At 38.6% G+C, this 144,179-nt stretch overlaps 1 protein-coding gene across 1 annotated transcript; it reads left to right on the forward strand.

Moving 5' to 3' along the window:
* The first annotated feature begins 8,080 nt into the window (after positions 1-8,080).
* Positions 8,081-109,094, forward strand: LOC118770202 (thyrotropin-releasing hormone-degrading ectoenzyme-like). The gene is made up of 19 exons (XM_036517733.1): positions 8,081-9,657; positions 15,246-15,519; positions 18,009-18,135; positions 51,192-51,346; positions 58,909-59,022; positions 67,175-67,312; positions 68,998-69,063; positions 76,422-76,487; positions 83,385-83,572; positions 89,732-89,820; positions 91,783-91,916; positions 92,241-92,296; positions 94,745-94,892; positions 96,042-96,139; positions 96,735-96,842; positions 100,027-100,194; positions 104,762-104,902; positions 105,292-105,373; positions 107,175-109,094. The coding sequence occupies exons 1-19, from the start codon at positions 8,936-8,938 to the stop codon at positions 107,316-107,318; spliced, it is 3,018 nt and encodes a 1,005-aa protein (XP_036373626.1). The 5' UTR covers positions 8,081-8,935; the 3' UTR covers positions 107,319-109,094.
* The last annotated feature ends 35,085 nt before the right edge of the window (positions 109,095-144,179 follow it).

The following is a 144,179-nucleotide window of genomic DNA, read 5'->3' on the forward strand; positions in this document are numbered from 1 at the left end:
GCCAGCACGGAATAAGAGTGGAATTCAAATTGAATTTGCTGCTGTATGGTAGCATACATGCAGATTATGGCAGGTGCTGTCCATGGTGCTGAAGTCAGGCATGTGGTATGCCTACTAATGTTGTTTAAACACTAAATGTGCATAAGGTCCCACAAATGTGCCTGCATTCAGAATTCTGACTTTCTGACTTGTTTTAGTGAGAAGAATTTAGTCAACGCTGTCAGTGTTAAACGCAAGCTACATGTGTTTACACTAAGCTTAGCACAGTGTTTTTCCACACTGAATCTTAAGAGTTGACTTTAGCACCTTTAATGAAACATAGCCAATTGAAACAATGTAAAGACCATGGTCAGCTTCTCTGAGGAACTACAGTTAAGTGCAACAACTGTATGGTACTCTGTGTAAAGTAAAATCAATCCGAATGAATGTCTTCTATACGGAAACAACAAAAATGGAGCTTTTTGCTGGTCAGCTGTATTCAGCAGTAATAACTGTTGACAGGCCCAGAAATGGAGTGCAGCAGAGCCCAAAGATTTGCCAGGTGTGTGGGAGGAGAGCTATGTGGATAAGATGTCACTTCATCCGCAAACAATGAACTGCAGACACGTATGTGTAGCTCCTGCGGGTTCTGCATGTCAGTACTAGGGGTGTGTTAGCACAGTAAATTTGGGTTACCTTGTGCTGAAAATAGGGTGACTCTAAAAAGGTCTAAAAGCTCTTCTCTGCATCACAGAGAACAGGAATTGCCATGAATATTTAAAACATTTTCAAACTACCTAAAACATTATTCATGCTGCTGGACTAGAGAAACATCAATCCTACCACATTCTAAAGATGAAATATAAATGTGAAATAATTATGAATTAGTGGATGCTTTTAAAATACACAGAAAACTAATTTGTTTTGATGCAATTAATGCACTTAAGCATTCATTTGACTGAGGAATAGCTTTTGGATTAGGTAGACGTGTATTGTAAATAATTAGTGGCAAATGAAGCAGAATTCCCTCGCAGCTGTTTAAACTGGAATAGCGCAGGTGACAGATGACCGATGTAAAGTATATCACAGTGCTGTACAATTCCAAACTAGCACCAGTTGTAAAGTCACATGATAATGAAACATGTCTCAATGCACCAGAAAATTCAATACCTCTCATTAATTCAGGTCAAGTAATCTATCGAGTGAACCAGAAAGACTAGGTCGATGGTGCTTCAAAGTGACTTGAAGTGACATGTCAATACAGGGCCGGGCAAGAAGAGTAATGGGGAAATAATGGGATAATGATCACAAGATGATGATGTGGCTTTTAACTCTGATTTCCAGATGGTTACTTGTCCTGTGGCCACCAACAGATGGCTCATTTTTACAACAACGGTCACAGTGAATGCAGAAGGGACAAGTCACTATTCATGCTATAGAATAGGCTGCTGAATTCAAGTAGCTTGTACATCAGAAGAGCGTCCAGCTGGTATTGTCATTTACCTCTCTTTGTTTTCTTTCTTTCTGCTGTATCGTTTTCAGAATTTCATGTTCTCTCTCCCTTTTTCTTTCTTTTTATATCTTCCTAGATCTCCTTCTCTGACAGTATTCTCCACTTTCTCCTTGATACTTGAACTCAACCTTTCCCTGGTTTTAACCCTTATCCTTTTTCTTCCTTCTTTCTTTCCTTTCTTATTCTCCTGCTTTTTCATTTTTCATCATCCTCTCTCTCTCTCTCTCTCTCTCTCTCTCTCTCTCTCTTTCTCTCTCTGTCTCTCTCTCTCTCTCTCTCTCAGTAAAAGCAGTGTGTACCTTGCTGAGATGACCCCACTCCCACTCATGTCATTTGCCTCTCCGAGCTTGCCTTGTGTTCAGGAAGAGGTCAGCAGGAATGGAGCTCCCAGGGGCCAGGCAGCACAGGGCAGTGCTGATTACTGGAGACCGGGGAGAGCCCCTTCTCACCTCACCTCCGAGGCTCTCCACGCTACAAGTCAATGATGGAATGCCGCTGTCAATTTACACTCACAAATTCTGCTGTAGACATCTTTTCCGGGAGGCCCTTTCTCCTTTTGCGCTGGATGGATGTTCCTGTCATTTCCAGCATCAATCTGACAGATCCAGGCTTCAGGTGTAATGCTACAACCAGGCGGAAGCTGCCGTCAATCCAAACAATGTCCGGTTCCATCCCCTTTTAGCCAATTGAAAATCATCGCTATAAATTTGCATCATCACCACAACACTGGCTCATAGGCATGCTCCTGAATAATCACTATTATAATCACTCTTGATTGTCCGGGATCAGCCCAGTGTTTGCATAGGTTATAAATTACTTGTGGGGCTGCCCTTGCCACATCAGAGCTGTTTTGTTTGCTTTACAGTAGTAATGGACATTGTAATTCAGACTTTTATTTTAGAAAGTTTTCTTCTTTATTAGTAATACTGGAAGCTCCTGCCTGGGAGGTGTCATTGACTGGTTGGTTGGCATGTGAAGGGCAAAGCTTTATTTGCATGAGTGTGAGTAGCCACCTAGCCAGTTATTAATGTGATACCACTGGGAATTTCCATTTTGAGAGAGCGAATGTATTCTCGTAAGTCATGACTCATGAATGTGTGAGTCATTGATAAATATATATATGTCTGTTCAAGGCTGGTCAAAGCCAGTCATTTAGGGACAGGTGTCTGTATAATTTCCTCTTAAAGGGTGCCTACATTTGTTCCTCCAGTAAAACCTGATGGGAAAAGTGATTGGTTGGACATGCATAACTAGTGAGGGCAATCTACCACACATGTACCTTATAAGTAGAACTTATGCTAGCGTATAAATTCAGGGGACCTGCAACCAAGCACATTCTCTGGGTTTTTTTTTTTTACAGAACAGTTCTAGAAGCAGAAAGAACGTTCACACTTGTTGATCTCCTTGCATTGCAGTAATTTTGAAAAATTATTTTATGTGACTATTCCCTTTCCTCTGTGCTATTCCTGATAACTGCTTTCTGAAGCTCCCAAAACAATGATTAAAAAGCCCAGGTACAGCCGTACATATTACATATTTCATTTTCAGAATCAGAATTACGAAAAAAACCCCTACAAATAGGAGAGCTCTGAAAAATGAAATCTGCTGCAGTCTATTATAAATGGCTGCCTCTCCAGACACCAGATTGGGTTCTATTTATCAAACAAATCGGGATGTAGAATGTCAAAAAGCTCCATCTGAAGTGGAGAGAAGTTTAGCAGAACTGCACACGGGCCTGAAAGAAGTGATAATATAATTGATCAGAGGTTTTGGTGTGTAGAGTTGAAGCTATCGCTACGTCGTCAAGTATAACGAAGCCAATTGATCAAGCGGACATTAATCAATCCCACACCTACCTGCGGGGTGTTGTGGCTTTGACTCTGTTGATTCATCTGAGAAACTACTGCTTGTAAATCACTCTCATTTTCTCATCTAGACAGGCTCCATGCTGGTTTTGATTATCAATATAAAATCCTTCACCAGGCCGAATGAGGGATTACAGTCTAACAAACCTTGGAAATATCAGTCAGTGAGGGTGACATGCCCCTACAAATAGCCCCCCTGCTGGAGATTGCATGTTTCATGAATCTGACTTATCCATCACATTTTCATGCTTTTTAAATGACAAATGCCCTCTGGAGTGGTCACTTCAGTCTAATTGAGGCAGCAGTGTCATTTGAGAATAAAACGCTTGAGTGTGTGGGTGGAACAAAAACAGACTGCAGCTATAATAACTTTTTTGCAACATACATTGCAATATTTATTGCTTCACTAGTATAAATGGATAATATGTCAGCATTTTAGAAAGTGCAAAGCAATTCGATACTGAAGTTCCAAAGGAAGGTTTGGAAGAAAAATTTTCAGACAGGTTCTATGCAATTAAATCAAACCTAGACGAAACCTGTCAAGTGCATGACCATGAAAGAATTCCACTCACCACCTTCTCTCCGTGTTATCTGTTCACGGCATTCCTCCTCCACCCTATCTCCCCCCTTTTATTTCCCTGATGATGCTGTCCATGGGGGGGGGTCAACAACCTCGGCCCATGGCCAGGTGTGATCCCTTTGTCAGACTCCAAGCCAAATAAAAGTACCACTATAATCACATCACACACAGCTTTCATGTTTTCATTGTATGAAAATTTATATCTACTGTATGAGAGGGATTTAAAAGCATGTTTCTTGAAAGCATAGCAACCAGCTTGTGCTTGCTTGAGATTATTGTGACATTGAACAAAATCAACAACATGATAATGACATTCTGCAGAACATACTGCCAATGTAATTGTTGTGTTTCTCTTCTGAGAAACTGACTGATATTTACACTTCTTCCTGCCAAGCATTGCTTAAGGCAATAAATATCAAAAGACTCATTATGGCTGTCCATATGTTGAACGTTATTTTTGCTGTATTCACAGTAATGTAATTGCAGATTACTCTTGTGAATGTTGGTATTCTTTACAATGATGAAACAGATGTTTGGAGGTACTTACCAGATGTGAACAGCTCTGAGTGAACAGTCAACTTTTAAAAATAAAAAGTATAACAAGGGAGTTTAGTGACAGTCAGTGATGATACACAATTGTAGTCAATACAGTGATGATACACAATTGTAGTCAATATAACCATTTTAGACAGAATATGTTCATTCCTATTCAGCCTTGTAATTAGATATTTATAAAGCATTGTGATATGTGCTGACGGAGAAGATTAAGCACTTAACTAACTTTACTTTGTTTGGGAAATTGAATCCTGAGAAACCTGCCCTACTAACCTGCAGCATTGCACCCACATCTTTTTCAATTGTAGCCGCAAACAGTGCAGTACCATTTCAAGAAGCACTTTGAGTGTTGGAAAGCACTGTCACAGCACAGGGCAAGCAAGAGTGCTGTGGTACTCTTGGATTTCCATATTTTTGCATATTTCCATATTTTTTGCAGCCTTGTCAGCTCTTTTGATCACTAAAATGTAGTTTTTGTGTGTGCAAAAAAACATTAATAACATCCATTTGATCCTGTAATTATTAAAATATTTTTACTCATCACCATATTGTCTGGGTAGTTTTTAAGTTTATCATCCTTCTCAAAGCAGTGTTGACATAATTGGTGCAGCTAAATTAGATCTGTCAAAATAATTGCTGCTTGTGTTTTTAAGCCAGGCTATATTAAATCTTGACAAAAAAACTTACTTTCCAAGTAATTTGATGGGAAATATGTATAGGCTGACTTAAAAAGGAATGCTTGAGCTTTGAGTTCAGTTAACTGTAACTAAAAAACAAAAAAAAATGTATTGACATTTATTTATACATTTTGAAAGCAAATTAAAAAAGCCTTCTGGAATGTTTATGTATGTGTTGATCAGATTCCACTCCTTCCTCAAAGGTTGTTGGAAGTTTCAACATGAACCGTTCTGTTTCCTGAATGGCTGTCAGGCCAGCCAGTCCTCATTAAAGATAATTACTCTGACATTAAGATAGGACGATGGGCTGTTCGCTCCTGCGGCATTCTTGATGATATGTCACTTGTCCTCCGCAGTGGCTCAACCAATCAGAAAGAGAAACTAATCTCGCTAAGGCTCCAGATGAGTTGACATGCGCTTCACTATCCCAGCAGGTGCTGACAGGTTTCGGAAAAGGATGCCTCACCAGCAACCACAGTGAAGATCACTAATTAAACAGTCTTTCATTGACTATGACTCCTTCCTTTTGGTCCACACCGGATGAGCTTGAAGCTAGCAGAAAATCACTGTTTTCTACCCCAGGTAATATGTCCATGATGCTAATGAATTGCAATGTATGGAGGTTAAATGGGACAAGACAACCCACTTAACATGGTTTGAAATGAAATGGCACTGTTGTAGCCATCTGCACCAAGTAACTGAAATCAATATTTATTGGAGGTTTATCATATCAGTGAGAGGTCACTGGTGAATGGCTGATTGTGTCCACCTTGCAGCTGAAGTATGTGGTATCTGTATTGATCAAAAGTGCAGAAGAATCACTATGTTTCTCCTCATTATGAACATTACTGAACTTTATATTTTATTATGTGTTTGCATAGACAACATAGATGATAATATTTTTTCATTATCCCTTGGCACAGCTGAAGATCCACTGAAACCACGTTTGCGAAATTCCTCACCCGGAACTGCAAGAGCTGGGCCATACCCGTGAATTGAATCTCCGGTCTTTGCGTTACATGTTCAGCTCCTTAACCATGGCACATCACTGCCACAAAACATCTACTCCTCTTTGGTCTGTCATCTCTGGTTGCTAAATCCATTTTAAATTTCAAAACAATCGACTTTTCAGATGCTCGATACATTTTTGGAGGCACATATTTACCATACCACTTTTGAATAACACCACTTATACATACCTCGAATCTTATTTTGCAGAATTTGTGTTTATGTGATTGCACCCATCACCCAAAAATATGTAACAGCATTTAACTTAGAACTTCAGATTAGAAGTAAAAACTGAAGGGTGCAGAGGCAACTCCACAGCAGTCTCTCTCTTACAATTGTACTAATTAACTGGCTGGTCTGGCCTCTCCGTAGTAGCATTTGCTTTAATTAATTAGCTGCTACACTTTGCCTTATTGCAGATAGTAACTGACACAACAATGATCAAGGTTACTATTGTCAAGGGATGTTTCACATCCTTCAAGTAGGTTAAAAAAGACTGTCTTTGGAATGTCATTATACTGGTGCTTTTACACCAGGAAATTATTTTGTGTTATTCTCATACGATGGCTTTGAAATCAACACTATTCAACAAACACAAAAAGTCTTGAACACCTGTGTTCTACATTTACACAATTATGAGCAGAGGTTGACCTAACAACTGTCATCACATCTTGGAAAAAATAACCTGTGGTTAGAAAACAGTTAACAAGAACTTAATTGCTTATTCGTCAGATGGTGAAGGTAATGTACATGGTTGCACTTTTCTGGAACAAAAAGGCACAGTGTGACATTTCAGGGGTCAATAAATTGAAATGAGGGTGAAATTAATAAAAAATAAAGCTGTTGAACTGACATGTCAGAGGTTAGTGGACAGGGTTGCTGTTGAGGTATTAGCTTAATTTAGATGTAAAGAGGGCTTGAACATGCTTTCAGTATTAACCCAGTGGAGCCCCTTGCTTTTAATTCTGATGATGACTTTTGTCATACTGTATATATGTACCGATCTGTGATGACAGGTATTTCATACTACATAGACGTGTGATTCTCTGACCCATGGATCGCTATGCTGTGTCTGTTTTTATGTCATTTGATTGCCACTCGCTTGCGTTCTGAAATATGGAGTGCTCATAATGTCAGACATACATTGTTTTTGTTTTGTTTTGTTTTTTTTTTTTTTGTTTTTTTCCCTATGGGCTTGTAACAGTTTTAGAATAGGGCGCAAACCGATTATCTACCAATACAACTTGCTTTTAGGTTGTGAAGGCACGGCGTTGCTTTTTTATATGGTCTTCGGCGTCCATTGGTCCGTAACGCATACGTGTAATTGTTTGTTCGAGAGCTGTCAATTTCTCATTTACGAGCGAAGACCAGTCCAAGCCTCGTAGAATGTCCACAGGGTGGCGTACTTCAGGTTAACGCCAGAAAACGGAGAATTGGCCTGTGGCGGTTGTCACCTCTCAAGTCCATTTAATATATAAAAGTATAAATAAAGTAGATGCCAAACAAGTGTAAATAAATACGTTACATCAAATAAGATAAGCTACATTGTATCGTGTGAAGGTAGAACTTCGTACCACTCTCTTAGATGCACTGTGTAAAGCTCTGGATAAGACCGTCTGATAAATTATGTAATTGTAAATATATAGTGTAATGCTATGTAATGTCATAAATAAATGGTTTAATGGACATGAAAAATATGTTTGGGTCCATAAAATGATACAGATTCTAATAAAAATATATGCACACCTATTACAAAGACAAATCGTACGTGAATGTTCGATGTGTGCATGTGTGTGTGTGTGTGTGTGTGTGTTTGCGTGTGTGTGTGCGCGTGTGTTTGTGTGTGTGTGTGTGAGAGAGAGAGAGAGAGAGACAGACAGACAGACAGAGAGAGAGAGAGAGAGTCAACACCATATCAGTCGAAGAGATCACGTATTGTAAACTATCAGATATTATATCTAAACTGCTCTTGGAATGGCAAATCCCACAGCCTCATCCCGTCTGCTTTTAACCGTCACGCTCTCCACACACACTCCACTCCGTCACGCTCTCCACACAGCGGCATAGACGTCTCAGCAGTGCGAAACCCTCCACACAAAACTATTGCAAATGTCCATCGCTTTACCTCGCATCAGAGGAAAAACGCAGTTTTGATCGCGAAGGGGTCGTTGGTATTTCCAGATATATAAAATCCGTTTTTGAAGTTGTTTCTAATGCAACTCACCGGGATACGTAAAGCAGGTACAGACCAATGAATTTGCTCTGTTTATTCATACTTTGCTTTTGTTGTGACTGAAACACGTCGCGAGATTTTGTAGAACGCTTGGATTTACTGACATACCGCGGTCTGGCTGCGCAGCTCTGGCAGTCGGTCAGTGCGAGGCGTCTCTCAATATGCAAGCAGCGCTCAGAGAGGATAGACCGTCAACCGCAGCAACATCAGTCCCGGCAACGGACTGCAGCATGTGCGGCATCTTTTCTGTTCGGAGACCGTAGAACATAAAGAAAAAGCCAATATGGTACCGAATAAACCCAACAGCATAAACTCGGGTTGAACGTGAGGAACGGACATTCTCCTGAGGAAGTTGGCTTAATACTTTTGCATAAAATTATTTTGAATCATCATTGCAGTTTCTCCTTAAATGTATGCACTATAGAAACAAATATGACTGCTATCATTCACTGTTACCGGAGCTAAGACTCCGGAAAACAGTTTACTTTTCCCTGTTGCCCAGCGAAGCGTCATATTGAACGGAGTATGGCTCTGGAGGACAAGCGTGGAAAAGGCTTATCTTTCACACCGATGGGAATAGAGGAGAACTCGATGAGAAACGGGAGAGGCCTCTCAGATCAATGGGCCGACAGCGTAGTGGTCCGTCCCAGGACGACCGAGCGGCACATCACCGTGCACAAAAGACTCGTCCTGGGGTTCGCTGTCTCCATCCTCACGCTTATCATCGTGACCGCGATCGCGGTGCTGCTCGGCGTCAGGTTCGAGGAGTGCGCGGGGGAGAGCGGCTCCCGCGCCGCCAACGGGTCCGCCACCAAGTTCAACCAGTCCCGGGATGCAAATTTCAATCACAGGGACGAGGACGTCCAGCCGTGGCGACAGCTGAGGTTACCGGCGTCTTTGCGGCCGCGACACTACGACTTAAAGCTTTCAGTTTACATGGACAACTTCACTTTCTCCGGAGAGGTGAACATCGAGTTCGAGTGCGTGAAGCCCACCAAGTTCATCGTACTGCACGCCGACAGGCTGGAGGTAGACAAGGCGGTGGTATATTCGGAGAACAAAAAACCGGGTGTCATACGGATTCACCGTCAATTCCACTATCCATCGAACCAAGTCTATGTCATCGCTTTGCACAGGGAATTAAAGCCGCTGAGAATTTACAAAGTTAACATCACGTTCGAAGCCCAAATAGAAAATGAACTTTTGGGATTTTTTCGCAGCTCTTATGTATTGCACGGAGAAAGAAGGTAAACTGCTCAGTTGTGTGCTAAGTGTTTATAAGTATTTTTTTTTTGAAGCATTATTTTGTTGTGATAGTTTTAGTTTCCAGGTAAGTGGAAGTAATCATCCCTTTAAAACAGCATAGCCTAAATGTAGTTTTGTAGCTAGACTGTAACCGCTGTTAGGAGAGTGTTCGCTAATTACGTACGGTTACAGTCTGAAGTTGAACTAAAATCACAACTGTAGCCATGTGGTATTGACGGGCAGAGAGAGACATTGACAGCTGTGATCCAGCTTTGTCTATGAATTCAACAGCCAGACCAATGTATGTACAAGCGCGCCTAGAGATGAAAAGTGCAGACTAATAATCTGACTAATCGGCTGGCATGAGTGACACATAAAAATTGTATCGCAGTTTCTTCCGAGTAAATATTATTTGCTGAATGGGGGAGATGAACTGTCAGTAACACTTTGCGCATGAAGTGTTGATAGGAGATTGGAGATGTCTGGAGATTTTATTGAAAAGAGACTGTTTGACATTTACACTGATTAAAGATTTCTTTAAATCAGGTGTGAGTAGTTTGAGGAGTAATGTTGCAGCTGGTTAGAATAGTGATTTTAGAAATTTCACACATTTTACGTAGAAATAAGACATTAAACATCGCCAAACAATTAAATGAAGTATGTGTATCCATCCAGTTTAGCTGTAAGAATTTATCTGATATGAAACTGGAGGAGTTGATAGTCTGTTCAAGACTGCTGTGATCTGAAAGTCAAATTGGGTAAGAAATACGCCGAAATTTAAAGCCAAATACATAGCCTACAATATAACCGTAAAATATTCAAGGATTTGTACGGCTTTCCTCTCTTTTTCCAGTCCAGTAATAAGATTAGCTCGTAATACTCTTAGCCGCGTCAAAGTTTCTGCAAATTTAATTTGTATTTGTTCAAGGGTGGAAAGCGTGCCTGGGCTAAGATGACTTTAAATGAAATGACTTTGTTCTCACTGAAATACCTTCAACTGAGAGACAACATCTGGAAAATACACTAGTGAAATTTACTGTAATGATTGCAAAAATGATTTCACTTGACTAGTTGTCTATAAATAAACGAACAAATTATAGCACTTTTGGCCATGTTTAGTCCATTTTGCATCCGTCTTTGATATAATGATAACTTAGTGACAGTCGGATCTGTGCTTGCAAGACAAGAGTAAAGTATTATTATATTTACTGAGGTGGTAAGGATTTTGTGCAGAATGAACTGGATGGATACTTACTAACGATTTAGAGAGACGTTTAGAAGGAAACTCAGGGAATGAATGAATGAATAAATAAATAAATGGATAGATGGATGGAAGGAAAGTATTCGGTTGGACATGCCGGGAATTATAAATCACCTTTTTAAAAACCAGCTCCAGGCAAGAGCTGCCACAAGTGCTGATGCAGGACCAGTGTTGTCATTTAGCTTGTAATTGGTAATGTTAGAATTGTGGTTGTGAAATCAGGTACCAGATCAGCACTTAGATGCAACTTCTGTCTTGAGCTTGGGACCATTGACTTAGACTCAAATTCACTCTAAAAGCAACATGCTCTTTGTTAACTGTAATGAATCTATGCATGCTGTTTTTTTCTGACACCTACACAGCATTATGATCTCTCCTGTCTCTGTCATTAACGGAAATTTTTGAGTAAGAATAAAATAAAATCAGAACTTTCTTATGTTTGTCACTTAAAGTTGAGGACACAGCTCCTTGCAATTAGATTGAATTTGGGCTTTGGTGTGCACTTTTTACATCCAAATAAAAGCACTCAGTGGAATTTGTTTTCACATACTTCCTTACTTGTGGCAGGACACTTAAGTCAGATAAATGTGTTAAATGAAAACGGTGAGGTCAACTACTTATAGTTGCACCAAGAACAACCTAGGTGTCCTTCAGACAGGAAAACAGGAAAAAAGGAACAACAAAACAGGAAATAAGTGTGATGACAATGATAATGTTGTAACAAGTTATGATTAGTGGTAGGAGAGTCAAACACGAAGGTCATTCAAACTCTTAACTGGATTTAAATCAGTCAGTTAACCAATGGCGTAGACAATTCCACCAGCTGCTTTGTAATAGTTCTGCACCCAGTGAAGTGTCTCAAGCCCATCTGTTGTAAATTTGTTCTGGGTAAACCAAAAAGTGATCTACGTTGAGCCTACCCAGCTAAATCATAACCCTGGCATTCTTTGAAAAAACTGATCAAAAATCAGCCTTTATGGTCAGATTCAGTATTCACCCCTGTGGACAGCTGGAGGGGCTCATCCTAGCCTCACAAGCTGATAGTATATCCCTGATGTTGATTTCTATGAGTCTGGCAATGGAAATACTCTAGGTACTGGGGTTGGAAATGAGGTTCCAAATGCACAGTGACTTGCACAAGATAACAGCTGCTGGATTATGGGTACTTGCGATAGCCACATGATGGTGAATCAATGCTATTATTATGTGATTTTGCCAGCAATGACATCCTGTACATTTCTATTTCTTTTGTGCGACTGTAGAAGTGAGTAATGATTGTGTTCACAAAAAACTGAAATGGATCATACTGCCTGACATTAATATCATGGTGCTATTAAACATTGCAATGCAATACTCCTCATCTGAGCCAACAGATGGATTGCTGAGCATTATTAGAGGAGACGTTGGATTTGGAAATGGTACAGCCGTGGTAATGACATTGATTTTTTTTTTCTTAACCACAGCAGTGAAGTATATGGAATGTACATGTATTTAAGACTCAATTAATTAGCCACTTGTGGTCCCTATTCTGTTCCTCTCCTCGTTGAGTTTTGTTAGCCAGTCTTTGTTTTCCAGAATAATGTTGGCTTGGCGCCATGCCAGTGTTTCTCAGACAATTTGAAGCTGGAGCTCTTCCAAGGCGTCTCTGTGCTAGCGGTTCTGCCTTAAGCAGATCACACTGTGGTGGTTCATCCCATGAGATCAGTTTTGGGTCCAAGGTTTTTCTGTTTTTTTTTTTTTTTTGTAACACTGCTGTCGATCTATTCTAATCTTCCACAAAGGAGACCTCTGGTCAAAAATTAGAATGCGACACATCATATGAAATGTATCAAGTAGTGGCATGCACTGAGCGTTCAGACTCTTGTGTTGTAAACCTAGAACCTTCCATTCCTCCACCAAGAGGGAACAAGCTGGCCTTATTACAAACTAAGGCTGAAATACACAATGCCAAATGTGTATGTCAAAAGCGTTTTTTTTTTCTGTTAATAGCCAAGACACCAAACATCACATAGAAAAATGTTTGATGCAATCAGTGCGCTGCAGATACATGGTGATGTCTTCTGTTTAGAAATTGGATGAAAGGTATGAAGGCTGAATCTTTCAGAGGGTCCTCCTCTGAAGTAAAATATATGGGACCTGTTTTGTTGTGGCCAAGATGTGTGAGATGCATTGCCCTAGGTCACATCCATTATGGGTGTTAACTGAGCAGTCATTTATCTTTGGCAAACTTTTGTGCCATGGTCTCTGCATCTGCACACACTTGTTGCCATAGCTTTTTGTGAATTCCAGCTATACCAGTTATGCTAAGTGCTAAGTGCTGAAAGCCAAATTAACTTTGCACTCTCATTATGGCTGCTTAACCCATTTTTCACACATGTAAGCACACTTTTCATAGTGTTCGCTCGTTTATCTGATATTTAGCAGGTACATTGTGCATAGACTGTATGTTTGAAGACTGCTCATCATGGTTTTAGGTCTCTGGCAATCTCTAGCTACACCCAGTATGGTAAAAACTACTTCTGTATCTATGTATCTGCACAACATTCATACATACTGTCATTTGCCATAATGCTGAAACGTTTGTCCCTAGGTATAGACTTACTGGATATTATTTTAAAACAATATCCAAGTGACTTTGTGAGCAGAGACAGTTTGTAAAATGCCAAGAGTACATAATTTGCCAAGGCTCAGCAGTTGTTGAACAGCCAGAAACATCCAGGCCCAGTGTTTCCCCAGCAGTGTATGTGGTGTTGTTCATACACGCAGTCAGAAACACTTGCTCAAAACAAGTAACATTTTCAGAGGCCCCAGGACCTGCTGACTGCTGTGAGATTGTTTTCACAGCCTTCCACAATTGTCTTCAGGGTTCATCGTCTTTCTTTTTTACTTCCACGCTATCACTCTGCCATGTGTTTCCAACGAGGAGGCACTTAAGTTGACACATATATTGGCAAACCCATCAGAGCGCCCGGGCCGCTGCAAACAAATGGCTTACCCAAGGACCCCCCAGGTTATTCCAAATGAGCTTGGAACAAAACACAGCTGAAGCATTGCACAAGCAGACCATTAAAACAACTGCTTTAATTATAAAGAACAAATTACCACCACATTCATAAAGAGACATGAGGGGAGCTAGATTGTGCAGACAGGAAAGCGTTGGGCCTGAAAGGTAATTCAGGTCCCATCGAGTAGCTGGAGTCAGTCCCCCCTCCCACATCTGAAGTTGCCTTGATACTTGCTGTTTGAAGTTGGTGGAAAGAAGGTAAACCCACACTAATATATTGTACCTGTGATTGTCTTAAGGACTGCCACAGACGATATTGTAGTTGCAACCTTAGCTTTCAGAAGTCATTTCCTCCTCCCAACAACTCAGAGCAAATCCCAGGTCTGTTGTATTTCAAGCTCATGATACCGTAATAAGAAGCGTAGCTGGTGAATCTGGAGCTTTGGAGAATGATAATTAGATGAGGGGAAAGTGCTTTGCAAAACTTGCAAACTTCAAAAACTGCGGACGCAGAGAGCTGATTTCTTGAATTATCTTCATTTTCTTACTGATGGTGTTTTTACTGTTATTATTGCTCTCTGAGAACTTTTTGGCATGGCCTCAAACCACAACATCTGAGTAGATATAAACTGGCTCACACGTTGATGTTAGTGAGATTCACTGTTTCACTGGCAAAGAGCAAAATTTATGATGAACTTAAAAGTCAATTTGTGATATTTCATGGCGTCTACTGGAAAACAGTTTAGAAATTCGATAAGGGCCATTGACATTTAGTTGTGCCTGTGTTATTGGAACTTAGCATGTGTCAGATAAATATTTTCCATCATCTGTGCACAGCTAAAACATAATTCTGGCCTGAAGTGAATATGGCTTTCTTTGACAAATATCAGAGTATGTCGTAAAAGAGGCTTGTTCTTGAATCACAATGACATTGGCTTGTCACATGACATTCACTGACCAGCGATATGATGTACAGCAAGAATGGCTAATTCTTTAGTGGGATTACCATGCTGTAGGTTTTCATTGTCTTTTTTACCGAATTGATTGTATTATATCATTACTGTTTGGATACAGCATTCCTGACCAACCAGTGTGCATGTGTGAAGTCAGACTTGCCGGTCTGCACCATTGTGGTTATCCAAGACAAAAACTACTGATGCTTTTGAAGACATATTCACATTGAAGAAATACAGTAGCTTGTGACATTGTTCTTAAAGATCATATAAAGGTGAAGAATCCCTCTGGCTTTGCTCTGCAGTTGCATCTTTGCTTTATCTCCTTGTTAATCTAATCAAATCTCTTGCTTTTTTTCTCTGTACTTGCAGGTACCTGGCCGTAACTCAGTTTTCTCCAACCCACGCACGAAAAGCTTTTCCGTGTTTCGATGAACCCATCTACAAAGCGATTTTTAAAGTCAGCCTGAAGCACGAAAGCTCGTATTTGTCTCTCTCCAACATGCCGGTGGAATTGACCGTCCCGGACGAAGACGGATGGGTGACCGATCATTTTTTTCGGACTCCCCGCATGTCCACCTATTACCTGGCATGGGCTGTTTGCAATTTCACCTACAAGGAAACCTTCACCGATAGTGGTGTGGCGGTAAGCAGATTCATTGTTTCTTCCAGTAATGTATTGATCGGGCCTCACATGGCTGCTTATGGACTGGGAGAGAAAAATAGATAAAAAGCAATTATCTGAGATTTTTTTTTCACTCTTCAAAGAGTATTTCAGTTGAATGTTTTGCATCCTCTGAGAGTTCTGTACTCATTGTCATTGTTTATTTCAGCCTTATTAAATGTTTCAGTTAAACTCATGTCAACCATGGGGCAAGAAGGATTTTAGAACGTTCTCAGAGTTGACCATGCACTGATGGTGATCACAGCTTAAACATTTGTGGTCATGTTGTAAAGCAACAGATCCCATCTGTATCACTGATCAGATCACAGCATGATAATAGCCCCTCTAGCTGCCCTTTGATCATGAGATAACTCTGTGCCCTTATTTCCATACCTACCTCAGTATCTAATTCCCCCTCAAGTTTAACAAACTCTTTGCATAACACTAGCAAGATATCTCAGTAAAAAGCACCAGTTACCTTAATATTGCATGGGAAAGACTTAAAGACTTCCTTTATGGGGAAATCTGTTCCACTGGGCTGTATTTATCGAATCTTTAGATTATAAAAACTTTGGTTTTAGTTTTGTACCATATTTGTTTGTCTATTTCACCTGAGAATAAATTTAATCCACTCTAATATGTGTCATGAAAGAAGTTAAATTTAATGACAAGCTGAAGCAGAGGTGTTACTTTTCTGTACTGCTCATACAGTATGTCTCTATTATTTCAAACTGAAATAGCCACAGAAATGACTGCAACTGTCAAAAATAATTCACACATTTATATTTTTTTTTTCCATGTTAAATCCAAACCATGTAATTGAAGAATTTTTATCCTAAGTACAAACTATCAGCATACGTTTTTATGTCCTTATTCTCTCTCTCTCTCTCTCTCTCTCTCTCACACACACACACACACACACACACACAGACACACTCACACACACAGACACACTTCTATTGTTACATAGCAAGCCCTTTACCCTACCCTTACCATCTTTACCCTTATGAGCTGAGCATGATTACACCAAGCATTCTTATTCCCTCGTTACTCTAAGCAGGAGATGTTTTGTCCTTAACTTTGAGCTGTGATTTTTTTTTTCAGTTACTACCTGTTTTTTTTTTTTTTTTTGCTTACCCAACAGCATTAGTTCTGTGGTCACCAGAAGGAAGCTAAAAAAAAACTCAAATTTATTCCTCAAAGTTGAGGATGAAACATATTGTGATTACTTTAAATTGAATCTGGACTTATCTTGTGCCAGTGATCTGTGGAATGCCTAGAGAGGAATCTCAGTATTGGCAAGCCCCAAATTCAGCCTGATGGGGCTTGATGTCTCTGTATCGATTCGTTTCCGCCTCCCCGGTCTGACCCATGCGATGTCACGCTGCGGTCACCAGTCTGCGCCTCGGGCCATTAGCCGTTATCTTGCTATCGCGCAGACACTTTGTCATCGCGGCTTTGCTCACGTTGCCCAGTGGCCTGTCACAAACGGTACGGATCACAGAGCGGGCGCTGTGCAGCCCCCCATGGCTGAGTCCAGCTGTCTACCTCACCCAGAGGCTCTTGCCTAACACTTACATTCAATCCAAGCGCAATGCACTTCATTGCTAACTTTGAGCAGTGGATTTCAGCAAATGGAGCTTTGTTTCATTGCTTGAACAACATTATGGATTCATCTGACGCTGCTGCAGGAAATGTTGTGTGGGTAATGAAATAGTGTCACACTTAATTGCTTTTATAAAACTGAAGGAAGTGAGGAAACTCTGGGAACTTAAAATAGACCCTGTCAAAAGGAGCAAAGTCATGTGTCTGTAGCTCAGTGTTATGAATGAACAATTGGCAAAAACAGCAAATGAAACACTTTACAATAACACTTTACCATTGTCACAGTAACCCTGAACATTCAGTTTGAAACTTTGCCACCACAATATGGCTTTTCTCACCCCAGGCAAGAAAAGCTGCTTTTGGGGGATTTGAATGGGTGTCTGTGCTGAAATGCCATTATTCAGCCTTTCCCTCCAAAGTAAAATGGACATATTTTATGTGGAAGTAAACATTTCAACTAGCTGACACATCATTTATTTTCACTCAGGAAACCCCTACAGTGCATTGCGGAAATGCAAGTTGCAGTATGATGCAAATGTTATGATCCTTTAGTGAGCCAACTGAGGCCTCTACTCAGTCTAACCAAAGGGCACTTGGTCCAGAACATTGAGTTATGGATTCCAGCAAGTAGTTTTTCGTTTATTACAGAATATCAGCTGTCGAGTTGGTTACCAATAATGTTGCATGAATTTGGAAAAAATGCAGTAATACTTGTTTAAATAGGTTATTCACGGTCATGGAAAAAGTACATTGAGGTCAGAATCAAAAGAGAATGAATTTCTTTTTAAAAAATAAAAAGCTCTCCTGATAATGAAAACAAACAGACAACAATGAATTCTTAATGCTGCTTTCCCCCCTTTTTAAAGATCCGGCTGTACGCCAGGCCCAATGCCATCGAAAGAGGGTCAGGGGACTATGCGTTGAACATCACAAAGAAACTCCTCCAGTTTTACGAAGAATATTTCAAGGTGAAGTACTCCCTGCCAAAATTAGGTAAGGACATGTGCCATTTGGGCATTTATTGAGGAAGTAATGAAACATTCACGGGGAATTGCTTCTTGATTCTTGAAATAGGGGATTTTATGTACTGTGCAAGGTGCTATACTGTACAAGGCTGCATCAGTTCATTCGGCAGAAAGCCGAATGTATCACGCATGTTAGACACAGATAGTTTGTGTTGGAAATACACAGCAATCTCACATGCAGGAAATCATGTGTGTACTCTAAAGTTACGAGTTAATACTGTCAGTACTGTCGTCTCTCTTATATGGTTTACCAGGTTTAAATTATTTACCTTTCATGCTGTGGCTAGTTAATCATTTCAAGAGAATTCCAGCATCCACTACTTCCTGCAAGTATTTGCTGGGCTGGAAAGTGAACATTCATGGCCTGCTCCTGCCTGTGCCCTGGTTAGGTGACTTCCTGTCAGTTCCATGTAGCTGTTTGAATATTTCATGAAATTCCTGTGCCTCATTCCTTACTTATGCGTCTCACACACACATTGACACAGTGGTCCATTGACGCTTTTGGCTCCGTCGGCTGCAGAGAGCACTGCTCAGAAATGCTGTGCACCCTGAAACTTTTGCAGTTGAATGGAAATAGCCTGCTCCAAAGGACTGGAGCATTTGTCTCATCCATTCTCGCACATCTCCTGGGATGCAGGTTCCACCTGCCTGCCTTTTTATGCTCCAGGAGATTACAATTTATCTTAGTTTTTTTGAGGTCTGGAGGGGAGGCATCCAAGAGTTCACATTGTTCACAGCTCCAAGTGCCACAGTGCCATGTCTGTCTTACTGCTCTTTTTAGTTGATCCAGGATCCACCTTAACTGATCCTAACAGCGACTTCAGTCACTGTGTGAAAGGCTGAAACTGATCCTGGGTCAGGTCTAGGTGACAGAATGTAAGTATCCTGCTTTCTGGCTGTAATGACTGCTCCAAGATCAGACAAACCAACTGCCATCCTAAGTCCAAACATTCTATGAAAAAGGCAGAACTGATCCAGGGTCAGTGCCCGGGCACACAGTGAATAAACAATGTGAGGCTAACTCCAGCAGTTGGGGATTTGCTTTGGCTGGCCTAGCACTATAGATAATCCTTTATGGTGTTTTTATTTGTTGAAATTTATCTTCCAGCTGCAGAGTTATTGCTTGTGTTCTTTTTTCCTCCTCTAATTTGTCTTGTTGCCCCATGTAACATTTTTGGCCAGTCATGGCAATTTGAGTATTATGTGCAAAAAGAGAAAAGACACACCCCTCCAGTAAGTGTCATAAATTCCTTTGTTGTTACTGGATATATTTTAGTCCTAATAAGAAAGTATAATATTGGATCACTGTGCACAAGGCTTGGTGGGTTATTGCTTTATAGGAGTTACAAGAGTCATGTCCAGCTTCGTTAGAGTAAAAGATCAGCTCATTGCATAATGAAATGAATCTGTCTTCTCAGTCAAGGATTTCATTCAGTGACATGACGGAAAAAAGCCACCCATTATTCGGAGCCATATTATGTTCCCCTGATGCAGTACATCAGGAAATGGGAGCATAAGATGTGAATGGGAAGCACACTATAATTCTGGATGTTTGGGCTTGGTCATTTTTTACCACTTTAAATTTCATCAGTGACATTGTTTAGACACTAGGGAGCGCTGTGCAGAGTTTGGGGTGAATTCAGGCAAGTGACGGAGGCTGTGAGAGGCTGTGTTGAAGAAATGGTGTGAACATAATTTTGCTCTGGTTATATAAAGGCACCATATGGGCATGGCGAAGAGGGAGCAGTTGCATGCCCTGAAGACCATTAAGAGATGCCCCTATGCCCAAATACCGTCTAACGATGCTCTACCATAGCATGCAACAAGCATATGACACATTAGCTGAGTCCTTAAAACCTGCAAGGTTAACTCCAGCATCCTTACACTTCTACCTTAAAATGCCAGTACATATTCAATTTGTTCCACTTTCACATTTGCAATTTGTGGAGTACCAAAATAAATACCACAATTGACTTTGCTGTTAAACACAAATGTTTAGTGTTGCTCTTTATGACCTGAAACAGTCTGAAAAGAATGTTACATTCTGGAACACATTTTAATATCCAGCCAGCCAATTTTTAAGTTGATATTAATTTCGTTTCTTTTTTTTATTTTACTTGTCTAACCCATAGTGCTTTGTGTTTTTTTTCTTCTTGCATTATTAGTAGCTGTTGAGGTGTATAGACTCTATTCTGGTTATTTTACTTAAGAGAGTAAGCAATTTCAGTATTCCAAAATACAAGCAGATGCGATCCGTTGACTGTTTCATCTGCCAAGGACAATGAGAGTCCTCTTCGCCTGGTTTAAAAAAAAACGACAAAACATGCAGCGTTCATCAAAGCACTTTTTCGTTTTGCTCACTGAATTTTTAGCAGCCTCCAATTAGAGGTACTTAATCACCGCTTCCATCTTCTCTAAGTTACACAAGCATGCAGTTAAAAGGGGCGTCTCAGCAATGTAAATGCACTTTTCAAGACCTTCTAATCATGGTCCGTACATTAGCACCGTCTCGCCGTTACAATCTTAGACAGTAGGAAAAAAAAAAACAACAACAACAAAACGAAGAAATACATACATTATTTTGCCTCCTTCAGAAGTGTTTCTCCTTTTCATCTTCCTGAGTTTTCTGTTTCAGGGAGCACAGACCCCCAACATCTGTCATCATCATCACCAACATCAACTCAGAGACTGTATTTGTCACTTCTGAGGTGATGGCTTGGAGAGATGGAAGAGCAGTGCAGTGTGCAGCAGACTTGGGTTTCTCAGGGTCGGGTTCCATTCTTTCGACTAGTGCATTTCAGTGGTCACCTGCGATGCACACTCTTTGATGTGTGAAAGACATGTGCTGAAAGTCCAGTGCTGAAAGTCCAACTAGGGTATTTTATGGAAAAAAAGAAAATTAGTTTACTTTCCCTTTTTATGATACGTGAATGTATTAATAGGAGCATTAAATCCTCCTTAATCACACCCCATTGCTATTGAATGCTATTGAAAGTTAGAATAAAACCCAAGGAAAATGTAGGCTAGAGCTGTAGATGTAGAAAGTAGCCTTTACAAGGCTGATGCCAAATACAATATATCAAAACAACCATCATTTCAATTTGGACATATTTTATGTGGAAGTAAACATTTAAGGGACTGTGTCAAAATTATGTGCAGTACTTGCAAAAATATATATACAGTATATGGAAAACACTGAAAATATGATGTGCAGTCAGAGCTGTTTGTTGTAGTTGCTGTTGGAAAAAAAATCCCTCTTTACATGAGCTTTAGGATTAGCCCCTGTTTCTGTGTCACAATTGGGCATCATTTTAATAGATCAGTTATGTTTAATGTATCATTTTCATATCTTTGCTTCTCCGTGGTGCCTGCCACCTGTTGAGACCAGCCAGGTAAACACAGAGAGTTCCCTGGTCCGTCTAATAGAAAGTATTGCTTGATTTTTGCTTCAAATCTGCAGGTGGATGAAAATGCCCATGCTGACATGGCAATGCCCTCCACCAGCTGAAGACCCTTCGTGTTTTTTGCATTTTAGCAGGCCAGTATGTGTATGTAGCCAACTGCAAAACAGAAAATTGAGACCCATAGTTCCTATTAGTCAATTTGCATTTCAACAGTGACAGTCTTCATTATAAATTATTCATCAGGCTTGGTGATCTGCCAGTTATTTGTGTAGCCCTTCACATTGTTGCAACTCAGGGAGGTGTTCAAAAGGTAGCATCTGTGGCCGGCCATAATGGTCACGATTACGTCATTAGTTTTTGGTGACAGTTACAGTAGAACAGACCACAAATAGTGCAAATCAGCCCTTAGCCAGCAATGACTCGTGAAGCAGACCATGCAAAATTTAACCACACGCCAGTATTAAATTAAAAAAAAAGTTTTTTTTGCAGTTTCTGTGAGGTACTCTTCCTTATTTTTGTGGTGTGAGAGATGCCTTCTCTAGTGTGTAGAGCTTGCTTCAGTACTTATGCATCTGCAGCTAATTTAGTGATTACAGACACAGTCGAGGCACAACAAAGGTCTCTTCAAATGAATTGACATCCATAGTCTGGATGTCAGAGCTGTGTGTTGTAGCATGTCTTTATCACAGATTATCAGCCAACCAATCACATCGACCAATCATCTAGTGTGCGTGTACATTTCAAGGCTGTCTTGAGCCATCTTTTGAGTGAGCCAGCTTGCTAAGATATTTAGCCATGCGAGTTCATTCATGTGTTGAGGGTCTGATGGGGCTGGGCTGCCACGAGTATTGTCAGCCAATCAGACATTAGGTAATAAATGTGAATGACCAAATGTGCTACTCCCATTGAAAACAGCCAGTCCATTTCTAGGACCGAGAGAAGTACTTTGAGAAAAATAAATAAATAAATAAATAAATACAAATAACAAATGATTATTTTCTTTTTAAAAATTACCTTAATTGATGGGCTTCTTAGATACCAGGGAATGTTTTAAAATTGCAAGAAAACCCCCTTTAAAAGAAAAAGCTGACTTTAACAGCACCAAAACAGCCAGGTCTAAATGCTGCAAGTTTTCTTTTGTATCTGGGCATGTCATGATGTCTTGTGGCTTTGCATGCCATAACTGAGAGCATGAGGCAATGAACTCTGTGTTTAATTCATCCTCTGCACTGATTAATTTTTAACAGTCATGTTCAAAAGTTAATATTCAAACTGCCTGACTGAAACCTGTCAATTGTGGATATTGAACTCAAGTGTGAGAACATACCTGTCCAGCAGCTAAAATGTAAAAGCAGCTAAAAAAAAGTCATGCAGGGTTGAATGATGTCTGAATTTCATGTTAATGCTATTGGCATTACATTAATTAAATGCCCACTGCAGAATAAAGGATTTCAGTCATCCCTGAGATAAAGATGCTGACAATTTTCTGTGTCACATCCCCTCCAAGAAACCCTGTCTGTTTGCACCATTATGCTCAGATGTTTTACTGAACTTAAACTTTGATCCACAAACTGAACCAGAACATTGGAATGCACATGGCATTATTTGCTCCGCAGGGGCCCTAACCCTGAGCACTCTAAAGGTCTGAAGCTATCTTAAGCGCCATGCTCAAGTGTACTGCTGCAGCTTCCTGCTGGGGGAATAAATCATTTTCTGGTCGTTAGCCCGGTCCTCTAATCACCTCTCCTCTCACCGCTTACACACTTGCCCTTTGGCTTAGCATGAACAGGTGTGATTACTAATAAAAAACAAATAAACGTTAGCAGTCATTTTTGCTCCAGCAGCAACATGATGGTGATCATGCTTTGCTTATGGTCTTATTTATAGTCATACACCCATAGAACACAACATATTGAAAGTATCTGACCGAGAGGACTGAGTAGCCAAAATGTATGCAACTGCAGAGGACAAGATAAGGGCAGTCTGACCCTTGACATTAGTAGGAGAGCATCTCTATCTGTGAACAGGGGGACAGGGGTGTGAAATATCAGTGCAGTATTAATACAACATGGCACACAGGTTAATGCAGTCTCAGTTGCCTATTGATTGGTTCAGCGAAGCCTCTAGACACAGAGAATAGAGAATGAAGAACACTCTGAGGGTGGTGGGGGACGGGACGGGACGTAGGGTTGCAGCTCTCAAGATTAAATTCCGTTCCTCATGTTGCTAAAATCAGGCTCAGTCAGAAGGAAATGAAGGGCATCTAGGGCTAGTCTTTCAACACCTACCTTACATGACATTAAAATGATCATTGGATGTTCCATCTACTAATACCTTACAACATTCAAGTTGTTTGGAAGAGTCAGTATGTGTTTTAAAAGGAACCCCTAGGAAAGTGTGCAGCTGGTCTTATTTCTGTCTGCTTTTTATGTCCAATCAAACCCTTTCCCTGGGTTTTATGATCTATTTAAAGATCTCAAAGTTACAGTGTCAGCCACGGCCTTTTACAGTCTTTAGTTTTCAAGCTTTCTGGTCATGATTTTGCAAATAAAACAAACAAACAAACATGGGGCACAGGCACATAAGACAATTTCTAAAACTGGCAGAAATCCTTGAAGGAGATATCATTCAGTGCCATTATCCCATTCCTTGGCTGCTCTGATTGTACTCTACAACAGTAGACTAAAAATAGGTTGCAAGCAGAGGACAGCTTGTCTGTACCTATCCTGTCAATCTCCACAGCCAAGCTAAGGCCTTAGCAAAGCATCTTGTAAATCTGGCAGGTGTCACCTCAGGGTGACCTCAGGGTGACATCTTTGATTGCCAGTCTCAGAACTCAGTTGCTCAGAACTTCGAGTAATTGATCACAAAACACAATGTTTTACGCATCATCTGAATTTCCCATATTGGGATGTGAAAGCTGTGGAGACTTGAGAGTCATGACATCACCTAGGCTGTAAATGAGTTTGTCATTCACTCTAATGTTCAGTGTCCTACCATCTCTGCTAACCCCCCCGGTTCCAGTGGTTGGCTGTGATGGTCATTAATAATCCTTAATTAAATTTACTTCACCCTCTGAGCCCTCTGTTTGGCTACCAAGTCTGAACGTGACACTGGCGCAGGGTCAACACACAATGACAAAAGAGTTGCTTGATGAAGTTCACTTGCTCCCGCCCAAAGCCAACAGCCTGTATACAAATATCCTGTGATTTCGTAAAACAAACAAATGGGGCAATGTTGTTATTAGATTCATACATTTCATCTGACTGCAGTTCCTTAACCTCTTCTAATTTAATGTCAGTATTAAAACCTACCTAATATTTAAGAGATACTCCAGCATTAGAGTTGCACTCAAATCAAAGTTATTACAGAGGCCATTAACCCTTGGATTATCAATGTCTTACTTAAGTATAATGTAATGATAAAGAAAGTATAGCTATGTATGAGTGATGAAAGCGCTTCTGCTTAAAAAAAAAACACAAGACTCTCTCTACATGTATATGTAGGTCATTCTACTGACTTTGGTAGACACTGTTTTAATTGCTCTCTGCAGTTTTTGTACAAAGACTCTATGCAACACTAATGCATCATCACTTGCAGCTGAAAAAGGCAGGGTTTATCTCTGATAATTGACATTCTGTTACCAGTGTCCATTGCATACTGGACATCCAATCTGAGAGTAGAATTTTGTTTCGAACAAATTAATCTTATCTGTGATTCCTCCAAGATATAGTCTTGCTCGTGCTATAGTGATCAGTCTGTGGAAAATGCCAAGCGCAGGACAAGGTTTAACAGATGGCTTTTATTAAGGAAAAAAGAAAGAGAGATATCACCTGGGGAGTACCTCCCCACAGAAGGTTTGGTGCAGAGGGAGGAGATGATCAACAGAGAGATTACTGTAGGAAAGCCTTTGGTGAAGCACAGCCTTTACGTCTTCAGAATGTTATCATGACCTGCAGGGAAAAAGCCATTCTGTTGGATCCGTGCACTTTTGCTTCACCATGCCTACACAATACGTCATATTGCCCTCAGGGCAGTCCATTTGACCTTATTCCCTGATCCACTGGTAATATGGGTAGGGTGTGGAACCTTATTCCTCAAGAGCTGTAGCTAGACCTGTTACATCTCCAGCTTCTGAAAAGTAAGAGGATAAAGGTTAAATCTTAAATATTCTCACCAACCAGTGACCAGGTTTGTTTAAGTGTGAAGGTGGGAGGATTAAGTGGAAACACCAGACCTCCCAAGTGTCCCAACACGAGAACAGGTCGGATTTTTACTGAAGTTCTTACAAGGAAACCAGGATGGTACTGAGAAAGAAAACCCAGGAGAGGTGATTGAGTAACCATATACTAGGTATGACCAACTTTCCCGGGGGCTCATTTATTCATTTCATAATATTACATTTATTTCAAGCTCTGATTAGATATACATTTTACAGCGCAAATGTAAGAAACTACTGATTTTTCCTGCTCGGCAAAACAGCTGTAAGTGCCTATCAAGCTCCCTGCGGAAACTAAATAAGAGCACCCTGGATTCCCTGAGATATTACTGTACATGAATTGAGTACATGAATGAAGTTCTCCATTCCAGGGAGTCTGAAGGAATCTGATTCTTTCTATTACCATCCCCTCATGTTGCGAGTCTCATTTTATGTCCTAATAAGACCGGAACGTGTGCAAGAGCCTGGGACTTCTGGCATTGTGTCATTGCTCATCAGGCTTCTTATTAAGAAAAGGGTGAAAAAATGGACATTGTCTGACTTGCTGCCATTCAGTTGCTTCTCTGAAATTAGAGCTGACTTTATTAATATCCTACTCTCCTTGAGACAGTCAGGCCTGTGAAAGTATCATTACAAAGGCTCTTCTCAGATATAATGTAACTTTCTATGCATAGAAAATCACTCTTATTGTCAGTCGTGAAATGTATCTTTTTCATTTTATGCCATTTTACAGGGAATTTTCCTGAGCTATTATCAGGTACAGTACCAGTCAAAAGTTTGGACACACCAGATTAAGATGACAGGAAACTTGCATTCAAAGACATTTTAATCTACAGACATATGCTTAAATGCTTGAAATTTGTTTCTTAGACAAATATAAATACAGACGTTTATGCCTATGTATGAATTTCTTTCAAAAAAAATGTAATTGCAAAACTATTTTTGGCTACTTTGTAGAATTTACAACAGAAGATAGTTTCGATTTGTTTCACACCTTTTTGGTCACTGCATAATTCCATCTCTGTTATTTCATAGTTTTGATGTCTTTACTATTATTCTAAATGTGGGAAAAGTAGAAATAAAGAAAAACACTTCTATGAGTGGGTTGTGTCCAAACTTTTGACTGGTACTGTATTTTTTACCTGCTTCACAACATGGCATTGCAGCAGTATAGCATAGCAGCAAGAAACAGGACTCAACCAAAAGGGTGCTGGTTTGATTCCTTGCTGTTGTACCCGTGGACAAGATATTTAACCCAGAAATACCTCAATAAATATCCAGCTGTATGAATGGGTAACATGTAAAAACTGGTAACCTATGTAAGTTATTCTGGATAAGAGCGTCTGTTAAATGCCGATAATGCAATGTAATGTATGACATATATTTATGAAGCAGTAATGATTGCTAATTCTTGTTTTGGATTAAACACAGAATAGGCAGATGATGTGGCTGATTAAATGTGACTATGCAACATCGAATACCATTCAGTAAGACACTGACAGTGGAAAAATGTGCTACGTACTGTGACAATAACAACGAAAATGTGGTTTTGAATCATTATATGAAACTAAGGGCCGATCATATGATTGTTGGCCACCATCAGCCGTGTCTGCTGCCATCACCCGTCATTAATGCTGCTGATTTTCTGTGCATGGGGATAGTACCGTGTTTACCGTCTTGGGGGCTTTTTATTTCTGGCTTATGGAAATGTGACATGCACATTGCTGAAGTCCAGACACGTCCTCTGAAAATGCCTCTCATGACAGTAAGTATTAACATTGAGCACATACTTACTCTCATTTCAGATATTGCAGGATTCCTGGAATTTACCCTGCCTTTTTGTGCTCAGTAATTCACCTCCTGCTTGTGGCTTAAATCAGTCCCATTTGTCTTCGGGCCTAATGCTGTCGGCTGGCTTTGTCACACCTCTGGCGGGACCCCATACATCACCCGGGGGATGCCAGAGGATATGGCAAATTGCTCGTTGAGTTACGAGCGAGGGGGGCTTGGGGGACTAATAGAAAGGGAATTGTTTTTTAAACCTGCCCTGTTCATTAACAGCTTTCATCCCCTGTTCTCCATCAGACAAAGCCAATTCATCCACCTGCGTGAGGGCCTTTTCTTTTTGCCTGATTTTCTGCGGCTGAGCGCTCTATCAGAGAGCACACTGTCTGCCAATGTGAAGCTGGCATGGCTTTGCAGTGTCACTGCTGGTCCTGTATCCATTTGTTTTGGATGTCGCACCCAAAAGGTGGGAATCAGTGTTCAGTGATTTAGACAGGGCTCTTGTGCAAACTGTGAAGCCAGCTCTCTGTAAATTGCAATTATGGGGAGTTCGTAAAATGAATTAAACAAGACTGTGGTCAATACCGGTCAATAATCCATGATGTAATCCTACAACTGCACTGAAAATGACATAGAAGGCAGCTGGTGCTGAGTGGGAGAGCAAAGGCAGACTGGTGCAAATTGCACAGCAAGCGTAACTCACCGTTCACCGGAGGGATGAATGACACAGCCGTGTGCTGCTGCAGGTCGTGCTTACAGGCCTCTGGGAAATACTCACTTATGTCATTCCTCACTGATGACACCAAGACCCGCGGTCCCCTCTCACCCTGTCACTGACATCATGACAGATTCCGTACACAGAGTTTTGGCCTGCTGTCTCTCCTATGGGATGTGCACAATGGGGTGGAGGAACCATTGTTTATGCTGTGAAAATAAATCATATCACTCTCTCTGTCAATGATATTTGGGACCAGACCCTTCTCAGAAGGAGCACTCAGTCAAAACCCACTAGCGCTCCCCTGCCACCGCAGTGAAACTACATTTTTACATTTCTCTTCTTTCTGAAATCTCTGCTTCTTTTTCCCCTTTGTCAGTTTGAGGATGAGCTGTGTGTTTGATTCACCAGGTTCAATGATTGATAAGCTCAGTAACACCGATTTGCTCAGGGACTACAGTTCCCAGCAGCCCTTTCAACTGTGGACAGCCTTGTAGATAACTGTCATCGTCACTGAATTTGTGTTGACAAGCAAGAGTGTTTCCAAATTCTTTCTGCTGTCTCAAACTCACAGGTGAACAGCATGACCAGGAAATGTATCATTCAAATGTACATACTGCAACTGTTTTGAGCAACCCAAGGGCATCTGTATTGTGATGTTTAAGCCCAGAAAACCAAAAATATCCATCCCTCTGTTTATTCTGGGTCATACTGACAGTGATGCGTGTGAGTCTAAATTGTAATTAACATCTTATGGCAAAGAGCCGTGGAATTGCAGTGAAATAGGCCAACACTGAAAGGAAATGCTAGACAGAGTGACTGCTTGCATTTTTCCACGGGTTGTTATAGTGAACATTACCTACTCAAAACATCACAGCATTGCGGCGCTGTGACCTGCTTTTGTGGGTGTGCCATTTCAATTTAGAGAGAAAATGGAAAGAGACTAGCTAGAAGGCATTTTACATGTGGGGAAAAAAAGAAGTAATTTTGAATAGACAGACATGAAAAGAAAAGAAAACAAGGCCCTGTTCTTTTCCTTCCAGAAGAGATAAACAAAAAAATGTTTCGTTCCTCGTGATTTGTGACAGTCTTCCCATCTCCTGTGTTCTGAGAGATGGGAATACCTACTCAGCTCTGGTCCTGGAGGGCCACAGTCCAGCAGGACCTGCGGCTCTCTTGAAAGCAACGATGGTCAAGTGAGGCTCAATGAACCCTGTAATGGGAAGAACTACCATCTCCTCTCAATCACTGACTTACTTCATCTCCACGCAGAATGCTATGGTTGGTTCAGATTAGTGCACCACTCATGACTATTGTAATAGCTCCCACCATTTGTAATGTACTGTGGCACTACATGAACAGGGTAGAGTTTCTCTGTTACAGAAAACACAATAGTATAGACTCTTGCCAGAGTTCAGAGACCTGCCATTACATTTTTTTAGCAGCTATTTAATGAGTCACATGTTTGCAAAGTAATATTTCTGCTTGAAGTGACTTAAATATACCTGATATTAAATTTAAATTTTTTCTACCAGGGCATGTTGTTCATTTTCGGTTATAGGGTATTTGTAGAGTTGGTTAGCGTTTATATCGCAGTTCTCTGAAACCTAGACAAATACCCGTCTTACAAACACAAAGCACGGTTCAATTATGTGACACACATCACTATTTTGAGTAAATATGTTAATGCTAGTGAGTGACTATTCTTTTGATGCAACAGTTTCCCTCTGTAAGATGTTTGGGCTTCTGTAATATGTCTTTTTATTCAACAGTGTCAATTTAGTGAACATTTTCATAAAGAAAAAAGAAAGGTTGGTCAGATCTGTCTTTCTTTGCATGTTTCTTCAAAGGTGTCAAATATAGAACATGGCAGGCCATGAACAAAGTGACTGCTTTAGAATGTGAGTAATATTTTCAATATGTATCACTCAGAATATGCACATAAAAAGCCAAGACTGAGAGCAAACCAAGAAAAGGAGCTCACATTAATTATGAGTGTTCAGTATAGCCCTGCAATGCTTAATGATCCGGTGGTTGAAAAAGCACAGCAGTTTGCTTTTTCATATCCATGGAAATAATGCCGACATTTCAGACAGTTACAAATTATAACTTTATGAAGCTTTTAATACCTAAAAGTAATCCCCCACAATATACATATAACCTGCACATGATGTACTCTTTGGAACAATAGGAAAAAGAAAAAAAAATCTGTATATATAGACGATCTGTCCTGTCTTCTTACCACATACTGAATGCACAGTATGTAGTCAGTAGGGAACACAGAGTGGATGCAATGCATTCATGCTGCCCCTAAGCACTGACCCTGGATACATTTCAGCTTTTTTTAACACAGCGGTCATGGTTAGGATAAGGGGCACTCAAGATGATCCTGGATCAGCTGTTAGGGGAGCAGAATCAATCAGGTAATCCCCACGTGGGGCTGGACCTCATCTGTTGCTCTGCCCAGTGAGGTGATGTAATCATACTCAGGGAGCTGTCGACAGCCTGAGGTGGAGATGATGGTCCCAAACCATGTGTTGATACAGTTGATAAAGTTGGGACTTGGGGGGGATGTTTATGAGAGGTGAAAATCTCAAAAATAAATATCAGGGTCGACAGAAAGTAACCAGAACAGGATCATAGGGGCAGCTTTGTGTTATTAATTGCAAAGAGCTTAAGGTAGGAGGGTGCTGAATAGCCGCTGACCCTGAGGATGATGCTGTCTGCAATGATAGAAAATCTATAACATGCTGCTAAAAAAAGCCCACAGTGTGGTGCTCATGTGTTTGGCCCCTCAGCAGTACCCAGCTGGAAAGGAATAGAACATGCACACGGTGTGCTTTTCCAACAAACTAACACTGGGGAGTTGCTCTAGCTGTCTCTCTTTCTCTCTATGTCCGTTGCTTTTTCTTCCATTCATTCCATATCTGCATAAGGCTGTATTATCAGCTCCCTTTAACACTAGATGTTGATACCCAGCTATGTAAATTTCAGGTAGGGCGGAAAAGTGTACTTGCTATGTTGGGCTGATAGTGTTTTACATTACTTTAAATATTATAAATATTCATATTCAGTGGCCTGTTTGCAGAGTTGGATTGCATTGGAGTAATTGAAGTGAAATATCTGGCTCACACAAATACAAGTTATTTTTTACTGCAGAGAAGAAAAACTTAAACATCATTATAATTTTCTACTTGAAATTCTATTTGTCTTTCATCGGATACTTTGAGTGAAGGTCACCAGAAAGCACATAGTTAATGTTCTATGCACACTTAATCATACAATGAAACAGCGAGTACTCTTGCACAACACAGTACTTCTGTGTGAACACTTTCCTATGGATCATTGGCACCTACTCCAGTTCTCAACACAGATTTAACAGCTAATGATCCATTTCAGATGCATACAATTGCTTTAGTAGCCCATGCTCAAGATCAGAAACATTATGACACAATGTCAACATAAGGGTAAAAACTACTAAGAGTTTTTTTTACTAAAAGAATGACTGCCAACCTTGCTGGTTGTGCATAACTCTTATTCAGATTTCCTCTACTCATCAATAATTATTAATCAATAATTATTTAATGGCAAATGAGCTGTATTTCCTGGTTTAACATCTTTGTTACTCTATTTTCATAAAATGACAATGTGATATAGAGCTTCTGAAAAAAAAGGTTCACGTTATCTATTGCTCCATTTCTTTACTGTTAATAAACTAAAACCAGCTAGCTGGACAGAAGTCTGAATTTCATCTTGGTTTATGGTGATATGCAGTTTTTGTGAAAAAGCTGGCACCACATGAAGCCAACCTGACATCATCCTAACATCAACCTGACAGCAAAACATCTAACTGGAGATATATGTTCAACATCAGTGTTGATGTCAGCTGTTTCAAACATAAATGGATTGATTTTCTGAAGGGAAAAAAAAAAAAAATGTGCACACCTTTGGAGATTTGAGGCATCAGCACTACCCATTGTTCCACCACGAGGCAACAAATAAAATTTCATGTTATTATATTAAGAGCAACATAACATTATGGAATTATATAGTACTCTGTATGAACAGAATGTCAACATCTGACACAATATAGAGAGTTGCACAGTCGTGTCAGAGATTGTGCAACTGCCTCTAAGCTCCTAGGAGTCTTATTTTTTAATAATGTCAACTGGTTGACATTTTACGTGATTGGAAAAATATTGGCATTTTACAGATATCACCCTTGGCATTATAGCGGCATATCTCTGCTAAGCAGTTTAGTTTGGCATTTTTAACATGGAGCTGCCAATGAATTGTATCATAGCAGTAGGGGGGAGAAGTTGCCAGGAGACAAAGGTTGAAAATTAAGTGAGTACTCTCCAATAACCTCTCAGAACAATGCAGCTTTATATCACTCACCTTGTCAGAACACCAGGCTGGAGACTACACAGCATTTTTAAGGCAGTGGTGTCATGCTGAAATCAAATGCAGTGCCAGGTGCAATTCCCCTTTTTCCTGTATCGGCCTCATTGGAACAGGTTCCTTTTATAAACAGGAGCCATCTTCTTCCATACGTGTTGTTTTGTTTCCTCTCTGGAGTTTAGAGCATCACGTATGGGATTCAAAGCACGTTTTCATCCGTCATATATCACAAGCTGTACTTTGATTTCTTTTTAAACCTTGTGCTTATAGAATAACATGAGGAATAGCATGTGAAGATTATTTCTTACAGATGTTAACGCTTCTTGTGTTATTCAGGATTTTTGGCTCATGGTTGCAACTCTATTAGAAAATAAACCGGAATTTACACATTTTGCATTTAAAGATTTGCCATGGACATGGTGTGTTCTTGGTATGTCTAACTAAACATTTTCCCTAGGTGCATTTTCAAATGGGTCTCATAGCCATATTGGATAAACAGTAGACTGAACATGATAATTATCCAGCAAATGACAAACATTTTCAGCGAGTAGCTGTGGGTGCGCTTTAGTAAGCCTCTCTGCATGTTTTTGCTACTGAAAAGTACCTACAAATTTAACTTAACAAACAGTAATACTGTTCACATCATTCCTTCTCTCCTCCTTTCCACTCTCTGTTCCTAGAGCCCAGTCCTTTCCTTACCAGATGGCCAGGGCCATGTACATTTTGAGGATGCCAAGAGTAAGCATTGTAATGAACGTGGTTTTGGTTGCAGATATGTGGCCATATCCACTACAATTTCATGTTTCTGTTGTGAGGACAACAGTGAGAACAGGAAGTAAATGGGGAGCTTGTGCATGGTGAGGTTTTAGTTTTTTGTTTTTCTGCACTAGTGTAAATGGGGCAAAAAATATCCCACTGTCAGGAAGAGGGATCCTGGAGATCCTGGGGATCAGGGAAAGGTTGTGACCTTAATGAAGTCTGATTCATAAAAATTGTTCATTCTACATTGTGAAAGTTGTGAGAGTGAAATATTGTTTTGAAAGGTCTAAAGACGAAAGGTAGAGCACTTTTGAATGTGTTTTATTTACTACTGTCTACCAGCAGACCTACATATCATCCTACATATCAGCAAGAGGGTTCTGAACAGGGATTAAATATGGCATTGTGTGAAAATTTACAGTAAACTGTGATATATTTATTAATCTTAAACTTTTTGGATGTGTGTATCTCATGTGTCTCCCTGTCTGTCAGCTTGTTGTTCTGTGTATTGCATTTCCACAGTTCTGCTGCTTTTCTTGCTCACTCTCGCCCCCTCTGTTGGCACATGGCCATAGCAGCATAGACCCCCCAGCTCCCCAGGGCCTGTGTAACAGCATTTGTACGGTCGAGTTCTCTGCACTGCTGCTCTGAAAACACTCTGCCCAGGTGGCAGTTACGCAACGCTCCAGTTGTCTTTCTTTACGCAACTACTGTTCCATAAACTCAGACGCAACCGAACGCTGTCGAGCGGAAGCTGACAACTGTGAAATTCATGTGAATATAGGCGTGTTACTGTGCACTTTGTGAGCTTTGATTCTCTGTTTTTCTAACATGGTGGAGATGCAAACCCTTGTAGTGCGTAGTGCTTGTAGTGTGCACCGACAGTTTTAATAGGTCCCATTTTACAGCATGGCTGTCATCACTCCATCTCCTGTTTGTGTCGGCTTATAAGGTGACTCATTGTTAGGAATACTGTGGAGACTGAAGGAATATAACTCACAGAGACTTAATACTGATGCCATGAGTGTCAACAGTAGAAACACCTAGACATATTAATGTTAATCAAAATATTTTGTAAGCAATTATCCAGCTGTCCTCTATTGTAATTATATTATATTATATATTAATTATCTTCAACAGCCTACCTACATACAGAATGACTTGAAATGCATATCTACTATAAAGTACAATTTATTTTGTTGACAGGAAAATATATTGCAACTTTTCTCTTTTGCATTCATTGAAACAACTGAGTATGAGCTCACATTTCCAATTCAGAAATGAATCTCAGCATTCATCCATGGTTCATTTGACTACTGCCATTTATTCTGTAGGCCATTTTCAAAAGTATGTTAAACTGTTCACATTTTCTCATGGTATGTACTCAAAAAGGTCTTATTGTTTCTTCAAAATTTGCAGTTTGTATCTGTATTTAGAACACAGTTCATGTGTCAAGGTGTCTACCCAAGTGGATATCTGAGATGGGTATATGTATTAACTTTCGGGTGAAATATATTCCAATAACATGTTGTCTTGTGTTGGCAAAAAAGTTTTCAATAAAAAGATGGTCAAATGCAAAGTAAGTTTATTTGTCACTCTAGCTCCTTGTGACAAAAAAGCATTAAGACATCGCTCTTTGGTTGCCTCAGCCAAGGTACCCCTCAGGGATGATGAGGTTTGTGCACTCATCTAAACACTTTCTTTTTGCCGTTTTGGAACAAGAAAGGCTGTCTCCCAGCCTTGTTGTGCATAGCTCATTCTCCTTCGCCTGTAGAACCCGACAGGTAACTGTCAACTTTAGCAACCATCCTGAACAAATGCTTCAAATCTCATTTGTGTCTCACTGTGGAAATCCTGGAAAATCAATAATGACAGAAATATTGAAAGATTTAGTATTTAATCCATATAAGACCTGATTGGCCTCTAACAGACAGCATGGAAGTCATCTACAGTAACAAGAATTTGAACTTAACCACATTAACTCAAGATTAAGTGTAATGCCATTGACACCCTGCCTCTGACAATCCTACATAATTATATCACATTAGTTATGCTCTGAGAGGGAGTCGTGTTCATGTCCCTTCCACATTCTGTAAGAAAATAGCAAATCTTAAGCTTGTCAAATACTGCAGAAGGCCAGCCTTTTTATCTGAAGTCTAAAGTCCGGTGCTTGAACCCTCACTGTCTGTGTGGCTGTTGCTGATTTTCTGGAAAGGACGTTCTGTTCTCTCAGTAGCGTGGAAAGAACAGAAGCTGTTCCTCAGATCCTCGTGCAGTTCTGAAAAATCCTACCACCATAATGCAATGCAGTCATTAAAATAAGCAGGACGACCGTGTTTGGTCTGACGCAATGGACTTTCTGTTGGACAATAGAAGGCTCAGGTTTTTCAGAGAGAGAACAAAATGACTGCATTCCCAGCTCTGCGGGAAAACCTGAAGCCAGAAGGGCTTACATTTCAGGGTCTCTGCTTTACATTTCAGTTTCACTGAGTCTCTCTGCTAATAAGCAGATATTCGCCGTGGAAAGGAAGAGAAAGCTCCTTGATCGAGGGTAACCTGAACAGTAAACAAGTATGCTGTCACACAGGAGAGTGGAACTTAATGCACTGGACACAATAGTGTCTACTGCATCAAGTGTCTACATCCTGTCTGAGCTCAGGAAGAAGAAAAAAAAAACACAAGCTTCTTTGTCAGAGAATAAGGATCTCCATTATTCCACTTGTCCATTAAGTTCCTTTATTTGACTGTCCATTGGTCTTTGAGCATTCAGTGCATCAATGTCCACAATGGTAATGTTATCTACAGTATTCTCCAGTGATAGAACTTGAGTAGCTTGGCAGAAAATCTATATCATGTACCGTGTCTAAATAATTAAGAGTTAAGACTGAAAATAAAACTTTCATCTTTTTTTGTCTTTCAAACTACAAAAAAGTCAAATTAAACTGTACAGTATATGGTACATTTGAAGAGTTGTGTCTTAAAATGGAAATAGTCATACCTGAGAAAGCCCTGTCCCATCCAGCATATTCAAAAGTAACCACACTGCCAAACAGCTGATCTCGCTGAGAATCTGTTGATTCAGGCTTGTCTGAAACCGAAGAGAGGACAATGGAACTGGCCAGCTCAGAGCTTGCCCACTAAAGGCACGACTCAAACCTCCATAAGGAACTGCAATATCTGTGACAGAACAAACTCCCACCTCCTATGAATAAACTGACATGTGGAGCTCTCATTAGAAATATTTAATCATAATGACTAATTAGGGTGTTGTTGCTGTGTGTTTGAGAGCTCACATAGTAGATGTAGTAGCATTTCATGCATACCATCAAATCTTGCTTCTTAGCTAGGAAGGTTACAGTAGACAGGGTATGATGTGCTATTCAAAAGTCAAAGATATATACACACACACACACACACACACAAACAGTGAGCCTTTTTTTAAGTCTGATGAGTCAAAATTTGACAGTTTAAGCTCAGAACAAATGATCGTAGGAGAGAGGAAAGGTATGCCTCCTGGGTCTGCAGTGACAATTGAAGCACAGTGTATATGGGATTGGGAAGATGGGACTGATTTCCTGAGAGACGCGCAAAGCTCAATTAGGTGTCACTCTGAACACTGCTGTTTATGAGTGCATCGAAACCTGTCACACTGAGCAAGAATGGAAACCCTCAAGTATTTTTGATTTGCTTTGTTGAAAGAGGAGAAAACCAGGAAAAACCTGACTATAAATGGAAAATTCCAACAAATGTGTTAAAAATAGACATGTGACATAATGTATAGTCAGACGTTTGTCACTGCCTGACTGATGCTGACACAATAATTACAGTAGGTATTATTTTTTCAGCTTTGTTTAAAGTCTATTTTCAAAGCTTTTTCTATCCTACCTGGATTTCACAGTTTTTTCCATGATTTTTGTGACAATAAATGTTTTTTGGAGTGCTTTATCAATCTTCTCAAGCCAGGTCAGTAGCTAGCTAGGTAATGCAGCATGTAGCGGTGAGCAAGAAACAGCACCATGCTAACAGAATCTGCTCTTCCACACAACCTTTATGAAAATTTCATTGGCAGCACTCCACCATTATTTTTGGGACAAAGAACAGTAGTATAAGCAACATATATGAGTATTATCTGAGACAAAAATCGTACCTTACCATTGCTCTTTCTGCACTTGCAATTGCCCTAGAGCTCATAACATTACTCATGGATGTCTGCGTTGGCCGATTAGGCACAGTACTTTGCCTCAGGTACTGTGGCGATGTGAAACTGGAATCAATGGAGGACTCTTGTGTTCCTGCACAGTATTGCATGGTGTACAAAACACTTTTCTCCAGTTCTGTGTAAAACATTAGGGTATGGTTCGGCATGGCCATTTCTTGTGATTTTTGAGAGATGAGGTGTGTTCATGATCATAGGACTCTAGTTTCATTACAAGAACCATGGGGGGAAGTGACACAAATTTTTCTGGGTAGTTCACTTTTCGTTAGGCTGAGAATTTTACTGATAGAGCCATTATTATGCTACCTATACCCACAATTTAATACAAGTAACAGAGATGACTTGTATTTAATAACAAATGTAATTAAAATTAAAAACAAACATTCATATCCAACAATGACTAATAAATGAGGATTACTTTGTACTATTTTACATTGCTTGCATAATATACTGTATCAATTTAGGTGTTGGTACCAGGTCCCCAGCTTTTTGACACAATTACTGTCAATGTGACTAAGAGTGGCATCATGTCTTTGCACATCTCTCAGAAAAAGCTTTGTAAACTATTTCTTAAACTAAAAGATTTCTGTTCTGTGACTGGTAGACATTTTCAAATGAAAAGTTAATTGGTTTGCCTTTCAGCCTATTAAGAGACAGCGCTGATCGATTTTAACTACTCAGGTTATTTGCTTTAAAGGGAATGATATTGACTTACCAGTTATTTGATCCTTAAGGAGGCTTAATAGCTATCTGCCTGCTGGCTGTAACCATGCTAATTGGTAAGTTTTTATAAAGAATGCAACCCCACAGTCTCCTTACCCTGTTATTAATGGTGTGAAATCATTACTCTTGCTCATTACTTATTTAATAGCATTGTCTGTCTGCTATATATATATATATATATATATATATATATATATATATAATACACACACACACACACACATATTACACATATATAGTAGACTGTATATTTGGTTCTTATAAGATAGATTGTTATTGACAGTTATTATAATACAGTTTTGCAACCTTTTTTGCAAAACCTTGTGCAGGTAAAGACATTCCTGCGAATTCCTAGACTGTACATATTGTGGTCTATTTAAGCTGTACACTTATTTAGCCTTTGTGCTGTCTTACAGTGTGTCAGTAAGTCTCCGGGCATAATGTTTGTCAGAAACATCTATTTTGTACCATTTTATCATTCGTATCAGATATACAAACATGCTCCTGTGTAAATATGTCATTGTGATCGACAGGGCGGGATAGAAAAGCCCACCATGAGCTGCTGATATGAGACTGCTGTCAGCACACACTGCAATTCATCTGCCTTCTCAGTCACTGACGGGAGGGGGGGGCGGTGGGGGGGGACACCGGAGAGGTGACACACTTGCCAAACAAGACCATCTGCGGCACTCAGAAGAGGGAATTTGTGTGCTGAAGAAATCCCCTCTATGGACCCTGTTCGCACACCCATGTCCTTGATGTCGCTACCGCCTTCAATCATTGTGGCCGCGCGAGTAGAGCACCAGATTATTGAGAGTGGCGTACGCCAAATAAAAATAACCTGACCTTTAAAAAGTTACTTTACAGTTTTGGGCTGTGTACTCTGAGGTCCTCACTCTCTGCACAGATCCGTCTTCTCAGGGAAAATTTCCCTGTCACAGAGGTTGAGTCAGCCATGTGCTTGAAGAAACGGAAGAAAGAAGACATGTTTAGGTACTGAAATGTATAACTGAGCGCCTGTAATAATTATTTTATTGTTCTAACAAAACTGGGATGTATTGTGGTTAGTGGTAGAAACAGGCTTCATTTAACATGAAAAATAAAGCGGCTTTCTTATGTCATGTAAATGAATTTTGAATGTTAAGCAGGGAGATACAAAACATCTGCATCATTATGAGGACCCTGACCTGCGTTGGCTGGCACACTTGGTTTGTTGAACAAAACAGTTACATTGCTTTGTTGTCTAGAATCCCTTCAGATAAAGCAGGGTTGATCAAAAAGGGATAAATGAGCATTAGATCTAATCACCAACTACAATCCTCCAGTGTAGTTTGTAAATCCAGTTTGTAAAGTGACGCACTTCAAGGACAAAGTTGAGAAGTTTAGTGATTGGATAGATCTGGATCAATTTCTGCAGGTGTAATCTATCTATTTATCTATGTATTATCTATATATATAGTAGCCTAGAATATTCATTTAATATGTGCAAATCAGCTTAAAATCAATTAAAAAAATATATGAAAGTGAAATCCATGGAGAGTATTTGGTTGGACAAACCAAGCACATACTTTTACTTTAAAGACCTGGCCTTAAGGCAGGTTTATAAATGCTTAGTATGTCCAATCAAGCACTTTCTGTAAGTTTTACTTCCTCCTGGAAACCCTCAGTAGCCTCTTGAGGAAAGGTTTCTTGTGTAAGATGGTTCCTAGGCTGCATTTTAGAAGTTAGCAGAACATTGATCCTTGGGTGACCCAATACCCTAGATAACACAGACAAGAACTGACCTCAGGCTTTGAATGACACTGCAGGAGGTACTTGTGAAGGTGCTTGTATGCTTCATTTTGTTGAACGTGATCTGTGTAGGTCGAGAGAGTTCTAGACACGACACTGAGAGAACACACAGTGTAGCACTCATGATACTGTAACATTGCTATGGAAAAAAAAATGATATCTCTCTTTTTAAAAATAATTAGTACTACTAGCCCTTTGACAGATGGCTCCTCCAGAAAACCAAAATGGTCTTAGCACCCAGCAAAGAGTTTTTACATTCCATGTAGCAGAGTGCCTGCATTACTATTAAGTCTACTATTTGGCATGTTAAAGTAAAAAGTAATTACCTTGACTGAAAGCAATGTGTGGCAGTTTTGAGTAAGCGACAAAATATTGAATTTCATGAAATCAGAAAATGATCATGTGTTTTTTGGCCCTGAGAACATGCCACAAAATCAAATTACATTGTAACTTACATTAAAACTAGATGGAATGAAATATACAGTATCTATGCACAACATAATATATGTAATGAATGTAATATTTTTTCCAAAAAAATTATGTCAATGCAATTTTTCTTTCTTCACTTGTTCTATTCATGATTCCTCAGCAGTGCTAGGTCAAAAAGTATGTTATAAAACAGTTCTGATCCATTGTTCCTATTGGTCAGTTTGCCTTTTGGCACTGGTAGTATTTGCTGAAATACCACAGCGAAGTGGAATTTTCATACATCATTTAAATATGATTGTGAGCCGACAAACATAAATATTGCAACTGATCCATTCCACATCACTAAGAGCTAAGTTACCAAAGATGGAAATGTTCACCATCTCTTTAGAGGAGTAAGCAGTTCTTGTAGTAAGCCAGTAATTGAACTCTATTGCATAGTGTTAATACCAAATAAACAGCAAATCCAGCAGCACCATTTACATAATGTTAGGAACATTATTATAGCATGAGTATCATAGCAAAGTAGGAGCTACTTTCATTTGTGCTGTCATACAATTAAAACAATATGTTACATTTTGTGTCTTTTCTCATGTTTTATAGCTGAGTAGCTAACCTTGTGTAATATGGTCAGGTGAATTACACCTAGGCTAGTTTTGAATCATCAAAGCGATGTTTCATACAAAGCATGTTGAATGAATTTATAATGTTTAATTTGATTTTAATAAGTGCCTCTTTCACACGAACACAGGACTCTGATAAAGTGTTTTGTCTTTTTCTTGGCATAATGTATTGATTTGCCATAATGGTTAAGGAACTGAGCATGTAACCAGAGACACATGATCCTTGAATCCTGAGTACTGTGCTATTTTACTCCATAGCATGTATAATTGATACTTAAGTAAAGTTCGAGTTATGGTTGTCTGCTAACCAGATAAATAATCTTGTGTGGTCTGGCATGCAGCCACACTAAACATTGTAATGTCAGAGTGTATAAGTCTGTTGCTAAGCCCTCATCACCTGCAGCCCAGATGGGAAGAGACAAATTGGCACAGTTTTTCCTTGTTCTTCTACGTCCTCCCAGTGCCAGCAAAGACAAATGGCTGGCAAAAATACAAAATATATAGTGATGCAATGGAGTCAAGGAGGTCAACTTCGATCTTATCTCAGTGAATCATGCAGTAACAACAGAAGCTGCATTTTAATATTTAGACTAAATGATACCTCCCAGCAATGTTCAATAGCCCTGTGACTAAAATAGCTGGGCTTATTGTGTACAGGTGCCATTGGGTGGTTTTGTCACCGTCCTGGTTCAACTTTCACTGTAAGTGGTCTTTCCTACGTACTTTTTGTGCTTACCTGGATAGGTCCTCTGGCAAATTACCAAAAGTTGTCAGTTGCTCCTAAATTTAGCCAGATTAAGGGGGAGCAGGGTGCATCAAGTTTATATTTAGCTTGCTATAATGACAAGAGGAGACTTTCTCCTCTCTCCATGCCACAAGGGCTGTTTTAATGACACAGCTTTGTTGGACTTGGACATTACACTGTTATATTAGAACTGGCAGAAGTGGAAGTTGTGGTTTACACTGTGGTTGAAAAATGCATGTGCATTAATACTTTTTTTAACTGCTGACCCATGGAACACTAAGAAAGTTTAAGAATGCAGTGGATGTTATATAATATTTTTCTAATACAACTGGGTTTTTCTGATACATTTTTGTTTTGCTTTATGCAATAACTATGCATGTTGTATTAAATATTTTCCAAACATTTCTCAAATATTACACCAATTCCATGTTATGCATGTCATTATATGCTTATGATGCACGTTTTAGAGATATTACAGGTAGAAAGGTTATTTATTGTTTCCATCTAGAGACACCCAGGGTTGAAACCTAGCCAAAGTGTTTGGTTAGATGTACCAAGCATTTTAAAGTTACATTGTCCAGTGTGTCAAAGGTAATCTCAGTTGACCGTTGCTTTGAGACTGTGTTTGTATTAGGCGTACTGTGTGTCCCTGCTGAATAGAAATAGAACAGACAAACAGTCACACGCTAGCAAACACAATCTCATCCGTATTTACAATGCCGTATTTACCCTGGAAAGTTGGGATAGAGATAACCAGGCAGGGATCACATGAGTGTGTATTCTCTGTCACATAGAGATGGTTCAAAATAAGGGTTGGCAATATTGCAAATAAGGCCTCTCCTTGATTGGTCAGATATGCTAAGACATTATAATGGTTAATGACGTTTATGAAGAGTGCATAGCTCAAACAATGAGACCTGAACCACTGATAATGGTGTTTGCTAAAAATGCTAAATGAATTGCAGAAACTGGTCAAATAAGTCTCCAAGTTAGAGCATGATAACTTGTATTGATATCTTACATGACAAGGGTGTTTTAACATGCATACTGTATATAGTGTCTAATGATGACGTAACATTATCTTATATCATATTGTACCCAGCAGTGATCCATCAGAGCAACATCAACCAACATCATACAGCCATACTTATAGTGAGAACAGTGATCTGAATAGGTTACATTACACTACATCATATTTCACTTATGGGTTTGAGTGATCAGTGATCAGATTCTGGGTGTTAGGCTAATGCCATGTCCTGTATATTCTGAATCAGCAGGGTGGTTTGTCGTTTGCTTTATAAGTATTACAGTACTATTGTAAGAGATGTACCTTAAGATCTTGCTACAGATTATCTCATTCTGTAATTTATGAACAGCCCCTTAATTTGTCTGCCTGGAATGTTCTCATCAAAGACATGCTATATAATTATTAATCTTGCAAAAACAATCTTTGTCTCAGCTTCATGTCCTCTATTGTCACAGCTTGAAGACTCAGTTGAAATTATATGGCTGCTTGAAGGAAGTTTGCAAGCTGAAAAAGTGGGTGGTATGACCGTAATGTTTGTCCGCAAGAGCAAAATCAAGCCATTAATTTGCATCACAACCCACCCTCATTTAAATCATACGCCTACAAATCATTTGGAACATTTTTGAGAGAGCTGGCAGGAATTATGTTTTTTTCAGGGGCTTATGCATATTCAGATTACATGTGCAATGCCATAACAATGGTACCACCGGGACAAAGGCAAATAACACTGGAGTATGCATATACTGCAAGAAAAGCTTCTCCTTTTCCATCTGCAGTTGTTGATAAAGGAGCACTAAAACTGAAATTGAAAACTATTGTAGTGAGTCGTAACATTGTGTCCAGGCCCACAAAGTGCTTGGTAATGCCATTCTACATGTGAACATTTCAGGAAATGTGGCATTTGGCAGTTATCCATGCCCTGAAGTCCAACATTGTACTAATCCATTGCAATGGCAATTAATAATATTTTTATATTCTAATGCCACCCACAAAATGTGTTTCATAAAGGCCTTTTTTAGCAAGCAAAGTCAATGTGATATTCGTGTTGCCACCTTGGCTGTGTAAATACATTGCTACTGGTCACATATACAAGACAAGCTCTAGTGTGAAGTAAAGAACTGGTATGTGGTGAATATGCTTACTAGACATGCATTACAATTGACACGCTGTCTGCAATACACAATTATTTTTTTGAATATACGGGCTGACATTCAGAAAGCTTGCTGTTTATTTCCAATTTTTGAGGAGCCTGATCTAATCATTCCACCAGCCCTGTGAGAAGCACCGCATCCACCGCGCCGTCACAGCTGATAAAAGCCGTGCGTTGTTGGAGCACGTGAAGTAATAGAAAGGAACAGTTGCGCAGATGTGCGGCGTATGCTTGGCCTCTCTCGCCACGGGTCCTTCAAGCGTGGCATCGCGGGAGACGAGCGGACCGTCAGCGAGGCACTGACCGTGTTCCCGTCCGCTCTGCCGAGCGTGGTTAAGCGGTCCCCGTCGAAAGGCGCTCAGATGCGCGCACCGCCCGGGGGCGGTCCAGTGGTCCGGAGGAGATCAAAAATAAACCTCGGATGGGGAGTCGCAGGTTCTGCTCGGAGAGGTGCTCCCCTCTAGAGATCTCTGGAAAAGTGTACATAACACATATGGGCTCCTGAGAGCAGGGTTCTGCCTGATGGAAGCTTCTTTTCCCGTCATTCTCCTTGTCATAGGAATGAGACACTTCAAGCACTTAATCCCTAGAAACATTAGAGGTTTTCTGTTTTTTTTTCCACCCTCATAACATCTAGGTTTTTACAGATAGCTCAGGGCAATCTAACACAAAGCCCCAAACATTATGCCTCATTTGAATCAGAAGACCCTTGGTTAACTGGAGGTAAGTCATTGGTATTCTACTCCGAGATTGTACTTACAATCAGCTACATCTGTTCTATTCCAAAAAATCATGAAAAAATGTAAGAAACTTCCCAAAATAGAGGACTCTGCTCAAAAAAGACATAATTCAGCGAAATCCCAGAGTGTGTAGAGTATTCTGTCAAATTTCATTTCAGTGTGAGTTACTGTTGCTTTGTATTGTGAACTTATGCATGAGAACTGCCAGGTCCAATTATAAATAGGTGGGCATTTTACCAGATGACTTTCAAAGTTCAGTCTGACATAAAAGCATGTTTAGTTATGTGAGGAGTACGCTACAATACATTACAATACCCATAGCTGTATGTATATTTTGATATCCATTGTTGGAGCTGAATACAAATGTCTTATCATCATAGCAACGGTGTGGAAGGAATGTGAAAGGAATGGTTTATTCCTTTCTTCTTGTTGAAATATAGTGCAGATAGCAATTATGTAAAAACTACATAAGCCAGGAATAAAACACATAACTTATTCTGTGTCCATATTTGTGCAGATCTTTTCTTTGGTTCTTCAAAAAATCCCATCGATATCAAATACACCCTTGCTTTCTATTAGCTCTTCATCTCACCAGCTCTCCACTCTAACCATAAATAATGTGTATGTTTGGCACTAGGAGAAAAATTAATTTTATTCTGGAGAGTTTGTTGGTCAAGTTTAAATACTCCCAGATTCATGTCACACAAAGCTGTCCCTCTCCACTTCACAAGAGGGAAAGAGTAGTCTTTCTAGATCTTGAAAGTATTGACTAAATTCACAAGCCTTGCATTATGTTTGATAGGACAGAATCCATCATTTTCTGTGGGATTTGAGGTTGGAGTAAAGAAATTCAGTCAGGTAGGCTCTCCCTCAAGCAGTTCATATTGTTATAGGGTAAAGTTATTTTAGTTAAGGGGATTCTGGTGGTATAGGTTATATAGAAATACAACCAAAATTGTGACAAAAATTAATTTTCTTTGTATATCCATTTTATGACTCAGTACAGGTATAGGCAGTAGTCTATGCATGTGTTTATGAAAATACATGTTTTTGTTGATGTACTTTGTACATGTAGTCTAAATCCATGATAATTTTCATTACATTGAAATTCCAAATCCAAAATGTTGTCCCTCTATGACTGTTTGATCTAGCAGGTATAACAACAATTAATAGGTGATGCCATTCAAAATTCAAATTCATGATGGCTGGTCTACTACTAGGACCTTTTTAATGGGCTGCAAAAGTCCAAGACACAGATTCAGTCTAAGCACAAAGCCGTTTGTCTATCAAACTTAATTATTTAAGCATTTGTTTCTTACATAATATTTAAATTGAAATATCTATCGACCCACCAAGTTGTGTAAGTATTGAAAAAACTGCTTAAAGATTTGATTGAAGTTAAAGAATTATAGATGAGGTCTTTCTGTCTCATGGAAGTAGCAACATCCCTGAACTCACAAGTAACAACCTAAATGTGATTATACTTGCATGTATTCACAAGTAGCCTTCAGATGAGCTACATGTGTCATGTTTTAGCTAAGGGGGTCTACACAGGGAAAGCACTGTACATCAACGAGCTAACTAACAGATATAAATAAAAGTTAAATGGGAAATAGCAGAAGCAGACTATCTGTAGCATGGGGAGGGCTGCAGATAGCCATTCTTATAGGATTGCTGCTTCAACTTAATGAATAAAACACAGTCATTGAAGGCCAGAGACACAGCATGTCAGCAGTCCTGCTGAGATAGAAGGGTAATGTAATCGTCGACTCTCTATAACAGCATCGGACATGTAATGTGATCATCCTATCGAGCTGTTATTAATGGGTATGAAATTTCCCCAGGAGGCACTGTGTAGTTTTAATTCAACAGAGACTGGAACAGAGCAAGCATCCTTTATGCCTCATGAAGGGGACACTGCAGCATTCATGCTAGCAGCCTGCTTGGTAGCCCGCTTCAGTCGGTCAGGAAGGGTCGGTCCCACACAATAACCCACGATTCAATCCAAGTGATGGAATCTGTATTTGGACAGCTAAAATTAAAGGATTGAAATGACCATCTCCAGGAGGTCTGCTCAACACCTGCTGTTTGAAGGCAGACACTAATTGAATTTATTTCATGTTTATGTATCATGGTCATTTAATTTAGAATTTTCAGCTTTTCTAAGCGTCATTTTCATAAACAGTATCACATACAATGTTGTGGCCAATGTATCCAAGTGCTTACTGTCTTATTGTATACACAGATTATATACAGATTTCGTAAAACCTCAACTGTGATGCACTGTTTGTTTTCTGCTGTTAACTATAGGCTTATATTAAATGATATTACTTTTCATTTGTTGTCTGTTGTGTCATACTCTCACTATTACATGGACACAACTTAATTTCTAGTCTAAAATAATATTTGTGGTTGTGGTCTGCACCACGTGTAAGAGTGTAATCTGATATCTGATTGTTCTGGAGTTAATCCCAAAATTTGACTGGGGAGTATAATTGCAGAGAATGACAGATAAATCCAAGCTTAGGTATCCCTGGCACTCTGGGTTGGAAATGCATATTGTTATTGAGGAGAGAGTAAGCATTTATACCACAGAGACTGTGATATTGAATGCTCAGATTTTCTTCAGTTAAACAATTGCAGACTTGCTAATAACATACACCATATATTGATTTGACTATAACGCAGTTAATAGATTTCACACAAATCATTTTGCCTCACACATTAACAGCTTTTTGACTGAAATTTGACTGAAAAACGTACCAGCAATGTCATATTAATAGTTGTTGTCATCATAACAGAGGGGCTAATTTAGGAAACCTGTGTTGTAAGATTCACATCTGTCTGATGTGATTTGATTTTCCTAAGTGGGTTCCACCTGGCTTCATACTAATTTGGATCAGTGTGAGGAGTGAGCCATACATTTGGAATGCTAAGATTGCTTTGTAGCATCTGCAAGTATAGGCTTTAAAAATCAGAAACTCATTTAGACTCTTGACATTTCTAACAGAGAAACGCAGGTGAGATTTGTTGAACGGAAACGTTGAAACTTTGGATAACTTCACTGTGGTGCTCTCTTGAGGAACAGCACTGAACTTCTCCCCAAACCATTATTGTCTAGTAGCGCTCAGACCATACCTTCCACCACTCCCCTTCCCATAGCCAGACAGAGATAGAGCTGTGCCTCAAACAAGCTTTCAGCCCAATGGCCTGCCACCCCCCCCCACCCCTTTTACAAACCACCTGGTTGTCTGCCAAGAGAGCACCGAGGAAGGGAGGCATTATTAATGCTGCTCGGATCCACACTCCAAGAATAGACCCCAGGCTTGGGGGTGGCACTTTCAATAAATAATGGGGTGTAACCACACTTTTGCGTCCAAGCAACGCAGGCTGCTTGTTTGTTATTTTTTGACTTCTGTGGCCTTTATCTCTCTCAAGGCTGTTTCCTCAGTTTAAGGACTTTTCCTTTGGAAACTGTACTGATCCAGCTGATTAGCATTAAGCTCCTTCGCTTCACGCAAGGTCTCACCTTGAGAAGTGAGATCACAGGTTTCACGACCCAGTTCAGGAAGGCCTGTCTGAAGGGTGTGTGTGTGTGGTGGGGGCAGGGGGATGTGATAGGGAGAGTCAGAATGAGAATATACAGAGACAGAGAACAATTGAAAGAAACACAAGAAGGAGGGAAAAAGATATAGAAAAAAGGAGGAAGAGTGGACTGAGCCACGGAAAGAAAAAGACTGAATGAAACAGCAAGCGTCAGTGAGAGAGAGGCCGAGATTAAGACAGAAACAGGCAGAAAGGAGACATAGGCAAAGAATGTTAACAACGTCCTTTAAACTTTCAGTAGGGAAACCCTCATACAGCGTACCCACCTCACCCCCTGTACCGACAACAACTTGATAAAAAAGGACAGCGGCCCAAGAAAGATCCATTACCCAAGCTGTCAAATACCTCACACACAAATCACAATTACTGTGGTCTGTTAAAATCTGACTGCTTAATATCCTGAGTGAATATAATTTCAAATGGATAATTTAATAATAGCACTGGTTAGTTTCCCATTATTGCAACTTTATGTTTTTTTTTCACACTTTTACTGAAATTACTGGCATTTTTCCAGAGCCTGGAGCTTCTCCATTTGTGGCATCTCTGGAATTTGAATCCGTGGTGGTGCATAAATATGTTTAACCATGAAAACTTCTATTCATATGGCAAGAATGATATGGCAGGCTCCTATTTAATGTTGGACAAAGGTTTGGCTAGTGTCAAACAGAGCATTGGATGCCAGAAGATTGGTCTGTGAATGGGGTGTCACATTTACATGTTACACAGGTTATGTTGCTCCTGCTTGGTACAGTAAGTGGTCACAGTAGAAACCAGTTCAGATGCTGAACCAGAGAAGTCTGCTCAGATCAGAGCAATGGTGGCCTAGCAGAGGGGAGTGTAACAAACACTTTAGCTCGAGATCACTCTTCCAAGTATAGTTCTCTGGGGAGGAGCATTGCGTGTGTAGCTGAGGAGGTTTAAATAAATACAGAGAGTTTCTGGGGTAAAAGGTGGTGCTTGCTCGGGTCTGAGCGGTTGTAGTGATGTAAGCAGTGGGCACGTTATTTTGGGGCATGATGGAGGAGTTGCAGGTGTGGCAGATGTCGATGAGAACAAAGCGACTGAAAAGAAGGACATGTGTGTGGGTGCGGAGCTGATCCAGCCGGGTGCCCTACTGATTGCATGCTGTTGGAAGTTACTGTCACCTTTTCCAGTATGTGTGCTTTTGTACTGCATTGATGAAAGTTACAAGGAAGAAGCCAAATTATGACGGTATATTTATATCAGTAGCATTTGCTCACACTCACTGGTCTGGTAGTGCTGTGAGCCTGGTCTGCTTGTTTAAACTGAATGCATACACTTCTGTTCTATTGTGATGGAAGTTGCACTGGATAAGAGCATCTGCTAAATGCTTGTTATGTAATGTAATATTTAGTGCCAAAAATGTGAAGCGTGTGCTGAGAAGAGCATTGTCCCCTCAGTGGAATATGGAGGCGGATCTGTTTTGCTTTGCTTTACATTTTCTGGTGCTAGTACCCTTGTATTAGGGAAGAAGGGTACTAGCACCAGGGCACACGTAGGGCCTAAAATGGATTTAAATGTGAGCGCACTATGATAGTTTGGTCAAAAACATGGTTTATCCTCTGAGAAGATCAGGAATGGTTTAAAACAGACTGAATGGTAATGGTAATGATCCAAGGCTTACACTACAAAGACACATTTATTTGTACACAAAAAAAAAGTTTTTGACTGTTCAGCAGTTTCAAGGTCTCAATGTCATCGAAATTTTGTGGCTCAAACTCAAGACCGCAGTTCACAAGTGAAAACTAGTGAACTAGAAAATTCTACTAGGAGAATGAACCTCATAGAAAAGTACATGAAGAACCTCTGCAACACCGTGAAAGTCAAAGGAAGACAAAATAATCACTGGAATGTAAAAAATTCATTCATTATTTCTTTTTTAATATACAGTTGTTTTTATATCCTGGTATTCTCTACAATATTGGTGGTTTTAAAATTGCAGATATTTTCATTCATTTGTGTGACAATACTGAGGTCTGAACTCATGTATTCAGTGGAATAGGTTTCTATTGTGGGTGCTCAAATTCTGTTTTTGTCCATTCTTTCTCAGCTCTGTATTATTCATGAAGACGAAGTTAAAATGTTTTGTGCTCCTTGCTTTAAGATGAATATAGTGCTAAGTTGGTTTGTGTGACTTTCTGTGCATCACTCAGGGAGGGCTTCTGACTGAGACCTTCCAGAGGGAACATTGGTTTGCTTTATTAGTAGAAGGGAGCTGTGGAGGTTTTTCACGTGAAAATGAAAACTATCTTATCATACAGTGCAGTACTGTGAGATACAAAAATGATGACAATTTTAGTGACTCATTTTTTATTATCCTTATGATAATTACAATAATCATTTGGAATGTTTTGGTGATAGTGTTATCTGATGATAGGGTAACTGATAACTCACTTTACAAAACCAAAAATTACATGCAATAACAGATCTAACAGCCTGTAACTGATAGCTGATATACAATCCCAGCCAATAAGTGATCTATCACAACCAGCCATTTTTGAACCATTATAGCCTTCTGTGTTGCTCGACACATTATAAGCAAAACATAATACGAATTATTTTATAATTATTTGATTAATTTATTCACATTTGAATCGCCATGAGAGAGCAGCCTCTCCGTTAATGTGGTGTGTTGGATCAATGCCTCTTTATTGCTCCTCTCCATCTCTGCAGATCTGCTGGCTGTACCAAAGCATCCATACGCTGCCATGGAGAACTGGGGCCTCAGTGTGTTTGTGGAGCAGAAGATCCTGCTGGACCCAGAGGTCTCCTCCATCTCCTACCTGATGGAGCTCACTATGGTCGTGGTTCATGAGATCTGCCACCAGGTAGGGGGGGGTCCCACAATTCCATTTACAGAGCTTTTGCTTTTCACTCTAACCATCTCTGGAAAGGAATACCATCCCCAGTACTGAAAAGACACAGAAAGTGGTTTGATGAAACCTGGATAAAGTGGTTTGATTGTGTGCACCAAGCATCTTTAAATCAGCCTAGTAAGGGCCATGGGCTTGGATTGTGCTTGATGCGTCCAGCGAAACAGTTTTCTTGGTCTACCACTTAAAATGTACAGGGTTCCCAAGTGGCACAGTATCTTCAGTGAAGGCTGAGGCCCTGTGGCCCAACTTTAATCCCAGCTGTGTCAGCAGCTGACAATGACCCAAAGCACACAGTGGTGGAACAAATTGGCTTCATTGTGCCAGGGGTAGGGGTGGGTAATTCATCCAGGGTTTCATTGTCTGCTGTTTGTCAGTTGCCTGTGAGTTGCTCAAATGACATCAGTTCAGTGCTGCTTATCCCTCAATTGTTGCCCACTTTAAAGTAGGGCACTGTGGGACCTGTGGTGCAAAAAGTAGTCATTGCCTACATGTGAGCAAATAAGATGATTGCATTTGTCTCACTTCAGCACTCCCGCATTCACTCCTGGTTCAGATGTTGTCACCATGAGATGAAACTTAAGTGTTATCAACATTTTCAAACAGGGTTGCATAAAGAAGAAAGTGCAATAAAGGAGAGCCTGTAATATTAATGCTCAAGTTGCATATTACATGCTAGAAGTTAAATTACAATTGTGCGATAAACTACTGATAATTTTTCAGTGAATGACATAAGGTGTTCCATTTGGGAAAGCAATGCTTTCATAATATATATTTTTTTTCTGCAAAACCAGCATTATCTCCAGTACTTTTGTGGTGGTCTTTGTTAAAGTTACTCATCCGGTGTCGTCCGGTACTCCGGTACTCCGCAACTCCAGTATGCTTTACTGAAGCTTTAAGAGGCGTCACATCTTACACTGGGCCAATTATGCAACTGCTATCTTCCTTTGATGATTTATGGAAGTCCCTCCTTCTGTTTCTCCAAGTTAATGAAGGGATAATGAAGCCAAAAGAAGCTTTCATCCAGAGGTGTAAACGATGACATACAGTACTGCTTATGCACAAAGCAGTAATCCACTCAGCACTCCTCTCTCCTCTTAATGGCTTCATGTGACCTTCTAGAATAAACCGGCGAACCATGTCTTCATCCAAACGGGGAATTACAGACATTTTGAGTAAAGAAACTTTTGTAAGGAGGTAAAGTGCATGTTGGAACACTGTGATTTGTGCAAAGATGATGCAAGGATTCATTCAGAAAACGTCTAGTTTTACAGATAATGCTCTTACCTGATTAGATTGATCCTAAGACTGATATGCTTAAGTATTGTAAAAGTTTTGAAAGAGAACATCATTTAATTTCTCAAAATATAAGTGAGAGATCCACTTATTAGTTTCCAGTTTACAAGTGAAAAATTACCTCTTCATAGGAAGTACTTGAAGCTTTGTTGCCCAGCCTCTCCGTTATCAATGACACAGAACTCAGAATGAGATTATTTGTGCTGTAAAACCCAGTTTATCCTTTTGAAATTTCATCCTGCTCTCTTTTCCCATATTTAGTGGAGACACTTAACCTAGTGTCTGAAGATACACAGTATGGGTGTGAAAGAACAATGAGAATGAATCCGTGCAAAATGGGTATAGCCAGAATGTTTTACATTACAGGTGCCTGGCAATCCAGGGAGACATCAAATTTATATTCCACACATAATTTATGCAGAGTAATATTTTTTAAAAGTATTTAAGTCAGTACATTGCACAGCGGTATATTCACATCAAAATGGTTAATTTGGTTTTATTTTTATCCCCAAATGATCTGTGGTGATCTGACAGTGTATGACATATGTTGTAAACATCCTAGGCCCTTGATAGCTTCTGTAGATTGGGCCTAGTTAATCTAAGTCTTGGATACACTTGACCACCTGATTAAACAAATCACTGCATTGATTTCAATCAATACCAATCAAGCTTCCATTCCAAGTTCTGAGATGGTAAAAGTTATAAGAAGCTGGACAACCTACTGGATTGCAGCCCTACAGCAGTCAGCTATTGAATTGAAGCCACACAATAATCAGATTCGTACAGGATTTTAGGAGGAAAATCCTAACGGGTGTGAAGATAGAGGGACTGAAAAATCTGGCAAGTTTGTGTGGAAAAGTGCAAAAGTGCTTATTCAGGGACATTCAATCCCCCCAAGTTTCAGCACCACAGACAGGGTCAAGCAGCTTTAAAGATCCCAGCTGTCAGTCCGTTGTCAGCACTATTACAAAACAAACAGATCGCACAGAGAAAGTCCGGAAGCATTGTGACGAAAAGGCAAATAAATAGTTGTTGCCTGTCAATCAGTACCTGTATTTTACATTCAAACTCTGGCTGGCATCGCATTGGATCATTTTAGCAGTGAAGAGAAAAAAAATCAAACATTCTTTTTCAGTGCTGTGGATTTTCCTCTTTGTTGTATGGACTGAGATTCTTCATAGAATTGAAGTAAAACTCAAAACGTGTGTTACACTCTAAACAAGAGAATTTTGTATCTGTGCAATATCAGTTTTAATTTCAGAAGACATTGTTTCATTAATTAGCTAGTCAAGAGAAGTTTACCCGCGGAATGCTTCATCTTTGAGCAACAAATAAAATGTTATTTTTTATTATACACATTATACACATTTTTGGTTAATTTCAGTGGCTAACATTTAACATTTTAAGCAATCTAACATTTTAGTTAGATTAAATATAGAAGCCTTTGTTTCTTGTACTGCTGACACATGTTGGCATAAGGTTTCTAGCACAGTGCTATTACAATCCGTGGAAGAGAACCCATGACCCTGCTGCTAGCATGTTGAATCTAATCATTCTGATTGATTCAGAGTTGTTTACATTTACATTTACATTTTACATTTGTTGTTCCGCCAGCTCATTACCTAACAAGAGCAATTACCTGTGGAGTGTACACGTTCATGCTCTTGTTGTCCTTAACCACTTGTGAAGTCATGTAAAAACAATTGGTATGTAGGTACCATATGGGTTTTTATTGAATTGTAATACCGTTCATCATGTTTTCATGGTGAATGTTTAATCAGTTAAATGACAATGTGTAGAGAGGTCTGTCTGAAAGTGTCAAATTCAATATTGCGCTCTTTGCCAGAGCAAATGTTAAAAGGCACTTTTTTCAGTCAGTACAAATGTCACTTAATCACATTGGATTTGGATGGAGCTACAAAACAGGATTTTAATTGGATTTTCCTCATGCTTCTCTTCTCAGATCTATCTGTATTAAGATTCAGTTAAAGGTGAACAATGGCAGCCTCTTCGGCAGGGATTAGCGCAATGAATCATTGTATTTGCTGGAAAACCACTTGGAAGCATGAATACTTCCATTAATTTAACCCCACAGAGTCAGAATGAACTTGCACTGTATGTGAAATTACTCTTTATGTGGTCATCTCAGAGCATATAGGAAATGGCCTCTAATGACTAAATTAACCCTAAGGATCTTTAAGAAAACAAGGGGGTGATACCCAATTCAACATTGCTGCATTTCAGCAGATGAGCAAGACAAAGCCAACATTGGACAGAAGATAAGGCAGTAAATAGATCTATTCATAAAATAAGAAATGAGATTATTTACCCACTGGCATCTGTGGAAAGAGTACTGTTTAAAGGTCACTTGGTATTGCACTGTATTGAAAATGGTAAACACTATATGTTGTCGTTATTATTGTTATTTCATGAATGGTGTACATATTATCCAACATTTTAAATAAGGTTAAATTCTCTAGAAAGAAACAATGAAAATAGTGGAGGTCTCTTTTGTTTTAAATAATGAGACCCAGGGACGATATTCAGTTGGCCAGGTTAACCATTCCCTGTGGAAATGGCTCTTACTTTGCAGTTTGACAAATGCTTGTTTCTTCCATCCAGATGCTTTCCCTGGGCTTTCAGAGAATCACCCTAAGTGGTCTTCAAGTCTTCTTCTCAGTAGCAGAAGTTTCTGCGATTCCCACTAAGCCCTGGCACCCCCGCCTCGCACTGCGGTTATCCTCTCAGGCAGGGCGCCCGTGTGGGTGGATGTCGGAGTTTAGCTGCAGACAAGACCCTTATGTCAAGATCGCGGACTTCAAAGCGTGCTCTTACTGTAAAGTCGCCTGTAACGCTAGGCAGTGGTACAGTAATTAAGCCCTGCATATGCAAGGAAGCAGATGGCATGTTTCTGACAAAGGCTTGCTCTCCCTTTTAAGAAGTGTGTTGGTATTTAATTTGCCTGTCTACAGGAATCTTAAACAAGCTCCTCTATGTAATTCCAAGATACCAAGCAAGGTCTGAATTACTTCTGGGTCAATCCATGTCAAAAAACTTGGACCCGATACCCAATTTGTCAGAACTTGCTGCCACTGTGTTAGAGGGTGCAAACTGATTGTACTAATGGTTATGTGTAACTGTCAAGATGTTTTGTAGTTTCATGTGTTGATTGAAACAAGCAATTTTTATTGTAACCAGGTTTGTCCAGTAGATGGTGCTGCCCAGAGTTGGTCATTCAAAAGACAATAAATATAAGTAATGCAATTCTCTTGAAAGGAAAGAAGACCATTTTAGACCCCTACACAATCTGCCATGTCTTTAGAATTTAATTTGAGGAGTACAGCTCCATACTTCTAGTCAGACTTAGACATATAATGTTTCATGTTGTTCAAATGAATGTTAAAATTACGGGGTTTAGAGGCTTAAAAATTGGTTGTTGATTACTTGGGCCCTTAAAAATTGGTCGTTGATTACTTGGGCCCTTAAATATTAATAGAACCAAGGCCAAATCTGGTTTTGAAATGATTTTTACAGGAAATATCAGAAACAAAGATGGCCAACCCTATCAAAATTCATTTTCTTTAATTTACCATCTATGTAACACTAAACATTTTCACAAAAAAATGGTTGGAACGCCTCTCTCATCACCTTATGTCATCTGATACAATAGCAGTCCTGAGACAGTTGGTGTCAAAATATCTTATGCTTAGATCATTTAACATGAGTCTTATTAGTCACTGGGTCATACAGGCTTGGAAATGCTCAGTATGATTTTTGCCTTTGTTGGTGAATTTTCATGTCATTGGTTGTGGCCGTAAGTTAGCAGTCCATTTTCAGCTACCTTACACAACCACAACACAGGGACGTTCGCTTTAGATGCAATGCTATTTTGATATGTAGTCCACAGGCTTTGACATTAACATTAAAAAACACACAAAACAAACACAAAATCAAAACAGTCTAATCAGTGCTTTTTTAAGATCATTTCATTATGTACTGGTGCCAGTCTGTGCTGAAAATATGAGTTTTATAATGGAATATCCTACCACGCTATAGATACGGCCATAAAAGAAATAGCACACCTTGATGCTTCCATAATTCCACCTACACTCTGCTAGCGATATGCAACCTTTTGTTGTAGAAGAAGCCTTTGGAAGAAAATCCATAATTGGTTCATATCTACACTTTCTCATTGTTCACTGAAACTCTTGCCATGTTGAGCAAATACTCAGCAGAGCTTTGCAAAAAATAAGGGATCAGAAACTGACAGATGCCATATAGTTCAATTACATGAAGCTGTAACAAAGCTACCTGGCTCAGAGTGTTCCATTGTGAGGATATAATTGGAAAGCAAATGACCTGGATTTCACACCCACGGCTTGATCACCAGTTACTTAGATGGAAATTCAAATCTAATCTGCGAATACATTAAATATATTTCCCCATCCAAACCCACCTCGTCCAAATCCCTGGCTGCACTTAAGTTTTGTCATGCTCAGATAGAAATGAAGTTATTATTCACATCCCAGTGATGACACATCTGACATCAGCATCAGGGAATAAGACATGAGCTCGAGCCACTCGTGGAACATCTGGTGTCTTGCAGAAAAGGCCCCCGTTTGAGAATCTGACGGATATTAAGATCCCCATTTGCCAGAGAAGACACATGGGGCTACCTGCCATTGCTTCCTTTGTTATAAATATTAAATGAAGCTTTTGAAAGCAATGACTCTCTAGGTAACTGTGGCATGTTTCTGATGGATGAAAGTGAATCATCCTTCACAAATGCTTCTGGCAAATCTTTGCAGACTGTGGCAAAGAATTCAGCCATTAAGAGGAACTAATCATCTCTATATTTAACAGGATGAAAAGTCATGTCTTGTACAAATCTAAATAAGTATAGGCAGGGTATCCTGATAAGAGCATGCTGTGCATATTTTTGCTTTTCTTTTGTGGTGATTGGCTTGGCATAAATGATATTGCTACCTCTAACTGGCATGACTAATAAAATATGAAATATTAAATAAATGCTACAAAATGTTTCTGAATAAGTATGTGATTTATATTGGTCTAGCTTGACAATTGTGGTCTTTGAATGCATAACACAAGCAAAGTACATGTACACCCCACACCACTACTTGTAATATGTGATATAATATATTTACACACATACACACACAAAGACATATATACAGTTGCCATTTAGCAAAAAATGATAATCTTGACAACCAAAAGTGTGACAGAGAAGTTTATTTGTACATTTGAATGATTGATAGGTTCAGGCGGATTAATATAATTGGGGTTCTACTTGACAGTAAACTCTATAAATGTATTTCTTGTTCAGGCCACTGGCTCATGTTTTTTGCATCTAAGTACTCAACTTTGCCTTCAGTGAGGTGTGCAATGGAGCTATCCACGCATCTAATCCTTATGCTATTATGAGGTATTACTGTAAGCTGGGAGTCCTTTCCATGACATAAAAAATGGTATGATTGTGTTGTGTTTGCCATATCAGTTGAAGCATCTCTCTTACTTCCCTTCCATGTGTGCTGAGTGATAAATAGTCCCTTTCTACCAAGAGGCCAAGAAGTGGAAGGTTAGAGGTTTGTCCTTGCCAGGTAAATCTACAGCCCTGGGATTGTAGCCATTGCCAGTGTCCTTCCTTTTTTCAGTTTGAAAAACTGCCTTGCCAAGACCGAAACACCTGCCATCAGCCATTAATGGAAAGTCAGATTGCTTTGAAGTGAGTGGAGCTAAGCAGGTGAAGCAGGAAAAACCTGCAGGTCTTGACTCAAAGGGAGTTTTTCTTCATAGAGTAAAGTCAATGTAGAAACAATGGTAGTGACAGCTCTTTTAATTGGGGTTACATTGTGTCAGCTTTGTGCTAATATCTTGAGGCTCCCACTGGTGTCAAACAGATTAGCTGTGAGTATTTAACTGGTGTTAGCCACTGAAGGCATAGCTGTCTGGTTCAATATGGTCCATAAAGCATGGTGTGGCAGTTAGGAATCTTGGACTCGGCCAGAAGATTACAGGTATGAGTCGTAGGTATGCCTTACCCATGGGGCACTGGTGTTGCACCCATGGGTAAGGCATTGAACCAGCATTGCTGAATAAATGCTGAATAAATCGGTAATGTGTAGCCCATGAGCTATGTAAGTTACTGTAGATGAGTCATTTGGTCCAGGTAATTTTGACATCTCATTATTTCTCTCCCACAGTGGTTTGGGGACCTTGTGACCCCAGTCTGGTGGGAAGATGTCTGGCTGAAGGAAGGCTTTGCCCATTTCTTTGAGTATGTGGGGACTGATTTCCTCTTTCCAAAGTGGAACATGGTAAGTGTTCTTATTGTTATTCAGTTTATGAGGAGCATGATCTTTAATATGCACTGTATATATATATATATATATATATATATATATATATATATATATATATATATATATATATACATATATATATACACACACACATATATATGACTGTTATCGCTCACTAGTGAACATTAGTAAATTATAGGATGAAGTTCATCAAACACAAAGCTTCATATCAAGAACAGACTTGAAGCCTGCATCACTGAGACCCATAATGGGTGGAGCTGTGAAGTTTTTTCAGCGATTCAGTGTTTTAAATGAATAAGTGTTTTACTGTGGAAGTGAAAAGGTTTTAGTTGGTTCAAGTCAGTCAATGAATAATGGTACGTGTTAGCGCCATACTTTGACTGTAATTACCAATGGAAGAGCAAGGCTTAGCGGACTTCAATAATGGGCATTCATAAAATACATTGAAATTTAGCTTAAACTTTTATTGTGCATTATCATATACCTAAAGCATACACTTTCTGTGTTCAACACACCTAATCAATATTTACAATTCAAAATAGTCCTTATAAGGTAAATCTAAGTGAGTACTAGTTATCTTCAACCACAAAAATAATAAATAAATAAATAACATTATAAGTAACTCATTAACTCTGTTATACCTCATCATAAGGTTTATCTGTTTGCTCAGTGAGAGTTGCCAAGGCTGAGCTCTGTATTGAAATTCTGTTCATCTCCTGTCAGTATGAAGATATGCAGGCATTTTGGGTTTCCAGTTGTAGTGTTTTTCTTTTTTGATACAAAGTGAATTTTTAATATTAGCTCTTCAAGGACTCAGAACAGAGGACAATGGCTCGACCTGGACTCGGGTGCATGCAAAACCTTTCAGCAGTTTCTCTGGTAGTTATTGCTGCCTAGGGAAGGCTAGGACCTGCTAACAGCTGTGAATGAAAATGATAACTGTAAGAATAAGAACTATAAATCATTTCATTATAGGCAAACCAAAGAACATTTTGTCATTCCTTTTTTTCACTCACACCTATCAATCAGCTCTCTAGCTATGCTCTCTGGCTTGAGAGAAGAAATGAGTAGACCACCACATGTTACAAAGCAGCCAGACACTGCTCATTTCTTGGGAAATTCCTATTTCTGTGTGCACAGCCCTGTTTTTTCAAGGCATCCCTGAGAAGTGGGCTGGTTTTATCTTTCAGCATGATGCTTTTAACACCTTGAGCCTCAGTGATTAATCACAACATTGGGCTCGTAATTTCTTTTACCCAGCTGATTGGCTGGTAATGTTTTTTCATTGAACCGTCATCTAGAAAATCGTTGCAAAAGCTATCCATTATCATTCATCATCATTATGAAGATCATTTTTATAGTCATCGTTGTGGTGTGACCACCTTCATTCATTTGAACTCAAGCGATTTAAATCTCCTTACCAGTATAGTTACAGTTATCGTTATCATTCCAGGTGTGACCGGGCCTTAAGTGTCGAAACCCAATGCGAGCACCTGAGTGCAGGTAGAGTCATTTTACTGGGTTCTCTTTTGAGTCCTTCGCGATTTAAGCTCTGTTAGCTCCCTGGTGTTTGCTGTTTTTGCCCAATAAAAAAGTTTCCTTTTTAAAGTTTGTTTTACTTCCTGTTGTTATATTTCCTTTATATATTCCCTTAATATTTCCTTTTCCAGGAGAGTCGGTCTCCTGTGCTTGCCTATAATTATGTAACTTGAGCTGTTCTGATCTCTGAACACACTTTCCAAACTATTAACTGATCTGTCAACAAGTGTTTGGTGCACAGCATAAACAAAGCACTCCTTACTACTTACCACTAAGTGAATCTGGGCCACGTCCATGCGTGTGACTGATTTATTCAAGCTGATATGGGAATACAACTGAATACAGATTCATTTTCCACAATGTTTTGCAGGATAATGCATGCAAATAGAAAGAAAAACAGTATTCAATCTTATGGAGCCAGTATTTTGCGCCAGACAATGTTCTGGCTCGTAACAACTGAGACAAAATATGGTGCACAGTATTTGCAATTAAATAAAAAAAAAGTAAAATTAAATTGTGGTGAGATAATATTTATTGACCTTCTTGGAAGCTGTTATAGAATCATTTTAGACACATATGGACAGTTACCACCCATTGCAGCCAGGGCTGCCAATTCAATTCTCACAGATTTATAGTGATGCTCACATACGACACTTCAACAAAATTGTTGAGTTTTTACAGGGAATGAGTGCGATGTGGCAACCCTATTATAACAAAGACTACAACCCCTTATTGTGTTAAACTAGGATTATTCATAGATGGGAGAAGGTGATTCATGGCTCTGAGTTAAATCCCTTTCAAGAGCATATAATTGTTGATCCTAAACATTTTCTACCTTTTAGATAAATCTTATTACTTTTTCTGCTTACTGACTGAGGGAGGTCACATCTTAAGATCAGCTTCTGTCTACATAGAAATATGGGCTTTAGCTAATTAATTTTGAAAGCAATATCAATCTGAATAATAATTTATCTTGGTGTCAGTCAGGCAGTGATGGAAATAGACATGCTGATTAAAATCCTTCCAAGTGGCTGATGGGGAGATTTAAAGGCAAACTGCTCAGCATATTGCTTTTATATTCATTGTCATAATGAGAATCAGTTAAAACTTTGTTACTTGAGGTAATATTTTAATGATATGGAATTAAAATCTTGAAGCATTGCTACAGATGCCACAAAATGGTGCTAGATGCTAGTAGTGTTTTTCAGTCTCCTCTTTTCTAGATCTCTATGAGTACTCAGTACCATGTACCTTGAGGGCAAGGTTATCTCTAATGCTAGCCTTATGATTGATCCAAGTTAGATGAATGAAAGCAGGAATGATTGAGGGGTTGAATGGAGGAAAAGTGACAACAATGGAATGCCTCCTTACCTCTGTATGAGACAAATGGCAAAAAACACTGTACAAAATGGCGGCGGGAGGCTTGGTCATTGTAAATTGATTGTATTTGACACTGCCATAACTTAACCTCACTTAGACAGCTATATAAAATGCTAATTTACATTTCTCACACTATTGAGAGGTACTCAGGTGATACCCTCCCATTATTAGGCCACTCTGACAAATGTGACTGCTGTTGTGGCCCAAGGGAGCAGTAGGCAACATGAGTGCACTGCCGGGACAGTCCCAGACCGCTCATTCAGGCTCATTTCACCCCAGAACATAACATTACAGCTTTTCACAAGGAGGATTCCCTCCCCACACTGCCTTAATAGTCATATATATCAGCTGTGTCCCTGTCCTGCCTTTTCTTATCACGCCTGATAAAGAGCTAATAGAGGGCTCGGGGAACGCGATGAGCTGAAATGGATCGGTCGATCTCCAGCAGCCTACCTCACGACCCATACGTCCATTGATGAGACAGGGCTTCCCCATCGAGGGACGAAATTGGCCATACCGGGGACGAATGGCAGCCTGGGGTGTCGTGATGGAGAGTCGTGTCCCACAACCTCACAGAGCTGAAGAGTCTCTGTCTGCCCAGACTCAGTAAATGATGCCGTCGATAAAAAAGGGGGCTTGAATCAATAGATAAATAGCCCATCCAACAATAATGGAGGGCAAAACATCTCTATTAAACTGCACAGAATCATTAATCGAGGTTACAGTGGGCCCAGTGATAGAGACTTCACTCATGCTGCCTATTAGATGGGGGAAGCAGTTCGGACGCAACACTGCGCACGACATTCTTGAGCTGTTTTGTGAAAGAATGGAACTGTTTAGAATTGTCCTAGCACCATCACTTAATTGTTTTTTTTTTTTGCAACTGAAGCTTGAAACAATCTTCTAGAACTGAAATAAAAGCTGGACACACTGTGCCAAGCATTTATAAATCTGGTTTATACGATCATTGGTGTGTATGTGGTATACCTGAAACTGTGCCTTGAAACTACAGCAGGGTTCAGTTTCAATTCCAGTAAACTTCACTTCAGGCTCAAATCAGATAAGCAAGCAAATGATAATTGTAAGGTAGAGTACTCATGATTTTAGAGCACATGTAATTTGCACTCATCATAAAATCCATGAAGTTATCAGGTAGACCCCTAGAAACTAGCTGGTGTTACAGTGTGAATGTTTGTTGTTGTCATCGTTTGTTATTATTATTCCTAAGTAAAAGTAGAAAAGCAACAATGATTAGCATACAGCTCTTCCTAGACGGACAAACAACTATCTGGATAAGAGCTTTTGAGAGCAGCAATATCCGTAATGACTCTTATCTTAGCCCACAAAAATAATTAATCCACCGCATCATTAGCATAACAAAACGAAACGCTGTTTCCAATGTTCTGAGTTGCCGGATGCATCATGTAATTGCCTTGTCGTGATGCAGGTGAATTAGCTGCTTGGCTATTGCATGTGGCGTTTTCAGCCCACATTAAAAGAGGCACGACTCAGGCCTTGCAAGCTCTTAAGGAGCAGAGGACATGGCTCAAACAATATTTCAGTCTATTGATAGAAGATGTACAATGGTTCCTGCCAAGGATGACCCGTTGTGTTCCATTCTACAGGATGTGAGAAAAGGTCAGAAAGAGGTCTGTCATCTCTTTGTCATACCCTTTCTTTCTCTTTGATTGTGATGACATAAGGTTCTAAATTTGTTATGTCTTGTAGTTAGAGAACTCGTGGTATATTTGAAAGGTTTCCGGTATAAATCACAACTGGAGCAGCTGAATTGACTCAGTCAATGTCTTGTGTAATCAGTAAAATGTAAGACAAAGAGGTCACCCAAGACAACGACATCTGTGTTGCAAATAGGTAATAACGAATTCTAATTATTTCTGTTGATGTCAAATCGAAGGTCCTTATGTGTTTGGGTACATATGACAGGAGACTCAAATGAAGTATCATCAGGAATTAATACCCTGCTGTGAACAAATATGGTCCAGATGGAGGCACTATGAACCGAACTCATTTTATATGGAGATTACGTGCATTGTGTGACTTTAACACTGTTGCTGGTGCATAGGTCTGCTTATGCCCTGATTCCTTGTCTAATGTCTCATGCAATGTAACTTATGACTTAATACACTCAAAGTCATATCTTTCCAAGAAGAGAGGTTAACAATCTAGTCTGAAGAGAGCAGGTCTATCACCTAAAAGTGACTGTAAATTGTCATGTTTTGTCTGAAAATCAGTAGCAACGCGTTGGTTATTGTATTGCCCATATACCTGTACACATATGATTTCAGAGGCTTTTGTATAATTTATCACTATGTCAAAGGTGCTATCCGATTTTTATTCCACTAACGGGAGAGCTGATATTTTATGAATCCCTTAATGGCTGGAGCTGCTGTGTGCTGTCATTCATTGCTGGTAATCAGTGAAGTGACTAACTGAACCGAATCAATTGAAAACTTCACTCTCAGCAGCTATATATATATATACATAATAATATCTCATGGGACATGCATAGTGGCTGTTCTCCTCAATTCAGTAATCCATTATTTCTTATTAATGAATGCAATACAGTATTGAAATTGATACCAAACATGTTTATTGTCAACAGGGTGCCACTGATTCAGAGCATCTCTTTTTAATATTTAATATGGAGTTGGAGCTTTTAGAATGGACCACAGTTACCGTATGATTTAATAATCACTTCAGAGCCCAGTGGGTGAATACATACACTGAAATAGGTTGTAGATTTTTTTTTTATTAAAAATAAAGAAGGCTTGCAGAGCAACAAACGGCAGACTGATATTGCGATTGGGTCTTTGGCTACCCATTGTTTTCTCTTGGTCAGGATTACTCAGAGCAATATTATTTCAAGGTAATTATGTCTAGCAAAGATATTTTCATTAAGTAATTTCTCCTTGCTCTGACTGGCTGTTTGTTTTGCATAATGGAAGGGAAGTGATTAAGAATGAATTACTCATTTATTTTGAAATCACCTTAGGTTTTTTTTTTATTTTTTCATTTATGTATCACCGCAGGGAAACCGAGAATAACCATCTGCCAATGTTGCTGGGAAATAATTGCATGTCAATTTGGGAGTATTTGATTTGCTGTCATCTACAAGCATTTACAGGGAAATGAAGCAGGGTTTCATAGTCTGTAACATTAACAAATGACAGATGATAGTAGTAAAGATGTTAATGTTATAGATTCATTGTTTTGCTTCTTCCTTATATACTGAATCAAATTATTGTATGGAAATAAAATGTCCCATATCTGAAAACATTGCAAAGAAACCCTTAGTGATTTTCTTATGAGTAAAGATCTGATCTGTAAGGGAACATGCATCTGAATTATAATATAGTATAATACCACTGTTCGTATTAACATATCAATTTTAAATTTACATGCATTGCATAATGCCAGTGCATTCTGTTACTGCAAGACAGTTACTACTCCACAGTGCCACCTTGATAGTTTTGAGTTTGGATTAGTGATAGTTCACTAGTAATTAATATACACAGAATATTTGTTTCACATTAGTAATAACAAGTAATAATGTTGTCATTATCGTACTAATTATAAATAGATATCATAATGTTATGTAGCAGTTACACAACTTGTGTGACTTAAGTCTTACCATCATAATTGCCAATATTAGGCTATAATACAATTCCTTGCATTATTTCTTTGGCCTCCTACTTTTTGTTGCATATTGATATCAGGTCACTGATAAATGGCTTGTAAAGGTTAACTGAGAGCCAGTGATATTAAAAGGAATGTCATTGAGTACAAACTGATTTGCCGTTGCTAGTAAATAGTAATGAATGCTGTGATGTAGTCTTATGTAATACTCATTACAGGATTTTTTTTTATCTGCAAATATTTCTCCATACTAAAGTGGAACCAAGAGTTTCAGTAAGACTATTATTTTATTACTTTAATTATTTTAATTATTGTGTAGTACTTTGTGATTCTAATTCTGATTAAGAGTTATTGATATTTTTACTGTATTCTATAAAATAGCCTATTTGAATACTGGTGACTGGTGCTTTGATGGGCAGTTGCATTGCATTCTCTGTACCCTCTAAAGTAAGTATAATAAGTATTTAGTTTTACATATGATTAAAAACAAATAAAAATTACAAATTTTCTTTATTCTGACTCAAAATTATCAGTAGTGCAAATGGTGTTGAAAATGAAAAGAGGTTTATGAAAAGTCACCAGGCAAAAACAACTGATTTTCTTTGGCTTAGTCTTCAGTCATAATCACCCTGCCTTAACTGTGCACTCAGTACCTGATGAGTCTCTTTAGAAAGAGGTTCCAGAGCTCTCCAAAACAGAAGGAGCTGAAAAATCAAACAGAATTATACATACATCATACTTGTATGAACTTCCCTAATTTCCTCCAGATGCTAAAAGCCAGATGCTTTTTCCCCTCTGACAAGATAGAGCAATCAATTTTCATTACAAATGAGCTCTTAACCATGCTAAAGGCAGCCTTCTCTGACTTACTCAGTCAGATTGCCTGTGGATTTGGAGGAGAGATGAGCCAAAGCCTCAGAGGCATGTGGGAGATTCAGTGGAACAGGCAAGCATTTTACAAAAGCATACTGTGATTAGGGAACCTTGACAGCCAAGCCTTGTGAAATAGTATATATTGTACATATAGCATATATAGTATACTATGCACAACTTTAATGATGTGTAAGCCCATACGGGAATGCTTTACTTGACATAAGACACCTATGTGCCAATGAATCAGTCATCCATTGATTGTATTTACAGTTGTCACTAGTTACTTGAACTGGACTTGTAACAAGTAGTTACACCCTTGAACAAAATTCTTCATATAGTAAAATATCCTACTAGAAGTAATAGCAATATGTGGCAACATTGTGAAATTATTTCCTGCTAGAGGTAATTGCATAATACTGGTTACATGGATAAAATGCAAGATACGCTAAATGCACTACATTAGGCCAGCTGCTTAGTAACTAAGTACTTCTAGTACTACTAAGGATGCTATCACTGATACCCCTACTAATAATGATAGTTATAATATGTCACAGTCCCTTATGCCTTATTGCTTTACTGTACTGACAGATGGTGGTTTACACAAAGTGGTTGACTTTATCTTGTTCCCACATGGTCTGCCAGTCTGGCACTTCCTGAAGCCTGACCCATTGTCCCCTCATGCTGTCCCCATGTCCAGGAGAAGCAGCGCTTTCTGACAGACGTTCTGCATGAGGTAATGCTGCTGGATGGGCTGGCCAGTTCTCACCCAATCTCCCAGGAGGTGTACCAGGCCACCGACATCGACAGGGTTTTCGACTGGATCGCATATAAAAAGGTGAGGTCTGCGCCTCTCTGAGCCGGCCCTACAGCAGTCTGGCCCATGTGAATAGGCTGTTAAAAGTCCCCTAGGGCTGTTCTTTGAAACAGTTATCATATATAATTATCTGTCTTACCATTTAATAAGTATGTCTAACAGGATCTAGTAATTAATTTGAAGTTTTCTGGGAAATGGTAATAAAAGTTTGAAAGTGAACTTCAGGGAAGCTGTAAAGTTGGACATTCTGATGAGACACTAGGTCTGTGGTTTTTACAAGGTGGCTTTTGAAATGCTTTGAACATCCAGCCAATATGCCCTGGGTTTCATTTGCATTTTTGCATAAAAATGCACAGATTGCATTAAGTGAATACGTTCTATAAGATACTGTGTCTGTATTCTGTGCATGGACCAGATGTCCTATTTCAAATGAGCGATCATTTGAATATTTCTAATTTGAATAATTTTTTGAGTTTTTAAAGCATGGTAGTGCTCTATGTTCCTAGTAAACTATGTTTCTTTCACTTAAACCTTTTTAATGTCTAAATCACAAAATCTGCATGAATCTCCATAAAGCTGAAAGTGCAGTTTTACACAAATTCATTTTAATAAAAAAGGTTTTGGGAGGAAAAAAGCTTATTAATAACTGTGCTCAAGGGGATGGATTACACAATAAATAGCATATCTTGGGAAGTGCTAAATTACTGTAATCACTATTGCCACAGGATTGATTGTTGTGCACAACCTCATGAGAGACATTCATAATGCAATCCAAAATGCATAGAAAAAGAGTTAAACAGAAAAGCATCAGGACTTTCATAGCTAACCAACACAACTGTGATATTGCATAATGTGTTATTATGTAGAATAACATGAGCAAATATATAGTTAAAGAATAAGTTATAAAATCTAAATTATAAATAAGTATAAGTAAAATATGTAGTTATTGCTGTGGTTATATTGCCAAAAGACAAGCTGTGCTGTATATTGCCTTGTGTAACCAGCAATGTGATGCTGAGTGGGGGAGAGCTGCATCGGCTTGTGAAAAGTTATCCCAGCCCCAGGGGTTTTGTGAGTGAAATGGTGTTCACTGAGATCTATCCCATGGCTTATCTCTTTTTGTAATACCCATCTTAAACCCATGCAAATTTCTTCCGCTGTGGATTTTTTTGACGAAAATCATACAAATGATTATATAAGAATATTCAGATATTATTCTGTTCATATTTGCCTTCTGCCAAGCACTTTTACATTTCCACTGAAGAAGCCTCATATTGTACCTTGATAAATGTATTATTATTATTATTATTATTATTATTATTATTCTGAACCCATGTTAGTTTAGTCTGTGTAGGTATACAGGAGGCTGACACAAGTGGAGACACACAAGCAGGTGACTGCAATTAAAACTGCACCTCCACTTACAATACATGGAAAAATTACTTCAGAGTCTCACACAATATCATTATAGCTCGGCTTCAGTTCAACTGTTTGGATGAGTCTTTTCAGGCAGTAAATGTGGTATTAAGTTGATTAGCAAACTGGACACACAGCCATATTTGTACATAATTTGAGAATATCTCATTCAAATTTTGTTGATACTTATATATTATTGATGCCTTCCTCACTTTCCTCTTCCCCTCTCTCCCTCTTTTTGTCTCCCTCCCTGCTCTCACGTACTCACTCTTTCTTTCCCTCTCTCTCAGGGAGCCTCACTGATCCGGATGCTGGCTAGTGTCATGGGCCAGTCAGTGTTCCAGAGAGGCTTAAATGTAGGTAAAGGGCCTCTGTGTTTCCCATAATGCCCCACTCCTCCTCCCTCAGCTTGCACAATGCTCATATGCCCCCCCCCCCCCCCCCCCATCCCCCCAGGTGTCTTACTTTTGTGTGGTGGCACATTGTGCTCAGCTCTTTGCAGGGAAGAGCGAAACATTTCTTTTGGCTCCACACAGATGCTACAGGTCTCGGTGGGGTTTTCACCCCCGTAGGGGAAAGAGACATGCAAACAGAGTCCAACTCCTTTTCCTCCTAATGTTTTCCTTTGCCTACACCTCTCAGAAAAATGTCCCAGAATGCAACAGTGTTGGAGGGTGCCCTTGGGTAGAGAATAATGCAGACAGGAGGGTATAAATCTTTCATTTACAGCAGTACATGCAGAAGACTGGCTCTGTGTGGCTGCTGCCTATGGGGTAAGGGTTCTGTTTCCCAGGTAGATACACACACACGAAGACACACACACATACATGTACACATACACATACACACACAGACACATACTTATGGGCACACACAAACACAGGTGTACACACACATGCACACAAACAACACATATATACATTCAGGCTGATCCTTGCTGCATTATTCCCTAAGAATGGAACTGAACTTATTATGTGTAGCATTTAGGCCAGGCAGTTTCAATATTGCCACCAACCCCTCTTTCTCATCTGTTCCCTTACCACCACCCTCCATCTCCATTTCTCACACACACACACACACACACACACACACACACACACACACACACACACACACACACACACACACACACACACACACACACACACACACATGCCATCATTGTGTATAACTCTAAGCTCCTGTTGAGAACCAGCTGGAGCTTCCCATTTTGCTCATGCTTGGCTTCCATGGTTGCCAGTAATTTAGTATTCACTTGGGGGGAAGTGTGGAATTGGACTCCATACAGTACCAGCAGTGCAGAATCTTTTTTTTTTTAATTATGCTATTCTATGTGTTTTTAAATCAGCTCTCTGTTTGAATGTTTCCTACAGTAACACCCGACTGTGGGCTGTGAATGGCTACTTACTGTGCTAACGCAGAGGGAGAACTCAGCTGAATTCTTAGGAGAGACCACCCCAGTCAAGTCTGATTAATTCATTCAAAAAACATAATTTTCAAAAAACTGAACTAGGTTCTATCAGGCTTGCCATTGATTGCATGTTAATCATTTCATCATCCAAGACAAGTAGTTGTGTAGTATAAATATAATAATTATAAATGTCAAACTTACTGTATGTTCTCTATTGGTTCTCTATTGATTTAAAATAGAATATCGTGGCTTCATATTTTATGAAGATAGATCTCCACTGGAAAATGAAATATGTAAAATTAATTAGAACTTTTTCCAGGGAAATTTTTACAGCTTCTCAGCTGAATTGGTGAGTATGCCTGTTAGCAAAGGGTAGTTTTAAATAGTGCTTTAATTTAACCTGTTTCCAGGAAATGGCTTCCTCTTAAACGTGATACAAATTGTTGCTCTTTTCATTCTATCAGGGACGATTTCTCAAAAGCCTAATGCTGCAAGTTAAATTGCCTGTATTTTCTTTTTCACATCAGGTCTTCCTCAAACTGATTATTCTTAGATTGGTTCATCTTGAAATGACATATCTTCAGGATATTTTGGCTGGTGTGGGCGGATTATTGTCATCTTGACAGTTTTGTCAGTTTATGTAAACGTGTGAGCTGTTTTTTTTTTCAGAGCCCAGAAAATCCGAATCTGCTGAAATTCTGCATGATGAAATATTGCAATGCGCAGCAGTTGCATTGAATTCAGAAGTAAACCTTAAGTAAATAAATATGAATGTCTACCTATTCTGTTTTATACCATAGATGGCATTTTGGTTTTATTTTAACAGAGCTGTCTTAAATGAAAATTTAGTCACTGCATCATTTAGTGAAGAAGAAACAGGAGTGTAACACATGGACATGCTTGAAATTGACAAGCCTTTATTTAATTGAACTGTAACACACTTTTTCCTTAACTTTGAGTAAAATGTTTAAGCATGACATACAAAATGTCCCTTACACAAAATCTGTATTTAACTTCGAGCTCATTATATTGTGGAGGAAATGGATAAAAAAAAAAGATTCATTACATTTTTCTCAGTTTGATGGAATTAAATTGGGATGATGAACCAGTGTGTGGTCAACCAGTTATAAATTTAGAGACTGTAGTAAATTTTTGAATAGACTAAAACAGTCAGTTTTATATATTCATGCTCTGGGGTTGTAGGAATTAAATTCATGGTTCAGTTTCTTTCTCTCTGGCACTGAGCCGCCTCAAAGGACTTTTGTGGCAGTTTCTGTCTCATAAGTCTTTGCGTATTTAAAGCCGACAGGTATATCTGTGCAGGAGGAGCTGAAATGATATCTACTGGAGCAGATCTTGGCCACACTGTAGTTAACACCATGACCTCAATTATCTTACTCCAGTAGTGAGTAGTTTTTGAGGTAGTCCTACCTTCAGGGAGTTATAAAGAAAAACAGTTTAGATGTAAGCAGAGGAGTAATATTTGCCATACAGTGTGCAGTGTTAGTATAAGTCAAATCTAAATATCTTGAAAAGTGGTCTAAATTGTGTGTGTATGAAACTTACCTGTTGACACCGCTATTATTGTATGATAATGACATCGAAAATTGAAATACATCAAGAATGAACTGAAGTACATGTTTATTATTGTTTTTTTAATCGATTTGCTGTGTACACATGTTAAAAGCAATGTCTAACGCTCAACAGTGAACGCATACAGGCACTATTTAAAATGGCTTCACTGAACTTCTTCCCCCTTCAGGTATGGAAACTGTCACTTTTTCCCCCCACACTATGCTTTCCAATTTAATATTATCGCTGGAGTCCAGTAAAACTAACTTTCCTGTGCTCTCAACCCCTTTGAATAAACTGTTCAGTTTTTCTCTGCCATTGTGGCAATAGAATGCATTTCTTAGTCAGATCAATTTGACAGATACTCCTTAAATCCCATTTCATTATGTTATGTGCTGTTATATCAGTAGGAAACAGCAGAGGACAGGACAAAATCTCTCTCTCCTCTCCTGTAACATATGGCAGAGGTAAATATTACTCTTCTCTGAACAAACTATCTCAACAGTCCCTACATGTTTTGTCATAAACAGTGTTGTTTATTGTGTATTATCCAGTTTGTATCACTTTTGAAGATACTGTTACTGTTACTTTTGCAAATCATGGATCACTTGTACATTTTTTGGCTTTTTTTTTTCGGAGAACTAACTTGAGATATAGGAACTTTTATCTGCTAAACAATCAAGCAAAGGGACAAAGGCAATAAATGTTATCATTAAACTTGGTTGGAAAAACATAAATGAACGCAGTCTAATCCTGAAGCCTCAAATGGGGTACACTAACGAACAAACCAAAACTGTTGATACAACATTTTGGAAAATGACTGAATGTAATTTAAATTGCGCACAGTTTTATACCTACTTACGTGACTGAAATTGATGATGGGTGAGTGGGGCTTCGTTTAACCCAACATACATTGAGACATCATGTGTTTTTAATGACTCCGTTTTGAACCAGTCATAGCACACAAGTATGATCGGCAGCACACGGCGAGCCCACCTACTGTGGGGTTTGTTAAGCCTCACCGTCTCATCGCTAATGCAAAATCAAATGTCGCCCCTTGCCTTTATTGTAAGGCTAGCGTCAGGTTTGAGTTTGTCTTCTTAAAGGGTGACCAGAGTTGTTCTGTGAGGCAATAATAGGGAGGAAGAGCTTTGTGTTAGATCTACCAGTCATTTATTACTGGTTAATTAAGAACTGTTCACTAAATGCGTTCAAGCTCTAATTAGATATATGTGTTAAATTGTAACTGTAAGGTATTTATTCTGTTCTTCATGTCTTCAAACATTACAGTTCCTTACAGTGCAGCAGTTTTAATGCACTGAGTCAATCTTAAACAGCCTTTTCACTTTGCATAAACTATATTATTAATTTGAGATTGAAGAGAATTGCAGACAGAGTAGAATCTGAGAAATTGCAATGTACTTGGTTTAAGGGATCTATGTACCAATGTAATGTTGTAAGGGATCAATGTCATTTATTGTGTGCATCCTTTTGTGCTGTGGTAAGCCATCCAAACTGATATTTTCTTGCTGCTAAAAATGGTGACCTAAGTTCATCATGTGTTTCAGCTATGTGAACTAATACTGGACTTTATCTCTTTTATAATGAATATAACTATTAGATATACTGAGTTTACTGACTTTCTGTAAAGGACACTGTCTACAGCAGGGTTCCTGAATCTTAACCGTGTAGGGCTACAAGTTTGGGTTGCTCACCCCAGCAAAATAGTTTACTATTCGCTGAAACAGGTGGTTATCTTGAGTGAGCCAATTTAGCTACAGTCTACAATTCCAAAAGTTGGAGAACCTCCTGAATTGCAGCTTTCCTTGACCAGAGTTGGGCAAACCTGGTATATAGGAAGGATTGCCTCACATGATAAGGAGATTGAAGTCGAAGATTTCTTTTATCAGTTGCATCTCCACTCACCACTGCATTCTACAATACCAGACCACTTGACATCAGAATTACAGATTTGTTACCCAGGTTTATTTCACACCTTTGAATCAGGGCCAACAGTCTCTTATCAGGCCGCGCATTCGCAAACACCAAAATCATGATGCAGAAGCAAGCCAGAGGCAAGTACCCATGAAATCAGATTACTGTTTTCAGGTGCACCTGTCACTGCATTACTCTCACATGCATTCCTATTTTCTTGTCACATGTGTGATGCAGTTACACAGCATAGTGTTCAGTTTTCCCCTTGTTATACATAGAAACCAAATGACAAAAGTTCCATGCCATCTTAAGAAAACCACTACATGCTTTTGTACAACTGTGCATATGATATCAGTATGACAGTAGTGTGGTGTAGTGATAAGAAGCAGGGCCCATAGCCAAAAGGTTGCTGGATTGATTCCAAGCTATGGCGCTGCTGTTGTACCCTTGGCAAGGAATTTAACCCACAATTGCCCCAGTAAATATCCAGCTGTAAAAGTGTATAAAATTGTAACCTACTGTATGCAAGTTTCTCTGGATAATGACAATAATAATGGCAATAATGTAATGTAATGATGGTAATTCCATGTACACTTCAGAATTTTAATTGCTTTTACTCAGAGTCTGAGTGAATTAATTTGTACCAAGCTGAAACCAGTTTATGTATGCAGATTTGAAAAAGAATGATAGGAGCTTTCTGTTTTCTTTTTTATTGTGATGAAAAAGTGAAGAATCTTTTATGTCAAAATAGCAATAACATGCTCTGGCAGTAAGACCTTGAGGAAGAGCTAGTACCTCCTTGCGAGGCAAGTCAGAGAGCAACTGTCAGCCGGTGGGGGAAGAGGACATGATTCGAAAGAGACAGAAAGACAGCAGCACAGGGAGAGAGGCTTGGGGTGGGGACTTTAGCTCCTGAATTATATTTGCTTTGTGCACTTTCTACATTCTTTCCAAATAAGCTCTGTGATTACACGATACACATTGAAAACAATCAGTATAGCCGGAATCTCCAGGCTATAAGTAGTAAGTAAGTGTATTCAGACATACTTCCAAAGGAGAACATCACTAATCAGGCTGAAGCTCGCCAACAGTTTCAGCATAAAACACCAAAAGGCATGAGCATAAATTATGATAACCCCCAATGGCTGTGTGAAACCCTCCTCTTGATTTTTAACACTGCACAATAGGGGAGGAAATTCCTTCCTTGGATCACTTAGTTAGACTTTATTATTTTGATGTGAGTTGCACCCCTACTGTGAGGTGATATGATTTGGACATCTGGGGAACACAAAGCTGTTAGTTGTGTGTGGATTGAGATTCAGATTAATTATACACCCTGTCTTTGAACGTTATCTTGGATTGTGAGTCCTTGTGATGAAGACCCCACGGTGACACTTTTAGAGTTGAGCTGATGGTATGCACCCGCGTCTTACAATTTTATGTTTCATCTCCTCCTAGCTAAATGATTCTGTCTGAAAGAATTTAAAGGTGACTGTAAAAAGGGAGACTTGGCCTGTCATGTGCATTGAGCTCTGCTTCCATTAAAGAGATTTCTCTTCTTATCAGTCACCTAAAAGCCCCACCCGTATCTGTGCCACTGCTTAAAGCAAAAAGACATGAAAAGATTATGAGTCTACGTTCAAGAATTTATCTCTGAATTTGGAGAGTTCAGAGCTCAGATTGTAGATGATGGGAACTCATCAAACCCAATGAGGCCTCCTCTTTCTTAACCTGTGGAGTCTGAATAGGGGTAATTTCAGCTACATGACTTCATTGCAGATTGGATCTCAGCTTCCAATGAGATGAGGACTTTTTTTTCAGGATCACTTGCCATTTTTCACAAGGTATCGAAAGATATTTTTTTTTCCCTTTGTGGTTAAATGGCGGAGTTAGAGAATAGCTATACTGAAGAAAGGGAATGCATTCCACAGTCACCTCAAAGGTGCTATTCCATCTTAAAGGGAAATTGATTTTACACTGCATGAATTGAACCATAGAGGATTACTAATTAGTGTTTTACTGGGGAAATAATGTGAAATTTATTTTAAAAATTCTGAGAGTGGAATAAAAAGAAGAGGTATGAGTAATAAAAAAGGTGCAATCTTAAGTTTTTATATGCTAATCGTATAAACCTCAGTTCTGTTTTTTGTGTTATTTAATATTATTACTATATTCTTTTTGTAATCATCAATTTGCTAATGTCATGGAAAGACAGGAGAAACATTTTTGTTTGCATTAAAAAGAATTGCAAATCTCCAAAAAACATTTTTGCAACAGTATGCATGGAGGTCTAAAGTTCTCTCAAGTGGAATTGCTTGCAATTTGTTTACTTTTTTGTTCCAGATTGCAGGGCTGACACATGATGGACACTGTAGTTACCGCAGTGCCAGGAGAGGATTAAGAATTGAGGACCTCAGGTCACACGTAGCTGAAAGGAACATTACAACTGCACAATGACATCACAGAGCCCACCATTCCATTCCACAAAAGCAGTACCCCTTATACATCCTGCACTGCTCTGTTAAAAACAGAGTCTTCTCATGCCAGTTACATACATAAATGCAAGCTTCTAAACACTTGAATTCTTATTCTCATAATTTCTGTAAATCTCACACTGCAACAGTAATAATTAAAAGAATAGGTGTATATCACAGAGATATCACCTTGAAGAGTGAACAATGTTTTGAGCGACTGTCTTCAGATGATGTCAGTCCCTCCTCTGCTATTCTCTTCTACTGGATCAACTATAACAGTCCAAGAAAACATATGTGAAATACAAGCCTGCTCTTCTTACAGGATTACCTGCTGACGCACATGTATGGCAATGCAGCACGAGATGACCTGTGGAACAAGTTCTCTGAGGTAACAAGTTACTTCAAATTTTTACAATTCGTAGAGTGTGAAAAATGGCCTAATGCAAACATAACCATGTCTAATATGCTGGAAAAAAATGTGAGGGAGGTGTGTGTAAGCGCATTTCTGACATTACATCAGCCCTTTGCAGACACGATACTGGAGAATTAATCTTAAATCTAACAGAAAATATGTCAGGAGCCACTATGCAACTGTTCTGTCAGGGGGCAGCTTTGTACAGTTTACCAGGTGTGGTACTGTATCCGGGCCTTTTACATCCATATATATAACATTTTTGAAATTCACTAGTAACAAAAGAGTAAATGCATAAAAACAGTCTGTATCCACCATATTTGTAAACTGTTATGTTTCTGAAATGTTTTTATAACATTTTTTATTTTGTATTAACATGTGAGGAAGCGTTGCAGTCTATTCATGTGGGTTCCTTGCTAGAATTCCCCTGTGCATAGCAAAGGTGGTGTGTGTGTAAGGGATTTTGAGCAATAGCACTATCTCAAACTGTGAGAAAGGGTTTTCATTTTCACTAACAGTAGCTGCCCATTAATGAATCCAAAAACATCAGCCACCGGATGACAGCCAATCATTTTATGAATACTAATAGTCACAGCTGTCGTTAGCAATTCATGAAATCCAATTTGCTGCGACAATCAGCCGCACTTTTTTTCTGTAAGATGTCATTTGTCATTCTGTGAACTCCCAGCTACCCTGGACTGTGCTTGTAATGATACTTAGGGACACTGCTCGAAACCAAACTGTTATGCTTTAGTAATAATTTATCAGACAGTGAAAATTTAGTGGTCACTGGTGAAGAAATAGGCTGTTTGCATGGTAATAATAAGGTAAAATGCCAGTAAAGTATGAAGTAATGAGAGACCAGGTTTTCCATATTGTTCTGCTGCTGTGCAGGGTCTTTTTTCAATGAACCTGCTTACAAGCTGGGCATTGGTTAAAATATAGTTTTTGATGAAATTACAGTTTATAACAATGTTGTCAGAACCATTCAATGACACAAAACATGGTCCACAGCAAACATAAACGAGTAGACAAAGTGTGGAGCTACTCGGATTATGGTTAAAACCCTTTGTCTTAATAGGATGCAAGGTCTGAAGTAACTCTGTAAGAAATTATGTAATATCATATTCATATATGCAGGTGTTTTACAATTCCACATCTAGAGAATAAGAATGTCTTCAGTTTTAAATCCTCACTTCCGAAGAATATCTGTGAGGCTATTTGAGAGACAGTTTGAATCCTCAGTAACCCATTGCCCCATCCAGTAGTGAATACACATTGTCTAAAGTGACAGTGCCTTACCAGCTAGCAAATCAGTGTGTCCTGGAATGACTTGTCAGAACATGAATCAGGTACGAATGCGGTGACACTCTTATTTGAATTGCATGTCTATTTCGGCTTGCCGTCTCCTTTATGATTTGACATGGACCTGCCCTTCGCTGTGGATGAGGGGATAAGACAGGCTTCAGCTTTACCATCCAGTCAGCCAGTGCATCCAGTCGGTGACAGTGCTGTGACAGTGTGATAATGGCACTGAGACTCCCCTGGGTCTCAGTCCCTGCCCTTATGACAGAGCACAGTCAATGTAGGAGTGTGAAGTGTTTGCACTGTCCATTCTTTATGGTTTCCCCAAAAACATTGGTCTATGTCAGAGGTATTGCAGACCATACATAAATAACCCCTTAAACATCCAGTAAGTGGACTGTTCTTGAATTGGATTATAACATTACCATACCATTATGGTATCTTTAAATGTATGCCTATGTGGAGATTGACCATATTTCAAAGTAATCTGTAAAAAGCCTATTAATGTCAGAAAAATAAAAACCAGGAACAACAAAGGGTAGACAAAAAATGAAAACACTAAATGAAAAAGGTCTTGCAGTTAATTTGAAGTAACTAAATCACAATTAAAAGTCTACCCATGTGTTTCATATTAATGTCAATACTAATTACCAACATGTTTCTGCTATAAACAACATTTTAATATCAATACTTTAATACAATATTTAATACATGTATTAAACAAACTTTAAAGAGGTCAGAAATGTGGTGCCCAAATTGAAGGAGCGTGAGTCAAAAAATGGTAAAATTATTTAATGTGTCAAGAGGAACGGTGTTAAAAATAATGATGGCATATGCCCAACAAGGAAAAACTGCAAACTGCATGAAAGAGGAACAATGATCATAAGTCAAACCTCACTGACATGAATACTTGTACAGTCTCCCTAAACGTAATCAAGTTATTTCCCTTCTCACTTCACTTCATTGGCTGTTATCCCTCACATCAAGTTCAAAGCCTTGGTGCTGGCATACAGGACAGTGAATGGGACAGCCTCCTCATACCTACCATCAGTCTTCAAGCCCTATGTTCCGTTAAGATCACTGCACTCTGCATCTACAGGGGAAGCTTACTGTCCCGTCCCAATGGGGTGGCTCTTCTCAGACACGATCCATGTCTGTACTAGTCCCTCAGTGGTGTAATGAACTCCCCATGGAGATTAGGACTGCAGAATTGCTGGCCATCTTCTGACGCAGACTGAAGACCCACCTCTTCAGACTGAACCTCGGTTCTATCTCAATCCCCACCCCCTAACACCTGATAGCTCTACTATCTGATACTTATTTTCTGTGTAGTGTTGCGATGTATTTTGGATACTGTGCTGTAGGGACTGTTGTATTGTAGTATGCTTGGGTTATGTCATATTGCACAAGTTAACTTATAGTGTTATGTTCACATTCACTGGTCTGGGAGTGCTGTTAGCCTGGTCTGATACTGTTGCTCGTTTAAATTGTTATATTGTGCTGGAGGTTGCTCTGGATGACAGTGTTTGCTAAATGCATGTAATGTAATGTAATTTAGAAACAGTTTGCAACCCAGTCCAGTGTGCAACAATGCATAATCTTTGCATTTACATAATCTGGTGTAATGAGTGCAAAACCTGCAGTTCTGGGCAGTGGAAGAAAGTAATATGATCTGATAAGTTATCTGCTCTTTTTCTGATGTCTGAATGGGTTTGTGCTTGGAGAAAGCCAAAAGTAACCTTCAAGCCACATTGCCTGTTCCCAACTCTTAATCATGGTGGTTAGTTATAGTATGGGCACCCATCTCACAGGAGTCAATGGGTCTGATTATTACACTGCAAATGCCAAAATTGCAGGCAAGGAATAGGAAACCATTGTAGGCAAACAGGTGCACCCTATGGTGTAACCATGTTCCTGTGAAACACGGTGGAACACCAAGATGAAGTCAGAAACTCTCCATGGCCTCCTCAATTACGATCTAAACATCACTGAGCTGTTATAGGAAGATCTGGAATGTAGTGTGCAGAGTACATTTGTAATTCCTTCATTTCTCAAAAAACTGGAAGGTTTCTTTCTTGAAGAGTAGTCCAATGTCCCTCTAGAAACAGTTCAAAACTACTATAACAGCATTCCCAGGATTTAAACTGTTTTGAAGGTAAAGGCTGGCCCAACTCCTTATTAGCTCATTAACATTCATATATTGTTTACATTATTTTGTCTATGCCCCAAATGTTCTGTGACACTTTTCAGGCAGATTTTTTAATTTGTTTTTCATCACCTGCTTTTCCTCCCTTGTCCATGCTGTGCTGATCAAGACAACTTTTCAACACGCAAAATGAAAAGCTTAATTAGTTCAATTAATTTTGAAAGTGATCATTATTGTTTGATCATGGTGTTCATTTTGTCTGTCACTGTTTACCTAGTCAGTGTGACAGGCTGAGAAAAACTGATCATATCTATTAATTTAAATAATTGGATCACAACCAATTCCATTTCTGTTAGTGCCTAGACTCTTCCCAGTGTTATATATCCTGCCGGACACAAATTATCATAATAAAATAATAGCAAATATTTTTAATTATTATATTTTTTCAATCATTTTTTTTTTCTTTCATTCACAAGGAAGCTTTATGACACTGTTATGTGGCTGACTCGCTAAGCCAGCACGGGTAAAAACAAGCAAAAATAAAAAAAAAAAAAAAAGAATGATAAAAAAGCAAGCATGTTATTGGAAGTTTTAGAATGTTCTCCTTCAAAAGGAACTTAAAACAATAAGTACTGTGTGTCCCTGATGCATTCAAGCAAGGCATTCAATTATTCTAGGTCTTGCTCAGGAATTGGTGAGTTACCCTTTTCTAACCCTATTCTAGTGAGTGGTGTGGACACACAGAATACTCTAAGATGCTGACCTGCAATTTCTTTGTGGCAACACAAATCATATAAAGCCTTAGAAGTAACAAATACAATCTAAAAATGTTTTCTATAAGATATTATCAGCCAGTATCAGCAGGGCACAACTGGATTAATATGTGTCCTGGGCTTTGTACTGGTTAGATGTTTAGCAGAAGTATTTTGTGCCAGCTGTAAGAGAAACAAAGCATAGTTCTCCCAAGATAAATGGGAAAAGGGCATTTCCGCAGTCCAGTTTATTGATAAAGGCATGGATCGTTATCTCTGTATCCATTGGCAATACTAATCCTGAATGTATTCCTTAATTGATAGTACCAGGCAGGGAATATCTTTCGATGCAGCTATAGAGATCAAAGATAACACCGTTGTTCTTCACCTCAGGTTCTGTGTTGGGGACTTAGATTAGAAAGAAGTAGATCAGTGGTTCCTTTTTGGTTCCTTTAACCCTGTGCTCTGTCTTATTTGGATAAAACTGAAGAAAAGGCAGCCAATGCTTTATTTTAATGAAGTAAAACATGTTGTTTATTCATCATACATATTACCTGGTTTGATTTACAAATGAAGCTGGTCATCTTTCAAATAACTGCAAAAGGAGAAGGTATGTTTGCAGATAATGTAGCTAAAGGGTATCTTACAGGCAGATCGTAACTGGCTCTGAAATACACCTTTTAAATGCTTCACAAATAATGAGAATATTGAAGCACACATATTTCTCAACCAGAGCTGAACCCACTCTACATATACACCAAAATCTATCTGCCAACCATTTATGAAAATAGAATTATCAGTAATATCAAAGATAGTGTCCTTGAAAGCCTTGCACTAAGGTCTGAAAGAACTAAGATAGAGGATTCATACTGAGTCAGCATACATTAGCAAGTCATTATCTGCTTTTAACAATGGCAATTTCAGCACTCTGGTCCAAAAATCAGACTGAAATTATAAAGAGGCTGTCTACATTCAAAAAAGCAGTCAGCTGCTTAGAAACAACTTTCTGAAATGAGGCTTTGAAATGGGCCCTTAATTACTAAGAATAGAAGTGTCAAGGTTAGGTTACTATGGAGAGGGTCACACCACAACAGATTTAAGATGCGTAGAAACTGCCCCAGTTGCAAGAGAGCTGTTAAAAATAGTAAGAATATTATTACTCACTACTGCTTTAGACACTTCTTAAGGAGTCTAGAAGGAATTCAATCAAGCACGGCAAGAGAGTTCAGTCAGGCTTTAATATATGGTTTATCTTAATAAGGCCTTTATTAAGCATATGTAACATCTTCATGAGCATGAAATTACTGCTTTGTGAAGCATATACAAACAACTGCAGTCATTTATATAATGAAGAGTTGAGGTTTGCATATGGTTAATAAAACTGAGAGATTAACAAAACAGTGATTACTACAAAACTGTGGAGTTCAGTTTTTCTGATTGAATTGAGGAGAAAAAAAAACTTTCATTTTTGTATTTCAGCTTTAAGTCTTTCATTAGACAGTAGTGTATGTGTAATTTAGAGGCCCTTCATTTCCATTCCATTTTTTCCAAACTCCCTCTTAATTTGACAGATATTGTAGCTTAGCCAGTGGGTGTTTCTCTTTATAGAAGTCAATTTATCTTTAGCAGCAACACAGTCAAGGGTATAGTTACAAAGAGAATTGAGCTACTCCCTCATTTGAAAGGAGTGACCTGAAAAAGCAGGAACAAATTAGAAAACCTATCTGCACTGGAAGTTATACTGAGGGACTGCATAAAGTGTTTTCTTTTTTTTTTCATTTTTATTTGCAGCCATGGGTAGCAAGAGTTCAAAGAGATATGAGATATCGCCTTTTGCTAGATTATTTAAAGAGAGGCCATGAGTCAGGACAAGATTAAAAGTTTGGCTGAGAAAATGGGTAAGCCCATTTGAACACATCTGAAAGATTCTGCCACATTAAAAATAAAAAATACAGTGTGCACATTAGGGCATCCTCAGCATGAAGATTAAAATCACGAAGTAAAAGAAAAGTAGTGTCATACCTCAAAATGACCAATGACAGAAACTCTGCGAACTCTGATAGGGATAATGGATTTAGTTTAGTATAGGAGTTGCCTGTGTACTGGGAAAATTAACAGCTCACAAGATGAGAAATCACCTAAGATAAGTTGTTTACAGTGGAAAACATCTCTATAAAACAATTAATTTAGCACCAGTGTCCATTTTGTCTGAGACTTTGAATACAATTAAGTTATGACTTTTCATACTGGATGGTGACACCAGCTTTAACCACATATCAGCTAATAAAAATTACAGTTCTGAAAAACAGTGAAGTTATTGATTATATATGCCTTGTTTTGGAGAGAATGGGAATGCAGCACTGTAAGGCTAGATTTTACATCAGCACCATCTGGCACAGATAAAGCATGCTAAGGAGATATGTCTACATATGAATATTCACACCAGTTAGAGGCTGTACTCTAAAATAGCTTTCTTTAAATATCAAAGTCTCAGTGGAAAACAAGTTGCAGTGATAGGCATCAGAGCAACTACATTTGTACTGAGATATATGGCAGATATAGGATGGTTGTTTGTATTAATACCTGCATAGTGTAAGACCCATGTCTACATTGTCAACAGGCAACAAAGCATGATGTGAACACTCATGAAAAATCATTCCCCCCCACCAGGCAATGCAAAAGGAAGGGAAAGATATCAACATCACAGAGGTGATGAGCCGCTGGACGCTGCAGATGGGCTACCCTGTGGTCACCATCAGTAAGAACAACAGCCTGGACAACAGCATAACCATCACCCAGGAGCACTTCATCTATGACATGGATGCCAAGATCAGGGACCGGGATCTCTCCAATATGAGGTACTCCGATTTACATCTCACTTACGCTTCTTACCGCTTACCCTCTGCACTAGATTTAGTCACATCTGCTGCTGGATAACAGCTGGTTTTCCAGATCTTTGTAAACCACTCTCAGGTGGCAAGGGGAAATAAATTGGATCAATCAAAACAATGACAAGCTGATTCAAATGATTAAGTGTCTGCTGCAATGAAAGCCTTCACCAGGTTCAGTGTTGGGTAACCTTGCAGATACTGTATTGCTCTATAACTATGGGATAGTAAGTTATTGCTATGCAGCGCTTCATGTTATTGTAATATTACATAGAATCCAGCGGGTCCTATTTTAATCCCTCTGACTATAACTCTTGTTATGTGCAAACCCCAGTTAATCACATAATGTTCATAACAGATAATGGTTGTCAACATATGCAGATGAAGAATTTGCTTTGTTGAACAATAAAGTACTACCAGCAGTTTGTGGTAGGATGAACATCAACCTGCTACTGGTCAATTCTAATCTTATCTCACGTTATCTACAGCAAGGATAACATGCTAGTTACTGGTTGTGATTGACACTTAACATCCAGATGATTCCACAGCTCAGTGTGTTTCCTTTTGTCCATTTCAATTGCAGTTTGGAAACAAGTTTGTCACATGCAAATGGATTAGTAAAATCTACCATTAAGGTGCAATGAATAATTCAATACCACTTCAGAACAAATTTAGAAATGCCCTCTTTTTGGGTCCAGATGGCAGTAGAGTAATTGACTCCACATCTCAATGCATGCACCTTGCTTTAATTCCTCTTACCAGACCCTCAGCAGAACCAGCTTTTTAATGTGAACACTTACCAGGCAAATCCACCTGTTGCTGACAGAATGAATGTGTAACCTTGAAGAAATAATTCCACCTACATCTCTTGATGTTGTCTGCTATTGCTTTTTCTTTTGGTCTCGCATCACAGATCTGAAATGTTCAACTACTTTTTTTTCCCCATTGATCCTGTTCTGTCTTGAGACTGCCTACGTATTTTCCCTCTTCCTCCTCTCTTTTGGTCACTTGGGTATGTTTGAAAGGCAGCAGATGTTTCCCACAGTGAGGCATTTTTCCTCTAGTCCATAGGGAGTGTTGCTGCCCTGCTGATTTTCCATTGAAATGGTTTAATAGCTTGCACAAAGAAGACCACACTGGAGACTGGCTTGTGGAGTGTTGTGTCTCATCAGGAGACTTAGAGACAAGATGGGGGTGTTTTTGTGGCGGCATTGAAGGCAAACAAATTACCACAAAGTTAACAGCTTTGTTTCTTCATGACACCTCATGGCAGTGCTTGTTTTTGGTACCAGTCAAAATTTTGGACACACCTACTCATAGAAGGATTTTTCTTTATTTTTACTATTCCACATTTTAGGATGATATGAATGATTTTAGAACATCAAAATGAAACAACACAAATGGAATTATGCAGTGACCAAAAATGATAGCCAAAAGATTTTTTTTTTTTTTTATAAATTTTTTTGGAAATAAATTCATACATGGGCATCAACTATATTTGTCTAAGAAACAGTTTTCAAGCATTTAAGCATAAGTCTTCAGGTCAAAATGTCTTTGAATCAATGTTTCCCCTTATCTTAATCAGGTGTGTCCAAACTTTTGACTGGTACTGCATAATGGTCAAGCTTGGGCACTCCATTAGCCTGACTTATTTCTACTCTGCTTACTGGATTTCTATTGTAGCTGTGACTTTATAGGATGTATAGGAAGCAAAGTGCCTTGCTTTGATCGGTGTCGACTAGATTTTTGTGACATGAAAAGAAAAAAAAAAAGCACCCATCAGCTAACAAAGGATAAGTGCAGTGCGCCACCTGTTCCACGTACTGTTCCAGTATTGGTGCATAGACATGACACATTTCAACCCTTCAGCTTAATCTTTTACCTGAGCCAGCTTTGTCGACCTTCATGGGCTGAATACCGTAATCAGAAGCTGTTTAGGAAATCAATATTAGACCAGACCTCTCATTCCGCCTTCAGGCAGGATTTTTAACATGATCCCCGATAACCTGACGAATGCTGCAGCTAGAGGCGACAGAAGATATTGTATTACCCTCAAGGAACGTTTCAGCCAGCAAAATGACCAGAAACCAAGTGTAGAACCACATGCCACCCAAGGGAACAGAGGACCAGAACTGTCAGATTGGTGACACTTGGATCTATTTTATATGCTGTTGTAGTGCTTGGCTGAGCCCGAAATGCTTGTTGTGTTGGCCGCTTCCTTATGCCTGGTAAATTGTATGCATTCTCCTAGTGTGGTATAATTTCAGTCTTTAAAATGGAGTCAGGGCAAGGCAAGGTTCAGAGAGTATCGTGATTTGTCGTCCCCTGCTGTGTTGTGAAATATATAGGCGAATATATTCCTTCTTCATATACATTACTTATTTATTCAGCCATACCCGTGTCCAAGGAATTTCCAGAGCAGAATAAATTAAATCTTTGCTATACCTCTGCGAGGCATCAATTATCTATCAAAGAAAAGTCCGCTACTGGGTGGCATTGTGGCAAAGTAGTTACAGAAGTGGACTAATAACATGAAGTTTGCGTGTTTGAACCCAAGTTTGGGCACTGCTGTTGTCCCCTACAAACTGGTTCTGTAACCTGAGCTGCTGTAGATCAACAGAAAATATGCTAAGCTTGATAATTTGCCATGGAAAAGAGGATCAACTAAGCAAATAAATAATCAGGTTCCTAAAATATTCTTAATAGGTTTTTGAAAGACTGATGGTACTAACAGTAATGGACTCTATTTACATAGTGACTTTCAAGGATTTCAAAGCACTTATATGAGTCACAGAGAATGAGGGAGGGGTGAATGAAAATGCTCCATTACAGTATCTATACATCAACCAAGATGGAGATGGAGAGGCACTATAGTTAATTAACTGTGAAATGGCTCACACTGATTACATTGGAGGAGTCCAACTGGAAATTTAGTCAGGACACCAGGGGGCCCTCTACCCTCTACAGCTATAGGATAAGTACCATAGAATCTGCAATGATCACAGTGAGTCTGTACAAAGTGAAAAATTCAGTCATATAAGACTGTGGTGTATCTATGAGATCAAAGTTATACAGCCTTAAGCATCAGTGGAGTTTAATGTCATGATTCAAAGCATTTCCTCTAGAAATACATAAATCACAGCAGTACACAGGAAAAAACAGGAAAGAATATTTCATGGATGGGTCCAAAGAGTGGTGATTGCGGGGAATAATATGTTCTGTTATACAATACCAATATACCAATATACAACTAATTTCTGGGTTATTAAAGTCTCCCAGCAAGATTTGCTACATATTACAGTGGCTCACACCTGCTACCACCTGCCGTCCCTCAGTCCATAGCTGTAGGTACAATAACATTAGGTTAAGCATGAAACAAATGAAAGGATTCTTAACAGGGTATTTGCTAATACAAGAGATGATTATTACTTTATGTTTATTTTTGAACAGACAGCACACACAAACATAAAAACACTATGAAGTAAAATGTAATTGTGAACAAAGTGATTTTCTTCTGTGCAGTGCTATTTTAATTTTGTAAGTGGACATCATGTGAAAAAAAAAAAAAAAAGAATATAACACGCTCCCTAGGATTATTTTTATTTTCCTCATAGATGAGCCTGAGGAACCTTTCAAGTGTCCGTGTCAATCAAGGAGTGCATAAATAGACAGAATTAGTGATGCAAATTGATTTAATTATCACCTGCAGAGATGCTATTATTTCCTGTGTGACTAATGCCGATCATGGTGTTCCTCTTCCCAGGTGCATTTGTGCTGCATTGTGGCGTAGTGTTTATGGCCAATGAGGGTCATGGGTTTTAATTACAGCGCCTTCACTGCTGTTGTCTCTTCGAGTGAGGTACTCAGTGAGCCCGTCAATCACAGCAGCTTACAATGCGCAATGTTAGACCCTTCAGAACAAGCTGCGTAAAAGCAGTCAATAGCTCTTGCATTCAGAATTCAGAATGCATTTAAAAGATTACAGGGGTGTATTGTGTTTATCTTTGCACAAAATTTGCACTCATCTATGATTGGTTTTCTGAGGTCACATGCCATAATTAAACCAATCAGAGGATGGTGTGCGTCAAGTGCCTTTCACACCCCCTTAGTATCAAGTCATTTTTTTGATGAACAAATTTTATGTGTTAAGTACAGAGAAAGTGGTACATTTGCTAAAATAATCCTGCCAGTAGTCATGAGAGTACTCTCACTGCTGCGAATATGATTCAAGATGATTAGGGATATAGTTTTTAGCATGACTAGCTTAGAGACACATGACGTACACATAGCAAATGGTTTTCAATTTGAAAGGCACTGCAGTGCGACACTCCATAAAGCATTGGGCCAAGAACAACCCAATCCAGGGAGTGCACCCAAAGCCTTTCAAAACAGCTTCTCCAGGAGTAGCAACAGTTTCTCAGCTGGAAAGATAGAGCATCTTTTGGAGGACCAGACAAGAAATAAAGATTTCCGCACAATGAATTTCACAGATACACATTTGTCTGTCTGTCTAAGGGGATCATGTTGCTAAAAATCCTAATGGATTATGTTACATATGTCTTGTCTTTGGAATGTGTGGTGTGAATGTGGCTCTGAAAGAAATTCTTTATACAATAGTGATGAAGTTAAATTGTAGACGGTTTTGGTATTTCACCTGGGATGTTGGAACATACAATATATAGAGTATTGTTGAACATTTTGCATGGGGTAGGGCAGTAGAATTTGATTTTATTTTTTGATCCACACTCCAACACAGTAGGTGGCAATATACACCTGTAATACTTATCACAACTTGCCTGTAAACACACTGAAAAAAATTAAGTCAGAGGGGATCAATCTTCATTACGGTTTTGGGCGATCTTAGCTAGTGACAGGATCCAGGGAATCAACAAGCAGAAACTACAGGATGGGTCTTCAGAGATGTCTGCTTGCTGTTGGTTGTGTTTGCAGAAATAGCCAATCAGGTCGTTCTTCTTATTTTATGTTGTTATTAATATAAACTAAGCTTAAGATATATGCTACTTGATGTAACAGTGATATAGATCAGTCATACAAATACTATGCATAATCATGTTTGCAAGTAATAAAGTATTTTGTGATATGTACAACAAATCTAGGTGAATAAAACATACATTCAGTAATACTAAAAAATAGCTTTGATACTGAAAGACTAGATAAGCATGTTATCGCAGTTTCATTCTATTGTTATCACTGTATTATAGTTAATAATTACATTCTTGGATATTCTTGCTTTTGCATGATAATAGTCTGAAATCTTTCTGCTGACTTGCTATTTGCCTTGAATGTATAATGAGCCAAGAACATTCAGCTTATCAAAAACTGGGTCTCATGGGTTTGTATAAGTTTCTGGTATTTTATTTATATATAATTGTAGTACACAGGTGATCAGTAGCGTTCAGGTAATATTGGGATGTTGCATACTGACATTTTATTTTTATGCTGAAAACATTGTATCAAAGTTGTAAAACGTTGAAAAAAAGGTGAAAAAGATGTATTGTAATGGATCATTCTCACCTGCCAGGTATCATTCCTCATATTGAACTGTACATGTAGAATGTGTGTAAATTAAGGTGTTGCATTAAGGTTGACACCCCTACATAATGGTATAATTGCACTACAGTCTGTGTCATGGCTTCCACATCTATGATACTTTCCTTTGCTTCAGTCAGTATAGGCTTCCTGACACCAGGCAAAGACCACCTCCGTGTTTTGACAGTTGTTTATTCAGGCCAGCAGGTAGCAAGGTGACAGCTGCCAGAAAGTTCCTGAAGTTTATTTTCGCCAAATCCCTCCGACATGACAATGTCAGCTCCATCCTTTCTGTTCTCATGCAAATGTGTCTAAAATGGAAGCATATTTTAACATTTGTAAATTGAGGGGTGATGCAACACAGTATTTTCTGAATAAATGGAATAAGTTTAATTGCCTTGTTCAGAATAATGTCAAGGTCCTAGCATAAATGGTCAGCTCTTTTTTGCAGCTGCTTTGCTGTAACAATGTGGTGATTATGTATGGCTATGAATTGCAGATCGCTCTGAACATGCCGGTCCCGAGCTCACACAAAACTAAATCCAATTTCCCCCCTCTCCATTTTCATCTTTCTTGCAGCTTCCAGTGGCAAATCCCTTTGACGCTTTCCGTGGGAAATTCAAGTCACATATCATTGGAATCAATCATTTGGGTTTCCAATAAGACAGGTAAATACAACACATCACTTCCATACATACATAATCCTTACCTCTCCTTGAATCCCTTCAAACGCAAGCATGTGCCCTATGGCCTATAAAAAAAGTTTTGAGGAAAAACATGCCCCTTGGAATAGCAATTTTTGTTATTCCTTATTTTTCAAGACCTGCCATTTGTGCAGCGGACGGCGAATCTGTAATGACCAGCCAATTTAGCTGCTCATGCACCATGACAAGTGAAATCAATTTTTCCTGTCTCCGTTTGATTTTTTCCCCCCTAACAAGGCCAGAGAATTTACAATCGGCTCACAAAAATAAATCCGAGGCCCTAACGCAATGCAGTCGCATTTCTGAGCCTGTGTTGCTGAGAAGGCCGTGGATATATTAAGTGCCCCTGAGTTACGGTCCCGTTCAAAGCCACATGTTCTCAATCACCCTCTCTAAAGAGGGTTTATCCCTCTTGGTGGTGGCAGGACGTATCACCCACAGGTACACAAACAGCTGTGCTTCAGAGCTAGGATTAAGGGGGATTATGGTTGGATTTTGCAGTCAAATTTGTCTTTTAGATTCTTTTGATTCCCTCATGAAGACTACTTGGAAATCTTTCTTTAAGTCACTTTCCTACCATTAATTCTGTTTTAAATTTTTTGCTAACCTTTCCTAACCTTACTTTAACCCATGGAATGCATTTGGACATTTCTCTGGGATAGAATGCTGTTCTGTATCAGAAGAAAGTGTCAAGTAAAGGGGTGATGTGAACGAAGCAGCCATGCATTATTATTTTAGTCAGACCAGAGTATTTTGTATCTTGATGCCTGGTTTCATCTGAAATTGGATTTGATTGCAGCTGACTTGAGTATCCACTTTACAATCACCTTAGTGAAAGGGTCTCAGCAACTCCACCCTCCAGATACATCTGTATGAGCTAAAGGTGTCTTTTCAATACCCTGACATCACAATTCACTTTATGTTTGACTTAAGAATATAGGCATGTGACACTTTCAGTTGTGCCTTACACAATTTGGTGTGTATACAAAAGACGTAAATCACATAAATACGTAACACTCAGATTGATTTCCCTGAAGTGATTTGTTTATATTATATTGATTGCATTTGTTCTTCTTTAAGCCATTGATTTTTTTTATCCCTCATCCTCCTTTACTGCTTTTCTCTCTAACTTCCTTCATGTTTTTTAAAGTCCTCCTGGGGTACTACTGTAATTGTAATGTTCACATTAAATAAAAAAGCACTAACTGTTTGTTGAAGTTGTGGATGAAGTGAGAGCCCACTTTTGCTGTACAGTCTGTAGCTCTGTGATGTTTGCACACAGGTAAGATTCAGATGGACCAACATCAATATTAAGCCTTTTTACAATCGTGCCCATAGGGGTTGACTGAAATATTAACAAAGTACATGCTTCTCCAGATTTTTTATCCTTTCTACATTTCCTTTCTTTCCGCTCCCTTTTGTAAATATACCAGAGAGTACAATACAATGTGATAAAAATATCAATATTGTTATTATTATTGTTGCTGTCATTGTTATAGAACTCATATATAATATATATATATATATATATCATATATAAACTCAAATTAGGTTAAAATAGTGTTTTAGAAATGAGACACAGTTGCGTAGATAATCTCATCAATGAAGCACCATTCTCTTTCTGAGGGTCAGATCATGTAAGAGGACTTAACCAAATTAAGGATTGCACCATTCTCTAAAAACACATTCCCGTATCTGCATGCAAGTATGAGGAAATGAGGAAAGGTCATTTAGCACACCATATTGCTGTTTACCTTTATGCTTCAATCATGCATATTTCAGACAGAAGTCTCATCCTGTGCACACCGTTTTCCTCTGGGCACCAGCGTACCTGTGTGTGACGTACACCGCGCACGACTGGCTAATGAGCCGTCATGTGCAGCCGTGTGGTAACCACCTGAGTCCACTGCCGTTTCTTCCTCGTAGAGTCTCACAGAATCAGCCTGATGGATGAAGGGACGTGGTTACTTGGGAACATCAATCAGATGGGCTACTTTAGAGTCAACTACGATCTCCAGAACTGGAGGCTCTTGATCGAGCAGCTGATGAGGAACCCAGAGGTAGAGCGCTCGCCCCTCGTCACACATCCCTAGTAGTGTGCTCTTCAGTTCCTGCTTGCCTTAACGCATGCTGCATGCTGTTCTCTGAAAATCTTACAATAGCCTCTTAGCATGTATCTTAAAATTGATTTGTGTTTGCTGGAAATAGCAGGCATTTGAACAACCTTGAAGGGAAAGTGTTTATTTGGATCTATCAAAAAGTCGAAGTTAATGGCCCTTGGTCTGCCATACAAACATATACCTTCCCTGGGTTTTATTTTCCCATAGACCCACAGTGCCATGTAATACAAGGTTTTTTTTTTTTTTCCTGTGCATTGTTCCCAGATTATTTCCGTTGGGAACCGAGCAGGCCTTATTGATGATGTCTTCAATCTTGCCAGGTGGGTTCACAGCAGCAGGATCTGAGGGTTTGTTTCATAGCTTGTTCCTGGCCTCAGGTAAATTGGCTATTGCTTATTTTCCATTTGTGTTCTACAGTCTTATTGAAGACATATTACAGTTTCATAACCCTGCAGTCGTCTCCTCCTGGGAACATTCAGAAGACTGCATGGTTTAGTACTGTGTCATATATTTACATGGACCTTTCTGTTTTCCCCTGTCTCTTTGGGCTAACCTGGATTGGCTACCCGGAATTAGCTTTTTCCTTAATGTCACAATATCAATGAGATGGCCACAGAAATCAACAGAAATTGTGTGTGAGACACAACAATATAGTGCTTTATTACATTTGTAACTAAACATCAAAGGATAAGGTATGGTATATGGCAATTAAATTAACCTTGGACCTAGGAGTTACGTGTCTGATTATTTTTAGAGTTCATTTTTTCATAAACTGGAATTTTAATCCATGACTTAAAGTATTTGTGTGGATTGCTAATCATCAATTGAGGTTTCTTCCATCAATTGAGAGAAATCCATGAGATTATGAACATTCATAATAAGAGCACAGAAGATATATAGGCTTCATGGTTTATATTGATACATTGATGGAAGTAAAGTACATATTTGAGTTCCATTATTGTTGTCTTACAATCACATCAGTGCATGAAATTAGATCAACCCCCTTCATTCTTGTAAGTAAATCAACTATTGCATCTGAATTAGTGAAAATCAGATAATATCTGAACATTTTTTCAGTCAGTACTCCAACATTGCAAATCCAAAGCTAACAGCAGTCAGGTGAAATAAAAGGTGAACAAGTTATATTTACTCACACTGTCAATTTACATCTAACCCCCAGAGCTTTAGAAAGTACAAAGCAAGTTTAGTACGTGTATCCGGAAAAAAACAAAAAAAAAAACAAAGCTGGCACTTAAGCTTTGTGCATTGCAGTGGCGACAAAGAAATCTCTCATGCACTGTAAATATCAAGCTAATTGCAAAGCAGTCGACAGGCTATTTCGATATGAATAAGGGTTCTTGCAGAAGCCGTAAGGTGAAAATCACTGCGGGTGATAAGTTGCCTCCAGGTCTAAAAATTTTTTTTTTTTTATGAGAGGAGAGATCACTTTAGATGGTGACAGCGTGTGTCAGAACACTTGTGAGTCTTTGTAGGCTTTATTAACGCGTCTGCTTCTATGCGTGTGGGGACTGGGAGATGAATGTGAGATAAATCTCGTTCGCACTTCCCCGGATGTGTCCCGCACAGTTTAAAAAAGTGGCAACTGTTGACGCGCTGATCACGACCTGATGCCTCGGTCAGGGCAGCACGTCTTCCCAGCAGTCACAGGGACTCGTGCAAAAGTAATGAAGTCACTCAAAGTCACTGTTAGCTACAAAGGGTGTGATTTTGACAGAATCGTGCGGTGGTTTTATACGTAATGAGCAGCTTCACCTCTTCAGAAGCTCAAAGTTTGTGCCCCAGGTAGGGGTCACCGCTGTTGCACCCTGACCTGCTTTTAAGAATCTTCAGCTGTGTATGATTATCAAGTTAATATGTATGATGCGGTCTGTTTAAGTTGCCCTGTAAGGGTGGGCCTATGATTTTCAAATCAATAATAATGTATGTAGTAATGCAACTACCATCCTTTGGAATAATGGCAAGACAGGATAGTTGTGTTCACACTCTTGTTTTTCTTCTGGCTGGGCTTGGAGTGGATTTTAAATCTTGAGAATCTTACAAAAGGTAAATTGCAGTCAATCAAGGTTATTCTTTCACTCAGATGTTACTGACAGCTTGTGTGATCTCGTCTTCACAGAGAATATTTGTTTCTGTGAAGTTAGACAGTCCATGCAATAACCAGAGGCAGCAGCTTCTGTAGATATCTGAAAGATATTTCAGAATGTATCCCAGGAACAGTGTTTCACTGGATGTACCTTACACGGCACATTTTTAGACCATGTTGTGGAATTTAGAAATTCCAATGTAAACATTTTTATTAACACACAGTACTATTGACGGATATGATGAATTCATATTAGTGTTTTTATTTTTAAATTTATTTTCTAGCTGTTAAATAAATTACAGCCCATTTATATATGTATATATATATATATATATATATATATATATATATATATATATATATATGTGTCTGTGTCTGTGTGTGTGTGTGTGTGTGTGTGTGTGTGTGTGTGTGTGTAAGTGAGCACACGCACAGACAATATATAGGAAAGTGTTTGACTGGCCATACCTGATATTCATCATTCATCATATACTGTATGTTTTTTTTTTCTTTTCCAGAACATCATTCTGTGTGCTCTGTACATTGAAAATATAATGCTATTTTGTGTTCCTCTCCACTGATCCTGTTGGCAGAGCGGTGCATTCTATCTACATTCTATCCTCATTCCTGCTGGCATGTTAAGCACTCCTTCCTTTCCACCCAGAGCGGGGTATCTGCCCCAAAGCATACCCATGGAGATCATCTGCTACCTGCCCCTGGAGAGGGAGTTTCTGCCCTGGCACGCTGCCAGCCGCTCCCTCTACCAGCTGGACAAGCTGCTGGACCGCACCGAAGAGTACAGCGTCTTTAGTGTAGGTGAATCCCAAACTGCAACAGCAGCCAGAGGGCAGAGGATGTTGATATCACTGATGCCAAAGCAGAGTATGCAGCTACTGATTGGGTTATAAGTGAGGAGTATGGCTTAAAACCAAACGGTTGCTCATTGATACCCCGCTAGGCGCACTGCTGTTGTACCCTTGGCAAGGTACTTAACTCACAATCACCTCAGTAAATATCCAGCTGTATAAATATATTAAATTGCATGTATGTATGTCACTTTGGATAAGAGTATCTGCTAAATGACAATTGTGAGAAATCCTTGTGTCTGAACAACCAGGTGCTGTAGGCTAATAGTGAGAAAAACACTGCAGGAAATGACTAATCACTAATAATTTGAGCAGACAAGCATGTAACTGCTAGTATTCACATCTATGTTTCAGAAAATGTGCTGGTTGATATTCCTGTGTGTTAGCATTAAACAGTGAGACACAGGAAGTGTATACACGTGACAAGCAATTGCAGCTAGCAGGATGAAAAAAATGTACCTTTCGCAAAATGCCTTAGGCTGCTTTAAACTCATTCATGTGTGGACAGCTACAAAAGGTCTCATTTCAGTCAGCCATTATGAAGCTGGGCTATTATGTGCATCATTTATGAACCAATTTGAGAGGCATTGCAATCACCACAGTACAGTCACCATTGCAACTTCTTATTCCAGTGTATTGTAAGTTACCATAAAATTATGCTTTACTTAATGCAGGTACATTTTCTTTATCACCTCCTTTCTTTAAGAGGGAAGTGTCTGTGTACTTAATTGAATAGGCTCATAATCGCTTATTGGATATTAGATATAGGAAAGTGAGTTTGCAATAACATGAGGGAAAAGTTCATTTAGAGAATTACAGTGTGGATGTTAGAGGCAGGCATTTAGTCTAATCTTGCCTCCACAAAACTAATCAAACCCAATCTTCATTGCAGCATTCCATGTATGTCAATTCTGATATTGGTTTCTCCAGTGTTATAGCTCAACCACCACTATGTATCATACATTTTGTCCAGCCCCAGGAAGGTTTTAACTGCAGTGAGGTCAGAGTGTTTAGGTGCCTTTCTAGCTGAAGCGTGTGCCAATGTTCCATCACTATTCAGCCCTCCTGATGAATGTGTGTCTTGCATGTTAACAGGACTATGTGCTGAGACAAGTGGCTTCCATGTATCACCGGCTAGGTTGGCCTGTGAGTCCCTCCAACAGCTCCATCATACAAGCAGCCTATCAGACTGAGTATGTTCCTTCATCCTGCATTCATGCTGTTCGGTTTAAATGAAGCTATTTCATATGGGTTTCCCTGTTTTAATGCTGCTGTGCCACATTGTCACAGTAATTGCCACAATTTATCAGTTGCCATATGTTTATTACAGTTTGCCATTTGTTCATGACAGGTTGTTGTTGTTTTTGTTTGTTAGGTTTTTTATTGGGTAACACTTCATATTAATTTGCTAAATGAATAAATGTAAATGATCATATACCACTGTAACAGTATTGTTCATATGAAGGAACAAGTGTGCACTAATACATTACTGCAGAACAGCAACACAGTAAATACTGATGAAGTATCTTGAAGTTTGTGTAATTTCACTATTGGTGCAGTTAACGCAAAATTTAGGCTACAGTTACAGTAATTGCAATATTATTACACTGGTTTAAGGTCATCTGAATGTATTGTATTGAGTATATGGAATATATTGTTTTTAACTGAGTGATTGATAGATTGGTCGGAGTCGCTGATTGATCAATCGATTTAGAATTTGAATTCCAATTCGAATCGGAGAGACAGGAAGAGTTGAGTAATGGTTCCCTCCCCTCTGACCCACCGCAGGGAGATGCAGAGAGAGGTGATCATGTTGGCCTGCAGCTTTGGGAACAAACACTGTCACCGACAGGCTGTGTCTCTCATCTCAGACTGGATATCCAGCAATAAGAACAGGTAAAGGCGTGCACTCACTGTGTCCACTCAGACCAGGACATGGGTCATCTAGTTTCATTTCTAACATTTAAGAGATGGTGGCTTTTAAAAGGTTTTTACTCTAATAACATGAAAAAAAATCTGAGCAAGGTGTGCCTCATTTGAACCATAGCTATGTTTAGAACAGCTTTACCCAGAAATCTATTCTGATCCTTGAGAGCCCCAATCCCATAGATTTTCCAGGAGAAACTGAACATAAATGTATTCAAATTAATGTTGGGAAGACTTTTAAAACTTCAGTGGTCTATAATCGGTAATAGCTTTACACAGAACCTGTGTCTCTGTCAGATTCATGTGTTCGGCACTGACATACACCTGTTCCTTTAATACTTGTGTTCTCATCTCTTAATTTCAGCCCATCTCTCTAGCATGGGACTGGAGGAATCTGCTTGATACATGATATTGTAAACTATACTTATAATATTAGTTCTGTGAAGTATAATATGTATATATTTTAGAATATTTTAAGGAATGTACACAGTTACACGGGTACATGAGTAGACAGTTACAGAGTGGACAGTGATGCTGGGTTCCCTTTAGATAGAAGATTTTCATTAAAAATATTTACATTTTACATTTACATTTACATGTAAATAAATAAATGTAAATGTAAATGTAAATGTCATTAAAAATATATATGTATCATGAACACAACAAGCCACTGAAAGATATACCCAGGGCATAGCTAGATTATTGTGTTAAATTATACCCGTGGCAACAATGTTATTTCAGTAAAACACATCTACTGAACTTCAGCATATTGTGTCTTTGTTTACTGGAAAGTATATGGGGCTGTGGGAGATTTGCCCAGTATCAGCTGTTAAAAAACTTTGTGGTCATCAGTTCCGGTCTATGATGTAGGTGTCTGGCCGACAATGCACTTCCCCCCTCCTCTTTAATCCTACAAACTGTTTTATAATGTAATGCTCAAGGATAAATCTTCAATAAACGTGTAATGTCCTCAGCCTCAATTTTGATGTTAAAGGCCTCTAATGTGTTGCAGGTGGCCTCGGGATTTAAAGTGCCTTAAAACCTGTCCAGAGGCATTTAGTGCTTCGTGTTTGTCTGCCTACATATTTCAACTGGACAGATAAAGAGGCATTTCGGATTGGTTATTGCAGAACATAATGCACATCGGCAGGTATGCTGACAGACAGTAAATATACAGATCTATGGTACAGTTTACTTTAAAGCTGACAATTTCCTCTGGACCATATCACTCTGGCGCAAACGATTCAAGGCATGCTTTAAATTTTACCATAAATTTGCCGTGAAAGTTTAACCAAGGTGTGGATGTCATCCTTCTACATTTAGATTCTTTATCTTAAGCAGTAAATGCTTTATCTCTTCTTCATCTAATAATGCTGAATATGGAGTCTGGCATTTGCTAAATGAATGAAATTAGATGAAAGTTTTTTGAGGGGCAGTATGGTGGAGCAATGGATAGAGATGTTACCTATCTAAGGGGCTTGGAAGAATCTGGCTCCTTCTGTGTGGTGGCCCTGTTTTCCTCATATCCACCTGAGCAGTGCTGAGTACTCTCCTCTGCTCTTGCAGTGCCCATGTGTGTACATGCATGTGTGTGTGTGTGTGTGTGTGTGTGTGTGTGTGTGTGTGTGTGTGTGTGTGTGTGTGTGTGCGTGTGTGTGTGTGTGTGTGTGTCAGTTGACTTTGCCTTGTCTAAGATGATATTGTGTTCCTAATGTGGTTCTATGAAGCATAACATTATAGCTGAAAATGAGTGGATGGATCATATCATAAAGTGTGGAAAAGTACGCTTTGCCTAAACATATTCAGAGTTAAGGTCAAATCACAACAACTTTTTGATCAAGCTTCCCCATCTGCTCTGAGACCAAAATATACTTGCTGCCCCTGTCTTTTTTGCTGGCCTGAGAGCTGCCTTAATGCGTGCTTTGTTGCAAATGTGTCTGTCTACTTACACACCATCCTTAATTTAAAGTTGGAAAAAAGAGTCATGGGTAGGGAGACTTTGCAGCACATGTAACATAACATATTTGTACACATTTCAATTTTATATATATTGGACAAAAATGAAGACATGAAAAATGATCTCAGCTAAAAATCTTTATTTTCATTAAAACAGTAGTGGGACATGACATTGTTCAGAGCTTTTGTTAACCTAAGTGCAGTAAAATCATTCCAATGATTAAATGCATCAATGCAGGTAATGGAACTTTCTATTTTATTCTGACAAATTACATTACTCTTAGGCCTTCAGAGTAAATAAATCAGAGCCTTAGATGTATATATAATCTACCACACTACACTTGGCATCCTAGGTAATTACTACCTTGTAAGAAATTACCTTGGACCTCCATGAGTCACTGCTCCACCAAACAGCAGTTTCAGAGGACTTACAAAGCATTGTGTAGCTGTAATAACTTCAATACCAATTTTACCAGTTATTTGATGAAATTGGACTTCCATGCAGTGTTCTCTGTGTTAGGCTAGAGTATTTGTTTGGTCAAACAGAAAGGAAGGGGGAAATGATATTGTGAAAGTATACTGGATTTGCTTGATAGCCTTATTGTATTAATACTTTGTCTTCAAAAGCATTATGCATCTGGAGAAAGTGAGGGATATTGCTGAATTTAGATGTAAGGATCTCTAGGGACTACTCCTTAGCCTAAATCAAATATCACCACTTCTGAGGGTCAAGACATATGGCACACACAAAATGAACCAGTTCTCAGGAGGGTTGATTAAGTGTTGCTCATTAGTTCCCTCACTTCTCCGAGTATGCAGTGTACATGCAGTATGCATGCCATCTCTAGCAGTGTGGAGTTCTTTATTTTCAGCCATTCACTTTTTTCATGTACTTGTACTGTTTTTTTTTATGCCTCTGTATTGGCTGTTAATTAATTTGCACTATGAAGATGAATCTTAAATAGCAGTTTAAAGGGTTAGATTAGGAACACGAGAGGGTGGGAACAGTAACGGCAATAAAGGTAAGGATTAAATTATCCTTCTGTACGAACAGGTAATGCAATGCAGAAGGAGGTTATTACCAAAGCTTTTTGAACATCTTATTGCAATCTTCCTTCCCGTTTTACTTTGTATTAAACATAGACAAATAAAAAATAATATATATTTTTTTAAAAAATCACTACTGATGCCCCTGCAGGATCCCCCCCAATGTGCGAGACATCGTCTACTGCACAGGTGTGTCTCTGATGGATGAGGACGTGTGGGAGTTCATCTGGATGAAATTTCACTCCACCTCTGCCATCTCGGAAAAGAAGGTGCTGCTGGAGGCCCTCACATGCAGCGACAACACCTTCCTGCTGAACCGGTGAGAGCAGCAGTGACTACAGGATGACGCTTATGACATGCCCTTGACACCTCACCCATTGCCTCTCTCTAATCACAATTTCATTCATAAAGGTTCGCAACCCTTGCAATAAGCTAATTTGTATAACAGACAATGAGGGGACTTTAACCACTGAATATCATATGGAGACGACAGTGATTTGGAGTTAGAATAATACTAGAATAATAAGAAAAATAATAATACTATGTAGTACTGCTGTAACTCATACAGAGATCTCTGCTTAGGTCTCTAATCTTGCTGCATTTGTGCAACATTATAATGACAAAACAGTTAGTAATCATATGAAGCAAATATGCAGTGTTTTTTTAATTGACAATAATAAAATGCTGGATTAAAGCCAAAGTGTCAAAACAGTCACAGCCTTAGTCATTTGATCAACACATTGAAGAAGGACTGCAGTTCCAATCTTTCAAACCGCAACGCAAACTCCAAGCTTGATATTGATCTTAAGAATACTCAAATAAAACTACAGGGATAGGAGCTGAAGTTGTGTTATTCTGAAAATAACTTCTCTATGAATGCATTTTAAAATGCATGAAGAAGGAAGGAAAGAGGCATTGATCTACAAGGTTGCTCTACGGTAACACCTTATTGGAAAACCCTTGCCTGAGCCTTCAGGATTAATTTCCGATGGTCTCAAAATCTCCAGCTCAGATGTTACCTCAGTTCAGCTGAGCTCGGTAAAGGAACCTTGTGGAACATATGTAAATTATTTTATTTCATGTTTTTAACCATTAAAGTTTTACATAACTTGGCACCCAGAAAAAGGGGTCTTTCCTGAATGCTACACAGAAAACACATCCAGAATTACAACAAATACAGCATGATAAACAGGTGGATGAAATAGTCCAATGACATGTTGGTACAATAGGAGAAGACATAATAACACACAGAATAGTAACAGCATGATATACCCAGGATTGCATTGGCACAAGACAGCACAACCATCCTGGGTCTTGACACAAATGGTCATGTAAGTCCTGCTGGAATTTAGTGTTGGGACAGTGGGGGTGATGGACTGTGAGCTTTAATGCCCCACAGTGGAGATCCTAGCCCCAGCTCATATTTATAGAAAGCTCCCCATGGTCCCAGTGGTGATAATAGGGCATGGATTTGGCTTGCTGTCCCAATCTGTATCATTTAATCAGTCACGCTCTCTAGACCCGACATCCAGAGAAATGACCATGGGTCCTGAGCATAAACCCCAGGCTCTGTCCTTTGGGCATAGCCGTCACATGCAATTTTCAAAGAGGGGAACGTTAGTGCAATGGATTTATTTGTTATGGTCCATGCCAGAATTGCTGAGCAAAGACAATGAAGCATAACCTACACTTGAACTTCCCTCCTGGTTTTTCAGCGAGCATGAATACCTCTCCATTTCAAATGACTGTTGACAATCTGCCAATAATATCCAATTTGCCATTATGCATAGCCTGCTCATGTAACACCCCTCACTCCACCCTGTACTAGAGAGAAACTGCAGGAAATAAAAATAAGGACATTGTGTATTATTAGAAGCACAAAGCACTTAACATCCAAGCAATGTGTTGATTGACACACATTTAATTTGCTATGGGGTGATATGTTGTCACATCCCAGTTATAAGGTCATTTCCTGTTTTGATGCACTGTGTTGAGGGTAACCTGGGTAACCATGTTGTTTTTTTGTTTTTTTTAACTCTTACTGAGTTGTTGATACAGACACTTGATTTACGGTGAGGTTAGTTTTCCTTCCGACAAATTATAACCGAATGTAAACTGCCCCCTGGCTTATTTTATTGACATGCTACTGTGTAATTTATAGCTTTTTGGATCAATGTCTCCTATGCTATTAATTCACTTGCAACACTACATTCATCCAAATGCCAGTAGTGATATGCCTGCTTATATACAGGCTGTAATGGGTTGATGCCTCACCTTAATGTATGTATTATTTTTAGATGACCGTGAAGGTAGTTCAAGGTGTGACATTTTTTTCTGTCATGTGCTCAGAGACACTTTCTATAAACCTTTAATATTAAAGGTTCATGAAAGGATAAATCAATGTTTCAGCATTATTATTGTATTGCATTCATTGACCCTTGGATTTTCAAGTGTATAGCTTTTTTGACAGCTTTGCCATATTAAGATTATTTATAGACACTTGACTGTGATTATCAAGAAAGCAAAGGATGTAGCTGAACTCAATTCTATGCCATTAATGTCTGTTTTGCCTCATCTACCACAAAGAATATTGTGTAATACAAACATTCCTATTCTGTCAGTAAATTTCTCCCTAGATGGTCCAGACGTTACCAAATGAAATCTTTAAAGGGTTACAAAAGGAGAATAGTTATACTATTATATATACATTTTATATAACACATGCATATTATACTATTACATACACATATTATACAAACATCAATATTTTACCCATTATAGAGGTGCCTGTGAATATGTGCACAAACACAGACACACACACACACACACACACACACAAACTTTCTCTTTTAGAAACCAAGAAGCCTAGGCCTGAGAGCCTGACAACTCAACTTTTTATTCCGTTTCATAGCATCATATTGTTAGCTACAGTCCGAGCACCTGTTCTCATATGCGTACAAAAGGCCAGCTAAACACGTTGCCTGTTTGTTTTCTTTTTTTGTCAAAAAATCTAAATCAGCCTCTTCGATAATTAAACATGCATGTTAAATGATAACTGACGGATAAGCACAACAGATCATTTTCCAAAATAAACTCTGGGTGCCCTGTTGGTTGTACCCCTCTCTTACAGTGCACACAAACACAGGTAGGAAGTAAAGCCCCAACTTACTTGACACACAAGGAACAAAAGATGACCATCTGTGCGAGAGTGATACATGCAGAATCTGTTGCCATGAAAACTGCATCATCTGCAATGTGGAAGAAATATCACAGCTGCCACTGCATGTGGCTTGAAAGATGTGCTTCTTTATTTGCTATTGATTTCTGTCTCCTCAGCACCATAGGAGAAGGGAAGTGCATTCTCTTTTGCGCATTTTGATTGATGCTCGCTGAGATCTGCGCAGCAGGATAAAATGCTGCCTGATGGACCACAGTCGGGGCTCTTGAGTGAGGTCATAGATGGGGGTAGCCTGGGTGGCCGGCCTCTAATCCTGTGGCCCTAGCGGCAAAGTTACTGCACAAACCAATCAACCCATGAGGGGTGATTGCAGTGCAGTTTACGGTTACCTTCTCCTTCTCCTTATCTGTGCTTGGGGTTATCACACCAGCAGATATTACTGTGGTTTGGGGCACTGTTTGCAGTCAGCAGTGTGAGGTCACACAGGAGTAAAGATGCGATTTCCTTTGGAAACGGGAAGCGCAGGCTCGCAAGCTGTTGAATAAAATGTTAAAATCAAAATGTTAAATGTGTAATTGTTCCACCATTAATTGTGACCATTAATTGGATTCAGTGTAATTGCTATGCATAATTTTTCCACAATACGTTCAAATATGACAATTAGCAGGCACAACTCTCAGCAACCATCAGCAAAAAGTGGGGGCCACCTTCTCAAACATGTGCTATCTTGACTAATTTGGATAAACAGACGAGACATTTTTAAAGTGCTGCGGAGTGAAGTTCGTTCAGGCAGAGGACTTGTTGATTTGTTGGTGCCGGTGAACACTTTTTTGATCTTCCAAGTGGTTATGCGTGGTGGTCTTAACATACCAAACTGGCAGTCAAATGCTTTATGCTTGCTGTTTGCAATTCCATTCCCCAGTCTCATCCCCCTGCTTTATGACTGCACCTGACAGGGACTGATAGCTATTTTGCTTCACATCCTTACCTTGCTGCCTGTCAGGCATGCTGGGTAGTAGAGTATTCCTTAACTAGGAGAGGGCCACCCCAGAGGCCAGTCAAACACAAAGATTAAATCTTATACCGTTACTACCAAGTTCATTAGAATGTACAGTTACGTTTTTTGTTTTCAGCCACGAAGAACTCCTGAAATTGAAACTACTTTTAGAGTCAGTGGTGGATTCTGTTAGACTCCCTGTGAAATTGTGATGGCAATACCCACTGGAGGGTGAATCAGCGAGAACAGAGTGTTCAAAAAGAGGAGACAAAAAGACAAACGTCATTGAGAACAAAAGCCTTTTTCTTTGCTCCTCTTGCAGCAGCAAGCGAATGTGTAATTACATTATGTCAAATCAAGACCATGGCAGAGCACTAACCTGCCGCGTAATTGCAAATCTGAACCTCAAGTCAAAATTACTTTCTTTAGTACTCAACACTTATTGCGTTATTGTAAAAGTTACATATGCAGGTGCTTTGATTTAATCCTACTTTTTTGTTTATATTCTCAGACTGTATCAGTCAAGTTTATCTGTAGTATATAGTGAGTAGGAATTTCAGATTGCACTTTCTTATTTTCTAATTTTACATTTAACTGGTGGTCTGTACCAATATGTCATATGCAAAAATAGGTCAAGGAATAATGTTGTATGTTTAATTTGCTACATATAAGGAGAACTCACTATACAGGTACGTGTTTCTTCTTCATCAGACTCCTGAATCTGTCTCTGAGTTCGGACCTGGTTCCGGATCAGGATGTGATTGATGTCATCATCCACGTGGGCCGGAATCCTCATGGGCGACACTTGGCCTGGAGGTACTTCAGGGAAAAGTGGGACATTTTAAATTCCAGGTACTTCTCTAATGCTTTTTTTAAACAATGAATAAATCTCCCCTTGCCCCAGACAGCCCAGAGAAATTGACTGTGTCTATACCATTAATCACTTGAATGATTGGTCTATAAACTGTGCATATTATACATGATATATATATATAGTGATATCTATACTATACAGATTTATTTTGTAACTATTACTTATGGCAGGCTCCCTTACATACAGTAGAATTGTCTAGCTCACATTTTGCTGCACCCTTCTTGTTACGAGTCCTGTTTCCTAACCAATACTTCTAATTAATATTATCAGAATTATTGATTGTCATTAAAATTGTTTGTTGTCCATCTAAATATATATATATATATACATATATCTCATTGTAAGAAAATGTTATATTTTTTTACAGATACGGAGAGGCTTTATTTATGAATTCCAAATTAATCAATGGAGTGACTGAGTTTCTAAATACAGAGTCGGAACTGAATGAGGTGAGTTTATTCTTACACACTGTTTCACTTCACATAAGGAAAATTCTTTGTCTACTTTAGACAAGCCTTCTAAGTTATAGATGTTTACAAAAAATAAATATGTAAATCAAAACAGCTGGAAACAATCAATTTAAACATTATTAGTGGATGTTAATGCCTTGCTTTGCAATAAGGATTGTTTCTCAATGGGGATTTTGTACAAGTGTCCACTGAGTGATGTGGGTGAGTGGAACATGGGTAGAGTCAATTGCACTGAGTACACTGGGGAAACCAACAATGGTGTAAGAACTCATGCGGTGCTTCCAGCATGTTTGTGACCTGAATGCATTGCTGCGATTTGCACAGCTGGGATTAGCACAGCATTGAATTCAGTGTGCAAGTGGAAAATGTGGATTGAGAAATTTGAATGCTGCCATGCTTGAAACAAAGTTAGTGCCTACTCTCCCCAGGTGTTGAATTGCTCCCGCAATAACCTCTCCTGTAATTGCTGCCAGCTTTGATAAACCTAATTAGGCATTTCCCTTGCATGCCTTAGCATCCCTCAACACAATGTTCTATGGTCTCATGTCAGAATTCCCAAAAATATACATGCATAAAGGTAAATTCCTAATTTTTGTTCTGGGTGAGAATACTTTTTTCAACTAATTGGCTGCTGGTCTTAAAGTTCAAAAATGGCACTTTTTATGGCTGCATAATGCATTTTATCTACTAACAAATATCATCTGTTAAGACCATGTTTCATTAATAATGCTAGCGTTGTCATGCAAATAACATTAGAATAGTAACTATTGCATGGAAAGCAATTTTTGCTGCTCCATTTGTATTTTGTTGAGAAATTATGTAAATGGCGAGCTAAATATCTCTGCAGTAAGACAGATTCTTAAGAATCTCAGTTTTGTATGTTAAATATTGTCAATGATGATTGATTAGTGTCCACTGTTAATGTTATTAAAAGGATGGTTGAAGTGAAGTCATTAAACTCATCAGTAGTCTTTCTGTACCCAACTGGATCCTAAAAAATCAGCAGCGGGACCTGTTTTTGGGAAATGTATAAACGTAAGAAAGCTTGAACATATGCATCCATTCATCGGATTGCTACCACAGATATAAATACAAATATAAATCATATACATTTCCCTTGACAATTTTGTGAAGTGGTCACTTTCTTCAGCTTAATGTCAGCACAATGGTGTCATAGAAGTAAAATGTTCTCAGGCTTAAATCTAAAGGTCTTTACAGTGTGATGGTCACTGATTTATTTATTGCAAAATACAAACCCGACACCCAAAATATTAGGAACATATAATTCATTCTGAATTTAAAAGAGCAAAAGCATCAGTTCAGATGACATCTCCTAAAGCCTTTTCCATTAACTAAACACATCCTTGCCTCAGAGAAATTGCAGAGTTGTTGTGAAGCTTTATATTCATATTGGCCTGTTCAGTGCTGAGAAAGAACCTTTCTTTGTGATCCCACTTGTGTCGATCCATTACATTATATTACATTATTGGCATTTAGCAGATACTCTTATCCAGAGTGACTTACATCGGTTACAATTTTTTACGTGTTACCCACTTATACAGCTGGATATTTACTGAGCAAATTCTGGGTTAGGTACCATGCCTAAGGGTACAACAGCAGTGCCCCAGCAGGGAATCAAACCAGCAACCTTTCGGTTATGAGTCCTGCTCCTTGCCACTTTGCTACTCTACAGCTCCCATACCAATCCATTCTCATATTGTACCTCAGGTAAAGTTGCAGCCCTATCCACACTCATCATCTCACTTTGTGTCTTCCCAAGCTGCGGGACTTTGTACAGAGCAACAGAGGGGTGGCAGGAGCAGCGCTGTCCCGTGCCCTGGAGATTGTGGAAGCCAACGTGAGGTGGCACGCCCTCTACCAGCAGCAGTTTTTCCGGTGGCTGCGGAAATCCCCCAACAGTTAATTCATAATAACTACGGAAATCTATGGCGCATCACCCCTTTGAAACTTTCACACTCCTGTCCAGAGGAGTCTCTGAAATTCTGAAGATAGCATTTGTGAGGACAGAGACATTTGGAACTATAAATGATGAACTGTTTATCTTTTTTCTTCAATATGAAGTCTGTCTGAAAACAATGTTAAATGTAAAAAAAGGACATGGAAAAGGGTTAAGCCTTTGTTAGCTGCTTATTAGCAGTTGACTTTGGTCCTGCTTACATGGGACAAACCATGGGACTCAGAGTATTGCATGGTGTTGATCATCTCATTTTTTTGTGTATTTTCTGTTTTTTGTGCATGGTCGTCCACTCCTTCACCAGTTATCCAGCATGTTGACTTTGGCTTTTCTCCAGTTCTGCCCCCCACCATCCATAGGGTTTCCTAGCAGGAAAGAGAGAGAAAGAGAGAGAGAGATGGAGAGAGAGAGAGACGGCAAGGAAATGAGATGAATGGAAGAATTCAGAATTATGGTCTGCAACTGTATTAAGCACAAATAACTGGTGTGACAATCAGAACTGTGTTTTCACTATTCACGAAGATGAAGTGAGGCTGTCTCCATTGGGGGAGAAACCTTAAAGCCCCTTGACAAGCCATACAGAAGCGTGTTGTGAAGGACAGTGTGGCTACCACAATTGTATGGTGCCTGCAGTCCAGATTGTGTTCAGTGTTGTGTGTAACATGTATGAAAATTGCCTATCACCTGCCACTGCTGTCCTCTAATGGAGTCACGCCGATGATGTTGGTAAAGCACAATGGTGGGGTAGAATGGAACCGTAGCGGGTGATTGATTTCTGTGTCCTTGCAGGCTGTAGCCAGAAGTCGTTTTGAACTGGAGAGGTTGCTGTAAGTACAAGCGAGGGCAAAGTGACTCTTTTTGACTGGGGAGTTTAATGTAATTGCAGGCAGCACAGATTTTATCTCCTGACCATGCTGGGCTATCTTTGGATATACTGTAGCTGTGTGAGAGACGTTTTAGTGTGGTTTATACTGTACGTGCATTGGTTTATATGTGTGTGTGGACTGGTTTTCATGGGGCGGCCTGTCAAGGACCAGTCAGGGTGGTGTAAGCCAATGAAATGTCAGAAATATCCCTTGTTTGGTTTAACATTGCTTGGTTAGGTATTTTAGTGATTCTCCCTTGACTGGGAACTGCTTCAAGTGCAAAACTCTAATAAGAATAAATTCTGACAATTTCAAATATATGCCATAGCAACACCAAAACAGTGCAAAATGGATTCTCCTATAAAACATTTTTGCAAGGGAGCTACCATCATGACATTTAAAGGGCACCTAGAGTATCTCTATACAAATGAAACCCAGGGAAAGAGTTTACCTGGCTACTTCGCATTTATAAGTCAGCCTAATGAGGGCCCATGGCCTGGTGTGTTCTTGGTCCAGCTACGTGTTTTGTTTGGGGATTCAATTTCATAGATTCACTTTCATAGACTTAATGATTTAGAATTAATTCCAACATCAAATTAGGTACACTAGTTAAATAATAACTGTAAGGCAACTACTTCATTCAGATAACAGCCATAGGTGCTCCTTTACAGTACTTTGCAAAAAATGAAGACAGTCTTTATTAATATTCATAAAGCAACCTGACTGCTTTTATATCATTGACTAACCCTACACTATGGTAAGATTTCAGGATAACAATTCCTTCCCATCCCATTTCAAATTGTGTTGACATAATGGCGTTCTTTTTTCTAAATGAGATACAATATCTTTTTTTTTTTAAGCAGAGCATCTATGGAATTTTAACTTGTATAATAAATTCTTTTGTACAGCGATGCATCACTGTCTGACTCCTTGACTCCTGAGTGGCTGCGTGTTTGTTGAAGAAGTGCAAGCGTAGAGATTACATTTCCATTTTGTCTCGATCAGCCAGTTTTTATTAATGTCTGCAGAAAACAAAGAAAGTGCACCAAAATAAGTTCTGTCCATTAAGTTGCTGACACAAGCCATTCCTCAGTATCCACTGGCTTCATTTTCTTTCTGCAATGTCAAAAGTTTTATGGTGACAACTTAAGTTCTTCCAAACTTGTTTTTTTGGTATGATAAATTGGCACACAGATGAAGATGGTTTAGGGATAGTTAAGAAGACTCTGTATGGTTGTCTAAGGAAACCACCTGGGCACCAGGACCAGGTCATCCTCCACCCAGAAAGTATCATATCACAGAACACTAAAGGTGGCATGGTAAAGGGATGGAGGAATTCTGCAACCAGATTGTAATTTAAAAATGTGTAATCATTAATTTATAGTATAGTAAGTGTTATTTTTACATTTTGATCATTTTGAGATGATTGAGATATAAACGATATATGTTGGCCTGCGTTATCACAATTTCTTTCCCCTTATTCATTTAGCTGCATAACTGTTACAATCCTGTGCAGTAGTACCAGTACACAGGGTACCATGGCATTTCAAGAATAAGTCCTTTTTGCATTAAAAAAAAAACAAGAGGAAGAGAACACAAGAGAGGGGGAGGGAGGTAAAGAAATTAAGATGCATATAAATTAAGCTTTGCCATTTCTCTTTTCAACGCAGATCATTGAAATTGTTGACCATATTAACTTTTCGGGTTATTGCAGAACAAGGTTCTGAATTAAGAAAAAAAAATGACTTTGTATCTTTTGCTATTACTCTGATGTCATTTGTTATTTCAAGCAGAAAACAGCACCAAGAACATCCTTTTAGCATAAATTTCGAAACACTATCTTCATGCATTAAATATTGTATGAAAAAGCGATTTTAAAAATCCTTAACCTTTGCTCACACACTGTCAACTCCAAAATGGCTGCCATTCATCACACTTAGACATTATGGCCTCTGTGCATTGCCCTGTAATGTGCTTTCTCCTTAGGAGTGAATAACACATTTAGGCTGTTCTTACATTTTAAATAAATACAGCTCATATTTAACAAAATATTGTCTGTTGCGTATCATAATGTTGTGTAAAATATTGCTTAACACTCTTTAAAAAGTCCTCATTGATAGAATGGATTTACATTATGCTTAAAACCTGTGGGCCATTGATTTCTGTTTTAATGTGTGGTTAAACAACACATTAAGCGGTCCCTCCAGGAACCTTCTCAAAGAATGAAGTAAGAAAGTAAGAAAATAACAAATATTGCACACATTATGTTTATTGGCTCTTGTATTATAAATCCTAAATAGAAATTACATGTTTGAGTTTGACCATATTGTGCTATTTCCATTGTGTTTTGGCTATTGAAAGTGACACTGCCAAGTCGTAATGACATCTAATTTTGAGAATGGAAGTCATTTAATATCATTAATGTCTTTATACCATATGTTTATATATGTTATATAAATAGAAACTGAGTATATGAGCATATATATATATATATATATATATATATATATATATATATATATATATATATATATATAATATGAGTAGTTCATTAAAGCTGTCTGTTAACACTGAGCGGTTTGTCAAAGGGGTAGGACCTCCATTTCCATTTTCCACTTCCTGTTATTTGTCTGGACATGGTTTTGTGTCTTTGTCCTGAAAATTAATCCCGGTAAACACTAATGTTTATTTCCAGTGTTTATTTCTAATTGTCATCTGTCAATAGTGGAAAAAATGGATCAGTTCCAGTTATTCAGTTCCTAGCAAACATATTTACAACACATTCCTCGACACGGTGTTTTAAAATTACGCTGGAACATGGAAAAATAAATTTTGTTCTGGGGGAGCCCTTGTGTTACTGGGACCACTGTGACTGTGTCTGCTGTCCACAGAAATGCAACATTCTGCCTCGGAACCCCTGCAGTTACCATTAAATAGAGAAGGCATTAGCCTTGGAGGTGAACTGAGGCTGTCTGCCCTAAGGTAAGTGAGAGCTGAACACAGAAGGGGGTGAGGTGCTGAGCAAAATTCAAGTCAGGGCAACAGAGAGCTGTCTCAGCTCAAAGGCCTCTAGCCCTTCAACAGATGTTATATCTGAGAGCAGCATGGCGCCGGACTCCGTTTGAGCAGGCTTTAGGGATCTGACCCTTGGGTCATGCTGTCCTTTGGAGAGTAACGGGCAGAAGCTGGGAAGGTTTAGTGCAGGTAAGTGCCAGAGAGAGGAGAGAGATATCGATCCATAAGTCCATATGTGTTTTCCTATCCTCACCTGCTCCATTTCAAGCCCTTTAGCTGACACATGGGGTCATGGGGGGACAAACGCCCATTTTAACATGTAAGACCATTGATGCAGAACCTGAAAGGCTGTAAAAGAGGATACCCTTGTATAGCTTTGCAGATGCATATGACCACAGGCCAGGTCTGACGGAGGCATATTTTTTGCTTTCACCTGTAATTTTCTGTGTATGTTGTTAAGCTGAAATTGAAATTGAATTGAAATTGAAATTGAACTTTTAACCTGTTGCCACATCAGACTCTCAGTAAATTGAGAGTTGTCTGACAGAAGCTAGCTTTACAATTAAACCATTTCACTGCTCAACTCTTTTGCCTTGTGCTTAACCTTTCCATCCTAAAAGTATGTAGTAGAGTATACACTTTTTGTTCTCTGTATGGAATTACTAGAATGACAGTCCAATTTGAATAAAAGCTTGAATATAGGCATGTGTTTCCTATTTCTAGAAAAATATTGAACAAATACCAAAAAGTATAACGAACCTCAGTAAGTTCTTATATAGATAAATTATATCTAACTGTAAGTCCAAGTTGATTACTCAAAATATCTTTACAAAATCAATACCGTTCAAGCACAGTATGCAAATCACAGCCTCAACAGTCAGGCTGTATCCACATTCCAGTCGAAAGGGGTGCGATAAAAAATACCATCATCTTCCGTTATTCTGAAAACCAGCTCACGTGCTTCAACAGAAATTAATAGCATACAAACTGAGATTTAGCACATCGCCCACTGCTAAGTGCTGCTAATTCCTCAAAGCAGGTGTCAAAGTTTAAAAATGTGTTTTTAGGGCCAAGTGAATCAAGGCTGCTTTTTAACACATGAAATGAAGGCTCAAGTTGCTACCTCTTTGTTTTCAGGTGGTTGTGTGAATAGAATAGAAGGGCAACATGCCTGTTGGTAAGTGACACTCTCCATTGCCTGTAAAACTGTAAAAAGGTGCGAATAGATTTGAACTGATATGATGCAGTGTGTGTTACGAGAAAGATTAGAAATTCTGCAAAACTTTAAGATTCTTTTAATCAAACTGATTACTCACTGTTCTTGCCAAGTTGGACTGAAAGGCAAAAGGAAGACGTGATTCTGCTTTAAAATGGCTAACACTTAAGAAAATGAATTTGCTTCAAAGGGAATCAATGACCTAAAATTAAGTGGGCATCGATCTAGGTGTTTATATCATTGCTTGAAGAAAGTATATTTACATTTTGAAGTTAATTGCATGTACATTGCTCTGATGCATTTTCCAGTCTCTAGTCTAATTTTCATTACCATTCCCCAGACTGGTACAAAAAGCTATTTAAAAAGTAACTGAAAATGAACACATATTTTAAGTTGCTGCAAAATGATTACCACTTTTATTTGCCTGGTACCAATCAAAGATGACTTAAATCTACTGATACAATCACTATTAAAAATAAACCTTTCAAATATCCACATAGCAAAAGAATTAACGATTCATTTTGCAGAAATTGGTAAGTTAATGACTTTTTTTTTAAATCAAATGGAAAAAAATGAAGCTCACAAATGAGCCTTTTATTTCTAGTTTGCTTCATTTCTAGTGATTTCAAAATATGTTGTATGTCAATAAGTTGAAACTCCTCGTGTATTTCATAGTGCAGGAGAATTTTTTTCAAAGCAACTTCATTCAGTTTGGACAGTCTAACTGGGAATGCCTGGAAAATGTGTTACTGCTTAGAATTCCTGAAATACATAGTCTGCACTGTCTGCTTGACCAAAACATCTGAGCTGACTGAAGTCTTTTAAGAATAAAAAAATGCTTCAAATGGAATGTGCAGTGAAATGTCAACGTTGAGGAATTGCCTACTCACTTACCTGGGACCTCTCTGAGGTGCAGAAGTGGCAACACTCCGGAGAGGAGAAACCTTTGTGCACAGTGATAAGCTGCACCCTCCAATTGCTACTGTCCCAGTCTGAATGTGGAGCTGGCCAATGAGACTGTACATTACAAAAGTTTAACCTGTAACTTTCATGTCCTCACTGCCAGTGTCAACAGCAGCGGCAGCGAGCTGCTTCCCTTTACACCCTGAAAGCCCTGTCTAAAATGTGGGATAATGATGTTTCCACCCCCTGGAAGCCATGGGTACTTCACCAGCAGTAGGGCAGGCTCATTACTGCTGAATTGAGAAGTTGCCTTTGTGACTGTCAGACGCATGGTGTGCGTTGCTTTGCATCTCCCCCCGCCTCCGCCTCATCCTGGCGCCTCTGAACAATACAGTGACAAAGCCATCCCAGGATCACAGGACACGGCCAGATATAGCTTCCGGCTGGGAGCTATGTTATTGAAGCGCTATATGTTCAACATGATCTGCAGCTGATCCCAGGGGTTGCGGTCCTGGGTCAACCTACAAGATCTCTGGTGGAGGCACGACGGCCAATGGTGTAGCACTTGACAGGCCTGTTGATACATTGTCTGAGGCCAAACATGTCACAGCAGGCATAGACATGAGAACCATGACAACATTCCCATTACCAACATCAGAGTTTTTACAACTCTTCTGAACTAGAAAGTGGTGCTAGCTTCAACAGATTTTACTTGACAGATCTACTCAACAGATTTTGGCCTGAGCCAGCAATCTTTGGTAATAGCGTCATGGTCCTTCACTCCTGAGACGTTACTGGCGCCAGCGGTCTGGAAACTGGCACTGACATAGCCCCTAAAATCAGTGAAGCACTGAATGGTGCTGTGGCTTTGAGGTGAATGCTGCTTTGGTGAGAATCCTCTTCATGTCCCATTCAAGTTTAACAATCATAATACCTGGGAACTACCTCCCTGCCTTTCTCTATTTTGCCTTTTCTGCCTTTTCTGGCAACACTGTCAGTGTTATATAAAATAATGATAATAATAAAAATAATAACAGGGATGATAATGATGATAATAACAGTACTAACAGTAAGGCATTCCAGTAAGTTTATAACCAGATTTTTTTTTACAGTTTTGTTCGACAAAAAATGAATCATCTGTTTGAATGATACAATGAAATCTGACATGTAATTCTTCCCATTTTATATATGGTAGAGATTTAATGGCTGTTTGAATACTTAGTTAGAGAATGGATTTTAATTTCATTTTAAATGTCTCACTGAAGTTGAAGAGAATTTGCAATATTTCTGGACAAAGATTAAACAAGGATTTGTTGGACTTTGATTTTGACTTCATTTATGTTGTGTGTTATCTATAATGCAATGGAAACCAAATATTTAGAGATGTTTTCAAAGCAACAAAATGCTCCCAAAAATAAAGCAGAATGTTCTGGTAAAATTCTGATGGAAATTTGCTTCATTACTATGGTGTTATGGACTTACTTGGCAATGAAGTGTGATATTTCTAAAAAGCAACTTGAACAGACCTTTTTAATGGTTTCACTTCACTAATTGCATGAATATATAAAGTATAGATTCTACCATTGTATCTGTTACTGTAAATTGCCTGAAACAACTATCTAGCATTGAAGCTAATGTAAGTCAGAATGGAGATAGCCTTTCTCCTCTCAACCACTGAGCTAGGATCAGATATCCCCAACCCTAATCTCATTGTGCTGGAGTAAGAAGGCCATGTTTTCACCAATCTGATAAATCTCTGCATGTAACCAGTTTATTGGAAAGGTGAACTTAAATGTTTATTAGTCCATACAACAGTTCTATATTACATCAAGGTTAAAAATGAGTGTGTGTGTGTGTGTGTGTGTGTGTGTGTGTGTGTGTGTGTGTGTGAGAGAGAGAGAGAGAGAGAGAGAGAGAGAAAAGAGTACTCTGGAAAAGTTGCTGTTTCATTTCATAGCAGCCTTAATCTCATTGGAATGATGATTCAAAAGAAAGGCCTGAAATAAAATATGTTGCAATTTATGTTATTTTACCTAACATATCATTTTAGACATTCTGGCGACCACAATATCACAACTGAACATCCTGTACTGTGTATTTTATGATGCTTAAATTAGCTCCACAGGTCATACAGTGCAACACAGTAAAGTAGTTATTCATTGGTTTGCAGGCAATACTCCACTGCTGTCATCTGTGCCACAACAGAACACAGACAATTAACTTTGTCAATGTGGATTCCTGACCATTGTCAGCAAATAACACAGCTGCTTTTGAACCCAACCTGTAACGCTCAGCCTGCGACTAAAGGATTATTATACAGCGTTACAAAAATTCAAGGCGGTAATGCTGACTCCCTTTCCATTTGTTGTGCGGAAACTCTACTGCCTGCTGATTAGTGCTTGTGGTTTTTCTGCATGTCTGGTAAATGGCATGTTGCTTTTTGTTTCAATCAAAATGCAGACATACAAACTGTGCATGTGACTCATTTGGTCCAACCATAGATGAGTGTGCTTTGTATACCAAAGAACATATATTGTCTCCAGTGCATAAACAGTAACATTTATCAGTATCAAACATGTTTCTGTTAGTCAATAATTATTTCTTTAACTTTTTTTAAAGGGTTCTTTCATTTGCATTCAGGATCACACACAGTCCACATTCCATGTCTGATTCATGTGTGAGTCCAAAAATATAAAATTCTGTTACATTTTTTTTTTTTTTTTGTACACTGGTTCCTTCTCTTCATTTTTGGTGAAGAATATTGGCAGCTCCCTTACAATCACATTAACAAATTATAATTCATTACCTCTGCTGATAATTTCTTGTGATTGTGTCATGCACACAGATGCAATACTTCCTCTATTCCACATTTTGACTACCCCATAAGCAGCTTTGTTTTACAGAGGTGACGAGAATTGAAGAATAAATTCAAGGTAAGTCAATTGAATGTTAGCTTTTCAGTCTGTGCCTGAATATTCCTTGAATGAGTAAAGGTGTGATTGGGACTATGCTTCGTCTGAGGAGTATGAAGCTGAATGAGAGTAGATACCTCCAGTTTCACAGACTATTCCCAGATGTTATCTGTCTGGAAAACATGTTTTATTCATGTAAATATTAACTGTGTCATCAGTATTATTTTATGGTACAGTAAGCACAAACATGCAAATGTTAAAACTTAAACTACATTTTCTATTTGTGATACAATGAATATGTACAAGTGCATGCATAATTTATATGCTTAAACTACCCTGCCAAAGTAGGAATCTCATTATATCATATATAATTCATGTTTATGCAATGTAAACGATTCTTTGCATGACACAATTTTGTTATATTTTGCCAAATATCTGAGGCTGAAATCTATTTAGTTCAAGGGTTTTCATTCTGGATATGCAGGCACACACATGCACACACATGACTAACCAATCTAACCACGAAATTCAAGCAAGTACATTATTGTCTGACCTTACACAGTCCTTTCTTGCTATTTTTGCTGTGGATATCTGTAAGGTTCAGAAAAAGTAATACTTGCTTGAATGTGGACTTAGGTTTGCGCACAATGTATATAGCAGATAGCTGGACAACAAACAAAAACACAAAATGCCAAGGCGAAGTCATCCTTGAAGGTAGCTCCATTATTTCCACATCCATCTTAGCAGATGAAACTACTGATCGCTGCAGTCCTTTGGGCTGCTAGGTTGGAAGTGGAGGAAACTCTGCAGAGAGGTAACATGACTTCCCTGAATGAGAGCAGCGGCTTGTAAGAGCTTGGTAGTCAGTTTGTAATGTATACTACAGTTCATCCATGCAGGGAGAGGGCATTCTCCGTGTCGCCTCCTGATGTTTGATGAGAGTACCTCTCTTCCATCTTCCTTCTTTTGCACATTCAAATACAAGATATGTCTCGTCTCGGGCCACTGGAAGCTCCGCTTCCATTCTTGTATGTGGAGATGATATTCTTTGTGAGAGGGAAAGGATATTCTCTGAAAATGTATGCATTAAAAACTGAATCTATCTGTTGAGACATGGTCTAATGTGCATAAAAATAAATCATTTTTGTAAGTAGATGGTTTCCACACCCTTGACCCCATCCCCACTCCCTACCCTCCCATCCAGCCAGAGACACACATACTCACATCAACAACAAAAAAGGGTAGTGGGTATTCAAGACTGCTTTGACATGTCCACTGAAATAGAACAGGAAATGAGTGTGTAGATGGACCTACAATGATTGCACTTCTACCTTTATACTATCTTGGTGCATTTTACCTATGTATCTTAGTTTCAGTAAATTACAGTATATTCTTGAGATTTCAGCCATTAGGAAACCCATAAACAGGCCTCTGTTCAATCTAACTGCCATGTGCTTAACCTTGAAGCAGCGTTGGTCTGATGGTTGTGCAACATGACAACACTCATTGTGGCTGGACAAAACAGGCCAAAATTAACTAAACATTTGATTGCAATTTCTTGCACACAATGTCTGCAGGTCTATTCAAGTGTTGTTCTTTAGACTTCCAGTTTGCTATTGGTAGAATTGTAAACATTTCATCTGAGTCCAGATAACCTTGGAAACATCCTCTTCCTTTCTCCCATCTAATTTAGTTGCAAATCTGAGTGCCATTTCACCCAATATTGAAAGTGTGTTAAAGATTTTTGGCACAGATCTTGTTTTCTTCTCAGCTGAAGATGCGCTGTGTTGTAACGTGATCTGCATAGCAGAAGGCCCGGTTGAGATAGCATCTGCATTAGAATCCTGAGACATTTTGTCCATGATGCAGATTGAAGAAAGTCTAAAGGCGTAATCTGTCTTCCCAGACGCTTCAGACGGCGCTATTCAAACTTGATGGCTGTTTCCCCTGGTTGAGCTGGTGACAAATGATCATGAAACACTTCCATTAGAACAAGTGAGTTATTCAAATTACAAGATGGTTATAACAGCACATAGCATAATGATTCCTACAAAGTATTTTAACAAAAGGTTTATAGATCTATTCATAGCCTACCAGAAGAATCTGGACTGCAAGCAGTTATGTTGTAAGGCTCACCTGGGGTTGTTATCTGAAAAAGGAAATATTTATTTATGTCACCATTATCTTTTGATGTAAATCTGAACATATGATGAAAGAGAAACTGCTCACATTTTTTCATTTATTATTTTACATAAACAGAGTGGAAGAGAAGAAATCCTACGTAAAGAAAATCCACTTATTGTTCTTTATTCATTTATTTTGTATTATTGTACTGCTGTATTATTGTTTTATTCCAGTAATATAATGTGATTGCACTTTCCATTGCATGTTTGGGTTTGAACACAGCATTTTCAATAAACAGTAAAAAGGCTTTTATTGTCTCTTTTCTTCTAATTCACACTGACTTTTCAAATGAATGGGTGTGGGGGGCATTACCTTTGACAGTGGGGAGGGGGACTATTAACAGCTACCTTATCAATATTCATTGTGTAGGCCACTGGCTTTGGAAAAAATGGTGTAGCCAACACCTATGTTTACAAGGTTCAGTCTTGGCCAGAAATGTTTAATGTGTTTTTTTTTTTTTTACAATATCTCAGCACCTGAAAATAGGTTTTTGAAAAGTGTATGTTTACAGTTGATTTAAACAAAAATAGATTAATGACATTCTTACTGCTCTTAGATTATTGGTGCCGAGTTTGTGCTGAAATAGAGGTGAAATATATAAAAAGGGATGTCAAACTACCTCAAAAGTGGCTGACAGGCCTCAGACTCCAGAGGGTTAAAATGAGTACAGCCTTTTCATGAACTCAAGTGGCTTTTCTGGCAGTAAATATAGCACAGAAAGCTCTAAGCATTCCCATGAAACCCAGATCAAGTTTTTTTTTTTTTTTACAAACATTTATGTGTCAAATTCAAGCCTTTGGGTTGATGTGTTCTTCACACACCCAATTGGACACTGGGAGAGTCTTGCTTGGGGATTCATTTTCACATATTTAATGACACAATGTATTTCAAGCTGTAATGAGACGTACTAGTTAAGGTTTAACTGCATAGTAACTCAGTCAATTCACCTGGTGTGTGCTTGGAATGCCTGCAAAACACATCTGGTTCAATATTTAAAAATAAACAACTTCAAGTAAACTTCAAACATTCCAATGATTTTGCTTTTAAGTACCCACACTCTCATGCATCAACTATCAAAATTACCCCAAGTTGTCATTTCCTCCAACATACAGGGATATTAATTGACACCAAACAGTGTATATTTAATCGATTTGCCCATAGTTTCACCAAAGAAATCTCTAGATCCAAATATTTTATTCTGAAAGGTGCAAAGTTGCCATTAGATGTAAGATTACGTTCCTTGAAATTTTCAGCAGACAGCACATATGCCAAGAGCCTGTGCAGATTGCTTGTACTGGATGTTAAGGGTTTCAACCTGCCATTGTAGTTGCAAGTATCAGTTTATGATCCTGCAAAATGATCATGAGCGGCTAAAAACGATCCTTTTATATATATTTGTCAGACAGTAATTTGATTTAGATGAAATGCTCCATGAAGTGTGCAATTTTTGAATCTCCATGCCAAGTCTGCATTATTTGCTGGCGCTATCAGTGGAGGAAAGGGCTGTATACACAATTACATAAATATTCTCGGCACAAGAGACCTTTAGGGAAAAGGAGATTTGCTCAGTTTACCGGAAGATTAGATGCTCTTCAAAATGACGGGACTCTTCTGAAGAGTGGCTGCAATTATTGTAGCCTTCTCTGAGAGATATATGAAGTGCAGTGGAACTTCCCATACCACCATCCTGTAGGTTTTTATGTTTTTATCCATACATCCTAAACCATAAGCAACCACTCTAACAGAGTCAAGCCCTGTCCTACACTCAGCTGTATGAGGACAGAAAAGAGAAGCTAAAAGGAGATTTGCACTTTGAGTCCGTTATAAAAAAATGCCCAGGCCTAGATAGGTTAGAACCTGGCCTTTAGGACAATGGTGGATATAGGTGAAGGATATGGGTGAAGAATATTTAATGGGAGGCAGTGCAGAGTGGTGGTTGTAAAAATGTATGGAGAAAGCTACAGGTTTAAATGTTAGGAGGACATTGCGCTTGTGCCTTTAATTTTAAATAAAAAATGATCAGCAAAGAGGCTTGGCAAAAGTTGAGATGTCAGAAATGGCATACATGGGGATGAAATCATGCAGCCCTACATATAATTATGCATAATTACTTATGTATAATTATATCACTAATTAATTATCTAATTATAACTAAATATAACTAATCATTATTTATGTTTGTTATTATTATTTCATTGTTTGTTATATTAATACTTTTTATACTTTTAATGCTTGCCTGGACTTGGTAGGAACAGAAGTAGGAAGATTGTCTAAGATTCTTTGCTCAAAACTTTGCTCAACTCTCATTATTGAGGTGAACCAAATACTATTTTACGCTAACAAATACTTTAAAAAAAATCTTGAAGTTATTCTTTTGATTCACCTGTTTGAATCTGTCTGATGTGCTGTGCAGCTCCATAGACACATACTGTCGCCGTGGGGACAGACTCCTCACTCCTTGCAGTGAGTGAAGCTCTTTCAAGTGTAATGAGCAGAGGTACAATAGACTCTGACAATGTTGTATGAAAAAGTAACCAGGTAACTAACTGAGATCCCTACTGAAATAGTATATTGGTGCTTCACGAACAAAAGGGCCAATTTTGCAGTCGGTCAAAGGTCAGTTAATACAGATGATTCTGATGATTTCACTTTCAGCTGTTATAAACAGAACTTTTTCACGTTTTTCCAGTATAAACCATGGAGATGTTACTGCTGCCTTTGTCTTTTGTGTAGGATGCTATAAGCCTTGTTAGCACAGGGGAAAGGCATAAATTAGAATAAAAATGCAAAATAAACAAAACAATGGTCATCTTAACATTACTTTGATCGGGGCATTAAAATAATAAGCTGTAAACAACATCCTTGTGTTCACCTCCCAGTAAATGTTTTTTGATAGTTAACCTCATATACTATACAGTGGATTATATTAATATATTCCCATAATGTATAACGTTATGTTATGTTGTCTGCGCTATTTCTCTGCACATACATTTGATTTACAGTTGAGGTATGCATGCGCATTCTCCATCAATGCTACAGAATACATTTTGTATTGGGGTATCAGCCCAGTCAATGTTTCCCAGAGGACCTGCAGCAGAGCCACCAGCTTGGCCTGTAATGTTGACTGCACCACTCCAGTCCGCACCACAAGGTACATCACCCTTTGCATGTTTTTTGTGTTTTTTTTTCACATATTGCAGAAATCAAAGGAGCTCGTCCCCAGTACTCCCCCGCTCACATGCCATGCCTGGCAGTGATGTGCCATTTAGAGGGATCCTGCTGTTTTGCATGAGCAATTGAGCCATGGAACCACAAAGTTGGTGTCACTCCCAGAGAATTGTCACACTGCGTTCAATCTGTCCCAAGTACCTGTAATTGCCCGATGTGACTCACAGATGTAACTGAATTATATTTGTACAATAACAAAGCATTTATTGAACTGCATTCCAGTTGAGAAAACATGATTTTTTTTTTCTGCAACTGGAAAAAATGGTTGTAGTTGTAGCTATTTTCTCAGTTTAATTTAAAATCCTCAAAAAATGAAACACCATCTCACATTTTAATAAATTCTGTGACTTATTCCATTTCTTATTGAAATAGCAGCAATGCTCAAGCTTTCTACTGAGCAGGCTGCCAATGTATCATGCCTCAACCATGGTGATTATGTTCAGAAAAAAAAAATACCATGGCAACTTTTCATTTTAATGTAAGAGGTTGAAGGAGCTACACAAATGCAATGCTTCTTCCAGATGTTTAGCGGTGTAGCCACAATGCTTTCCATTACCTTAAGGTGACATAAAGCAAAGGAAAGTGAAGTGCTCTCTTCAGCTCAAACCTTATTGAACCACATGCAGTACCACTTCAGTGCCAAACCAAATCTAAAGATTTCTCTTCACAGCAGACAGCAGACTCATTGTATTGGTTCAAATGTGTGAAGCTTTTCCTGCTTGTGATTGCCCTACCCATTATGGGGTTCATGAAGCCCCAGTTGCCCATAAATACAGAATGGATATGCATAGCTTGAGGGCAAAGGCATCATAATATAAGTGAATTTAAAAAAAAAAGTTCCAGTGAGGTGGTATAATATTATACCACTGAGGCTGAATTCAGTCCTACAACAAAACACTTCAATGAGTGGAAAAAAGGGTTTCAGAATTCATCCACATATTGTTGAGATATTGTAGAAGTGAATATAGTTGCACACAGCAATGACTGTGGTCCAAGAACAAAACAGCCTCAAATAGTACTAACTGTTGTCATAAGCAGGATGACGGATCGCGCAAGTGTCATGATGCAAAATGAATTACACAAATTTAATGGGCATTTCTGCGAATTACCAACAGCAAAGGCTTTGAAGTCAGACATCGCAAATTTGTCAAAAAGACGTACCTTATTGTATTAAATGTGTTCACTCAAAGAGGCATTCAAACACATTGGAACCAGACTGCAGCAGTGGCAACTCATTGGAATTCATCTGGCAAAAGCAGCCTCAGGCGTTGGATCCTCACAACCTGTGTTCCCTCACAGAGGCTCAAGGACAGAGATTTTGTCCTTGAACCCAAGGGAATGAGGCCAGTTGAAGTTAATGGCGGACTACTTAAACCCCTGTACTGATGTCTCAGAACTAATGTAGGGAGCACATTATCATCAGTGACCCTGCTGTGTTTTCCATAGTATCCTCAGTAATGATATTCATCCTCAGAACCTCTTTAAGTTTGTTGCTTTGCCATCTTGGTGAAAGAATTGCAATCGTCTTGCAGATGAGTTGTTTGTGAATTTGTTCACACAATGGAAAGCATCTTAGACCTAACATTCTGCCACAGCAGTAGATGTCAGGGTTGAAGTGAACGAACATGTAAAAGGTATTTGTATTGCAATCACATTGCGATTATAATTTCACCGTCATTAGTTAATGAATGCACTCCTGTTTGCTTAGCTCGTTGAGAGCCACACTGCTTGAAAGGAAATTTGAAATTAGTGTCTTCGGTCATCCTGCAGATTTTGAGGTCTAGATAATGCTTTTAATCCATTCAGTGATGTATTGTGTGTGAAATGGTTTATTTTTCTTTCTCCAAAGAGAGGCAGTCACAAAAACATTAGAACAAAAATGAAAGGCAGTCTGTTTTCCAGATGAAACCTCTTAGGAAAACATTTTCAGTCAAAGATGGGTGAAGCATATCAAGTGAGTCTTTATGTGATGTGTACTGCTGGCCAAGCATAATTAGCAAATATCACCCTGCAACTAGCAGTGACACTGTGTATAGAAAGCAGAAACAGACAAATGTTCTAAGGGGGAGTGTTTGCCTTGTTGAAGTTAATGGGGTTGATGTGAGACTGTACCTTCCAGAACATGTGTTAAGTTGTCTGTTTCTACAGGTAACACAATGACTTAACACTGATCTACTCATGTCTAACAGTTATTCCTTCTAAGTGCCTGTGACCTTTATGTGTCTGTTTCGACACATTTCCCCTTTACATATTTGCTTTACTTCATACACAGAAATACTTGCAATTTCTTCTACTGGGATCCTAGTTTTTCTCTCTAAGAGTAGAAATAAATGATGTAGGGAAATGTAAACTTACAAAGAATAAGTCTGGAATTATATGCAAAAAGTACTTAGAGGTGGTTCTTGGAATTACAGATTCACATGGCATTGAACTAATTGTTATGAACTGATATCATACAGTTTATAATGCCAGAAAATAAGTACATATACTAATATCTCACATAATAATCCCTAATAAATACAAACACTACTATAACAAATAATAATAACTAATGGTTTCATGGGGCACTGGGTGTGACCCTGTGGAAAGACTGGAATGCATACTTGCAGAGAAAAAGGGCAAAAGAAATACTATTTAGTAAAAAAAAGTATTTAGTAAAAAAAAATGTGATTACCCATCAGAAAAAAGATAACATAAATAATGTTCTTCACCCTTGGGGATTTTCAGTGACCATAAGTAGTTACATTTCTATAGGAAAAAGTCTTGGCTGAAGGCTTTTGCGAGCCCAAGCAAAAATGACCAAGGTAAAGGCTAACTATGGAGCCAAGAGTTACTACGCAGCCCTGTGGGCCACCCATCAGCCCAAACACCTAATACTGATATAATAAAAGTAATAATGAAGTACCAATACAATTTAACATCATCAGGAAATGAGATATTGAATATTTATATCGAATACACGCAAAGCATTTTTCACATGATATGGCATTGAACTTATTTTCTATTTCAACACAAGGCTAAGTGATGTGTGCAGAAATGGACATGTATTTTATAGAATACACTGTTCTTAAAATAAAGATTTAAAGGCAGTTGTTAGAGGTCAGCTAGAGGCATTCTTGTTGTGATGGATTGTAGAAGAGTTTCCCTTATAATCAATTTTGAAGAGTTTTTTTTTCTGTTTATGTAATGTTTAAAAGTGTGAATATTGAACTAAAACATTTATATTCAACATCTGAAAAACAGCTTTTAGATTTGTGTGTGTGTGTGTGTGCGTGTGTGCGTGTGTGCGTGTGTGTGTGTGTGTGTGTGTGTGTGTGTGCGCATGTGCTAATATGAACAAAACAGGTTCTAACAAGTCAATGATTCCAGTATTCCAATATTCTGAAAATGAACTGATCCATTGCTATTACCGACATCAGGCAGCTGAAAAAAAAAATTACTATAAGCATCTTAAAGAAAGACAGTAGTGGACAATGACAGACACAAGGCCAGGATGTACCAGTCTCCACCACCACCAAAGACCTTGTGTTTATAGTGTACCTCTTGATTTTGACATGTTTTCATGCAAATACTGCATAGCATTTATCTAGAATTCCATTGAAACCTACTGAGGGGAAATAAGTCCAGGACAAGGTCCTCCACACAAAGCTTTAAATTGTATTGACAGCTGTTAAATACCCCTACAGTGGAGCACACTTGAAATTCAGTCTTTTGGGAAATGAAGAAAGGAATGCTTTTTAAATAGGATTGATTGATCTCTGCAACTTGAAGTGTCCTATCATCAATAAAGACTATGTATTTGATGATGGGGTGAGAGGCAGAGGGACTATATTCCAGACCAAGATATGGGTGTTGATAATTTAAATACCTGCACAATTGGAGAAATGACATTTATCCATAGTTTCATTTTTGCAGCTATTGACTTACTCAATAAATGTTTATGACAAGCCTTTTTCAGCTGAGGGACCATAACCTTCAAAACCCTCCAGCTGTTCTGCATTTAGCAAAAGAAATAAAAGGGCTTCCAATCAGTCCAAGACACAAGTATACAGAATGCACCTGAATATTTTTTAAGCTTTTAAGTTTATTACTTCTTTTACATTTCAAATTCGTACTTCGGGGCAGCAGTGTGGCGTAGTGGTAAGGAGCAGGGCTCGTAAATGAAAGGTTGCCAGCTCAGTTCACCGCTGGGGCGCTGCTGTTGTACCATTGGGCAAGGTACTTAACCCACAACAGCTTCAGCTTCCAACTGTGTAAATGGATAACATGTAAAAATTGTAACATACATATGTAAGTTGGCCTGGATATGAGTGTTTGCTAAATGACAATAATGTAATTGTGGTGAATGCTCCAGTATGGGACAGAAACAGGACGGAAAGTATGGAACAGAAGGAGTGTAGAAACTGAAGTAACTAGGGTGAGGCTTGCCCATATCTCTAGCTTTTATGAAAGGCTGAAGGCAGGAATGGCTCAGGGCAGGCCGTCACAACCGTAGCGAACTGATGCGCCTTTGAAAACCACGAGGGGAATTGCATCACCCACAAGGGAGCACTACCTTTGCTAGCAGTGTCAGCATTTCTCATCATGGGGCAATACAGCTGCAACAGATGCTGCCAAGAATGCCCTGGTCTGATTGAGAAACCCTTATTCTTTTTCCAAGGCACTGCATTGAATTGAAGTGGAAACACACAGATATTGACAAGTGAATTGACTCTTCAGTTTTACTCATTCAAGAAATTGCCCTTTTCTCCATCCCATGGCCTCAAATACTATGAATTCCTATTTTTTTTTCCTTATTTTTTTAAGATCTTCAAGGGCTTTCTGACTTGCTGTTTGTTTTGTAAAGAGGTCTGCATGAAGTAGTCTCATTCTGTTATTCTATAATCAAAAATATTTTAGCCATATAAGCAAAACATATTATATTTGCCAGCTGAAAGCACTTTATGACATTATTAACCAGCAAAAAAATTAAAATACAGAGATATAGCCTTTTCTTTCTCAGAGTAATGAAATCAGCAGACACTCTGATTAGGAGGTAACAATATCAACATGCCCCATCAATTGGGCTGCAAGGTGATTGCACTGTCTGTTCAGAGGCTTCCATTAAATTGGCTCTCCCTGCCTTTTCCTACCTCAGCCATATTAGTCTGCATCTTTGCAAATGGGACCATGATAAAGCCAGGTTAGGGCTTACAATCAAGTCGGTTGTAGGAATCACAGGTAGGACACTTCCATAACTATTCCCTTTACCATAGTGCTAGTTCTGTAGTCTTTATTGAAGTGCTGAAATTGTTTCAGTGTGTAATATATAGCTATAGTGTATAATATAGCTATGCTAAATGTATGTAAGATGTAATGGGTAAATGGGTAACCAACCCCCGCTAAAGTGCTAAAGATGTAATATTTCACCATCTTTAACAGAAAAAAAATCAGCAGTGGCTACTTTTAACTGTGCCTGAACAAAACCATGGACCTTTTCCTTAATTTTGACAAAGAAATGTTAGATGTACCAATGTAAACTTTTTTTCATGAATATATTGTGATCATTGAAATCACAGAATTGTTATTACAGAATAAAACAATGCTTGTATGTAATTTTGAGTCACATTTAAGGACAGGCATTGATTAGATCAAGGGGTTCATTTACAAAAGTCTGCAGTACGTAGAGAAGTAATGAAAGCTATTGGGAATCCTACAACCCGCTACCTTGAAAATACTTGCAATGATAATCTTTTTACTGACTTCAAGACAGATGTCCTTAATTTAATTCTAAGAAATATAAATCTCACTGGGCACTGTATTATTATCCTGATAGGCTGTCCTTGGGATTATGGAGGGATATGTTTCCTGAGCATGTATTAGTCAATTAAAAGCATAAAACATGATTAGGTCTTACATTGGATTTCACACAATTACAGGCTGTATTCCAGTGATACTTATTATTCTTGTCCAAGCTTTCTAAATATACATACCTCTGATAGAAATGAACATTTGCTCACCTATTTCATTCCTCAGTTTAGACCTCTGCATTCAACCAATTTCTCTTCTTCTCCAGAACCCAGTGATCAAGAAGATCAAGCAAGACAGATATTCTCTTTACAGAGGCTTTTATCAAGATGGTGCATGAGAGGAAGCGGAAACAACAACAAAGCCTACATACAAGGCTTTGGTGGACCTTAGATTTATTTCAGCTCTCCAGCTCAAGAGGTATGTCTGCAATTCCCTGCACCACTGCAACACTCTCTCGCCTTAAAAAATCCATCTTTTTTCTATTTCCTTGAGAGTGGCAAAATGGACACCTCTCCCTCTATCCTCTGGATTTTCTCAAGGAGAGCAGGAAGATTTATAACATCCCTCTGTGTTCATTGGATCGAGTCATGAGCTATTTATGTCATCCGTTGTCTTGAGTTTGAGTTTTCTGCATGCATTGTGCGCATGGTCATTCTCTGTGTCTGTTGAATCATGGAAAAAATGAACATGAACAGAACCGGGCTGTGTTTTTGTCACACTTAATGTCAAATAATACCTGATGAAGAAATATTTAGTATGTCTGATGCAACTGAATGAAATGACACTTAACAACATGTCTTGTGTTATACACATTATTCTCCTGAACCAGTGCCGGTTTATGCGCTTACTGTAATTTGGGAATGTCGAATTTATCACATTCACAAGAAGTATGCAATTACACTGCAGGTCAGTTCAGTGCTGTTCCTTGCCACTCCTGTAGGACTTAATGTGAACACAAGTACATCAAGAATGAGATGTGGTTTAAGATCAGGGCAATAAAATACATCTAATATGTGTGCACATTTCACAAATATTCCATAAGTATTCAGATGTCACCCCCATTCTGGCAACCCCCCACTGGCTTCCAGTTCAGCAAAGAATTCATTTCAGAATTATCCCACTCCTTTTCAAGTGCACACATGGCAATTCCCCTATCTACCTGAAATACTTGCTCCAACTTCATGTCCCCTTCTGTAATCTTAGCTCCTCAGTTATCCAACCCCCAAACAGGCTGGCGAAATGGGAGACCATTTTGTGCCTTTGTGCCCCACTCACGGGAGGCTCTTTCAAATCTCCCAAAACTTCCCAGATACTCAGTTGTTATAAAGCAAGCATAAAAACCGACCCCTACCGCACAGCCATCACAGATCTTTAATGTTTTATTTCATTTAATCCTATCTTCCTTATCACGCTATTATCTGCTTGAATTTTATAATGATGTTTGTCTGTTATGTTTTTTTTTGTCTGTTGTTTGTATCTTATTGTTTTTTATGCCATCACTGTTCAGCTCCTCCAGATTTTTTTTTTTAAATGAAAAGTGCCTTATAATTAAAAGTAAATGTTCTTACAATAGATAGAGTCATCAAGAAGTAATTGCTTACACACAGTTTTATTGATAGTGTTTCTGTTGTAATGTTGTATCTGTTGTATCCACAGTAGATAGCTCATTTCTTATCTTAATCATGACGTAAATATTCAGCAGCTATCCTTGAGGTGATCAAAAACAGCACCAGTGGAACAAATTGGCTTCGTTCTGTCAGGGTAGCGACAGGTTTGTCAGCAGGGTCTCCATATCTTGCAGCTCTCAGGCACCCTACAAGCCATCAGTTGCCAGGAAGTTGCTTAGATGACTTCAGTAGAGCAATGCCTATCCTCTAATTGGCATATACCTGCTGTGGTGCACTGTGGGATTTGAGGAGTGAAATTTAAATGTCTGAGTGTGAGTGTATTCAAAGATTGTCTCACTTCAGCTGTCCTGTATGACTGCTGAGGTGGTCATAGTGAGATTAGCCTAATGAACCATTCACAGTTCCAAAAAAGGGCTGTATAAAGGGGAAAAAACATTAAAAAGATTTACTCAACAAACTATGTAACCACATTTTGTCTGGGAAATCGTCAGTGTGATACTTTCAAAATGTTTTGCTTCTTTAATGATGATGATGATGATGATGATAATGGTATAATATTAATATAAATTATTATTATTATTATTATTATTATTATTATTATTATTAGAGAACTAGTCAATGTCCTGGTAAACAAGCAGAACATTAACTACGTTAACTGATGGGAACTGCTTTCTTCTGAAATATCAAGAACATAATTTGACTCTGAATATTACCAAAAATATCTCTTCAAATGTAGATTAATGGTACCATTATGCCTCCATTTACATGGAACATAGCATACAAATGAACCTAAATGGATTATTCAAATTACATTCCAACCTCACAACTCTGCATTTTGACATCATCGCTTTAATCTTACATGAACATTAAGATGGAAAGATCACACAGGCATTTATATAAAAATGTTATTAGGTACATGTTTCATATTGAATATTCACATTTAATTTCGAAAAATTACCTTTGGTGTATTTCAGCCAGTCATCATTACACCTTTGAATTGATGATTTTCACTGACTGTACACAGAATCAGTTTCTTCATTTTAATATCTTGTGAGAGGAAAACAAGCAGATTAAATAACTGCTTTTCACGAGGCTGCGGTTGCCATCACAGAACAACACACAGGCCCCCTGTGTAGAAATGGGCAGCATTATCCTTAGTGTCTGCTTAATAAATCTGCTCACAAATACATTTATACATGTATATATTTTGTATTGCAGCAAAGACATTCTCTGTGACATATTGTGTGTGAAGCTCCTTGTTTAGCTTTTCATATATATTATATCATATGCAGTGTTTTCAATATCTGTATATACTGTCTTCTTTCTTACTGCTGTCATACTTGAACCAATCCTAATATATGTGACGCTTGAAAGAGCACCTATTGCCATTTACTGCATTCTGAAAATCACCATGTGTCATATTTTGCTGCATGTGAATCTAATGGATATGTATATGGTTCGTACCATAGTTCTTTCATGTATCCCATTATTTGCCATTACCGCACAGTCACATTGTTCAGTTTAACAGTAATATGTGCCAAAACTCAACAAAAGAGCGTGCAGTTTCGTCAAATAGAATAGACTCCTCTTCAGGGTGTTCTGTAGGGGTGTCAAACTGTGAAAACAAAGGTAAATACATCTGCCAGTTTGCCTTACAGTCTGAACATGAGTATGCAACTGAATGGACCTGGGACTCTGACGCTTGTGTGTGGTAAACCTGCAGCCTTGTATAATGACGTTTTCCTTTCCGCAGTTAAAACTGCATTTCATCTCACTGAAATCTGATACAAGGCCATCACAACACAGCGAACATATCCAAATCCTACATTTGAGTCTAGATTCTGAAACATTACTAGACTTTTATTTTTCAACTTTGGTCATTTACTAAAACAATCAATGAATACGTAATATATAAAAAATAAAATAAGCTATCAACAAATGAACTTAATGAAAAGCAATTTACTATATAGATTACAGCTGATATAGCTAGATATACTGTAGCTGTATAGATTATCATCTTAGTCAATATATGTCCATGATCTCTGTTGTGTACCATAGTATTTATTTTATTTACTTAACCTTTATTCTACCAAGAATGATCCCATTGAGACTAAAATCTCTTTTATGAAGGAATCCTGGCCAAGACAGCAATAAAAGATTAATAGAGTTAACAGTGGAAAATCACTATATCAAACCAATAAAGATTTAAACAAAATCTGAATACGAATAAAGACATAAAAAGCACACAAACAGAACTCAATCATTGTTAGGCTAAAAGCAAAAGAAATCAGCCACCAAGTCTTGCTTACTCAAAAATTTAAAGTCATCTAGGGCTATTCCATGACCAAAGGGCACAGTATCTAAATGCTTCCTCACATAAGACAGTATGGGTTTGTGGAATGCTGAACAAAACCAAATCATAGGTATTAGGTTATAGCTGAGCCAGAAGGTTACAAAATACTAAGGCAGTTTACCTTAGAGAGGAAGATGTGCCAATGGCGTTTTTCTGTGGGCACACAAGGAGGAGAAACCAGCTCTTTTATACATACAGCAATTATGGATGCAACAGGTATAATAGATATGCTGTATAAAGCATGCTTGAGCATGAACTATTAGCATGTATGTTACGTTACATTTCTCATTAATTATATTTGTGGATAAAAATATTCTGATCTGCTGACTTAAGATATTGGTGAAGTTTATCTACTGTTTTGTGCAAGAAAAAAAAATTGAAGCAATGTGTATAATTTTAGGATAATTAAATCTCTATCTCATTGCCTGTGGCCACTCTATCCTATCTGATTTTGAAATATCATAATTATGTTGTACTCTCTGGCACATCTAAGAGGGCAGACTTGCATTACATGTATTTTTATATTCAATATAACATTGTAATCAATTTAATAATTAATTATAATATGAGTAATCTAGACCCTCAGAATGTGCTCAGTGGGTAAACTACATTTAGGTTGTTTAAACTAAACTGCAAGCTCACGCAATAAATTATTACATTTATTAGATATGTAAAGGCTGTCACATTCTGGCTTTTGACAGGATATGCTCACATCTGTATAAAACTGGCAATCTGTCAAGTTACCTTTTCCTAAAGAGCAATGCTTCCCATAACAAAAGATATTGGGTATGTAATAGATACATGTATACACACACACACACACACACACACACATTCTCTCTGTGGCTGTGGCTGTGAGTATACCACATTTCTATGAAGTTATAAGCAGACAACTTTGGAATCTGTATCATGTTCTGTCCTGTTGTCTATATCTTGTTTAAAAAAGAAAAAAAGAAGAAAAAGCCAATTCAGAAGACACTGGGAAAGTATTCCCTGAACCCAGGAAAAGGCAGAGAATAAACTCCAAGAAAAGAGTGGGAGGCTGAAAAGTAGTGGAATGGCATGACATGCCCCATCAGTTCATTACATTACATCATTGAAGTCTAGAGCCTACTGGGTGGTCAGCACGGTGAGTACAGGCAGGGTACATCTGGAATACAGATTCTGTTGTCTGTGGGGCTCTGGGGAGGACCCAAAACACTGCGCTGAAATGAAAGATACCTTTGACAACTTTGTCTTAGCAAATACAGCTTGACACCCTCGCGCCCATACAGAGTCCACAGTAGCGCTCACAATCGGCTTTTGATCTTTGACAATGTGTTGCTGTCAGTTTTGAGTCAAGCATGTCTGTGCGTGTTCTGTCTGTGTCTGGAGGGAATTATGAGAGAAAGATTCACTTCACCTGCTTAATACACTGGATGATAATCTTTACAGTACAGCAGTAAAAAGACACTGTCATAGTTGCATGATCAGTATTCTGAGATAATTTTGGTGAAAACATTCTAAACACATGTGGCTTTCTTTAAGGAAATGTGGAAAATGTATCACAGGGATACAGTATATTACATTACAGCTACAGGTATGCCTGCTTGTTGAATTTTTACACTGCCTTTAATGTTCATAAGTTTTTCATACTCAAGGCATGTAAATGTGGTGATGGTCCATTGAACTGAATATGATTTGCAAAATGTTTCAGTATGTTTCAGTCATTGCAGCAAACCAATAATCTCTATAATTGTGTGGGACCATGTGAATGATAGAGCATGTTGAAATACCCTGCATTCATGTATACTGTGTGCACTTCCATTAAAGAGACCTTCCATCTGTAGAAGATCTTACAATATATTTTCTTAACCTCTTGGGCACCATCCTGCAAAAGCCATCTTCATGATATGCCATATGCATTACATGCAATGTAAAATATTTCATATATATGATGCTACAATGGCATAATGTGTTGGCTTGCCCAGTCACAAGAAATTATTGATACACATTATTTCTATCTAAAAAAAAAAGAAAATGATGTCATATTGTGTTAATTGTGTCTGATGCCTTTAAATACAGGGGAAGCAAATCCATATTTATCGATTTATCACTTACCTTTAATTGGGATATAAAGTATACCAGCACCTGATTATGTACGAACTCATCAAACTCTGCCATATTTAACCTTAACTGCAATGTGCTGCTACTTCAGTACCAATGGACAGTTACTGCTCAGTGGTGGCAGAACATATCTGTAATACAGCATAAACGTGTCATGATTTTTGTTACGTATGTCCTGAACTCACCCTGCTAAAATTTTAACTTGACATACTTTCTTACTGGCCGCAAAAGTCCATTGCTTGTTCAATAGGTATGGTCAAGAGAGCCCCAGGAATGCACACTGTCCACTGTCACAGCCCTAAGGTATGCTTCAGAGTAGAACATTTGCCCACAATTACCTCAGCGGCATGCATCAGGAAATGTTAAAGTCTTCAAAAGAAAGTGAGGCTGCCTGAGCCTTTCCGATATGCTCCTTGCTCTCAGGCTTGCGACTTAAGCACAGTGGTTAATTGCCTGGGAATACTAATATGTTTATGAAAATGGCAAGCTCTGTTGCTAAGAAAATTAACTGTCAGATTGTTTGCTGCTCTGCATAAATAAATGGGAAAGCAATGCCGAGGCTCCGTGTTCATCCTGCAATTTTGATGGCGCCAGACCCTCGCAGGTAGATAGGCATTGCAGAGGCTGCCAAAACAAACAAGCCACAGTTTATGAATAAATTGAAAATGTATTGCAAGGGGGTGGAGGAGGGGGGATGTCGGTGTGCCAATCGATGACTAATGCTTTAATAATTGACTGCTTTAATATTTTATGTCCACACCCCCTGTTGCATTTTACCAAGCTCTGCAACAGGGATTGCATAGCAAAGTAGAGCAGCAGGTGTTTTTAACTCACATACCATAACTGCAAATAATTAACGGGTGGAAGCTGATATTTAAAGCTAATGCTATGTCCATTCGCATTAATGAAAAGTGTCATGAGCCCTTGTTATCTCGTTCAAGACATGGGAGGAATGTACCATTGATCTATTGATCCGTGCACCCAGGACAGCACTGTGCCAGATAATGTTGATAAAATTGTCATTTACTGCAATCAGTATTGTCTCAATCAATTTCACCCACTGAAGTTCTACGAATGAGATTGACCGTTTGACTGTACTGAAAAGCAGTAATCTAATTAACCAATTGACTAAGTGTTGAAGGTTTTTCTTTTTTCCCTCCCACTCTTTGGGCACTGTAAAGACTGCTGAGATGAATGGAGGAAACAAGAGTTAATAGCTATATGGCCTGCTGTAAGCACAAACAGATCAATGATTGTGGACCAATATGACAGCTGAGGAAATAATTTGTGGGAAAAATCACACAACATAGATAGCTTATTGATGGATGCTGAAAGAGTTACAAATAGTGCAATAATCTTAAACAGCCAATCAATACCAAGATCAATAACTGAATTGACAATATTTTTAGAATTATTCCCATAGAAGCAGTCATTAAATTCTGCAACTGTAAGCAGTAAGGTTACAGTTGCAGAATTTAATGACTAAAGTTGTATGTAACCAACCAAAACTGAAAAAATATACTACTTGTGTAAAACATACAGCTTGCTAGGTTTTCAGAAACTGTTCACTATAAATGTAACTTGTACTTAATAGCAATAAAACAAGTTATTCCTTTGCAGTTATAACTATATCTGCATGCTCTTAAAACAAATTGTGACCATTGGGAATAAAGTCATTGACCCCTCCTGGGCTTTGAGCTTATATGTATCATCCAGATAGTGACATATGGAAAGTGTGGAAAGTAACTAGTGGCGTATTATTTTTTATTTTTATTTATCCTTTATTTACTCAGGAAGGTCCCAATGAGATACAATATCTCTTCTGCCAGGGAGTCCTGGTCAAGATGGGCAGCAAATGAAATAAAAAATGTTTCATATAAAGGTATAAACAGGGACAGATAACGCCACAAAAACAAATCAAAAATACAACAAACAGACACAAGACCTACAGGGATCAGGGGCTAAGAAGAATCATGGAAAATAATGGCACATGTTAAAAACAATGACATTGTTCTGTAAAAACTGATTTTAAAATATTTATTATTATTACACAGGAGTTTTGAAAATTGCTCAACAGGAAAACAACGGAAGATCTGTCAAAGTGTTAAACCAGTGCTCTTCCTTATTAAAATTCACCAGTTCCATTTTCAACACCTAGCACCAAAATCCAAATGTGATAATTAGTTTCAACAAAATGATGGTGCTTAACATACCATCCGTGTTTCTTTTAATGTCTCATATCACGAAGTGTGTTCGCAAAAAAAGATGGCAACCACTGACAATTTTACACCTCACTTGTAACAAAATCAAAGCTGCAATAATGTTTTCGACAGAGGCGTAAATTGCTCATGCAAATTTATTTAATTGTCACTACTGGGCAGCAGTGAAGTAATGAGTTTCGAACTACTAGCATGCAAACTTGTTTTTCACTGTCAATATGCAGCAATAATGTAACTTGCTGCAATATTCTAAACTCATCTCAACATCTCATACACAGCATCTTGTTAGCAGTAGAATTTAAAAAATTATATAGGTGAGCGCACTCATACTTTGAGCACTTATACACTGGGTTTAGTAGCAGTGTTGTATTCCAGTTCGTTTAAAGGATTTCCCCTTTTAGTGAAATGCTTTTAATGACCATTAACAAGCACATTTGTAATCATAGCATGTATTACACAATATTTGTAATTCATCAGTATTAACAAATGTGCCCAGTTTCTTTGCTTTTTTTCACCTGTGCAGGGTTAACATAGCAGCAAGCAGCTGCACAGTGGCTTTTGAGACAAATCACAGTCATTGGGTCTGGGGTTCAGCTTCCCGCACTGCAACTCTGCTCCACAAAAAAGCCATGGCCAGATTAATCTGGGGTAGTTTACTTTTGTTTGATTGAATTGCACTTTCCTTAAGATGGCTTGGTGGCTACTGCTAAACCTTGGCTTTAGCGTTGTTGTTGCTCTCTGCTTGGTGTTAGCAACTACTTATATTACTATAACTACTATAACTAGTAGTTAGCAACTACTGTACAACTACTATAACTACTAACTTAGCAACAAATACTACTACTAACTGAAATTCTGAATGAAGATTTGGGAGGCGACTCTACAGACAATTTCTGTGTAATTAATCAAATATACAATAAATAAATTTTAGTGTCTTGTAGAGAAATCCCACCCACAACTTCCCTTCTGTGTCAAAACATCCACTCTCTGCTCATTCTCTACCTTTTGTCCTGTTAATAACATCCAAATGAGGGGGTCATTAACTTCATCCTAAAAAGTAGGTGCAATCCCTTCATCAGACATAAATACAAATATTAATATACTTATGCCCATGTCAAACAGCTGGTCTCTACACTCCCCCACAGATACATTCACAATGCATGGAAAGTCATCTAGTGAATTCTAATAAATTATTATTTTCTTTATAAAGCATTTTTCATGGGTCTCCAAGCACTTTGCATTGAAGGAGCGTGGCCTACCTCAATGACACCCAGTGTGGGGTAGTTCCTACCTCAGTGATTAATGGAAGTCATTTTGCCTCACATGACTCAACATGGAGGGGAGGGATTTTATTTAACTAATTATAACAATGAGCTGTTCTCTAGCACTCCAATAGTATACGTTATCTTAAACAAGCTTGTTTTGTGTGCATTTTCAGGGCTATTTCATATTTAATATTCATGATGTTCAGATATAATGACACACATATGAGTAATTATGGAACCAGAAATATATGTATATATATACACAGCACAAAGAAACAGTATGGAGTGGTGGATATCAATTATCCAGAGGAGAATGTGAACAATTTCAATAATATCTTAAATAAAAACTTATGGGGTCAAAGTAATTTCTGGTTGTGTAGCTCGAAGGCTTGCAGAACAAATGATCTATGAGTCAGACAGTCTGAGATGTTTTCCCCTCACATCAATTAAGTATTATCATGGTCTCCATCGTCTGTTTTTGGACCTGACTGCAACTGATGTTGCTGTTGATTGAATGAAATGTTTATGAACAATTTATGAGCTATTCTGAAACTACTTTAATAGGGATGAGTGGCTATTAACAGAGGTGCCATTCTCATTAATGTTATTTATATCAAAGGGGATGCATCTGTGAGAATTAGAATGGGAGCAAGACAGCCATCATCGTGAGAGAGAAGAGTGTGTGTGTGTGTGTGTGTGTGTGTGTGTGTGTGTGTGTGTGTGTGTGTTTATATAAGTGGAGGAGTTGTGAGTCATACATAGAAGACAGACCTGAGAAGCAGAGCCAAGCCGGCTTTAAATAGATAAGGTATGTACAATATGTGGAAATGAATTGTCTTAAAATGAATAAGTCTTACAATTGACTATGTTGTTCTTAATGTTTCATTCTTACCTCAGAGACGTCTGTTTGAACAGAGGAATGTATGAAAGCATGATTTACTTTCAACACTTTGAGAATTAACAATTTTAACATGACTATAAAGATGCAATGCAATACAAATACTGTTATTGTTCGTGATTGAAGTGTGATTGAAGTATTTTCATAAATATGTCATCCAATAAGGGACTCCATATGTTCCTTTATTAATATTAACATCAGAGCTACTTATACAAGTAGATTCATCTGGACAATACAGATGCAAATTAATCAAAAGCAGACTGTCTGCTTGAAAGGAAGAAAACCTATGATAAATTATGCAGCTTTCATAGGCTACTAAGAGACATTCTTATTCTGATCAGTGCTTCTCCTCTGACCACATGCTAAATTGCTGGAGGGGGAACGTCTTGGTAATATTCCTGTGGCGTTTCACTCAGTGAACCAAGATCTTTTTATGATACTTCTTTAATATGTGTCCTTGTAGTAGTCAAAAAAGAGAGGTCACTCAGAGATCTTTGTTCTGTTAAAGACCCTCTTAGATATCAGGTGCCATGATTTCACTACTTATAAGGCAGGTGTCTGATTAAAGAACATGGAAATCAGGGGTCTAGCCAGGTTGGCTTGGTTACATAGAGGCACATACAAGACTTTCATGTCCCATCAATGTATGCATGAGCTTGGAAGTATGTAAATCTGTTGTATGTGATGAGAGAGCTAAGCAGTAAAAGTATGAAAAGAAGCATGAGGGAAGTGTTCAGCACATTTAGACTGGGTTCCTGTATCTAATAATGATGCTGGGAGGCTTCTCACAAGAATTTAGTTTTGTCCACCCCTGCAATTAATTAAAATATCATTTAAACTAATTGAACTAAATTTTTGAAGCACATGAGTAGCATTTAATTAAAGCAAGCGGGAAACCCCTTGTGGTCGAAGATTGGGCACTCCATCCGTTATGTGAACATATTGATGATTATCTTGCCAAACAAATCCCACTTTCACTCACTTTCTTTTTCAGTTTTTGGGATCCAGACTTAACTTACCTGCCTGCGTATCTCTTAAAATGGGTAGCAAAAATGTTTTCCTGGAAGTCCGAACCTCCCTACTTGGACACTGGTGGCCAATAGATTGTCTTATGGAATTATTAGTCCATAGCCCTCATTGCAGAATGTAGTTGCAAGTCATTCACTTTAATTGATGAAAGCTGATCAAATAGTTTCCATGAAATAAAACAGTTATGGGTCCAATATAAGTCTTTTCAATACATCCACATAAAATGGTGCAAGTTAAAAACATCAGCAGGCTATCAAATATTTTTTATGAATATATGTATTTATTTTATTTTTATTATTATTTTTATTTTAAAAAAGGAAAAATACCTCACATACTCAATTTAAAGTTTTCTCTCTTAGATACATAAGGTAGAATACTGCACTAAAAGCAACTGACACTATAGGAGTTTGTACATACATGCCAGCCATTTGAATGAAAATAACTAAAAAACTTCTCTTGAATTCTTTATATAAAACCTGTCAATTTAAAGTTGAGTGTAAAGGAATTTTATTAAGACATGTGTGTGCCATAGCATCCCACACAAGAACTGTCTGAAGCACCTGGACACTGATTGATAAGTTGGCTGCAGTCTGCACTAGTGAGTGGTTCATAAAGACTAAATAGATCGATAGATAGATAGTTTTTGTTCCAGGACAATTGTGTCAGCTCTCTCATGGCACTGTGTGCTGTCCGGTAGGCATTTTGCATTACCAGCGATATTTATACAATGCTCCCACAGTATAAATAGACCTAGATGATGCATTCAATGTAGCCAAGCTAACTAGACAAATAACTAGTTACCGTTTTGCTTAACATGAATGTTACTGCAAGTGAATCAAGGTGTCACTGGCACAAGGGTAAAAGCCAAAAACTGCAATGTATTAAAATAAAATAAATACATTTTTGTATTATGTAGTTGTCAGGAGCTCCTCCTGACACCAGTAAGTGGACACGCTGCACTCCCTGGGAGAGCGGGGGGGCTCGGGCGTGCGGCAGGGATAATTCAATAATTGAATTATGAGTTGTGTGACGGGATTAGCTGCCGATGTGTGCTCCGCACCTGCTGCCTATCTGTTTAAGGAGGATGCCAGGACTACTTAGGCAGGTGAGTGGGAGCACCACACCAGAGATGCTGGGAGGCCGACTGCACGGGTTTTATTGTGGGATTTTTTTTGGGTTATATTTCGTTGAGCGTGCCGTCACGTCGAAATTTAAGTTGGTTATTTTTGGTTTGTTTCGTTTTTATTTTGGATTTGGTTTGAACCCCGGGAATCGCGATCTGGGTGGATTTTTTTAGAGTTTGGTTTCGTTAGGTTAATTTCTCCTTTTGCGTTCTGTTCTGGTTCTGTGTGGTGTGCGTGCGCGTCTGTGTGTGGAGCCTCCCCGCGGTGGTGGGACCATTCCAACCCCCCCCCCCCCCCCCCCCCGGTTGGACGACAGCGGTTCTCTCTCTCCCCGTGCCTGGGTGGCGGGGGGCGCCAGGTCACGCAGTGTATTGCAGTGGGCATGTGTGCAGAAGGAAAGTATGGTGTGGGTTGGAAGTGTGTGTGTGTGTGTGTGTGTGTGTGTGTGTGTGGGGTTGTACACCCGCTATTTGGGTTCGGGAAGTGGAGGACAGGAGAGAATAGCAGGGTGGGGGAAGAACAGCTGCGGGCGGGAAGTGTAGTAGCATCTCATGTTTTTGTGAATTTGTGTGAACTTTTTTTTTTTTTTTTTTTTTATTTGAAAAACAGAATGTGTATCCTACTCGCCTTGTCCTGGTGTCCTTGTGGCGGGCAGATCCCTTGGAGGGAACGAACCGGGTGGGGCGGGGCGGGGCTGGGCTGGGCATATTGTCCACTCCCGACAGTAGTTACTTACTACTACAGTTTTAGATGAGCTGGCTATATTCAAAGAAGGGTAAATCCTATCCTCCTTTCATAGCTATGGATTTGAGACCATATGGTATAGACTGAAAAAGGTGCATGCATTTAAATGCTGGTATGACATGAGCATAGTCATATCTACAGCATAAGACAATGGACAGGAAAAGTGTTGTTGAACTGCTGGATAATTTACCAGTTACTTGAAATATTGCTATGACTTGAGGACTTGGGCTGGAACTTATGGTTCTGATATTCTACTATGTACTTTAATGATTGCAATCCTGATTAAGATAAAAAAAAAAACAATGTAGATTTATACATCTTCCAGTGCTTTGAAAAAGAGCCAGCATCATAAATCGGTGCTTTGTCCAGTCAAAAGAGCCTGATACACCGTTTGTCAAACCCATTCTACCCACACAAAGACTGGCGATTTGAGCCTCACTCATCCTCTGAAACCTGTTTCAAGTCTCTGTCACCTATGCCACTGCCACAGAGAGCAGGTTATAATACTTTGAACTGCATACCACTACCTATCTAGGTATCTAGCTGGCCAAGTTGCTGGAGACACTGTGTGACTATTCTGTGCCAGCTATTTCAATGGTACTTTGCACTGTCTGGAGTTGGCTAATGTTTAAACCACAGGGAATATTGTCCTCAGAGACATCTCAATTGTCATGCTGATCTCCCCTTTCCAAAAAGTGTTTTATTACAGTATTTCAATAGTCATTTCCTTTTGTGTTTACTAGTTTTCAGAGAAAACCAAAGATTCTACCATTGATTCACAAACCTCAGGAACATGAGGGCACCTAGAGGGCTGGTGATCTGTTCTAGAACACCTTAAGACAATAGATAATTTGCAGGTATTTATTTGCATATATGGACTCTCCACTTTAGTGGGATTTACATGTTCATATCTCAAGTCTGAATCGAGTCCTTAGTGTACTTTGTGATTCTGATCCAGAATCAGCTGAGAAGGGCAAAAAGTTAATGAGGAGCTGAAAGTGGCACAGTCCTGTGTATTCACATTTAGAGAGCCCCATATAAATATTGATTTAAGAAATGGATTTAGAGACATCCTTTTACCACCCTGTATATCCTTTTAAAAGTCTCAAGGTAAATTAATATCTATAATAGAGCACATAGAGAACCAATGGTGTGTGGGAAGAAAAATGATTAGAATTAATGGTGTATTGGTCCATGTATTAATCTTGATCTTGTAAAACTGATATATGCATTAGGAAATGGCTTTCATGAAATGACTTCTACTCAGATGAACTACAGTAGGCATTTTAAAAAGTTTGACTGGTTGCATACCCCTAGTTATATAAAGACATTAGACAGGCAATTTTTGGCCTAATTGCAGTTTAATAACATATTAATCAGCCTAGTTTGACTCTTTTCTCAGAATAGGCATCATAATCACTTTGGTATTAACAGCATAATTGAGTAGCCCCTCAAATTAAATTAGTATATGTTTGCAGTTAAGAATAGATCAGCACTGACAGATCAAAACATTCTTTAATTGAAATTAATTGTTTATTTTTCAGCAATAAATGTTTTTTTTTGTTTGAGGACACATTTTTATTGCAGATATGTGAACTGTAAATATTTAAAGGTTCATCACAGCAAAACTTTACTTGAAATGTTAGATCATGTATTCCTTAAAATTGGGATTATAAAAGCTGTATATCTACAGTCCTGCAGCTATTCTATACAGTATATTATTTTTATATATTTTATGCCGTGATACAAGGAAAGCTGAGACTCTTCAGAGTTAACTGGTCAAACAATTACTGTGAAGTACTTAATTTTCCACCATCGTACAATATTTAAGATTAATGAACAATAATGGAACAAAAAAGGACACAAAGTGTTTTGAATAGAGTTCAGACTCTGAGCAAAGTATTTCACAAAATGCAATAATCCTTTCATGACTGCCTCGGTAACCTCACCTAATGAAGAGCATAGTTCTAGGGATCTAATAATTAACGTCCTGAAAAACATCATTACCTTTTAATGTAGAACAAACTTATCCAGCCAATGGCCAGGCTCAATATTGTTCACAATGGTTGGCTAGCTGATAGCCCTTTGACAGCTAATCCATTCGCTGATTTAAAGATTTCCCATGCACCACCTTGAGGGAGACTGTTTGCGAATGCTGTTATGGGCTTGGTGTGTGTTCAGCACGGCTTAGCAGAGATCAATGGGGGCAAACATGACGCAACCAGGCTCAAAATTAATTTCCCTCAATTACTGTTGCTGGGGAATGTGTCGAGACTCTGTAATTGGCTTTGCAATGGGTATTAACTCGATACCAGAGCTTAATGGAGTGCAGAGTGATAGCAGTTTTCATCCTTATGATAATGTTGACAAGTCTGTGGTCCATTAAATGGAGAATGGATTTTTTTATCTGCTATTAAGATTCCATTGTGCCCATACTGTTTGTGTTTGTGTTTTTCTTCATTTCTTCATGATTTCTACCCAGGGATCCAGACTGGAGTGAAATACAAACTTTGGCCCTTCCACTAAATTCTGTTTGCAAACTTAGGAAAATAATAAGAGCTGGACAAATCTACTTTTGTACTATCTGAGGGAGTGGTCGTAAAACACCATAAATAATAAATCCTTAACATTAGATCCATTTTTAAATTTCCAGATTTATATTGGTCATTACGCTTGCATATGATGGTCTCATGACAATGCCACACTTTTCAGTTGCCATATCTTAAAACTGCTATTAAACTGATTATGACTTTCTAAATAGTGTGATAAAATACAGTGTGACAGCTTTCTTTTTACATATGTTAGTGATCCCTCTAATGAAAGCAGGGAGGTGTAGATGTGAAAGTTTGTAGGCAAGTGCAAATTAGTCTTCTTTGTGCATCTCTTTTTTTTTTTTTTATTAAATTAATTAATTTCACAAATTTGCTTCCATTCCCACTAATAATGTTTAGTGCAGATCACACTATATACAGTGCTCTAATCACAATATAATTCTCAACATAAACAGAGGATTATTGTCTAATTAAAATGGCCTTTATGAACGTTAATACTAATTCAGAATGTCTGTGAAATCCTAACCATACAATGGGCAGGCAGCTAAATTTCTAAATGTTATGTCTGGCTTTTTTTTCTCCCAACATACAGTATGTCATACATTCAGTATATATTCATATAAATATCAAGAGTAACTTTCCTTTGAATTTTGGATGTGTATTTTTACTAGGGCCAAGAAAGTTCCCAACAGAAAAAGATCTCAGCATTTCCTCAGTGATCCTCAGTGAAGATGTTTGGTCTCTGACTAGACTTACACACCATCCTTGAAATGGTTCA

Source organism: Megalops cyprinoides, chromosome 23, assembly GCF_013368585.1.
Source record: "Megalops cyprinoides isolate fMegCyp1 chromosome 23, fMegCyp1.pri, whole genome shotgun sequence".
Lineage (NCBI taxonomy): Eukaryota > Metazoa > Chordata > Actinopteri > Elopiformes > Megalopidae > Megalops > Megalops cyprinoides.

Coding starts and splice junctions, on each gene's coding strand:
- LOC118770202 (XM_036517733.1), top strand. CDS start 8,936: ATGGCTCTGGAGGACAAGCGTGGAAAAGGCTTATCTTTCACACCGATG. Junction 83,573..89,731: donor CGGGATCTCTCCAATATGAG/GTACTCCGATTT, acceptor TCTTTCTTGCAG/CTTCCAGTGGCAAATCCCTT. Junction 104,903..105,291: donor TGGGACATTTTAAATTCCAG/GTACTTCTCTAA, acceptor ATTTTTTTACAG/ATACGGAGAGGCTTTATTTA.